General features: G+C 28.5%; 7 protein-coding genes, 1 long non-coding RNA gene and 1 pseudogene across 13 annotated transcripts; 2 read left to right on the forward strand and 7 right to left on the reverse strand.

Annotated features, from left to right (window-relative positions):
- The first annotated feature begins 1,587 nt into the window (after positions 1-1,587).
- Positions 1,588-16,725, forward strand: LOC132948681 (serine protease nudel). 3 transcript variants are annotated; one of them, XM_061019266.1, is made up of 19 exons: positions 1,588-1,910; positions 1,975-2,135; positions 2,222-4,303; positions 4,440-4,643; positions 4,856-5,019; positions 6,895-7,028; positions 7,111-7,503; positions 7,620-7,903; positions 7,961-8,236; positions 8,391-8,898; positions 9,328-9,620; positions 9,705-9,876; positions 10,512-10,745; positions 10,827-11,181; positions 11,869-12,034; positions 12,454-12,633; positions 14,481-14,736; positions 14,866-14,973; positions 16,074-16,725. In XM_061019266.1, exons 2-19 carry the CDS (start codon positions 1,985-1,987, stop codon positions 16,357-16,359), a joined length of 6,246 nt encoding a protein of 2,081 aa, XP_060875249.1. In that variant the 5' UTR covers positions 1,588-1,910; positions 1,975-1,984; the 3' UTR covers positions 16,360-16,725. The 3 variants fall into 3 exon arrangements, with proteins under 3 accessions (XP_060875249.1, XP_060875248.1, XP_060875247.1); XM_061019265.1 differs by having other exon boundaries at positions 1,589-1,910; positions 1,958-2,135; positions 8,388-8,898; XM_061019264.1 differs by having other exon boundaries at positions 1,590-1,910; positions 8,388-8,898.
- Positions 16,726-18,683: 1,958 nt separating this feature from the next.
- On the reverse strand, positions 18,684-28,019 carry LOC132948698 (protein wings apart-like). 2 transcript variants are annotated; one of them, XM_061019303.1, is made up of 13 exons: positions 27,656-28,019; positions 26,363-26,588; positions 25,036-26,285; positions 24,118-24,245; positions 23,892-24,012; positions 23,358-23,822; positions 23,058-23,280; positions 22,857-22,969; positions 22,662-22,761; positions 22,416-22,598; positions 20,459-20,547; positions 20,301-20,402; positions 18,684-20,202 (listed from the first exon to the last, which is right to left on the reverse strand). In XM_061019303.1, the coding sequence occupies exons 1-13, from the start codon at positions 27,659-27,661 to the stop codon at positions 20,098-20,100; spliced, it is 3,111 nt and encodes a 1,036-aa protein (XP_060875286.1). In that variant the 5' UTR covers positions 27,662-28,019; the 3' UTR covers positions 18,684-20,097. The 2 variants fall into 2 exon arrangements, with proteins under 2 accessions (XP_060875286.1, XP_060875287.1); XM_061019304.1 differs by having other exon boundaries at positions 26,378-26,588; positions 27,656-28,018.
- Positions 28,020-30,793: 2,774 nt separating this feature from the next.
- On the reverse strand, positions 30,794-35,700 carry LOC132948965 (SET domain-containing protein SmydA-8-like). Of its 2 annotated transcripts, none has more exons than XM_061019686.1 (7): positions 35,397-35,700; positions 34,911-35,338; positions 34,567-34,791; positions 34,346-34,499; positions 34,061-34,213; positions 33,829-33,997; positions 30,794-33,766 (listed from the first exon to the last, which is right to left on the reverse strand). In XM_061019686.1, exons 1-7 carry the CDS (start codon positions 35,568-35,570, stop codon positions 33,492-33,494), a joined length of 1,578 nt encoding a protein of 525 aa, XP_060875669.1. In that variant the 5' UTR covers positions 35,571-35,700; the 3' UTR covers positions 30,794-33,491. The 2 variants fall into 2 exon arrangements, with proteins under 2 accessions (XP_060875669.1, XP_060875668.1); XM_061019685.1 differs by having other exon boundaries at positions 30,797-33,766; positions 34,567-34,821.
- A 21-nt stretch (positions 35,701-35,721) lies between these two features.
- LOC132948966 (thioredoxin domain-containing protein 15) lies at positions 35,722-39,520 on the reverse strand. Its single transcript, XM_061019687.1, has 6 exons — positions 39,034-39,520; positions 38,820-38,965; positions 38,493-38,753; positions 37,513-37,715; positions 37,297-37,427; positions 35,722-36,095 (listed from the first exon to the last, which is right to left on the reverse strand). The coding sequence occupies exons 1-6, from the start codon at positions 39,083-39,085 to the stop codon at positions 35,872-35,874; spliced, it is 1,017 nt and encodes a 338-aa protein (XP_060875670.1). The 5' UTR covers positions 39,086-39,520; the 3' UTR covers positions 35,722-35,871.
- A 6,383-nt stretch (positions 39,521-45,903) lies between these two features.
- Positions 45,904-75,761, forward strand: LOC132948503 (serine/threonine-protein kinase N). Of its 2 annotated transcripts, XM_061018998.1 has the most exons (19): positions 45,904-46,467; positions 55,479-55,902; positions 57,648-57,760; positions 57,826-58,021; positions 59,795-59,949; positions 67,225-67,484; positions 67,545-67,690; positions 67,752-67,839; positions 68,162-68,327; positions 69,329-69,551; positions 69,629-69,891; positions 69,994-70,164; positions 72,942-73,142; positions 73,237-73,416; positions 73,840-73,991; positions 74,057-74,276; positions 74,342-74,449; positions 74,517-74,657; positions 74,722-75,761. In XM_061018998.1, the coding sequence occupies exons 1-19, from the start codon at positions 46,450-46,452 to the stop codon at positions 74,863-74,865; spliced, it is 3,369 nt and encodes a 1,122-aa protein (XP_060874981.1). In that variant the 5' UTR covers positions 45,904-46,449; the 3' UTR covers positions 74,866-75,761. The 2 variants fall into 2 exon arrangements, with proteins under 2 accessions (XP_060874981.1, XP_060874983.1); XM_061019000.1 differs by lacking the exon at positions 69,994-70,164 and having other exon boundaries at positions 45,905-46,467.
- LOC132949526 (uncharacterized) lies at positions 62,264-64,911 on the reverse strand. The gene is made up of 2 exons (XM_061020468.1): positions 64,447-64,911; positions 62,264-64,386 (listed from the first exon to the last, which is right to left on the reverse strand). The coding sequence occupies exons 1-2, from the start codon at positions 64,837-64,839 to the stop codon at positions 63,565-63,567; spliced, it is 1,215 nt and encodes a 404-aa protein (XP_060876451.1). The 5' UTR covers positions 64,840-64,911; the 3' UTR covers positions 62,264-63,564.
- Positions 75,762-77,378: 1,617 nt separating the features above from the next.
- Positions 77,379-79,875, reverse strand: LOC132948875 (uncharacterized). The gene is made up of 3 exons (XR_009665052.1): positions 79,732-79,875; positions 78,912-79,008; positions 77,379-78,531 (listed from the first exon to the last, which is right to left on the reverse strand). It is a non-coding gene; the product is annotated as an uncharacterized LOC132948875 (long non-coding RNA).
- A 197-nt stretch (positions 79,876-80,072) lies between these two features.
- On the reverse strand, positions 80,073-81,779 carry LOC132949130 (uncharacterized; annotated as a pseudogene).
- Positions 81,780-86,972: 5,193 nt separating this feature from the next.
- On the reverse strand, positions 86,973-87,912 carry LOC132949603 (zinc finger BED domain-containing protein 5-like). Its single transcript, XM_061020583.1, has 2 exons — positions 87,903-87,912; positions 86,973-87,841 (listed from the first exon to the last, which is right to left on the reverse strand). Exon 2 carries the CDS (start codon positions 87,835-87,837, stop codon positions 87,193-87,195), a length of 645 nt encoding a protein of 214 aa, XP_060876566.1. The 5' UTR covers positions 87,838-87,841; positions 87,903-87,912; the 3' UTR covers positions 86,973-87,192.
- Between the last annotated feature and the right edge of the window lie 25,486 nt (positions 87,913-113,398).

Consider the following 113,398-nt stretch of genomic DNA (forward strand, 5'->3'; position numbering starts at 1 on the left):
TTTTATATATAAATGGTAAATTATATTTTCAATCGATCAAATTACTGTTATTTTTTAAAATGTAAATGTTTGTTAAGTAAGGGAAAAATAAATAACTTTTTAATAATTTAAATTTTTATTAGATAATAATATCCTTGTAAAATGTATTGTAATAATAATCGGTTTTAATCTATGGCTCTTGTTAAAAAACTAATAATAATAATACAAACAAGAATTTCCTTTATTATAAAAATTGTTTAAAAAAATGTAATAAAGATTTCGATAAACACATCACCCTGCACTGTAACGACCTATCTAAATTATCTAGTGGCTTAATTAAATTTAAATAAGTAGCATGTTTTTAAATTCATTATACGTAACTAATTTTTCCAACTACTCATACTACCCCTAGTAACCTGTATTATTATGCTTTACTATAGTTTAATAATAAATATAATTATATAAATCTGTAAGTATTACCTGCTGGAATGAAGCTAAATAAAAATCTTTAGAGGCTTTATTGTTAAAATTTGTATTTTTTTCATTTCCAGACTTCAAGTGTAATTTTATAAATTGATTATTCATTAAAATTATTTTAATGTTACGACTCGTACCTATAACATATTAGAAACAATGTAATTAACTACATACCGTAAATTAATTAATAATATTATAGTTAATCGATTTTTTCCAATACATAATATTAAAAAATAGTGATGAAAAATGTAACCTAAGTCTAAATGCTGATAGTAACAATTTACCTAAAATTATATTTTGTGAATCGCACTTTTCTGTATGATATATTGATCGCTCTCGCACAGTACTTGATATCAATAAATAAAAATACGTCATAAAAAATGTCTTTCTATGTCAAAGAATAGTTTAAGTTGTATTAATATAAAGTAGGTAGGTTGGTAGGTAGATCGTAAGTAGAATCACTGAACCAGTAGGTACTATTTACTATTTAGTACCTATACAATACTAGCAGGCTACAATTCAACCCAATTTTTGTCTATGTGTAAATCGAACTTATTGTTCTATAATAAACGAAGTATACATTTTGCATTTCATATGTAGGTGCATACAAATATATTATTATTATATACTGATGAAAAATTATCAAATGTATTAAAATTTAAAATATTAAAACATAATATTATCATATAATTTATGTTATTAAGAAACTATATTGGTACCAATGACCACTATACCCCGCAGAGTTTAAAAGCGTGTTACACATTTCACGCACGTTATATAATTTGTAAAAAACCATACAATACATATCGTTTGATGTGTTAGTTTATAAATCTAGAATATTTTTAAATTTTCATAAATTTAATAAATACCATAATAATTTTATATAAATATTGTACTAGGTATATTGGTGCGAGAATTGGAATATACTTGTATTATATGAACCAAAACAAAACTGTTGTTTTTTTTTTGAAAAAAATTCCTTAGCAATGTTCTATACTCTATAGTATATGTATGCATATTGTTACTGTCCATTTTCAAAACACCCGACAACAGTAATTACATAAAATTAATGCGATGCAAAGCATTTTAATACAAATTCAGGCTTCAATGAATGAAGCAATATTTCTATTAACATGATATATGCATAGTTATTTTTTTCGATCTTTTTTTTTTAAAATATTATATGCTACTAACAAGTGTCGGTTCAGCACATAACTGCCCTCAGTCTTTTATACGTATTCACCAAACAACTATCATCGTGAAATATGCGAAGTTCCATAACAAATATATTTTAATTTATAATATAATTTTTTTATAAAATGTTTAAAATAGGTATATAGTATGTTAAATTGTTTTTATTGTTAAATTATTATGAAGTACTAAAGTGTAAATTTTTATGAGTTGTATTTGAAGAAAATCCACATCAACGCCAAAGTGATTCAACAACAGTACAGGTCAGAAATATTCTAAATGCAAATATTCTAGGCGTAATTTAATATAGTTCGTTCATCTACATAGGAATAGAAATATGTCCAATATCAATTCTTCCACATTGAAATTGCTGTATGAAAATAATATGCCGTTTTGGAAAAGAAAATGCTTTATTTTATTAATATTAATTTCAACAACTTTCCTCGGTTTATTAACATTTTACGCTACACGCGATATTTTTAATCAAGGTACGTCCTATAATACTTAGTTGACTTTAAAATATTATATATAACACACTGACTTCTTATTATCAACGACGATTTAAATATTTCAGGTATAGATACAAATATTGGTAATAATTTAAATAGAACATTACGATCACCACTCAACGTCGAAAATCTATTCAAATCAGAGAGTTTTAGCACAATATCTAATGTATCCCAACCATATAATAATAGTCATTTTCAGGCGGTTTCAGATAACGTCCATAAACAAGAAATATCAGTCACGTGTGAATTAAATAACAGATTAAAAAGTCTTATGTATGAAATAAAAAGGCTTTACAACAGTTTAAATCGATTAGATGTTCAGTTTAATCGAGATAAACGGGGTCTTCGTGAAGAAACGACGATTGTTGATTGTGTAGAAATGAAGGGCAAATTCAATAAAATCTACGAGGACTTAAATCGGATATCTAAAGCATTATCAATGGTTGGCGACAATGGAATATGCCGTTGTAAATGTCCACTAGACACTATCACGACTGTTGGTACAACAACAGAAGTCTCACATTTAACCAAAATACCAATTGATCAAAGAATATTCACACTAGGAAATGTAAATGAACATGCACCTGCTACAGGTGAAAAAACGAAACAATCAAAAAAAATTATATTTTCTAAGTACACACCTCAAAGTGTAACCAATCAATTAGGTAGTGTTTCCGATTACGAAATCATTACTACAACTTCGAACGAAGAAAATGAATTCTCTACTACGTTATCATCGACACTTGGAGGTACCACTATCCAGGAAGACACCGATAGAACGGTCGATACAAAAGGAGATCTATCACCGGAAATGTCCATTGCGGTAACTAATATAGTTAATCGTGAAGATAATACTCAAACAACTGTTGGACCACAAATAATATATTTTACCGGTATTATACCCAACGATAATGAAAATATACAAACACATATTACTTCCGATACGTCAACCAGTTCAACAGATATTATGGATCCAAACGAAAGTATTGGAACAACAGAATTAAATAACGACAGAATAACTACTACACATGAGAACAATTCAAATAAAGACGTTTTTTTAAACTTTACAGCTGAAAATGAAAACATTTCTGAGACAACTACAGAAATATTGGGACATGAAAATAATCATAGCAATACTGTAAATATAACAAAAAAAAATTCGGAATCGACTACGGATATATCATCAAAACTTGACAACAGATATGACATCACTTATATTACAGAAGAATCTTCGGAATCGACATCAGAAAATGAAAACATTTCAGGATCGACTACAGAAATATCAGAACTTGACATAAATCATAGCAAAACATATTATGTTACAGAAAAAACTCTACAATCGACATCTGAAAATGAAAATACTTCAAGATCGACTACAGAAATATCAGAACTTGACAAAAATTATTCAGAAACATATGTTACAGAAAAAACTTCAGAATTCACATTCAAAATTACAGAAACATCAAAACCCGACGACAATAATTATAGTAACACTGATGTTACAGACAGAACAGTTGATTTGATTGAAAATAATAAAAATAGGAATGACACAGTTGTAAATGAAAGAACTTCATCGGAAAACCGCGGTGAAAAACATTACGATAAACCCAAAGACGCACAAAACACTAATCATTCGAAAACTATAATAAGTAACACTAACACAGAAAACGTAAACCACTCAATGCTGAATAACAAAGACGACGACGACAAAAGTACCCTACAGCAGCCTGAAGTGATACAACAACTGAAAGTACAACCGAAAACGTATCCAATATGCTTTTACCCGGCACCGTGTTCACCGAACATAGTGAATTATCAACAAATTAATGAGCTGCAAGACGCGAGTACAAATACCATACAGTATACGGCACAGTCGCTGAGCGCTTATAAAAGAAAACCACCAGTCGCCACAGTAATTCAAAACGATTACCCGGTGTTGTTAATTTGTCGAACGGACGTGGATTGCTCGGTTGCCGATTTCGCGGGACAACCGAACAGGTTGCACTGTATGTATTCTGTGAACGTAAACAAAAACAATGAAAATACTTCGAACCAAACGATAAAAAACTACTATAACAGCACGAAAAACGCAGCCGCGGTGACGAGCGCCAAGAGCGCTGCAAGAAACAACGGCGACATTTTAACGGGTAATAAAATAAAATATATAATTCCACCTAATATCGTATACCTATCGCCCAATAATACCTAACAATATGTAACATAATAACTTTATGATAATATAATATTATAGTCAAACTAATCGATTTCGTGTCTGGTCCGCAGGTAATCTCGATTGTCCGTCGAATACGTTTCCGTGTGTGGACAACTCCGGGTGTGTGGACACCGAAAACTGGTGCGACGGCCGAATTCATTGCAATGACGCGAGTGATGAAAGCCAGTGTAATTGCAAACAACGAATAGACAAAGACAAATTGTGTGACGGATATTACGACTGTCCGAGTGGAGAAGACGAATTGGGTTGTTTCGGTACGGCACATATAATTAATATTGTTAAGAACAAATCATATCATGTCCACATTATAGGTTTAGTAAAATAAAATATATTACATACACATGATATAGACATATTATTATCTATTGTTTTAAAATTTGATTTATTGAATTTTATTTGAATTATTTATTCAATAAATTAAAATTCAAATACATACACATATAATTGACACATCTATTATTTCTAGGTTGTAATAACGAAACGTTTAGTTGTGGCGATTGGGATATTATTTTACAGCGTTCCAGCTGTTTCGAAAGACGAAATCGTTGTGATTATATAAAAAATTGTCCTAACGGCCGCGATGAAGACGAATGCACTTTGTTATCTAGACACCTCGAAAATCCGAATCAAGTATATTATAATTATATTATTATTTTGAGAAATCATTTTAATCTTAACATTTATATAATAATCAAACTGTTTAATTTTTTTCCTATTTATATTTCTACACCCATCTGTATCGACTATAGTTTTTAAACCATAAAATAATTTTAATTTCAACTATTAAGGAGACTATATTTTGAAATATATTTATTTAACAAAATTATTAAGTAATTGATAATTATTAATTATCTATTATCTATTATCTATTATTATTATTATTATTATCACTTTAATATTTAAATTATTATTATTATCTATTATCTAATATCGAATCAATAATTTATAAATTAAATAGGTAAATAAAAAGATGGAAAGTAGGTAATCGCTCTACTGTACAATAGGTGTCGAGTGTATCTATACCTTGTCATTGAGTAAGTCACTCTAATGTATTTTGATTTAAATTGTAATTCAATGATAAATCATTCTAAACATTATTCAGCCTATATTAATAAGTTTATTTTATGATATTTTTTTTATCTTTTGCTACTATAGTAATTTATTTCATTATTAGTAATACATTAGGTTGAATCTATATTATTGCCGAAAATATTGCATTTATTATATTATTATTAGTTATTAATATTTAATTGTTACAATATAGTATATTTTATTTATATCATATATTATTGTTATTAACTTTTGAGTAAATACCGCCTTACCGTAGAGCGGTGTAAAACTGCAGTGAATACAGAATAGGTTCGTTGTATAAATAGGAAATAGCTTAAAATTAATCGTAATCTTTTGAAAATGTCGTGTATTTAAAATATAATAATATACCTACCTAAAAAGTTTAAAATCCCCACAAAAAAATATTTTTTAATTACTTCAAAATAACTAGAATTATAATTCTTTGTTTAATAATACCTAAAATGTTGTCAAGATTTGGACTTAAAATTACTATATTTGTCTATAAAAATATTGATTTGATATATTTGTTAATTTTTTTGGTTCCAGTATATGAATTACTTATGAGAAACTTATTGTATTAGAATAGTCAAGCCTTATCTCTAAAAATTGACCATTTTTACAAAATAATTTTCAAATTGTCGTGATTTTGATGGATTTTGTCAAAATTTAAACTTCAGATCTTTATAGGAAAATTTTATTATTTGCAATATTAATCGTGACTATGTATTTCAATAGTTTTAAATTGCTAAAATAACAACTTATGTGGGATCTTTTATTAAATTTTCAAGTTTTTTGACCTGGAAAATTAAAATTGTATTGACTATTATGAAACAATTTTGAAAATTCCACATTCCACATTCTTATTATAGCTGAAAAAGATATGCGGTTATTCGTTTTTGAGTTAGGTACACAACAAAAACAAAATTGATCATTTTAACATTAGATTGTGTAAATTAATAGATGGTGATAAATGCCCAATATGTTTTTACATTTTTATCTTTACTCCTACAATCTAAGCACTAAATAATTACAAGCAATTATAGCTAGTTATAATTATATTAGAAATTAGAATACAATATTGGTATAATAACATTTTAATATTAAAAAATGATAAGTCGGATTTAAATAAAAATAGATTCATTTTTAACCAGTTAAAAAAGAAGATATAGATAAATATTTTAAATACTATACCTATTTATGAAAACATTTTTAGTACCTACCTAATATAATATGTTGTTTGTCGAGAAATGTTTCCAATGATAATGAATATTTCATATACCTATAATATTATCATGGTAAATAGTAATATAGTACCTATATTATTTACCTTAAAAAATATCTCAATCAAATTAAATATTTTAAAAAATATAGACCTATTATTGCTATACACATATTATATTATAATTTATAAATTTTGTAATTTATACATATTAGATATTTTTCATTTCATACTCGTCCGGTTATCTGCACCATAATTGGAAAGGAAATTGGTACCCAATGTGTGGTAACGATCAAATTCACACGTGGGCGGAAAAAGCGTGTACGGTTGAGTCTGGAGAAATGTCAAAGTAAACTATTTAGTTATATAATATATTATTCCATTGTAGGAGAATTTATATTTTTAATAAAAATATTTGATTGGGTAACTAGGCCAAATAAAGTAGAGTATACGAATGAGCTGACTACTTATAACGGTCCATATATTACTATCGATGGAAATAATCAAATTATACTATTAAACGAATGCAAGCACCAAGGGATCTTTGTCGAATGTGAACCAGAAATGTGTGGCATACGTTCCGATCTTAAATTCAACAAAAATATTGATCCTGATAGACTGAGAAGAAGTCCTTATTTAGAACCCTGGAGTAACATCACCTCGCGCTTTACGAGGTCGAAAGACCCTAGAGTAGTTGGAGGCATTGCCAGCAACCCTGGCGCGTGGCCGTGGCTCATTGCACTTTACCAGGATGGCATATTCCATTGTGGCGGTGTTATATTAAGTGATCAATGGGTGTTGACCGCAGCGCACTGCGTTAATCAGTAAGTACCGAACGTGATACCTGGGCGATTATTATCATTATATTATTGTTTTAATTAATGTTGTTTCATTTTATTGTTCGGATTAATATTTATACATAATTGTTTGTAAAACATAGGTATAAGAAACATTTTTATGAAGTGCAAGCAGGAATTTTGCGAAGATTTTCATTTTCGCCCATGGAACAATCGAGAATAGTAACGCACGCAATAATCCACACTCAGTATAGTAGATCGACGATGGAAAACGATTTGGCCGTGTTAAGATTGGATCGCAGTCTGGAATTTAACCGTTGGATTCGCCCAGTGTGTTTGCCCGATAATAAATTGAGCTGGATTCCATTTCCGGGAACAATGTGTACAGCTGTTGGTTGGGGAGCTACGGTTGAACACGGACCAGACCGTAAGTCGAACAAAACGGTGTAAAATAGTAGACTGTGATTTTTATTTTATTTTTTAGCCGACAACATGCGAGAGGTAGAAGTACCGATTCTTGCCGAGTGCACGCATAAATCTGATATAGATGGTAAAGAAATTTGTGCCGGGTATTTGAGTGGTGGCCACGATACTTGCCAAGGAGATAGTGGAGGTCCACTGCTTTGCAGAGAACCTAACAATCTGAATAAATGGTATGTGGCTGGCATAGTTAGCCACGGCGAAGGATGCGCGAGACCTATGGAACCCGGAGTATACACTAGAGTCGCGTTATATATGGATTGGATTTTCAAAGCTACTGGTGAGTTAAAATATGTTAAAATAATGATTTATATAATATATATATTATATATGTTTTAACATAAAATTATGTGTTATGTTTGTATAATTTCTATTTTTTACAATAAACAATATATTTACTTTTCTCGATTAAATTAAATGTTTTGTTTCAGAAGAAAACAATTTGCCACAAGACCGTCCACTACAATATTGTCCAGGAATCCGATGCAAAACCGGAAAACAATGTATTCCGACCAAACGTCAATGTGACAAATATGTGGACTGTATGAACGCGGAAGACGAACAAAATTGTGATTACACCGGTTCTCAGTATCAAGTGAATTTATATCGGTCGAGAAACACTGATCATAGCAATTTAAAGTACAGTAAATTAAAAAGTGCTGGACAGCCACTGCGAGATGTTAATGTGAATTTCACCACTCCAAAACTGACGCCGACAACGGTAGCGTCTGTAAGAACAAACATAACACCATTATCAAAATATGATATCAACGCTAATCTCCGGGACAGAGACGTCGTTAAAGTCGAAACTAAAACGACCGAAGCGGTTGTCCAAGAAAAAAACAATAGTAATAATATTACTAGACTAAATGATACGGTTATCAATGCCTTGAGTCAACTTTTCGACAACCAGTTTACAGAAAAAATGTTCAGCTGTAAAAGGTAAAGTATGAAAAACGAGGCCGAAAGTAATTGGTTCTGGAACCAAAAACTATATGTTTATATCACAATACAATATAATATATTATTCCTGCAAGAACCAGCAACCCTAAGAAAAAAAATATTTGTAATTTATTCATCTAAAATTATATTTAAAACATAACGTCATGTTATTACGACAAACTCTTGACAGGTTTTAACTATATTGTTTTTAATTTAACGAATTGACTTTAGCTGAGTAATCTTATTTAGAAAGGGAATCCAAAAACACAATAAACCGTAACCAGAATCGTGAACTGTATAGACCAATGTTTAGAATTACATCGAAAACCAGAACCAATTGTATCTTAAAGTTCCAAGCCATGGACTCAAAAATAATACTTAAATTATTGCGTATATTATTAAAGCTCGTCCGATGATTTATCTTTCCAGAATAACTCAAGTGGTGGTGTATAACCACCGTTGTGATGGCACGGTGGACTGCGAGGATGGTACGGACGAAGAGTCTTGCAATTGCAAAACGAGACTGGCGAACATGTACAATTCGTCTGCCATCTGTGACGGGATCATGGACTGTCACAACGGCGCGGACGAGGCCGATTGCTTTACGTCCAAGTGCAAAGCTGACGAGACCTCTTGCGGCTGGCCGATAAAATGCGTCAAAAAAAGCGCGTGGTGCGACGGGCACGTGAACTGCATCGACGGCAGTGATGAGAAATACTGCGGTAACTATAGCTATAAATTATAATAGTCGTGTTGGAAAACTTATCAGCTACCATATTATTATTGTCTATCCATTTCATTTTCAGTGGCGATCACGAACGGCACTACAGCTGTGACGTCGGACGCGACCGGACGGCCGACGTTACGTCAATCTGGCATGGTGGCCGTTAACCGCAACGGTGTCTGGAGGGTGAGGTGCATAAACGATGATCCAGTTGTTAAGATCGCACACGACACTTGTTCCAGCCTAGGTTACTCGTACGTATATACCTACTAAATATTATTATATTATAATTATAGTTTAATAAAATATTTTAATAAAACGGTGAAGCACTGAGGCTCGAGTTGCATTGAAACCGTACAGAAAATAACCATAATACTTATGCTGGAACTGGAACCTCACAAAACTGTTATTTAATTATTTATGGACCAAACCAAATAGTTTGAGATATATTTTTGGCGAGTTATAATAAATCCCAGGAAACTTGTGCCTGCTTATATATTATATTTTTTTAAATAAAATCAGTCATTCATCATTAGTACATCGTACGCGTGTGAGTAGTAGGTACATAATATTTATATATGTAGGTACATAAATATATGTACACAATTTCAATCCAAATCACCAGTGACATAAAATACAGACGACTTACAATTTTAATTTTACGACCATAATAAATAGTTGATTGTATTAATGTATAGGTATTGTAAAGTACTTATATTTTAAATTTAGAAAATAATGAATAGGTAGTATAGTATTCCAATTTAAAATTAATTGAAATAGTTACTTCCGGTATACGAATTTATTTACGAAACCGTCGAATTTGCGTTGCTATTTCATTAGACTCGATTTCGTTCTAATGCCCATCGTTTGTTATTGTTGATATCCTCAGTCACTCGGAACACTATGCCAAGAGAATGTCGTGGAACAGTCCTCTGCCTTTGAAAACAAACAAATTGAAGATCAGCGACGTGTGCGAAGGGCTTTTCGTGATATGCGGTGGCAGGAAGACGGTAGACGAGAAACGGTACCATTGGCATGCTGACATCTTAGTGAACGGTACGCTCGTTCAATCCGGAGTGCTACTGAAGGACTCGTGGGTGCTTGTCAAAAGAACCGGTTTAAAGTGCGCACACGAAAAACGACAGACAGAAATCAGTTCCAAATTATAATGTCTCTCGTTATTGTTTGTTTTTTATTTTTCAAGTTTAAACAAATCGTACGCGACGGCAGTGTTGGGTGGCAGCACGTACTCGATCATCTGGATCAAGTCACCGTACGAACAGATCGTCCGAGTCGATGGGATCAGAGAAGTTCCCGGTGAAGATTATGATTTGCTTCATTTGGCTAGTCCAGCAACCGTGAGCAGAGGCGTGGCCCCATTAGAAGTTCTGCCGTTCCAGCCATCGCCTTGGCTGAATGGTACTTGCTACGCGATCGGCTACACGAACGGCCAGCATAACAATAAAACCGAAGTTGCTTTCCTTCGACCAGATGCCGGACATTGCGACGACCCTAACGAGTTGTGCTTTACTGTGTCACAAATACCCCGATCATGTTCAGTAAGTGCATACAACTATTAACCATAATTGGGCCTTGGCCCTTGAGACTGTAACTATATGTGAATCTGTGTATATTACACTGCAGTAATAACTAATAACATAAGTTGAAATAACTAATATCGAAATTGCGAAGATTCGTGTATTTAACACACACAAGATTTTCAAAGTACGTAGGAAACATTTAATTACCTATAATTAGTTGTTCTATTTTACTGTTAGGAGACAAAAATATTATGTACCTATAAAATAACCAATAAATGAAATAATAGAAAAAATTACTAAACATTATTAAACAAGCAAAAAATATTTGAAAAGCGCAAATCAAAAGTTTCAAATTGAAACATTTTGAATATGAATCGAAATTATTATCTTATTTGTGTATATAAGAAACGGGGAGATTAATTTGATAAGCAAATACATATTAGTATATTACATAAAGGTACCCGACACCCGTACACTGTACCAATAACCGCAGCATAGGCATAAATATGGTTAAAAATCGGGGGGCTAAGTCGCCCGCCCCTAAGCCCCCCCCCCTCAATTACGCCAATGTACTGCAGCAAAATGTATTATGTGCACGTAACCACATATAGGTATATATTTGATATGCTATTTAGATTTTCAAAAGACATATTACCGTATATAAACTAATACATAGCCTATAATAAATGATCTGCGTGATTTCAGAATGGAAAAAATATGTCTCGCGTAACTGCGGTCATCTGTGAATCAAATTTCGGTTTGTTTCTGGCCGCACCGTCGATCCAGCCCGACATGAACCTATGCGATCGTAACGTGCGAATCCGACTACCCATGGCTGAATGTCTGATGAACAAAATTGCGGAAATCATTGGTAAATTATACACATGTATCTATTATAAACAGCTGCTCCAATGTCACTCGGAATATTATAATATAATATGCGACCAAGATTTTTCGATTCACTAATAAATGAAACAGTTGTATGGGTACTATATATTGTGCATGATATTATAATTTATAAGTAATTACTTATATTATACTAGGATGTATATCTGGAGAATTCAACAATTTGCCGTTGAAATTATATTTAAATAATATGTCATATCTTCCAGATACACCCTGTAACATTATTTATACAATGTACATTATTTTTCAATGTGTTCGACTTGGTTGACACAAATTTAACTCAACGTGATCCCTGCCATTTTTATCACACGCGACATTTAAACGACCCTGTATTATATGATATATTCGTTATTGTTCCGTGTGTACGTTTTTTATGTTTTGTAGATGAAAGCGTGAAAACGACAACCGTTCCCTTTTGTAGCGGCAAACGCTGTGAGCTCGGCGAGTGCGTTCCGTGGGAAAGAGTGTGCGACGGAGTACCGGATTGTCGTGACGAACAAGACGAAACGATTAAAATGTGCCAAGAGCGAACCGAGAAATGCAAAACCAACGACACTCTGTGCAGTAATAGATTATACTTACATAAATTATAATAATACAATATTGAGTGAAGGATCCATTGTTGTGGGAGAGGGGATAATGGGCAAATTGCACTATAATAAAAATTATCCTAACTAGAATTTATCTTAATTAATATATTAATTTGATAATTAGTTACTAAATGTAACTTATCGCTTAATAATCCTAACAAAGATCTGCTATAACTGCTATTGGAGAAGTATTGTAAAGATCAGTCACCTATTATTAAAATGTAAGATAGCAATTATTTTGGAAGGCATCGCATGTAAATACTTATCTTTAAATATTATTTTAACCAAAAGTATCTCAACTACAAATTATTATTGGATTAGACGACTGCATAATTTAAAAAACTAGACTTGTTATAAAACAATAAGAAGTATTACGCGTGTGTAATACAAATACAAATTATAGACAAATATTATCTTTATGAACGATCGGAAAACGTCTATGACGTTAATCCATACAATTTTGATTTCGATTCTCAAGCAAAAAAAGTTGGGTAAGTGGATGTCGCTCTGCTGTACAGTAGGTTACAAGTGGGTCACTTTAATGGATGGTGTTAAATTTGAATTCAATGATATAATATCATTGTATAAGAAAAACGATTCTGAGCGAAAACGGCCAGTCAGCCTATGATATTACTAATAGTATATTTGATGATATTATTGTAAATAAAGTAATTTATATATAACCGATTTACGAGGAGCCTTGTTTTCAATTTTCAATCCTTAGCTATAAAAGTTGAACATTTTATAAATTTTTAACTAAAAAATAATTATTAAATTATAACTTTGATAAATTTTGTCAAAATTTAAACTTTAAATGCTTATAAAAAAAAATTGTGACTATGTATTTTTATATTTTTCAAGTGCTATTAGACCGATATATCAAGAGCCTTATATTAAATTTTCACGCTTTTTTACCCAACAAATAAAATATATTTTATTGGTATTTATAGAAAAAAAACTAAAAAAATTGAAAACTGACAATGTCCGTAAACAGCTCAAAAACAGTCAAATTATTTTCAAAATTTTATGGTGTATAGAAAATGTTAATACAAACATTCAATGAAATTTTCGAGTACCTACAGTCATACGTTTTTTAATTACAACAAAATAAGAAAATCGTTACATGAGATATCGAGTGAATATCAAATGTTGAAAAATATGAATTTCAAACACTCATAAAAATTTAATTTGACTTTCTTGTAAACATTTTTTTTTTTTTTGATAAAGGTAGACAAACTTATGGATAATCTTGTATTACATTTTCAAATCTTAGATTTAAAAAGAAAAATTTTTATGAATTCTCAACTCAAAATAATTTGCTAATTTTCGTGATTTTGTCAATATTTGAACTTTAAATGTTTATAAATAAAAACTGTGACTAAGGATAAGTGACTTTAATTTTTTTTCATCTGCCTTTGAAACAATAATCTAGGAGCCCCAAAGTACCAACTAGATTCACTTTCCTATCAGAAAAGTTGCGGTTGAAGAAAATCCAAGCACTTTTACTGTCCTAAAAGGTGATGACAGACACAAAAAAAATAAAAAAAAACACACATCATTGTACAATCAATACATTCATCGCTTCGCTCAGAATCTAAAAATATTGAATCTTTATTCACTAATTCACTATCTATACATATTAATATAAGCGATAATAATTAACGTACGTACCTACCTATAGGTATATATACTGACACTCAAATACTAAATATACTTACCTATACAATGCACTGCAGTCTGCAACAATGTATAATTGTATACAATATAATATAAATATATAATATACAAGTACCTATTTACAACTATTCCATATTTCCATAGTCTGCGACGTGGGTAGTTTTCGTTGCGCCAACGGAAAATGTGTGGAGAAAACTGCATTTTGCGACGGACTCAACAACTGCGGCGACGGAACCGATGAACCAAAGACATGTGAGAAAAACACGTGCGTGGACTATCTAAAGCTCACGGCCCCGGAAAGATTATGTGACGGACGTTGGGATTGTTTGGACAAGACGGACGAAGAGTTCGCGAACTGTCCCGGTTACTGCAACAGAACGAACGTTTATCACTGTCAATCGTAAGCAATATAAAATATACAAACATAAAACAAGTGTAATAGTGTATGTAACACACTAATATGGATATTGTATACATGAATAATTATTTAACGAAAAAAAGGTTTTAATCGCATCTCGTCTGTCTGTAGATCGAACAAATGCATATCTACGGAACTCGTGTGCGACGGCGAAGAAGATTGTCCCGAATCCGACGACGAAGCCGAATGCATTGGCTTAATCACTCCAGCTGGAAAAAAGTATGAGTAGTTGCTACCCAACACCTATACCTATATGAATATTATTTATTGTTAATATATCGCGGTAATGCGTAGGTGGCCGCTTCCGCGGAACCCAATTATGTATACATGATATAAAAAAACTGAATATGCTCGCAAATTATTATAAAATTTTAATACATTTTCCCCTCATTTTTATAAAAATTTTAATTTTAGTGACTCAACCATTTAAAGTATCAAGTATACAAAATTAACAATTTATTAAGCTATATTAATAATAAATATGATTATTTAACAAAAATTTAAGGAATATAAAGCCGGGTCCAGACGATCCGATCCATCTAGGTCTATACATCAAAGAAATACTGCATATTATGTTGATTCCGTTTGGTCGTCTGGACCCAGCTTATATTACATTGAACTACAATAATTTATACAGTAATCGTATTCTATATTTCTATGATAAATATTATTCTTTATTTATCGTATTCGAATTTGTAAATTGTAGTATAAATTATTACAAGTACAATACTTTAATACTTAAGATGGCGCTACACCCGCATGCGTTCTCTCCGTCTTACAAACACATAACATACCTACCAAATTGTACGCTCAGTAGATCCCGGTTATCTCTTTTAGTTAAACAAAAATGAGTAAATTGACCTCTTATAAAATTTAAAGGTAAAATTGTTATGCAGTGAAAATCATAAGTTTTTTTTTAGATTATAATCTCTATAATTTAATTTTAAAGTAAGTTATGAGTATTTTAAAATGCACAAACAATTTAAAATTTTAAAATACTCATAGGTAATACTTGCCTTAAAATTAAATTATAGAGATACCCCAATGAGGTTTACAGATAATATACTTACTTCTAAATTTTATAATAGGTCAACTAATTTTTCACCGTTGTAATAAGTAATAACTTTAACACAGAACTTGCACTTTCAGTGAGTTGTGATGGTGTTTGTTTTTCGGTGTATATATATTGTGTATTTGTATATAATAGTATTATGTTGTTATCGTGTATACCTCTGCCTACAGCACTACAGTAGTGATATACCCATAATAATGATTAATGGCTATATTATGTGTCATACCTTATTTCATTTCTGCTGCAGAAACGAAGGCGTGTTAGCGGTAAGGTCGTACGGGCACTGGCACGAGCAGTGCATAACCGATGACTACACAGACGTCGATTATCATTCGCTGTGCAGAGCACTGGGATTCAGGCATGCGGTGGGCATAAAAAAAGCAGTCGGCACTAGTGTGGACTTCGAGAACTTCATGGTCGTCCAGCTGAACGCAGGCACGGACGTCATCATCCGGTCGGCGACTAAAGACATCTTGCAGTGGCGGACTGACCCTGCGTGCACCGCCACGTACGTGATGTGTTCGAGCACGTAGCTCAGCCCTCAGCTACGACGATAAAAACTATTTAATTACGATATTATTTATTATAACCCAAAATAAATATATTATATTATATAAAATTATTTAGGTACTGTTGTATGTACGCACATATATATATATTACAATATTACATAGGTTTTATATTGGGTACCTATACCTATATATTATATACAGGACACAGGTACTAGGAATAGGTAATAGGAATTCTAAATGTATAGATCATAATATAAGATCATCATAAATGTTTTAATGTTTGAAGTTGAACAAACAAATGTGCTGCACAAAGAGTGCAAATATAATATTTATTTTTATAATATATATTGTGTTAACTGACCAGAAATATAAAATAGCGTGTTTTACATAAACATGGAACAAATTTTTATAATATTCTTATTTCAAAACCTACCTACTGCCTGACGTATATTCTATATTTCTATTGGTTTCAATATAATATATTAGGCAATATCATTTATAAATAACGAACATTTTGCAGCCAGCCACCACCCAAAATTTTCAATTTAACTTCCAAAAAAACTATTAAAAAAATTGACAAACTCATTGCAAATATACCCGTATACCTACACCATTACAATAAATTCCAGTGGCGTTAAAAAATAAACAAGTCCGCTCAGTAGTAGGTAAGCTGTGTTATTAAATGTCGCTCTATCATTCAGCATTCAGGCATCAGATAGCAATATGGCATGATGCGGCCTTCTAGTAAAAATAAAATTTTTACCCTTTTCATACTCACGTCTATAAATCTTTTTTATATGAGCGACATTTCGTGGTTACTGGTTAGTACTTACTACCTACGACTGTCAACAAGAAGTGGCGTCATTTAAATTTTTATTGGACTAGAGCAATTTTTCACTCTCAACATTTTTTTCACTCAGATTCTCGTAGCATAGTGCCATAGAGGTGAACGGGAGGGGGGGGCGTATGGTAAATGTGCCGACTTAAGTTTGATGTAAATACTAGACTGGGCCAAATGACGCCCCGGTCGACAAGGTTTAACCTTATCTCCATTCTCAAAAATATCTACTGGTGTATAGCTAACATGTATAGGTAGGTAACCACAGCTCACAGGGTGATATTTCTTCTTCCTTCCTTTTAAATATTGACATTGTGTACTTCAAATATTATGATCCTTACTGACTTCACTAAAGTAATAATATCATTAATTAATACTGATCTATATAAACTTTAAACTATTTGCAATAACATTTAGACAAACTTGCATTATGAGATACAAATGGTGTTTTAAAATCATCGAAAGTAAGTACCTAGTTAAAAAAGTCCATCCAAGTCATCCAACTTTTAGGTACCTACTCTAAACTAAGACTCACATACTCCAGCAGTTTTTTTTAAATAAAATTAAAATTCCAAAAGGAAAACCAGTGATGTAGGTACCTTTACCCTTTAGGCTTTACCCTTGACCGTTGTTTAACTTGTTACTTGAGCACTGCGTATCTATATATATAATCCAAATGTAAGACTATAATAGTTAGACTCAACCTCACAAAAAGCAAAAAAAAAAAAAAAGTAATAAAATAAATAACAACTTACTTATCAAGTCAGTCTGGATGCCTAGTCTTAGAATTTAATCATGGGATACCTACTGCAAAAATGTCCAGTTAAAATAAAATTCTAATAGTTCAATCGAACATACTAAGAAAGTAAGAAGAATGTTAAAACTTAAAAGCTATGTTGTACGGTGCAACAATATGTAGGTAGTATAATGGTCTTAAAATGTCAATGTTTAAGGAACTGCTAAACACATTTAGAATAGCTAGGATGTCAGGCAATATTTACTGTCAGCATACTATAGGTTTCTCATCTCAAATATGGAAAATTTGCGTTCAGCATTAATACTAGAGCTAATTTAACAAGTTAAATTATGTGTTTGAAAGTAGGTAGGCTTTTTTAGGATATTTAAATTGTTATGTATTTTTAAATGTCTACTAATCAAAAATGTATTAGAAATATATAAATAGTTGTCTTACCTTTAACTTTTAAGTTTTATAATATAGGTAAATTCGCTCTAATATTAGAGATAACATAAAATTGGTTCTGCTGAACATAAATTTGCTATATGTTGCGTGTGGGTGGTGGGTCAGAAAGAGAAAACAAATAGCGCATTGACATCCTTCTAAAACACCTACTAGATAAGTCCTACTGTAATCTAAGGTCTCAAAACAGCCAAATCCATTCGTTATAGCTCTCTCGTCTAAAAAAATTTTTGAAGTAAAAAATGAAAATACACCTGAAAAAAACCCCCAGAAGTCACTGGAAAAATAATTAAAAAAATTTATAAAATATAATATCAATAAAAAATTATAATCAATTACTATTTACTTAATATAATAATAATAATACAAACTTGAAAATATATAAATACACGTTATATATATAATAATTTTACAAATATTTTGAATGTTTGATTAAATAAAATTAAAAAGAAAAATTTATTTACTCAAGTATAATAATTTCTTTCATTTTTTAACCAGATTTTGTTTTTCTGATTAGTCTCTCCTACTTTGGCCAATTACATTCTTGTTCTGTTCGTTCTAACTTCTTGAAAAATTTTGTTAGTAATTTCCGAATTCTGGGATGTTTATTTCCGCCTATATGGGAAAACTTTGTTTCAACCTTCGCAAGCATTGTTAGTTTTATGCTGAATTATTGATAAAGCTGTTAAATGAATATGATATTTCTGTACAAACAATAGTGGTATTTTTTTTAAAAAAAGTGTTAGATATTCTAACTTTCCTAAATGTACCTACAGACTCCGAATTTTTATCAAAATACTGTAGCAGACTTTTATTCCTAATATTGTACAACATATGTGCAGATTGAATGTTTTCTCTTAAAAAGTAAAAAAAATAAAATCTTGAATGTTTTCTTACTTTATTATCAAAATGAAAGATAAATAATTGTTATCAACTTTTTTAAAAAAAATAATAATTTAAAAAGTTAAAGTCAAGGAGATTTTTAATATTTGAATTTTTCAGTAGTATTCTACCTAGATAGGAGAGCAGAGAGGAGAGTGGTGCCTAGATAAAATGCTCTTTGTACATTTTTCTAATGAATCTACTCTAATATTCTAATATTTTGAATGTTCAAAATTAATAAACTTGGCATATTTAACTAGTGTCTGAACACTAGATGTTAGGAATCACTGTTTTAAACTATAAATGTGCTTAATATATTATTAGTTTATGAAAAATTAAAAAAGGCTATTTATTTAGTAAATACCAATTATTATAATATTGAACATAACATTTTTAAATGATAATTACAATAAAATAAACAATAGGATCATGATAGTACAACATGTATTGTTTTATATTATGATTTTAATAATAATTTTAAAAAGGCATTATTACTTCCTATGGTATTATAACACTAAAATCAAGAACCAAACATAAAAATTAATTAAGAACACAACTTACAAAATTTACTTAGGTATAACAGACGGATTAAATTTGTTTTCATTGAGACAATTAAAAATTAAAAACATAAAAATATCACGACAAAAAAGAAGTCGTAAAGAATAGGAAAAGATTGTATTACTCTGTTATTATTACAACAAAGACATAATACTTTACAGTCAAATAAATTACAAAATCAATACATTTATATGCAAATAAAAGGATAAGTTTCATAAGTAAAAATATTAAAACATTAAATTATGCTATTCTTGGTCCTATAGAGCATAACCAATCCAGTTGGTTATGCTGATGTGCCAGGTAGACCAGGAGCATCAGCTTGTAGTTTTTCACATTTTGTCAAATGTTTTATAATCATTTCAACAGATTTTATTCCTCTGGTGCCAGGCTAAATTATAAAAACATAAAGGATCAATAAGTAAAGTTGTATTTAATTTTAAGTACATAAAAATATGAATTAGGTATGAATTGTGCATTTAAACTTACAGCAGCAGTAAGCTTCATGAAATTTAAATATTTATCCAAAACTGCCAACATAGCTGTAAACCGACCATCTGGTAAATGCTTACCAACAAATTCTAGGTATTCCTAAAATAAATGTACACAGTTATTTTACAGTAAATTTTAAAAATGTAATTAATTACCTTGTTGTCCATTGTAATATAACCAAGTAAAATTGCAATAAATGATGCGATCATTGTGTGTTGCATATTTTGACCTGCCTTTTCAACGACTATAAATTAGAAAAAGTAATTAGGAAAATTATAGTTCTCTTTAGCATGAAATTGATTACTTAGTTGCTAATTAATAACCTAACCTAACAGAACTTTGAAATATAAATGACTAATACACAAATATCAATAAGTCTAATATTGGGGAAGTTACTGTTTTTTGGTATTAAATTATATTATGAATTGCCTTTCGAAATTGTAATTTATTTATTCTTAAGTTACTTTTTTCATAGTCATGGGCATTACAGTAGAATTAAAAAAGTAACTACATTAAAATTAAAGTTTTATTTTTAAAACATTCAATGGTTTCTAACCTATCTCCTTCTTACACACGTAAAACATAGACCAAAACGCGTTTACACAGTCTGAGTAAAACTTGCTCAATTTTGGTTCAAGAGTAAAAATACCTATTATAAAATTGAATTGAGACAATACTTTTGAGGGAAAGTCATTGTGTTTGTTTAAAAAATTAAATTTTAAATAGTTAAAGGCATTTTAAAAATTTTAAAAATTTTGCTATTTCTAAACAATATAATGAGCGTTATATTGGGTATAATGAAAAAAACGCAACGAATTGCCCTCAGAAATATTTAATAATAGGTATTTTTACTCTAAAACGGTGTTTCTCAACCTGGGGGTTGCCAACATATTATTTAGGGTTGCATATTATGAATTAAAATTTAACATTTAATACGTTTTTTTAAATTAAAAATAATTATAACATTATATGTATTTTGTGTTGTGTACAATATACGGTACTTTTAGTATTTATAATTAATAATAATCTATATTCTATGCAATTATATATAAAAAAACCATTTTTAGGGGGTCGCTAAAAAATGGAAATTCAAAAAGGGGGTTTGCCACAATAAAAAGGTTGAGAAACACTGGAGTCTAGAACCAAAATTGAGCGAGTTCTACTCTGACTGTATAAACGTGTTTTGCCTGTGTCGTACGTATATAAGACGGATACAACACATGCGGGTGTGATGTCCTCTTAATAATTATTTTATCAATACATTAACTTTGTAATAACAATCAATAATATGAAATGTTTATTTAATAACCAAAGAAAACAATAATTGTGTAACACATTACTCTCCATTTTGTAAATAATGCATTTTTCAAATTACTAATTATTAAAAATAAACTTTTGTCAAATAGCTACTACAAAAATGTTAGATACTGTTAGAAAATTTTACTTAATGATAAATTTACAAATATTATAAATTGATTCTTAAAATGTATTTAAAAAAATAAAGTAACGAGTAATTTAGTCATTTTACTAAAAAAAAGTAACTTAAAGTACTTACAATAAAAGATAATTAAATTATCAAAATATAACTTAAAAAATACTATTGTACTTTTAATTGTAACTTAAGTTAATATACTCCCAAATAATATCAATGAACATACATGTATTATAAATTATTAGTATCGGTTGTACTAGTCAATTTTATAACTCAATTTGAACGAATATTATTGTTAAGTTTTGTTATGAGTAGATGATTTGAATTTACTATTCTTGTAAAATTTGAATAATTTGTTATTGTGCATGAGTTAATTAAATTATAATATTATATAAATTATAACTCAATTTGTTTTGATACATAAATAATTCAATACATCAATCTCATAACTAATTCTAATAAATAATAAACAATATTGAAATATATTATATATATTTATATATATTATTTATGTTTTATTTGTTTGACTGACGACATATTTTTTATACATATTCTTAATTTAAATATTTTTCAGAGTATTTCGATACATAATAATAATATTAATAATATGTATATATAATTACCTACAAATTTTTGCCGAATAGTTCAAACAACTCTATAATAATTTATATTATACTTACGTAATGCAATAGTCTCCTCAATATATTGTGTATGTGCTTTTAATGGAGCATCTTTAGCTGGTTTTTCTGTCTGTTTGTTCTCACCATCCAATATTTCATCAGTCTTTTTTTCCTCAGTCTTTGCCAATTCTTCTTGTTGGAAGAACATTTTCACTAGTGCTTCGATTGCAAGTGATTTATTTGCTAAAAACACAATTTTAACATGTTAAGATGTTTTAAAATTTAATTTTTATCAATTTAACATACAGTCATGAAGAATATCACTAGTATCAGGAGCTTTAGCTTCTGCTATAAGTTTCCTATTTTCCACATTGATCTCAACTAGATTAATCAGCAATGTTAAGGTCTACAGAAAATAATAATTTTTAAAAATTATATGATGAACTAAAAATACAATTATTATTAAATTATTATTTAATGTGTATTATGTTTTATAATTACCGAAAACATTATGTCAAACTTTTCATCATGAGGAACATATTCTGGAACTTTAAGGAAAATATGTAAAGTTGTATCAATAACTCCATCTTTTTGTCCAATTTTTGAGCCATGAGCTAGTTAGTAGTAAACAAGACATAAGTATAAAAATAAATATTTTAAGCTCACAAACATGTATATTATATTAATTATAATAACACTTACTTATTCGATTAGAGTCATGTGACAAATTTATAAGCACTTTTAAATTGGCTGTAAGACACTCTCGTAATACTGCACTTATTGAGTCTTTGTCGTTTCCATTATAACTTGGATATAACGGTATCTCATAATCACATACTTTAAACAATCTAACTAATGTGTCAATCAAAATTCCATTTTCAAAATCTAATAAATAAGCATTATTTTCTTCATTTTGCATTGTCACCTAAATAATGAAATACAATAGGTAATAACTAGTTTATGGAATAAAACTTACTTATAAATAACTAACTTATATCTTACATTTTCAAGTATCCTCAAACAACGATCCACTTTTTTAATACGATCAAGTAATGTTGGGGACCACACATTAGTCATTGAATCAACATGATTACAACATTGTACAACTGTACGTACAATGTGATCAAGACCTCCAAGCTGCCGCATTTCTTCTTTAAACCACTCACCAGCTCGAACACTAGTAAGACTTAACAGAGTCTCCATAGCCAATTGTCCTACAGTGATGTTATCTGTGTTTAAGTATTTGGCGGCTCCTTGAGATTTAATCTCTGAACATAATTGTATAACTCGTTCACGGGTCTTTTGTAATTGATGATCGGTAAGACCACAATCATCAAGGGCTTGATCATGACTCGTATCATTTTCTAATAAATTTAACATAAGTTCAAGACAATCACGGTCTAAATCCATGTTCAAACGATCTTGACTTAGAACAAACATAACAGTAGCTGTACACATTCCTAAGCTCTAGAAGATAATAAGGACAACATTACTTAAAATTAAATAAACTAAATAAATAATATTAACTATAAATACTTGATCTTTGGTAGCATCTTGTAATGCACGAAATATTTTGGCAACTGTTCCGTGTGCTTTAACATGCATTCTAAAAGCTGGAGTCATACATTTAGTGGCCAATGTTATTGCAGACAGACATCTAAAATAATAAGACACTTTGTTAATTGTTAATTCGTTAAATATAACAAGTGAATAACTAATACCATTGATTATAAATATTAGTATTTATAATCAATGCTAATACCTAGTTCCAATTGGGTTGTTTGGTTGTAAAGCATCTAAAATATACTCAACATCATCATTAAACTCTTGAAATTCTCCAGACTCTTGAATTTGGTGAGCTTTTTTAACATTTCGGACCACAGTGTAATACTAAAAAAATTATTATATAATTTGAGATTTCAAAATAAAATTATTAAAATTTAATAATTTAGATAGTACCTATGATACAATCAACAAAACATTATAATATACAGTAAAACCCGTTTAAGATGCTCTCCTAGGGATCAGTTAGGTTTTTTTTTGCTGTATATATTATATTAGGTTCAATAGTTGAAAATATTTAAAGAATCTATTATGCCCAAAATCATGTTCAGTAACAAAGAATATTAATATAAAACCAACATGAGCCTTGCTTTGCACAAATTGTAAAACTATTACTACATTTAAAAACCTATACAGAAAGATTTTTCAAACGCATTATTTCAAAAATTATTAAAATTTTTGAATATTTTTTTTATATGTACTTTAAGTTATTAAAAACAATATTTTCTAAAACATCAAACTTTTCTAAGTTTTTACTTTTTTGAATTATATCATACAGTTTTTATTTAATTCAGATAATTCTGGCATTTATTTATAAGTAAGTTTTGATGAGCGGAGTGTAACTTATAAGTTATAACTAAAAACTACTCTTTCAAAATTAGATTTTTATGCATCAAAATAAGTACTGTACAAAATATTATGCTTTGAAATATGAAATAGAAAATGTATGTTGTCATTCAAAAATGTAAAAACTTTTAATAAAAATATAATGATAAAAAATACTAAGATATTATCGTGTAAGAAAAATATTTTCAAAAATGTTAAGTTATCGAAATGATAATTATTAAATAATGTATGTCTTATATTAAAAACATTATGATGTATAATAATAACTTACTCCTTTTTCTTTCTTGTCACATTTAAGACTTGTAACTGAATCAAAATCATCATCAAATACATCAGTTGATTTTGTAATTCTCAGTAAAGGTTTTTGTTCGAAACTACCAGGACTTGTATTTGGAATAGATTCTTCTTTCTTTTCTTCGTCAATTTTTTTATCTTTATCAACCCATGAATGTTTATAAAGAAACATACCTTTCTTATTTCTCTCATTCCTAGATTTAAAAATACTTTTCTTTGCTGGTATTATTGTTTCAGGTGGGTCTACTGCCATTTTTTCAGTTACGTCGTCATCATCAATCTTGATTGGTTCAGTTTCTACAAAGACTCCTCGATGTTTTGAAGAAGAAATTTCTGACTGGATCTTAACATCTTCTTTTTTTTTCTCAATTTTCTTGCTAGCAGGTTCTTTATCAGGCTTGAAGTGTACTTCAAGCTGTTTTAGTAAATCATCAGTCACATCAGGTTTTTCTTCTTCATTATCTACTGGAATATCCATTTTAGGGCTAGATAAAGATTCATCACTACCCTCTAATACAGCCAACAACTTATTGCGGTCATTTTCCAATTGTTCTATTTTAGATTTATCAATATTCATGTTAGTTGTTTCTTTCTCATTTATTTCATATTTCAATTCATCGTCATCCTGATTAATAACAGTATGTTTAGATATATTAATTTTTAAAGTGGGAACTGTGAATTTAGCCCTATCTTGACGTCTCTTCTTAGGAATATCAATAATTGTAGGAGATTCTTCAGTTTCTGGCTCAGTATATGTAGTTTGAGGGTTTCGTCTCCGAAGACTTCTTGTAGTTATGGTAGGAGTAATTTGATCATTACTTTCTGGTACTTCAATTGCTTGTAGAGGTTTTTGAATAGAATTAGGCTCATTCACTAATTGTGATTTACCCTTAAATATTCGAAGAACAATAGGTGGTTTACTCGGGTCTTTAGTCGGTGTTAATGATGTAAAAGACAATTCTTTTGCTTCTGGAACTCTGTCTTCTTTTTCAGGAGAAGATTCTGGAGTTTTCTGAATAACTGTTTTAGTTTTCTTGGTCACTTCTGATCCACCATATTTTCGGTCAGATCTATTAGAATCAGCATTGCGACTTTTAAAAAATTTCTTAGGTCTTACTACATTTACAGTAGGTTCTGGTATAGCAATTTTAGGAGCAGGACTAGCTTCTTGGTGTTGCCTTTTCTTTCCTACACTAAATCGAGATCCCGAAGTTTCTTCAGGTTTTCCTTAAAAAATATTAACTCTTAATTAAAAATGTTTATTATTATTATTATTTAAAACCAAATTAAATTTATAGTATTACCTGTATTTGTATTACCTGTGACAAAATTAGTACTTCTAATGGAAGTAAATGAAGTAACACCCCATTTGCCAACAGTACCTGAAGATTTGGCTGCCGTAGGCCTATTAGTGTTTTCACATAGTAGCTTATCAAAATTTATGGCTGTTTGTACAACACTATTCGGGTTATTAGAGTACTTTGCACGGCCATATGACTTCATGTAAGATCTAGGACCTTTCGCAGTGCTCTATAACACAAAATATATTAAAATTAAAAATATACCTAGGTAAGTACCTACTACCTATTATAATATGATAAAGGTAATATAAAATAATAAGAACAGATAAATTTCAAGCCTGATCTGACATTTTAAATGTCTTATATTGATGATAATAGTTTAAGACCGGAATTTATAGAAAACTTGCAACATATTTTTATCAGTACCTAAATGCCTATTATTATACATAGAAAACATTTGTATTTATTGAATTTCATTGCAGACTAAAGTACTGAGACAATAAGGGCTCGTTTTACAATCATAGTTTAAACATCGGTTATGCTTAACCCACTGATTTTACCGGTCGAATTCAATGGTTCAACCTTAGTTTAACGATTGTAATATGGGCTCTAAGTAGTCACATTATTAACATAAATGTATAATGTACCTACTTAAAGAATAAATATGTAATATAACTTGTAAGTAATCGTTATATTATTGTAATAGAATTTTCTGATAAAAATTATGTTCATGTGTTAACCTAGTAAAAATCATCCAGCTATTTTCCAAGTATTTTCAATAAATATATAAAACATTTAGTCACCCTCATTAAAAACAATGTAATAGGTAAGCTCAATAGTTAATATATAAATACAAATAGGTACATAATATAAATGGAATAATATACATATATAATACATTACTAACATTTTTTAACTGGGTATACTTTGTACATAAGTGCAATCTAGTACCTATACCTAGATAATACAAAAATTCAAGCATTACATACAATTATTGAAAAATACCGTTTCAATCGGTCCCATTGAGAAGATGTAAAATTGTTATGAAAATGTTTGTAAAAACCCATTAGGTAGCACTCATCACTATAGATGAACGATTTCAATTAATTTGTTTGGTAATGAAAATGTTCTGGAACAGTACAAAACCAGGCACTCGACAGCCTGAGAGTCAACATTTAAGAGACATACTTCAATAGCATTGTCGCGTTGATAGGTAAGTATATTATGGCAATTTATAGGAATTTGAGAAAATAGTTTCCATTACAGTATTTTGTTATACAATAATCATTGATATACCTGCATGTTAAGCGTCGTAGGCGTAATCAACTACTGGATGCATCTGATCAACTCCAACCGCTTTTTATTTCAACGCACGGGGACCAACGACGTCATATCTGAAAAGGGCACCAGACGCATTTTACAGGGCTTAGGGAATTCCAATCGTACTGCAAATTGCGAAACGAGTAATTTATTTCAAAACTTCTAAAAGATAAGTGTAGGTATGAACTCGACGGAGTAGATGATCACTGATCTTGTATGCATTTAATAATAATAAAAAAAATGTATATTGTAATTTGTAAACAAAACACACACATACGCACGTACACATATACAGAACGGCACACAGGATCACAGGACACAGGCGATGGACGGTATGAAAATAAAAATTACAAAATATGCAACAAGGCGCACGCGCAATGGCTTAGAGTCGATAGTAGTATCGATTAGTTTCATGTTCCATGGACTTATGCGATCTTTCCATGATTTTTTTTTATAAAAACTACATTAAAAAATAATTTTTACAAGCAAGATCTAAAAAGTAAAAATCTGAAGACCGTAATAAAAACAATGAATTCAGACTATATAATGAAAAACATTGTAAATAATATTATGTTTTATTTATAATAAGTACCTACTAAGTAATATAAAATTTAATATATCTACCTACCTATAATAAATAATTATATATTTATATTGGTTAATAATGTATGGTCATAGGTATAGGTACCTATATAATTTACTTATGCTACCTATACGTAGGACGTACCTATCTACAAATATCTTATAGGTACCTAAATATATTCATAAATCATAAGTATGTATTTCATATTTATAAGTTCTAACTTATAAATGTAACAAAGTTATTTGTTAGATAACTAATACCATTGATTATACTATGTATAATCAATGCTAATACTATAGTCTATAACCCATGACCCACTATACAAGACATCTATTAACAAGTTGACTGATCCATGGTCCACAGGACTTCTCCGACCCCCGCTATCTAAATGTCAAAATAATATGTTAAGAGTTTCGGTGCCGGGTTTTCCAATTTTCCAAAATTCTATAAAATTTGAAAATTATATTTTATATTTTAGTTACTACCTTAAACACTTTTCCACTAATCTACAGTTCGATACCTATTTGGGGAGGAGGATTCATAAATATGAATCATAATGTGTATTATATCAATGAAAATGACTTCACTGGAAAAACTCTCACGCCCTGTAGAATAGTCGGACCTAGTTAGTTTTTTTATTTAAAAGAAGAGAACATTTTTCAGATCAGATCATAGGTCGAATTTAAATTTTACTTTAAATAGTGGTAAAAAAATACGTTTGAAAAAGAACAAATATTGTGCATTTGAGCATTATTCAAATGCATATTTTAACTTCTATAATTATAATTTTTAAAATTGGACCTTAATCCTACCTGCAAAATGATCTCCTTTTAAATAAAAAAAAATTAACGAAATCCGACTATTCTACTATGCGAGTTTTTCCTGTAAGTCATGTTTTTATACTAAAAAATGCTCCAGCTCCAACGCCCTTAACAATAATTCAATGAATTTATTTTAAACGATTTTTGGAATTCCCAAGTATACTATTACTTTAACACCATTTTTTCATATTTTTTTTATGCCATTTAAGAGTAAATTACCGAGGATAGCTGTGTGCCTGCGTCGTTACAATAAGCTTCTTTTTACATTTTGAGCAGACTAGTGGTGTGATGAAATGTCAATTTTACAATGAGTTTTTTTTTTTGTGTTGGAGTGTGTTTGTGTCCAAGACAAGTATAGTCGTAATAGTTATTTGATTTTCAACTTTATAGTATCTTTTTTTGTGGAAAGTGAATCTATATTTGGTACTTTTGAGAGGTTAAAATTGAAAATCCTCAGTAATATTCATAAAACGTGAAACTAAAAAAACTCAAAAAAAAAATAGGTAACCGTAGATAAATTATTTTTTTTATCGAATGTTTTTATGACAATTTTCTATACACCATTAGTTTTTTAAAATATTTGTAGGACTTATTTGTAACAAGTGGACTAGAGTGACTAGGGAATTTTATATTGGGTTCAGGGGGCAGGGGGCGTTGGGATAGACATGGAGCTATGTATAAGACTATAGGATAATTTAAAAATATAAGTTTGAGAAGCCATAGATTGTTTACTTAAAATATTTGAAAAACTAAATGCTGAAGTGACATTTTGAAGTTGATAATGGTTTTATAATTTATTGGATGTGATGTGACCGATTGGCGATTTCTGCGTGCGACAGACAGTTTAGCCGTTATTTATTAATCTGTTAAATTTTAGTTTATGTATTATAAATTATAATGATGTGTGAGCATATCATTACAATATGTAGCATGGTTCTGTTGCTTTCTCCACTGCAGTGACTTCATAGTTCATGTTGGATTTCTGTGGTAAAATGTCGATGTATTAGATAGCCTTGGCGTAGATAATTTTTACATTGGAGGGGACAGCGTATGGTGGGTGAAATCTCAAAAAGCATAGGTATTATATAGATTGATATATTTTTTGGAACTTTGCAAGATAAAATTTGAGTTCTACTATTTATAAGGGGAAGAATGAGTACGTTTATAATCAAGGATTTCAATTTTTAGACTTTATATAGGACTTATGGGAAAGACGTGTCTTAGAGATATTAAAACTGAACGTCGCCGCCGCGGCTCTCAGGACCGTCCTGGGAGTTAGTGAAGGCAGCCGCGTCAAAGAATCGGAAACCAAATTTAATGTAGGTACCTATTATACAGCCATACAGTGTGTATCTTATGTAGTTATATCATTGTACGCGGTTTTTTTTCAACAATTATGGATCAATGACATAGAATTTCGTTAAAACGAAAAAAGACGTGTTTCTTTATTTCTAACACGCAATTTTTTTATAATGATTTCAAAATTTTTAAACACGTAAGTGTACCAATAGCAAAATTAACTTTATTTTTTCAAATGGTAGATAACAACTTTATTTTCAATGGATTCTGGTAGTTTTTTTTTCTGAAAATTTTGATGATCAAATCATCAATTTTGTATTACTAGTTTATTAACTATAGTCCTCTAAAGTTTTGTAAAATATGCATTAATACATATAATTTGAATAATTGGTATAGGTTTAATTTACAAGAGCTAAATAATGTTTTCTTTCCGCGGAAGTATTGCGAAAGCAGTTCCCGCGGCGTCGTCGGTTCAAAAATGAAAAAAAAAAAAATAATGTCTTCTTATAACTACCTTTTTATATACTTAAGTAGTTTAATCGGTAATCTAATGACACTCTTTCTCAAAAAAAAAAACACAAACAAAATTGTTGGCAAACATAGTTCATTATTTTTATTTTAACATACAATCATCAAAATCAGTATTATTATTTTAATTTGTTGTTATAGGTAATCGTAATTAACTACTTTACAGTTACTTTTCTAACAATATCATAAATTTGGATTCTTTATTAGGTGGCTAAAGTAACAATGGTAAATTGGTAAATGGTATTTGATTATTGACATTAATGTTTCAGGTATGTATGGGGGTTAAAAAAAAATGTGTAATGAAAAAAGTGCAATTTTTTGTGGTGCTTTTTTTGTAATGGGATAAACTTGAAATTTGACAGAACCATATAGGTTCTCTATATTGGTAGGTATCGCATGCAAAGTATGAATTTAGGAGTTGAAATTCATATCCCTTCTTATTTTTTAGTTTTGGACATTTACATTTTATTTCGTACTTTTCCTATCATACTTTTCTTACAATAGCATTAATTTGGATTCTTTATTAGGTGGCTAAGGACTAAGGTAATTGTTTTAATTAGTGGTTCAAGATGTATTTAATTTAAAGCACACAGTTTAAATCATGGACTTTATTTAATTATATAAGGTCAAACAATACTTTATTATAAAATATGTTTCTTACAAAATAACGAAGACTGTATCATAATTTATAACGACTGTGTCGGCATTACGAGTTACGACAGTCGACAACTACAACTGAGCATATACATGAACGGGAAAAACATGAGTGTGAGGTTAGGTACAATTGTACCACCTTGAACAAAATAATAATAATAATAATACATTATATCACAGTAATAGCTAATAATGACTAATGGTATTTAATTCTTGTTATAATAATATTGGAAATCTGTAATTAACTCAGATTAAAAGTATGCCTAAGTTAGGTACAAACCTATATTCAGATTGACTGTTTATCTAAATATCTTGGAAATAGTTTATTTTAAATAATGATTATTAAATAATTCTTAAAGAATTTCAACAGCTAAATTCATACTTTGCATGCAATACCTACCAATATAGGGAACTTATGGTTCAAATTTCAAGTTATAAGAAAAAATTATTTAGCTCTTGTAAATTAAACCTATATCAATTATTTCATTTAAAAGTATTAATGCATAATTTACCATTTGAAAAATAAAGTTGATTTTGCTATTGATACACCTGCGTGTTTAAAAATTTTGAAATTGTTATAAAAAATTAACACATCTTTTTTTCGTTTTAACGAAATTCTATGTCATCGATCCATAATTGTTAAAAACCCCCGCTTACAATGACATAGGATACACCCTATATAAATATATAAATATTATCAAATAAATAACAAATACATTTGCATACATATATTACAATAATATATAACCATTATTTTATTTGCCATTAACAATTTGGCAATTGTCAAAATATTGCGAAGACACGAAGGACCCACGGAATAAAAAGTTTGAATAGCTCTGGGTCACGTTGAAGGTATTTAGGTATATATGCAGATTGCAGATAAAATTGTGTCGATGTTGGTAGGGGGGGGGAGGATTATTGGATTCTTGGATTTTTACAGGTATAAAATCATTTATTTTCGAGAAGCCATAAATATCAACTAGTTGGTACGTTATTACTAGCTCGCCTGCAGAAACCGAGAAAAGTCGTAGATGTGTTATTGGTTTATTGTAATAAAAAGACTCATAAAAATAAATTTTAAGCTCGACATCTTTTTTTTTAGTATCCAGAGAAGTAGATATTAAGTACACTGCAGGCGTTCTCATAGGGTAAATATGGTTTATTGTGCATTCGTAGTACTAGTATTTATAATAAATGGTAGTACTTACCTATATTAATTCTAAAATCTCAATAAAGGGACGTTTTCTATAAAAAAATTATTTAACACCCTTGAGAGGGGGAGGGCTCAGATTGGTATACTTCACTTATTTAAAATTCTTATCATTTTTGGTTTGTAGTTTAGTTTAGAAGTTTAACAGGTATATAATATATAATTATTATATTACCTATCTTATACTCTTATATGTATTAGGTACCTAATTTGTGGAATAATTAAACAAAATTGAAAATATACAATAATTATTGCTGTTAATATATTTTTATTAACACCTCAATATGATAAAAATTAATTCCAAATCTAACAAAAAATTATCATATGTGACGTACCTATAGTGTATACCGCATGTATATAATAATAACAAATATTATAAAATAACTAAAAACTAGTAAGCAATAATACTTAAGTCTCAACTATAATTATTATAACCAGTGACGGATAGACAAGGTATCGGCCCACTAAGTTTTAGGATTTCTAACTTTGACTACAGTTAGTTACTTGATAGTTTAATAATTTGATTAAATTATATTTTTTACTAAATCATCATTATTATGTAAAAATAAAATTATAACCAAACATTCATGACCGTTCCGCCAAGATTTTCTTTCCTAATGATCCTAATGACTATAATTAGTTAACTTTGTTACTACAATTTATTTATAGTTCTATTTAAATATAAGATAATCAGTATAATTTATTTTGAATTTTATACTACTTAAGAGTATTGATACTAGGTTTGTAAGCTTGTAGTAACTTAAAACCTGGAGATCCTTCTGGTTCGTTTTTAAGTATATCTAATGATTTAGATAATAATACTTTAGCTTCGTCATGCATTCCTTTACTTTCAGCTTTATTTTCTGATATTCTCGCAGCTGATTCCAACAATGCCAAATGAAGTTCGTATAATATCACTGAATTATAAATGTTCAATCGTATATATAATGGATCAATGATGTTTAGTATAAAAAACATGTCTCTGCATAGTTCTACAAAATAATATTAATGCAATTTCATTTTTTTAGATAATTATTTTTTCTAGTGTCCATACCGGATTTTCTTTTCAATAAATCGTCAGTTAGCATTGAATGTTTGTAACCCATTGAATGACCGTACAGCTGTATTAATGTATGTTTTATATTAAAACATAAGTAATGGTTTGAATGAATACGTGTTTTCAGTTTTGAAAAAGCATCTTCTAGTGAATTTATACTTGGATTCTAAAATAAATAAGAATATAATTTTTGTTTTTACTAGGTAACATATAACTCAATATTATATACTTGGAGAGCTTTATCAACAATGTAATTTAACTCAGTTAAAATTGCATCAATTTTATCTGATGAAACAGTGTTTGGACATCTATCACAATCCCATTGACTGGAATCATCTAAAGGATGTATCGGCGTAAGATTTCCTTTACAAAAACCTTTTACCTATAAAATATCAAAATGTATTAAACATTGCATTCACCCTTAGTAGTATACATAATAATACGTTTATCAAACATCTACATTATATATATTTATAAAATTTATTGATAAGTAGACTTAAAATATAGAACTTACATTACACACAATAGTACTAAAATTAGTACCCAGTTCGGTAGCATCAGAACATCTTTTACATTTACATTTAAAATATTTTGTTGACAAAAGATGAGCTCTTCTTTCTCGGGTTCCCCATAATGCATTAGTGTACATAGTAGTTATATGTTCACCTCTGTCATCAATTCATATTTATAAATATTTCACTTTAGTTGTTTTAATTTAAATTTAAATGTTCTTACTTAGTAATTTTACGAGAAGCATGAACATAAATACGTCCACATTTATCAAATAATATACCAGTATTTGGTAAACAGTTGTGTTCTAGTTTGCTTACTGTAGGATATATAGCGGTTAACTCCAATCCGGCTACTTGAACATCTAAAGCATTTACATCTAAAATACCACATATTTTGTGTATAATGTCTGATGATGTTTCAAATTCTTCTCCACTCAAGTAATTATTTCTTAAATAATTATACACTGAATTAATCTCCCTAAATTAATATAAATTATTGTAATATTATGTTATTATGAACAATGGACATTAAAATTTTTGTTACCTGGTATTTTGTACATTACTTACTCGTATACTTCTGATTCTGGGCCTCTATATTCCATGTGAGACTTTAATTCCATTAGACGATTCCATTTGTTTTTATCCGTGAATTTCAATAATAGGCATTTTAAAGGGGTTAAAGCATCATACATATAATCATTATTTTTAGCGATTTTTTCAGATCCTTTCACTAATACTGTACATTCATCTTCATGAATATTTTGATTGATCGATGTTACACATCCTGCACCACAAATGGGCCATAAACACTTTTCACACAAAGATTCAACTATAGACTCTGATCTTTTCAAACGTTGTAAACATTTAATGCATATTGGTTCTGAAGTTGGAAACTTAGGACCTATAACTAATGGTTCTTCTTGAATTATAATTTCGGATAGATTAATAGTACGTTTAGCTACCAGATGACGACCTACGTTAGAATCTATTTGTAACTAAAAAATAATTAAATACAATATATTTTGTGTTTAAGTATTAATAATTTTTAATTACCTCATAAGATACACATTCATTTTTATGTTGTTTCCAATGAGCTTTTTGATGTTCCTTTGAACAATACACAACCAATGAACATGCTGCACATTTATTACTAGCACTATTGCCACAAAATGCACAATGACTAATAATTTCTAAATGTTTAGAAATGATTTCATTATACATTGCCATATTTGATGTTAACACTTAATACTGTTTTAGTATTCAATAAGAAATGTGTTACAAATATATCCCCGGCACAGTATTGTAGTGAATCTATTTTTGAAGATACTATAAATACCCTGATCAAATGGTTCCCAAACTAGATGAATAATACTTGATAGTTGATATGATAAAAAGTACCATTTAATTTCAAATTACTTAAATTTATTTACACATATAATATTATTATTGCTAAAAAACATAAATACAGCAAGAGAAATTTAAAATAATAATAAAACAATAACACTGTATAGAAAATATTTACATTAATTTAATCTGCATGTTCATGCTGTGCTTCAGCTTCACGCCAAATGTTCTTTATGTCTTCAACAAATTTTCTCCAGAAATGCATAGTCCTAACATAAACTAGTGTCCAGAATATAATTACAAACCATGCTAACCAAAGAGAATAATCATAATCACGATTCCCAAATCCAGGAACAGGCTTTACAAAATCTGTCATAGAAATTTCCACCTTTTCATTTGGAGTGAGATCTATATAAAAACAGTAAAAAAAAAAAAATTGCATTGTTTAAAGATAAAAAATATTCAAAATAGAACAAAATTAAACTATCAATCACACAAACAATACGTTGAATAATATACATTTGAATCAGTCGTTTGAGAAATCCAATAAATCCCAAAACTCAAAGTTTCAGAAAAATTAAAATAACCTTTCTTACTATTAGAGTTTATCTTGATTCCTAAAATTTGTACCAATATTAAAAACTATTTAAAAAAATGGTCTAGTCTGGATTCTCTCAAATATATAGATCTACACAAGAAAATTTTAAGCCTGTAATAAAACACTATTCCATATGTTTTCTAATGGTTTTAGACCAATTAGTCATACAATACAATAAAGCCTGGTTTATATACTTTTCGATGTCCAAGTCTAATTACTGATTTGAATGTATGTATGAGTTTACTAGCTTCTGTTCTATATTATTTATGGAAAATATTTTTAAAAAAGTTAAATAAAAAACAAAAATATTATTTTCAATTCTATATATATTTAAAGTTTAACGTTAAATATTTTCCCTACATAACCTGGTATAAAAGTTAATGAATCTTTTGACAAAATTTATTTCGGACTACTGGTAGTACATAAAAAACTTTCTCTTTTAGCTGTTTTCATTAAACTGGTAAATTTAGGGAGCAATTTTAAGGAATATTTGAAATATTTTAGAATTTTAATTTTAAATGATTTTAGCTTTCTCGCACTAATGTTAATTAATGTATAATATTCATAGATATTCCAACTATACTAAATTGCCAATATTCTAAATGTTCTGCTCTATCAGTTTTAATATTATGCAACAAAGATATACATTAGGCGTTGACTAACTATTTTAAATTTTATGCCTTTGTATATTTTTTTTTAGTATTTTTATTATTATATAGCTAGGTATTACTATAACTCAATAGCATTTCCATAGAGGGGAGGGGCATTGTGGATAACTTCTAGAAACATATGTAAGGGTCAATCGGCGTAAAATAACAACCAACAGGCCAAGTTTTTTTAAGAATACTGGAAACTTTATATTACATTCCCATATATTTGAAAACAATTGACTCTATTTATTAGGGCGATAGGGCCTCTTTCCTGAATTGTATCTATAGATATTAAGCATGTATCATAAAAATATTGTATTTATTATTACAATAATACAAAAATTAAAATGTTTATACATACCTGTATGTCTAATAACAAACTTAGTAAATTCATAAAGTGAATAATCAGAACCATTGTATTTGGCAATGGGCTTTCCATTATGAAACAGAACTAATGATGGGACTCCAGTTATACCATACATTGTATTAAATCTAAAATGAGTTTTAAATTAAAATTTTAAAAATTATTATAGATTTGATATGAATAATATTAAATACTTATAATTTTACTATATACCTTTGTTCAGATATAGCATTAAATGCTACCATTTTTAATTGAGGAAATATTCTTGGAAGTACATTGAAGTGAGGTGCAGCTAAAGTGCTGAATTGACATGATCTAGCATAAAATAACACTAATGAACAAACACCAGATTCCCGGCGATTAGTTACTTCAGGATCATATTTTAAGACATATCCAAGTCGTGATGAATTAACAACCTAAATAAAAACTAAATAATTTATTCTGCAATCGTAAATATAATAATGAATATTCAAAAAATATTTTCACTAATATAATATCTTACATTTAAATTATTATTATTGAATAATGGCCGTTCTTACAATGTCCGGTTAAAGTTAACCGACACTTAACCGGCCAAATTCTGCCGGTAATAAAATCTGTTTTCAGTCAGTTAGCATTAACCGACACTTTACTGGACATTGTAGGAACGGTCCTAAGTAATTAATTTGTAACCATTAGGTCAATTGTATTTACGACATTAAATTAATAATAGCTTTTCAGTTGCCATTTTAATAATAGGTAGAGTGAGGACTATATGTATATTAAAAATAATAGATATGAACATAATATGCACATAGAAAAAATAAAATATACACAAAAAAAAAAACTCTAATTGAAGAAAATGAAGACAGACAGATTTTTATTTTATTTTTCTCCAAAAATAATAATTAATGATCTCAGAAACTTGGATTTGAATTGAATATACTGGATTTGGTTTAAAAATTAAATATTTTTTTATTTTCAAATGAGTACTTGTATATTTACCTATTTTTATTTATTATTTTTTCTAAGAAAAAGTATAAGGTGATACTAAATAATAAACTTGAAGCCCCACACCATAAAAAAATTAAAAATACAGTTCTGGTTACCTGCTTTATAACAAGTAATAAGTACTAATAGATTAATTATTTAATTAACAATTTTATAATATTAGTGCATATTTTAATAATATTATTAAATTCATAAAATATTACCTCAACTGAAAATACTGTTTGATTTAAATGTAGAAGGGTGGTACAATTTACAATTCTTGAATTATTAGCAGCTGTAACATTAGCTAATGGTTCATTAATGGATGGTTGACTGGTATTTGTATTGTCCGTGGTAATTTCAGCATATATAACTGACGATAAAAATGTACTTAATTTAAATTCTTTTCCACCATTACTAGCAGTGCTTGTAGTTAAATATGCTTGCATAGTTGGCAAATAATTATGTTCTTCTTCCATTTTTTTCTAAATAATATATTTGTAAAATCAAATAATAGTTTGTATTCTAAATCTTGAAAGTAAAAATCATACCTGAAAGCTTTTTATGGCATTACTTATTGTTAGGATATCGGTAAAGTCTGTTACTTGCGGTGCAATTGTAAAATTTTTTGGAGTATCTGGTTGTTCCAATGGTCCAAATTTACTATCGTCAATGTGTACATTTTCTTCAAATTCACCTGTAATATATTTTTAACCATTTATTATTATACTATTATAATGATTTAATCAAATTATGATGTCTTACCCAATGCCAGTCCGCAAACAGTTAAAAATAACAAAATATGTGGAAAGTACATTGTCTTATCCTTAATATAAGACACACTCGATGAGCATGAGCTAAAATTAATGTTACTGAATAAACTATTTATTTGTTTTGGAATTACATTAGTTTACTAAATAAAACCGATCAGATCGAGAATAAAACAATTCTATTTTTTAGTTTGATAGTTCAATACATTATTATTCTAAAGAATATTATCATAAACTGTCGGTAATAAATATCTAAAACAATTTATAGTATAAAATTACGAAATTTCCGTGATCTTTTATTCGGTTATTTAATATTTAATATCTTATTTCTGCGTTCTACCTTCTACCTTGGATAGAGTCTATATTCTTTCACGGAATAAAAACCACGGATAAAAACATTCTATTTATCATTCTGCCTGATAAGTGATAAGTGTTTTAGTGTTTCCAATTGGTTTATCTATTTTCTATGTTGGTAACCACTTTTTTGACATCGATCCACAGAATCTATCTGATAGGTCCACGGACATATATCTCATAGACATATTAATAAATGGACTGCGCTTTCCTCACCACCAATCAATCCGAATCTGAAATGTAAATTGTGTGAGTGAGATAGAAACTGTTGGGGGCAATCATGAAAGAAATAATAATTATATTTCATTCATGCCATGAAATTATTGTAATTTATAGATTATAAAACTGATAAGTAGCATGAATAGATTATAAAACTGATAAGTAGCATGAACTAAGATAAAATTATAGAGAAATATTATCTTTATGAACGATCGGAAGACGTCTAAGACGTTAATCCATACAATTTTGATTTCGATTCTCAATCAAAAAAAGTTGGGTAAGTGGATGTCGCTCTGCTGTACAGTAGGTTACAAGTGGGTCACTTTAATGGATGGTGTTAAATTTGAATTCAATGATATAATATCATTGTATAAGAAAAACGATTCTGAGCGAAAACGGTCAGTCAGCCTATGATATTACTAAGTATATTTGATGATATTATTGTAAATAAAGTAATTTATATATAACCGATTTACGAGGAGCCTTGTTTTAAATTTTCAATCCTTAGCTATAAAAGTTGAACATTTTATAAATTTTTAACTAAAAAATAATTATTAAATTATAACTTTCATAAATTTTGTCAAAATTTAAACTTTAAATGCTTATAAAAAAAAATTTAATTTGACTTTCTTGTAAACAATTTTTTTTTGATAAAGGTAGACAAACTTATGAGTAATCAGAGTAATCTTATATTACATTTTCAAATATTAGATTTAAAAATAAAAATTTTTATGAATTCTCAACTCAAAATAATTTGCTAATTTTCGTGATTTTTCCGTATTTTGTCAAAATTTGAACTTTAAATGCTTATAATTTATAAATAAAAACTGTAACTAAGGATTTTTAATATTTTTCAAATGTCATTGTAACAATATTGATATTGATATTTGTAGAAAAAAAACTAAATAAAATGGAAACTGAAAATTCCGTAAACAGCTCAAAATAAGTCAATATATTTGGAAAATGTTATGGTGTATAAAAACCAAAATTGATTTTCTCAAAAACAGATTTTGTGTAAAAATTCCCGTTTTTCCTTAATTGTTCTTTTGTTTTTCACGTCGCGTTTGAAAACTACTGAGAATTTTTACTTTTGACCCCCCCAAAGTACCAACTAGATTCACTTTCCTATCAGAAAAGTTACCGTTGAAGAAAATCCAAGCACTTTACTGTTCCTAAAAGGTGATAACAGACACAAAAAAAAAATTAAAAATTAAAAAAAACACATCATTGTAAAATCAATACATTCATCGCTTCGCTCAGACTCTAAAATGATTAATATCGTACCTAATGCAAGATCGTCGTATAATGGCATACTATAATATGTATGTACAGGAAATGAGAATTTTTGTTTTTTTTATTTACCTTATAGCTTTTATTTTTTACTGCCTACTCTCAAATTTACATTTAAGACTTCTATATATTTAGGGGCCCCAATATATTATGGAGTGAGGCCTCTTGGTGGTGCTGAGCACTCCCGGTCCCTCCACTAGGTGCGGCACTGTGCACCCCGGGGAGTTGCGCCAATGACAATGATATGATACATATATATATAATCCACGGACTAAGGTATATCTTAAAGTTTATATAGATAATATATATAAACTTTGGGTATATCTTAGTCCGTGGATATAATAGACTGGAAACGAGTAGCTTATCAGTGTCGAGCAAAGTGGCCACGAATGTATGTATAAGTGATAAAGTGCGGGGTCGCAATGGGCACCTGAAGTTTACAACGCCATATATATAATACACGGACTAAGATACAAAATGTGAAGCCAAATCAAACCACCGGTAGCGCTGAAAACCACGGGAAACCCAAAGATATATAAAAAATAAAGATATTAATAATTTTAAAAAGGTTATCTAATATATTTCTTCGGATGTTCGTATTATTTCTATAATATTAAAAAATAAAAATAGTTTCTTTCAGGGTAATTTGTAGTGGAGGGTTGACATTTTTTGATAGCAAAATAAGGTATTGGTTAGTACATTGGTTCAAAAAATTCTGAGGTGGCTGAAGCCCGCTCCAGTCACGCCTAGGCGGCTAGGCCCACTAATTACTATACTTTTACAGTTTTACTAAATAAAAATAAAAACACATGAAAGTGATAAATATTAAATACACATGCACAAGCACAATGCTGCATGACCTGCATGCCAATTATAAGCGGGTAAGTGTATTTACAATAGCTAAAATATTTTTTTATAATAACTTTAGAATAAAACAATATAGGTGATATAAATATTATAAAAAGTACGCATGATAGGCAGTGTTCGGACTTCTCTAGATAAATTTATCTTGATAATTATTTGTTCATATTTTATCTTATCTAGATAAATAGTTACAAGGTATCTAAACGTCCATCTTAGATAACTTTTTTACTAATCTAAATAAATTCATCTAGATCCATTTTTTATTGATAAAAATCGCGAAATTGTAAAAACGCATTTTAAATATTTATATAGATTCTCAAACCAAGTATATGGTTTATAAATAATGTAATTATTTTTATTCATATCATTATTGTTATTATGTTCCTAGTGTCCAACTAAAATATACCTAAATTTAAAACCCATTTAAAAAAAATTGTATCTTTTTTTTATCTAGATAAATATGAGTTAAGTTATCTTTTATATCCATCTAGATACATTTGAGTTTCATTATCTTTATCTTTATCTAATCCGAAGACTGGTGCGATAGGTTGGTGCCAGTAGCGGATTCAAGTCAACCACGGGGGGTTTCAAAAATTAAATTACCCTTTTCAGCCCAATATTATAATAAATAAATAAGGTAAAAAGACAGCCCAAGGGAGGGGGTGAATGCACCTTACCTCACCCCCTTAGTATCCGCCACTGATAGACCCGTACCATACCAGCTAGTAGGTACCATTGATTATGAATACTATATACTATTATACTAGCATTATAATTATTACTATATACTAGACACTAGTATTCGTAATCAATGGTAGTACCTACATAGGCTACCCACATAGCTATATTTAAGTATTAATATAAATAACAACGTTATCATAAATCATTAGGTACTTAAACATTTTTATTTTATACATTTTGAAGAAATTAAGATTTGAAATCTTAAATGTTTATTGATATACCTACCTATTTAATAACAATATGTTTTATATACCTACTTGTTAGCATGTAGCTCTGTAATATTATTGCAATATATATAATGCAACCTGCCATACAAAACTATATAAAATATTAAAACATGCTTATAAGTACATAACCTTAAGCCTCGCATAACTTCATTAGGTAGGTACTAACAAAGCTATAGTACAATAACACACAACTTGTCATTTGACCCATTGTTAGATACCTATCTACCTATAAGGTATATGTATTTAATGTTACCTATATTATTATATGATAATACATATCATAGTCCATAATAGGTATAGTGGCAATGGTAGTATACGAATAACAACAATAATTTATAATACGGATTTTTACAAATTTATCAATATAATTTTATACTTAAATCATTATAATATTTATATCAATATAATATACTTAACAAATAATAATATACACTAAAGTATTCCACCTTTTCACTTAGTTCGTATATATTGCGCAGGGAGCATTGGGTTCATTGGCCTGCGCGGCGCACAGGGGGTGCCGGGTGTGCCTGGGCACCCCTCGACATTTTGTAATTGTGACTCTAAAATTTAAGTCCCAGAGCATAGGGGGCCTATATTTGAACGGATGTTACTAGAATAAATAATTTTGTCTAAAATATATGGTAAAAAATAAATCATATTTCGCTATAAAAAAATAATAAAACGTAAAATATTTTTAATTTGCGTGGAATAACTTAATATGATTATAACCACATTGACTACACAGGGCCGTCTTTAGGATTTGCAAAACCCAAGGCGAAAACCAATTTTACCACTTTTTTCAAACGTAAGGCCTCCAAATGTAGACAAAAAGCGCTAGGCCCAGGGCCTGGGCCCTGCTCGCCCCCTCCCTAAGGATGGCCCTGTGACTACAGAAGTACAAATAATAAATTAAAATTAAAATTATCTTAGAATTAGAATGTTAGATATTAGATCCAACGAAATATATTATAGCTTGGTACTAGTAATTATATACCAGTATACCACCGATTAATATATGTACAATAGGCTATAGTGATGACTTATGACATATTATACGTCGCCACGTCGCCATACACAATTAGGTATAAATTGTATTGTTCAATTAAAATAATATGTTCACCATATTATTATTATCATTGGTTTATTCATTACATTTTCTCAATAATTGTTTATTCTTCTTTCCACAGTAATTAGGAGCTATAAAGGAATAATTAACTTATAAGTTATAATTAATATTACTCTAGACTTAATACGTACATTGTAAGATATAATCTCATAGTAAGTAACATCGAAATCACTTTTATTCGAAGTATACACACGAGAATAATTACTCTTATTGTGGCGCGGTCCGAACACTCAACTGCGGAAACGCTTCGAGTGTGCGGATCGGTCGGTGTTGCTACGATGGGTGACCACCTGGGATTTTTAGCAACATCGCCACAAATACAAACGTGTTTCAACCAACCGTTCCTCCCCCTACAAACAAAAAATAGCTAATAGCCATAGTTGCCGGGCTTAAGCTCAAAAAAAAAAAAAAATGTTATTATTTAAGGACGTGGACGTCACACCCGCATGTATTGTGTTGTCTCATCGGGTACGACACGGACAAAACGCGTTTACGCAGTCTGAGAAGAACTTCAAGAACTCGCTCAGTTTTGGTTCTATAGTAAAAATACCTTTAATAAAATTGAATTATGACAATATTTCTGAGAGCAAGTCGTTGCGTTTTTTCCATTATACCCAATACAACGTTCATTATATCGTTTAGAAATAGCAAAAATTTCAACATTTTTAAAATACCTTTAACTTTTTAAAATTTAATTTTTTTTTTTAAAATTGTGACTAACTTATGTTAATACCACCGTCGTGCCCTTCAAAATATAATCATATTTTAATTTTGTTACTGGTGTTTTATCACCCAAAATTGAGCGAGTTCTACTCAGACTGCGTAAACGCGTTTTGTCTATATCATACGTAAGACGGAGACAACACATGCGGGTGTGACGTCCTCTTAATATTTACACAGATTTTCATTTAATCTGTGATATTTATAGAATTACAATAGGTAGGACAGGTAGGTACTATTTTTTTTTTTAATAATCATTATTGACGCCACAACGCGTCTAAGAATAATAAATAGTAATGTACCTATTTATATATTATAGCCTAAGCCTATATGTAAACATTATCAGTAATAATTAGTTAATTACGAATTGCGATTAAATAATCAGCGAGTAACGACAAAAACGGTACTGCACTACTGCTATAGTGCCATGACAAAGTAAATAAATTTGCAATGGCATAAACATGTTATTTATAATTTATATCATGATATTTAGTTTGTCATGGTCACAACTGTACAATGGTAGAGTAAACTATAACCCTCCGACGATGATTTTATTGACGGTCTTGTGTTATTTAATATTTACATTATATTAATGTATTTAAAATACTTGTCATAGAACTGACAGAATTGCAAACATATCTAATGTGTGTAAGGTGACAAGGTGTAACCTACAGACATACAGCTTACATATTATTATATACTATACATATATATTATAGATAGATATTTTATCATTATTTTAATATTAAAATCTGATCACAGAACAAAGAATCTGACGCAGTTACTGATTAGTTAGGTTACCTACATAATAATTTATTATAGTCACTGGATAGTGAGTGACGAAATTGTCTAAATCTATATAAAAGCGTACAAGTCACCAGAGTAAGTACTAAGTTGTATACCTATTGGCTATTACCGTTGATTTTATAAAATATTATAAAATCAATGTCTTACCTAATACCACATAAATACAGAATTTATACCACGATGCAAATGACTAATTAGTAATGAGTAATGACTATCTACCTATATTGTATATTATTTAAATATATAATATATTATAACCCATATTATTATAAGGTACTAATATACTATTATAGTAGTATAGACGTATTATAGTCACAAAGATAGAATATAATGTATAATCGCCTCCGCAGTGGTACTTCGTAGTCGTGTCTCGTAATGATAATAATATTACTGTATATATAGTTATTACTACTGTATATTATATTATTCGTGTTCTCTCTGGCCACGCCGAGGATGTGGCGACACTGGACCCACCGCGATTGCGCATCAGCTCCGTTCTCGCTCCGATCGCGTAGCGACTAGCGAGCGCAGAGCCGAACGAGACTGGCGGTCTGACGCTGACGAGTGACGACCGGCAACGAGTCGAGTCGAGCCTCCTCGAGTACAACTGAATACCGAGTTGTGAGTTGTAGTCGGCAGCCGAGTCATTAATCAAATTCCAACGGTCCTCAAGTTTCGTGTGTACGGCGAGCGTGCGTGCGTATGTTATTATTGTTTTCCCCTCCACCGGTGCCACGGGAAGGAAAAAAAAATGGTGTTCGTGTGTCGTCGGATTGCGCGCAACTAGAGGAGCCGTGGCCGCAAAACGAAATGGTTTTCCGCGTTCCTCCGCCGCCGGTAGTCGTTTTTGTTCGCTCGTCCGCGTAGATCGGTCGCCGTCGCGCGGTTCCGTGTTGTTGTCTGTGTGATTGTGCGTGCGCGTCGAGCTTTTACGTTCGCCCTCCAACCGGTTGGCGGCTGGTGTGATGGTCGCCCGTTGTCGCTTGAACGTGTCGTCGTAGGAGAGCAGCAGCTGCCCGCGGTCGCTGTCCGTGTTGCCGGCGTCAGTCAGGCGGCGGTTGAAATGGCCGAGTATTATCAGGTAAGTTCATTCACCTGTGGTCCAACACCCCGCACCGCACCGACGATGCGCGTTTAAACCGTAAATTCTGCCCCCCGAACGCGGACTAATGTCGTTTTGGTCGGATTTTTCGACTTTTTCTCGTCCCGCCCGTCCGACTGAATGTAAACGAAACATTATATTTGTTAGACGAGTGAATATGTGTGTTGTACGTCGTCGCCCGGTAGGCACCTTCACGGGCTTATCGATCGATACCTATAAAGTGGTGTTGTTCGTTCCGTGTGGCATACACATAATAATCGTTTATTTGAGCAGTTAGGCAGTTGTAGGCACGCATCACGCTACGTTTTGTTCCAAGGTTGTGCGGCGGGAAGCGGGTATTTTTGGGCTTGCGTTTTCCGCCCGCACCTGTTGGCGGCGACGCCGATGCACTAGCGCTCGAACATTAGCCGTGCACTCAGATCGCTCGCCTTGTTTGTAAATAATAATGATATTGTAATACCTATTGTTATTGTTTACTAAATGTTTACTCGTGTTTACTGTTGTTGTTGTTGTTGTTGTTCTGTTGTCTATGCCTAGGCGCACCCCGTGTTAGGTTTAGTCTCTTAACATTAAATCGCTCCTGCTGCCATGTGTATAGTATCGGGTTAGCACATTAAGATTGTTGTATCCGAAAATATTGTGCCGCTATTACATATTATGATTGCTTTTTGATTAGATATATAGTTACAATATGTTTCGTGTAGCATTATAGTAGTAGTTATAGGTACACCAATTTGTTCAGTATACCTTACTGATATTTGGATAAATTCACTTTTTGACTCGTAAATTAAACATTACCTACCTATCTACCTAGGTACCGACCTATTTATATTTTTTGAAAATAATTTAATAAAAATAGTAGGTATGTTGCTTATCTAGTTGCTCATAATATATTATAATATATGTAAACAAATTCAAACGTAGGTACTTATAAAAGATTCCCAAGACTTAGGTACCTAAGTATTTCTGAATGATTTTACCGGATTTGCCTATATGTACCTAGTTAATCTATAATATACCTTGTTATATATTATATACAAAGAACTAACATGGTAAAACGATAAACTGATATCTATTGCTTTTTTAAATTCTTTAAGGACTCAAGTTTATAGGTAGGTAGTTAATTTAAGTTAAGTCATTAATTTAAACACATTTGTTTTAAACCTTGTTTTAAATATTTATATAATTAACAATATTTAAGCTTTTGAATTATTTTTCTTTGAAAATTATATAATTTTTATACTACAAGTATTTATAAAGACATATATAGTATATTCTTATGAATAAGTCAATTGTGCTCACAGAGATTTAATAGGCACCCACTTGTCCCCCGCATGGCTTCTCTTGTTTGAAGTGCATATTATGTTGTTAATATTTAAATGTGTACGTTTTAATAACGTTTTAATAACTAATATCAGAGTTAATACTTTTTTTATTCTTATCAAAATTATCTTGCAGTACTTGATTTACCTTAGGTCCTCGCTTAGGTCTGTCAAAAACTATTATGCTTAATCTGAAAGTTCTGTTATTGAATTTGTTGAATGTTACTAAACAGCTTAGATATTGCCAACTTGAATAACGTAAAAATTAAGAACTACCTACAGTCAGTCTGTAAGCTGAAGTTTACGTTAAAGCTTTACTCTCGCTTACTCCAGATGTTTGGAGCTCTTTCAAGGTCATATGTTCATGAAGTCAGTACGTATACCTACCATACTCTATATTTTTTTGTGGTCCTGGATACTTATTAATCAAACAATATGCCTTAGTATGATGGTAAAAAAGTAGGTATATAACGTGTATAAGACTATAAATCAATTTTAAAAAAGAAGTTGAGTATAATATAAGGGCAGTTGTCAGTTAAGGCATGCTTGACTTGGGAATTTGAAAGCTTGGTTGGTGTGCAGACGCAGACTGTACCCTGGTTTTGTGGTTTACTCTGATACTAATAAACTAAATAATTAATACAGGCATGTTTTTGGGAAGGTAGTTCATTGTGTATTGTCGGGAATATTGCATACTGACAACTCTTAAGATGAGTACTTTACCTATATTTGTAAAAAATGAAAATAATTAGGTTTTCTCCTCCATTATTTCAAATGAAATAGAGAACTGATAAAAAATAGTGTTGTTTTCAATAGATGAGTCAATTTATAGGTATTTAGTCTCATATTTGCTACTTTTGATTAGAATATGAAAAATTTGGTGTTGTTGAAATGTCGAGTGACATAATATTATATTATTTTAATACCTACCCTGGGTTATTATAGTATAGGCACTATAATATCTTTAGTTCAACAGGATAACAGAGTACAATAATGTATATTATTCATGTTCACTTGATGTAATGGGCACCAATTCGAGTTAAGATTTAATAACATTCAAAACAAAATATACGTATTCATTGAATCCATCTATACCAATTTCGAGACCAATTTGTTTATGTTCTGTTTGTATTTCACGTAGGTAGGTATTATCTCGGGTATTATTTTGTACTCAATAATGTAGGCAGGTATTCAGTATAAGGTGGGAGGTTTAAGAAATTAACACAAGAATTTTATTTTAGGAATGCGCCTTGAATAGTTTTAATATTTTGAATTGATTTTGAGCCACGTGTTGTTATGTACAATATCGAGTATAATATGTACATTGTACGTATATATATTGGGGGAGTACCTACATAAAATTATTATCTATAGGTAAATACTACTTAGTAGGTAGTTAAAATAAACCATTAAGACAAGTTTATCCTTTTGACTTTTAATTTACAATACTTTAATGCCTTTAGGATATAACAGTGGATTCTCAGTGTACTTATTTAATTGTATTAAAATTTACTACTGTCAAAAATAAAAATAATTATAGTTTTTGTACTAATAATAAACTAAAAATGAGTGTTCAGATAAATTGTATATCTGCAGAATTAAAGTTGAATTTAAGTTAATAGCTAAGCTTGATAATACTCAAGTTAGGTACTTATCTACATATTTATAAACATATTTTAAATACAATTAAAAGAGTTGGGTGGGTAAATGCTTGCTTAAATAATAAATATATATGTTCTACTTTTTAAAATTATATATTATATAACGATAGGTGTAAACAATATTATTTATATTGGGAAATTACCTATATTACAATTCTATGTTTAACTGCCATAAAAATAAAGTAGATAGGTATGTACTATGTAGGTATTATAAATTAGTAAAATATAACAATATGTATTAATACAAAATAATAAGTACCTACTTTAGTTGTGAGTAGGTAGGTTAGTTAATTAAGATATATTGGGCAATAATAACTGAAGTTTAAAACCGAGTCTAAAACTGTAATATACATATTATTAACAACTAAAAAATATCATCAAAAAGTATGAATTAGAAAATTCCAACAGTTAAAAATTTAAACTTGATGTTACTAACTATGGACTTTTATAAAATAGATTTCTATAACTTATCATATAATTGAGAATTTGAAGGTATAACTATATTAATTCATAATAGTGTATAAACGCTAACCTCTCAATGATTAGGTATGTACTAAGGTAGTTTTTATTTTTAGCAATATATTGTGACACTTGGTTATTTGCATACATTTAAATATATAATACAGTTAACATATGTATTATTATTATACTTATCATTAAATTTTAGTTAAAAATATAGGTTCCTAGTTATTTTGTTTGCTGTCCTGTAATTATTTATTTTCTGAAATGTATAACCATATTAAAGTACTGTAAAAAAAAAAAACGGGTCTTTGTATTTCTGAGATTATTTCTTGATTTATCAGATATTAACTACTAGTCATATGAGTAGTCATACAATTTAAAAAAATTCTAAAATTACTAAATAAGAAAAAATATTGATTAGAAGATACTTTTTTTTTTCCTGGTATCGAGAACCGGAGGGGCAACTATGTTAGCAGCATTACGTCCCCTAAATTAGCATTACGTCCCCTGATTAGAAGATACCTAGGTACTACGTAAAGTAATAATTACCTACAAAATATTAATTATAGGAATGTGTTGACCAAAGTTGACCAACCTAATGGGTACTGCTAATTGTAATATCCTATTACTTAACTGTATGACATGACATTTAGCATGTAATTTAATACAAGTATATTATTTTAAAAACTATCAAAGTTAAACTATACAAATTAATTATTATTTTAGAATGCATATACCTATAGGTGTATATAGGTATATGTATATAGTTTTAGTGTTTTACATTGTTTTTATTATATGCACATAAAATATTTATCAGTATTAACCGTTATTAACTTACCTAATTGTTATTATACTAATAGTTACCTCGTACCTACCTTACACAAGTAATAATAACTATGATATGAGGGTAGGAAAATGGTAAAAATGGATTTTTAAAAACTAATAGTTTAGTAGACAAGAATATTTTGTCAAAAACTTTTTTAATGGTTTGTTATAAGTAATTAATAAACGTAAGAGGATGTCAGCACACTATTTGTTTTTACTCTCTCTGGCCCACGCGCATTATAGACAAAACGCATTTACTCAGAATCATTTTTTCTATGTTTTGAGTAATCTTAGAGTAAAACCACCCATTACAAAAAATTATAGAGAATAATATTTTAGGGGGAATGACAAATCAATTTTATATTTTATTATTATTTGACTTTTAAAATAAACAAAAAAGTTTTGTAAATTTAAATTGTTTTGAAACAATATTTAGACAAATTGATATGTCATTCCCTCAAAAATATTATTCTCTATCTTTTTTTAATGGGTGATTTTGCTCTAAGATTACTTAAAACCATAGAAAAAACGATTCTGCCCAAATGTGTTTTGTCTATATTGTGTATGGGTCAGTGAGAAAAAAAAATAGTGCGCTGACATCCTCTTAATGACTTATACCTAGCTTGGCCCTATTTGTATCTACTCAATTAAGTGGGTTTTAATGTATAGCCTTAAGTGTTTACTCTACCTAATTATTTTCCAATTAATATTTTATTACAGTGAGTTCAGCTTAAAGTAATCACTTAAGAGGATGTTGGCGCACTATTTAGTTTCTCTCTCTGACCCACGCACAATATGGCAAATTTATGTTTAGCATAACCAAGTGTTATTACTTTTAATATCAGAACTAATTAACTTTGTCAAACTTAACAAAGTTAAGAATATTACCTATTTCCATACGTTGACTATTTTATGATATTTTAATTTTTATATAAGTTATGAGCGGTAAATTATTTTAGTTAAAAAATGCTTATAAATTGTATAAAAATTAAAATATTGTAAAAAAGCCAATGCAGGGACACACACAGGTAATGTTCTTAGCTTAAAGTTTGATAATTTGAATTCACTCTTAATATTAAAAGTAACAATATAAAGTTGGTTCTACTAAACATAAATTTGTTGTGTTCCGCATGGGTCAGAAAGAGAAAACAAATGGTATGCTGACATTCTCTTAAATAATAGAATTATTGAAATAGAAACCCAAACCAAATAATATGTTTACTACTAATGTCAATAGATTTTTATTGATTTTTTTAATTTAGTTGATGAAAAGATTAGAAACTAAAGTTAAGTTCTTCACATTAAAATAAGTATCTAAAAAACCAATTTTTTTGTATTATTTATTTACTTATGAAAAAATTGGTGTAGGTAGGTATAGTCGGTATAGAGTTAACCCTTTCACTGATCCAGACGTACTATTACGTCCCTGCATTTTGTAATATTCTCATTTGTCTGTAACCATACAAGATTAGGAAACCTTGACTCACATTACTTTAAACTTAAATTATTAGATCATATTGATCTAATAATTTTAATTTTAAAAAAAAAGTAAATATTGTATTTTACGTAGCATACACAGGTTGCAGTGGATAAATAGTGTAGCAGTGAAAGGGTTAAACGTAAATACTAAATAGGTACCTATTGTTTTTTCTTAAATACAAACATTTTTTAATGTAAATTGTAATCATTATTATGAGTTGTGACATGTTTTGATTTTTATTGTTAATTGATTTAACATTGATGATAACATAGATAATTTTTATAAAGATTAATAATATAATATGAAAGACGAAAACGATCTTCAGAGAGTTAATAGTTAAATATTTTAAATTGCTATCTAAAAATAAAATGTTCAATGTCATTGGGAACATATGTAGGTACCAACATGACCTTAATAATCTATAACATATATTTTTATTTTCAATATGATAAATCATCACATTTAAAAAATAATTTACATCCATTTCTCTGTTAAATAAAATAAAAATTACCTCTTCATTCAGACTAATTTACATAAGTATCTAATTATGTTTGAAATAATCTAGTAGTTTATTATTTTTAAATGTTTCTGTTTAATCAATTAGAGTACCTAGTAATTTTATACCTAAATTGTATAGATAATATTTCTGATAAAGTTTACATTTAATTAATATAATTTAATAATCATCGTATATCACATCCTGCCAATGTTTTTTTCTTTCCTAAACATTTCCTATAGGAATGATAATGTTCTCTTGTAAAATCAATGTAAATTAATAGAACCAAATATTTAACTGTACTTACTTTAAAACTATTATTATATATTTAGGTATATAGTATTAAATACCTAGTTTTTTGATATTTATTCTAAATTAAACTAAAACTGATGTTTACCTAATAATATGATTTTAGAATGATTTTTTCTTTTAATAATAAAGAAAAATTAAATCCTTTTTCTCTTATAATAATTTTTACCACAAGATGCTAATTCTTTATAAAAGAACTTAATTTTATGTCCTTTAAATGGCTAGTACCTTTAAATATATTGATTTGAAGGTTGATGTTAAATTGACAATCTACAAATGTCTAATTATACCTACCTAATGTTTCTATATGATTAATAAATATTTTTAAATTTTACTATTAGGTATATTTTGTATGTACTTATAGAAATGTAAATTTTCTCAAACATAAACATTTGCTAGCAAATTAGTTTTTGAAATCACAATATTTATTATAACTTTTTACCTATCTTTTAAACTTTGTGAAACTAAATTTTAGGTATATATAATTATTAAGGTATATTTATCTAAAATCATAAATTTATTACCACCTATACATTCTAAAAATCAAAAATTTGAATATTTTTCACCAAATTGAAAATTTTAATAAGTTGAACATGATCCATAATTGAAAAATACTTGAAAAAATAGGTTTTCTATGCGTTTTTACATAACATATGAGGTGTACCGCGCACACTTGCCGTCTACCACACATGTTTCTATACGTCATATATGCGGTCTATAACATAATTTTTATATGTAATTAATTTATAGTAAAATTATAGTATATTTGATTTAACGATACACAATATTTATAGTAATTAAATAAAATAAATATAATATTATAATATGTCTATATGTATAAAAATCAAAAAAATACTAACATCATTTTTATTATTATTATTCGGTAGGGAAAAATAATTATCAAAAATTCATAACAAATGTAATACCTAATATAATAATATATCTACATGTATAAAAATCAAAAAATACTATCATCATTTTTATTATTTACATTGGGTACAATATAATTTTACGTCTCTTAAAAAATATTCAAATGTATCATCTGTATTGTTTTTTAGACGCCCTCATTGTTCCGCTAAATACGAGGGCAGCAATGATGTACCATGCATTTTTTTTACAGTTTGAAGTTTTAAACCTCCCCATAAACTTTCTATGCGTTGTGTGTGTGCACCACTGGTGGGATCGACTAAACATTGGGAATGGTTTATGGTTTTATGTATGTACCCTTTAGTTTCTGATGTCTTACATGCAAGCTATTCGTCTGAGTGTATTTCTGTACCAATTTTAATTTAATTTTGAATTATTCCGTGCAATGTTCGGTCTGTCTCTTTTTTCTACAACAAAGTATCTTGCCTAAATTATATCATTTTCGTCTTTTCGGCACATTCCAAACACCCATGGACCAGCATGTTTTTACCATAATTTTCGATTACTAAAATCAGGTTCCTCTTCATCGCTCACCTCGTTTTATATCTACATTTTCAGTAGCAATATCAGCCCCTAATGATCGTCCTCTGTTGTACTTTATTTTTCTACGCATTAAAGATTCATCGACTTGAACAATGGTATTTGTACCTCCCATTTCCTTCTTTTTTCAAAAAGCAGCTACCGGCAAGTCACGACATAAGTTCATCCAGTCGTGTACTGTGTGATTTCCACGTCCCTTTAATTTTACTATAGTATTTTGTGGTATTTCAAGACATCAATAATAAGCTAATTCTAAGATAAACCACTATTACATCGACCATTTTTATCTTTGTACGTGAAAAAAGTGTTACCTTTACGGACGGATTAAGTTCTCTGCCGGTTTTCTTAGTGCATCGTATCACTGTTCGATCTTTTCCCCGTTCTTTTCGAGTATAAAATTTGTTTGGTGAACCACAATGTACGCAAGGAGGATAATCGATTTCAATTAGTCTTTTTTCCTTTAAAAAAGCTATGGTATTTACTATTTTCCCCTGATTGAATAATTACATTGAAATGTTTGGCTAACTGGCTAACATAATGTCTAAAGTGTATAAACTGCAGAATAATGTATCACATAAGTACTACAGCACTAACTAAACTGGTTTTCTCATACATTTACGACTATAGTCACGATTATTGCTGGACCCAGGTTTTATTGTAGCATTATATTATTTATATAGAAATTACATCGTTAAGATAAAGGTTTATTCGTCATTGAAGTTTAATCGTTAAATAGGTAGTCGGAAAGTTTGAGGTAGACCTCAAACGACAAGAATACCAAAAAATATATTATTAATTTAAAAATTAATTTAAAAAAAGGTAGCTAACAATTATGAGCATTTTTTTTTAAAAAGAATTTGCTTATAGGTATAACTAAATAACATAATATTTTGAATAATTGTATGTAATTGATTCCTATTAAACATTTTTAAATATGAAATTAAAATAAAAACATTTTGTTTTTTCAGGGTGAATATTTATACAATCCTGTTTTATATGAATTGGGTTTTAAGTATGGTTTGGTAACAAACACTGATGGTATAGGACACGATCCGTCGATCATCGATGCATTAACTCCTGCCCGATTAGACGAGCTGAAGGAAACCATTAGGCGTGAGATTCGACGAGAGCTTAAAATCAAAGAAGGGGCTGAAAAATTGCGTGAAGTTGTCACGGATCGAAAATCATTGTCAGATGTTACGGATATCGTGAAGAAATCCAACACTAAGCTTGCAGAACTTCAGGCAGAACTACAAGAACTTGAATCCCATATCATACTCAGCCATGGAGCAACAGGACAACAGTCGTGTTCTGGTGCTTCAAATAATTCGTTTTCATCTGGAGTTCATAAGACATCTGGAATAAATGGTTCAACAGATCGACCTATTTCAAGTAACTAAAAATTTAAAATATGTACAATTACCTAATCATCAAAATTTCTTGTAAAAATTATAGTCCAAGTTATAAAACAAATTATTCTTTAAGATTTATTATTATACTTAAGTACTATGACTGTGATTAGACACTGATAAATATATTTAAATACTTACTAATTAAAAGTGACCGGTTGTCCTTGTTTAGCTTGTCTTTGTTGTTGTTTTCTGTTGCGTAGTTATGAAATACATTGAAAGTAATTCATTTAAGCATGATGACATAGATCAGCTATTTCTATTTTAAGCGTGATTTTTGAGCTAATTAGGTAATCTTATAAGAATGAACGGCACAACATTTTTAGGGAATCTAATATTTTTTTTTTGTCAAATTTTGTATATTTTGTATTTTTGTGATGTTAAATGTTCTATATTTGTGTATTATGTTAAATTTTTTCAATGTTTGCAACTTTTTGCTATAACAGTATTTAAAAAAAAATCCTTATTAGATGCTAAGGCACAATTTTAATGAAAAAACTAAGAGTGTTGAATACCCTCCTATTTTTCTAATGAGACTTATCTTGAATTATATAATAAGCAAAATCATATATTTCAAAATGCTTTCCTAATGTATTATAATATGGCTTTAAATTTTCAATTGATGCATCAAATATTTGTCTGTTATTCTCATCGTTAAGCTATGTATAGGATATTTTTTTATGTCTACCATGACATATTATTTATTTTCTCATTTAATATTTTTACACTGGTCGGAAAGCAATTATCTATTGTTATTTTGTTAAACTTTTAAGAATAAAATTATATAAGTAATGATGAGAAAATAAAATCTAGCTCATTGTTAATAACAATAATATTATTTACATTGTTGTAAAGTCTTGGATTTCTCTTACCAATTTTTGTTTATGTATATGAGTGATTCTTATGTTTTATAGTGTACTTAAATATTAGTTTTGCTTGTTTGGAAATTATTTTAGTGTCAAAATTGGAAAATGAAAAAAAAAGAAAGAACCATTAAATAAATTGGATTACGTTTATGTGCAAATTAATTATATTCAATTAGTTATTAATGAATTAATTATTTTCAGAGTGGTACAACTTTAATTTCAAACAAATTTTGAAAAATTTTGAACAAAAGACACCGTGTAAAATATGGTTTAAGCATATGTGGGGTGGAGGGGATCCTAAATCACAAAACTATTGTAGATACATTTGTTTCATAAGTTTATTGTGTTCTGAGATTTATACAAATTACTATTAATAATTAGTGTCACCCAGACTAATGCATTCACTGGACCATCAAGTTTATACTGTGATTATTAGAATAGAGATGTAATGAATCCTTCTGAAAGAAACTTATGATTTTCCAGGTTATATATGATACTCATTATTGATTAGTTACTCAAGTAAATGTATCTATAATATTCTCCATTATTTAGATGCCTTATACATATATTGTAAATAATTGGTTTTAGTTCAAAATTAAATAAAACATTTGGGTGTGTAATAGAAAATATGTTGGTTATTATTTACATTGAAAAATTCCTTCATAAATACTGATTATTAGTTTATTACATGTATACCATATTTTGTTATGTTATACACATGCCATACATACATTAAAACTGTTTGTAATGAGTAAATGAATTATGAGTTGACACTTGGCTGTTGTTTTTGTTATTATTAAAATATAAAAGATATATTATAAAAATTGTGTTTTAGAATGTATAGTAATAATTATATTTTTAGGTTCTTTGCCTATGCAGTTTGTTGGTCAATCACCTAACCAAGTCCAAGAATCTAATTTTGTGAGTGACCTCAGACTAGTGCAATTAGAAAAACAGCTGAATATAGAATTAAAGGTAAATTTTAGAAGCAAAACATTAAATTTAATTATTTGTGCAATTAACATTTGTATTTTCTTCAGGTCAAACAAGGAGCTGAAAATATGATTCAAAGTTTAAGTAATGGCCATTCACGAGATAAAAAGTTATTAGCTGACGCCCAACAAATGTTATCAGACTCTAAATTGAAAATTGAATACCTAAGAATGGCTATTTTGAAAGGAAAGCAGACTAAACAGCAAAAAGAAGAAATGAAATCTAATAGTGAAAACAAACATGGTTAGAAAAATTATAATTATCTTAAGAGTGGTACTTATTTTTTAGGAAATTGTGTACATTAAGAGGTATTATAGTTAGTGTTTTTCAGATCAACATAAATTAAATTGTTAAAACTAGAAATTTCAAATAAATTTGTAAAAACATTTATAAAAAAAAAATTAATATCTTATTGGGAAGACAGATTAACACTGGGAGCGCTGTCGATGCCTATCATACTGATGGTTATATAGTCGATAGGCGGGTCCCCCCTACTTGGAGTCTGGATATTGTATGTATTTTCCCGACATTTCGCCTACATTTTGCTTTAAGTAAAGTGTATTTGAATGCATTTGATAATATCAGTAGAAATTGTACTTACCAACATATAGTTAGCTATAAAAGCGTATAAAGTTTTGATAAAGGAAATAATTTATTATAAAAAGTAAAATAACCAATACAAAACTATATCTATAAATCCTGAATCTGAAGGTACAAATTGTTTCCACCAGAAACATTTTATTAATCTGCTTCCCCAATAGTACAAAATAATTTTTAGTTATTTAATTCTGTCCAATAATAGGTTCTGATATGTTTGAGAGGACTCATTTTAAAAGAATTGTGTAACTTGCTTTGCTTTTTAGTAGATGTCATATTGTGTACTTCTATGGATATATTAAATTTGAATTTAATCAGAAATCATTGTTTATTTTGATGAATTTTGTCAAAATTTAATCTTCAAACAATTATAAAACAATAATGTGTTCATATATTTTTAATATTTTTAAATTGCTATAAGCTTAACTTGATGATCCTTCTATTACATTTCAAACTTTTTAACAGCATTTTTTTTACACTGTTTAATGAAGAAAATCTAAAAAAATTAAATAATAGTTATAAATAAGCTTAATAATTTGAAAATTGTTTTGTGTATAGCAAAATATAATTTAAGTAATAGTGAAATATTTCAATTTCTTATGATTATTTAATTATAACAAAACAACAAGAATTGTTTGTGTATATATTGTTATTATATGTTTGATATCAATATTTGTCAACATTTTAACTTCAAAAACTTATAAAAAATTAATGTGAATGCGCTAAACTTTTTTTTCAAATATTAGTAAGAAAAACTTGAGTTATTACCTATTACTAATTTTATAACCATTTTTTATCACTTTGATGTTAAAATAAAAAAATTGTATTATTGGCAAATTCTCTGATGAATCTTATAAAAATTTACTTGGAATTTTTACTTTTGACCTCCTGAAAGACCAACCTTACTCTGTTTACCGAGAGAATGTGGTTGTGCCCAAATCGAAATGTGTCGTACCTTGCCGCAACCACCAAAATCCCTACTCCTCGGCTCCAGTCATATGTGTGTAGTATAAACATTCTCTCAATGAACTGGGTATAAAAAATTTGTTACCTGAGATCATCTTCAAAAATGAAGATCACAGAAATTTTTTTCTACTATACTACGAAGTGAACACACCAAAAACAACAACAGATAATTATAAAACCAATACTCCACTCAGAATTTAAAATGTAAAAATATTCAGAATTATTTCATTTAACAGTTATCCAATTTATTTAAGAAAAAGAGTAAAAAATATACATAATATACCAACTTAGAAATTTTACTTATGATTGTATGCCTTTATTAAGAAAAAAAATCTTTATGCATTTAAAACCGATTTATTATTGATCACTATTCACTATATGAGTATGTGCACCAACTTGATGACTGTATTTAATGTACAATCTTTAATTTTTTTTATGGTATTTTGATTTTAGAGAAGTCTGAGTCACATTTAGAAACCCCATTGGAAGAACGTGTTGCAGAGCTAAGGCATAGATTAAGAATTGAAGCAGCGGTTGTAGAAGGAGCCAAAAATGTTATTAGAACATTGCAAAGTTCCAAAATTGCAGAAAAAAAAGCTCTTCAAGAAGTAAGCATTTTATAGTTATATATAAATCTTCAATATGTAGAAAAACAAATTATACAGTTAAATGAAGGGTTAAATGAGTTACAAAAGAAATTAAATAATTTATAGTTAATACTATTACAACTGATATACCTTCATATATGTAATTTCTATTTTAAAATATTTAAATTTTACTAAAACTAGATTCATTTAGAAGAGGTCTCACATCCTCATATGTTACAAACATACAACGTTTTGTGTAAATCAGTTCTAGTATTGTGTAGTAACTATTAATAATACAGTGAATTGATCTATTTTTTATACACATTATTAACTTTTATGAGCATTTAAATTTTTACAATTCAACAAATTTTCAAGAACTCTCTTAATAATCATATCTTAAAAATCCAGGAGAAAACAAAAATAATGTTCTTACTTTTCTGTTTGAAAATAAAAGTTAATTCACTCTAATATTAAAGTTACCCATACTATATTAATCAAAGTGCTGAAAATAAATTTAAGGCAGATTTAAGATAAATTAAAGATAATGTTTTTTAGCATTATAGGACAAAATATAACAATCATTTTTTATCTTGTTAGGTACAAATAAGGATAACTTAGTTACATAATAATATGTTGTAGGTACTGATTTAGTACCTTAACCACTTAAGAGGATGTCAGCGCACTGTTTGTTTTCTCTCTCTGACCTACACACAAGATAGACAAAACACATTTATGCAGAATCATTTTTTTTCGTGTTTTTGAGTAATCTTAGAGTAAAATCACCCATTGCAAAAACGATAGAGAATAATTTTTATGTGGGTATGACATTGATTTGCCTAAATATTGTCTCAAAAACAATTTAAAAACCATTTAATTACAATTTTTTTTTATTTTGAAAATAGAATACAAAATTAAATAATAATAAAATATGAAACCAATACCTGTCATACCCTCAAATGTATTATCCTCTATAGTTTTTGTAATATGTGATTTTACTCTAATATATTTCCAAAACCATAAAAAACGATTTTAGACAGAAGCGTTTTATCTATATTATGTGTGGGTCTGAGAGGGAAATCAAATATTGCGCTGACATCCTCATAACATATTATTTGGGATTTGAATTATGTTTCCTCTTAACTTTGTTCTGTGATCAGATTTCTAATGTTTGTCTTACTTAAAATATATGTAACTTACAAATACCAATATAATTCTTTATTAATTTGCATAGCAGCATGAAGTCACCATTAAAAAAGTAGGTCAGCGCATTTCGGTGGTGGATGTTTGTCCATCGCCCCTTCGGGCCTCGGACAGGATAGTGTAATTTTACTGTATTCTATTTGAATGCAATGATTGCATTCGATAAAAATCAATTCTGAGCGGACAAGGGAATCTTTTTTATTTAATTTTATTCGTTTCTATGATGATAAACAAAGCGTTTTAAGAACAGCTTAAGAACGATTTATATAAATAGGTAATTTATATAATTATAATTATAATTTATAAAAAAATATAAACTAAAAGAAAAAGCTCATAAGTCGCTCAAATGTTTTGAAAATTTTACCATGTCTAGGTAAGGCTAATATAAGTAAACAACCCAAATTTCAAGTTTTTACAAATGTTTTTAACCAAATTACAACAAAAAACTCCCAAAATTAAAATGTCTATAAATAGCTCAAAAATGGCCAAAATTTTCCGAACTTTAAACCATAAGGAACAAAATCCAAAATACAACAAAAAATATCTCTTGTCATTTTTCATTTGAAGCAATATTTCTGGTAGAAAACGTCCGTAATTATTTAATATTATAAAATCGTGAAATTGTACGTTTTTCTCCTTTAACCGCTTTTATTTCGAGTAGCGTTTCGAAAATCGAAAAATGACCTCTTTAAAGTACCAGCTCAAGAACATTACCTTTCAGAAAAAATGCTATACTTGATACTTTTGAGCAAGTTTAGAAGGAGAAAAAGTTTTTACAGAATAAAAAAGAAAAAGAATTAACATCATTGTAAAACCATTACATTCCTCTCTCCGCTCAGAATCTAAAATTATGCCTGATTTCTGGGTTTTGAACAAATTCTTTCCCGATTATAACTATTTATCAATAGATTATAATCACTTAGATAAGTAGTATTATTGAAAGTAGTCAATGTGTATTTTCGAATAAATATTAATAGTGTATTATCTTAACATGACTAAAGAATTATGTTGGATATATAATTATATTTAATTGTTGATACAATCTAATAGCATTTATAATATTATGGTCTATGTGGGTTTGCTTACCAAATAAATACCAAAAAAAAAAAAACAGATAAATATTTATTTCTGTTTAATCTTTATAATTGTTTAATGAGCTACACAATATTATATACAAAAATATAATATGTTTTAAGTATTTAATAGAAACTAATAACATGACTTATTGGATAAATAATTATGTTAGGGCCGTTCTTACAATGTTTGGTTAAGAGGACACTACGCAGACATTTGTTGTCTCGGTCTTACAAGTGCGTAACATAGCTAATTTTATGCTCAGCAGATCACATTTTAGCTCTATTAGTTTAAAAATAAGTGTGAATTGACCTCTTATAAAATTTTAAGGCAAGATTATTATGTAGAATATCTCATGCTTTTTATTATATTTTAATTTGAAAACGAGTTGTGGATATTTTAAAATTTTAAATTGCTTATACACCTTAAAATATTCATAACTCGCTTTAAAATTAAAATATAATAAAAAGCTTATGAGATTTAGTTAATAATCATCTTACTTTTAAATTTTATATGAGGTCAATTCACTCTAGTTTTTAAGCTAACACAGCTAAACGTGATCTTTTGAGTGTAAAATTTGGTATGTTACCCACTTGTAATACTGAGACAACAAATGTCTGTGCAGCGTCCTCTTAAGTGTCTGATAACGCTAACTGGCAGAATTTCTTTTGTGTTACTGATAGAAATCTGCCGGTTAGTCTTAACTGACACATAACTGGACATTGTAAGAACAGCCCTTAGTATAATAAATAAATAGATGAGGTTAGTGTTTGATTTTTGTATGAATTGCAATTTTTTTTTAAACCTGTAAGATTGTCAAACAAAATATTTTTGGTATTATTTAATTATGCATCAACTATACATCACAAGATAAATTTATAAATAATTAAAACTGTATAAATGTAAGATACATTTTATTTTATGAAGTGTTGTTACTTATTAGTTATTAATATTGATAAACAAATATAAAAATCATTTTTATATTTTTATCTAGATTGATAAATCTCCATACTAAATATATTATAACTTATAATTATTTCATTAATATCCATGATTGTTTAGTATGTTTTTAATGATTTAATATAAATATTTTTTTATAATAATTTAAAATCATAAAATGTACTTAAATGTATCTAAATATATTTCCTGGATTAAAATTTTTGGCTGTAAAAAAGAATCTAAAATACAACCTTGGTTACTTTTCAGTTTAATATGTAATTACTTCTATTCGTTTATTTGGATTAAATCCAACATTTTTACATTATTTTTTTTTGTCATCTTAAAATTTAATAAATTACATAATGCAAAAGATTTTATAAAATAGTACAATTTATTTATGTTTGAATTATAATAAATAATAAATTAGAGACATTTTCTAAACAATGTCAATATTTCTGATTGGCCAGCTTCGCCACCAATGGAATACGATCTATGTCTGGTACTGTAATACCTGCGACAGTTAAAACATGAACAATCTGGATTCTTTGATGGCCCAATGTGATGATCTTGTTTTACAGGTGATCTCATAGGTCCAAACTTTGATGCCATTTTAGCAACTTGAGTCATAACAATTGTAGAATTTGATGGCTTTCTATACATGGGTGATTGTGAACAGTCACTAAAGCTGCCCATATCGTCGTTTGTATTTTTTACTTTAGACCATGGGCGTCTTGCTAGAATTTGATTTTTTTGAGAACCAATGCTATTGAAACTCCAGGCAGTCTCTGAACATTCGTCATCTGAACTACTACTTGTCGTGTCATCATAGTTTTTTGATTGGTATTTTTTTTGTATATTTTCGGATTCAAAACTATTTAAACTACTGTTTTCTAAAGTAGTTGAATCCATAAATGAAGATAAACCACAACTAGATGACTCGTAAAAAGAAGAATTGGATATTGTATTTGTAGAACTTATTGCTGACAAACAAGGACTTCTTTGTAAAATACTTTTATTTGACATTATTGATTGACTTCGGCTCTTATGAGATTTTTTTGATATCTTTTTGCATTTAATTTTGACATCTGATAAATCAAGTAATGTGTCTGTAGATTTAGATGTTAAAGTATTATCTGAATCTGAAGATTCTGTGCAGTAAACATCAATATGCACAGTCCTGGCATGATGTTTTTTATGTTTATCTAATTCAAATTTACGATTTTTTATAAAGATGTTGGTGTTTTCCTTAAACAAAAAAAAAGCTTATCAATGATGCATATTATTATTAGTTAACAACTAAAATACCTTTGTTAAGACAGTTGAAGTAGAAGGGGATGTCTGACTAGATACATCCACAGTTTCTAGATGTTTTTTCGGCGGAACATTGGTACAAAAATGTGCTGTAAAACTTTGTGCTCTTCTAGCTGACATGGGACTTCTTATACCACAACATACTTCACATTGAGGTGCTATATTAAAAGTACAATCACATGCTGATCCACGAGATGAACTGCCAAGACCAGAATCTGTCCTTTGAGGTGGCTGGGCAGTAAATACAATATTTCCTCGTTGAAATCCGTAACATGGTTGCTGGGACAATGGTAGATTATTATTGGGTTGTTGTGTTAATTTTAAATGCGCGTGAATAGACCAATCATGCATTAAACTAGAATTATTATCGTTAATTTTTTTTTCCATTTCATAAGTCACTATTAAATTTGTAATATAAGAATATTATAAGTGTACATTCGAAAGCTGTGTTGTAGACAATACTGGCCACTTAGATGAGTCAAAAGTATCCTAATTCTCAGTTGAGAGCTGTAGTTTTGGCATAGCATCAAACATACTGTCCAAAGCATGCTGCTGTTGTTGAAGAGAGGGAACAAGTATTGCTTTCCAAAGGTCATAAATATGACAAATTCACCCACATACTGCATTCCATACCAAAACACAATTCAAAATAAATTAATAATATCAATAACTGTACACCTGATGGTAATTTATCTATATATTGATGTGAAATGTTTGTTGATAGTAAATATCAAAAAATAATATGAGTAGGGTCTTCTGAAAATCTAAATTAATATAAAGTATCTTAAAGAATGTTTCAGTTTGTTATGCAGCTTGGTGAAAATTAATTAAAATATATATTTAATATGTACGTATATTCTATATTTTGAAATTATTATAAAATATATATGACATTTGTAATCAAAATTAAATAAATGGTCTTAGTAGTATATCCAGAAGAGTAATGGCTTTAAGCCAAATGAAGTGTGCTAAAAAGATGCAGTTTCTATTTCCAGATAGTATAATGTAACAACTTGACAAAACATACTATTTTTTTTGGTACATTATAAATATTATGATTTAATTAATTAGTTCAGTATCAAGGATTAATATATTGCGGTGTATTATGCATAAATAAATAGCTTATAGACTATTTCCAGTTTTTTTAGAATGAAAAAAAAATGAAGGAAAGTACCTATGCATTAATATGTTAATGATTTTACTAAATTAACTTAATAAAACATAAAACTATTGCTTACTCTATAATAGTTAATATTATATAGTTAAAAGTTTTATATGTATAGCTTCCATTACCAAGATAATTAGCATATTCTTCACTTTTACATTTTATGTATTTGTATTTAATGGGTTACATTATATTTAGTTGCGCATGGTTGTGTAATTTAAAAACTTAAATATTTTTGAAATGTGGGATTTGACTTTCCACGGTACCTATGGTATTCCACGGTTGGTTTAGTGGTATTTTTTATGAGATTCAGTAGGTTAGATCTGCAGTGCACTACAGTATAGTGTTTTGTTGTTACTAAATATGCCGCTTGTGATGCACATTGTGTTGCGACTCCTTGGTAAAAAGTTTTGACATAAGGGGAGGAGGCGTGTATGACCTATTCGTGATCTACTATTGACATCTAGATTTATGACAAATATTAAAAATACAAACAATTTGTTGTTAATTAAATTAAGCAAAATACTAGTTTTAGATTTTAAGCAGAGCGATAAATGCATTGATTTTACAATGATATGGGGTTTTTTTTTTTTGTGCGTGTGTACACGATAAGTAGTCGAAATAATGCTTCGATTTTCAACTTCAGTATCTTGTTTGATGGGAAAGTAAATCAAGTTGGTGCAATGAGGAGGTCAAAATTTAAAATTCCCAGTAGTTTAAGAAACAGAAAAAAAAATTAAGGAAAAACAGGAATTTTTGTGTAAAATTGGTTTTGACAATATCGATTTAAGTTTGTGGTGTAACTCTAAAATAAATGATATTTTCACAGAATGTTATATTAGCATTTTGTATACATGATAACATTTTCAAAATATGTTGACTTGTTTTGAGCTGTTAACGGACATTTTCATTTTCCAATATATTGTTACAATAGCGGTTGATAAATATTAAAAATACATAGGTACAATATTTTTTTATAAGCACTTAAAGTTTAATTTTTTGAAAACATTTATCAGATTCAAAATTTAAAAACGATTTTGTAGTTAAAAATTTATAAAATGTTCAAATTTTATAGTTAAGGATTAAAAATGTAAAACACAGTTCCATATAAATAGGTAAATAAATTACTTTAATCACAATAATATCATCAAATATATTTAGCAATATCATACTGGTACACTGGTTGTCTTTGCTCAGAATCGTTTTAAAATAAAAGTTTGTTCTATTTTACATTGGATAGTGTTTATTTATAAAATTCATGGTACCTATATATTATTATTAAATTTGTATGTGTTTGGTATATAGTTAAGTAATTTAATCAAGGGGGAAAATTAATCATTTAAAATAAAAATTGTTTGTGTTAGTAATTTTCCATATTCATAAAATATATAACTGCAAAGGAATAAGGACAAAATAAAACAACTTTAATCGTGCTTCACTCAGAATTGTTATTTAAGATTTAATGATATTTTATCATTACATTTCAATTCAATATATCATTCAAAATATCTATATTAGTACCTTTTATTAATAAGTATAATTTAAAGAATTAATAAATTATTTTAATGATTTATTTTATAAAAAGTATTATTTTCATTTTTAAATAGGCACAAGCCAATCTTTCAGAATCTAGTTGTAAATTGGATCTTTTGCGACAGTCGCTTGAACACCGTCGCCAAGAGCTTCCAGCTAATTCAACAACAGCTATCCAATTAGTACGAGAATTACAAAACGCTCAAGCTGCTAGTCCAACTCCAAATCATGCTTATGTTAGTTTACAGCCATTCCTGAAAACAGAAAGAAATGTCATACCAGAAAAAGCTACTGTATCTAGGTGTGCTGCGGTCACTGGTAAACTTGAAGTTAGGTTGGTATCTTAATTCAGTTTCTAAATAGTAACATATTACTTATTATAAAATGTTCATAGGTTAATGGGGTGTCAGGATTTGCTTGAAGAAGTTCCAGGTAGATCAAGACGAGAAAAAGACAATCCTGGAGATTTAAGATCTTTTGTAAAAGGGGTAACGGGGCGTAGTTCTAGTAAATCATACAATATTAAAGACGAAATTAGTAGTAAGTTATAAAACAATGATATATATTTAATTTAGCAATTAATTAATTTTCAAATTTGTAGATGAAATCATGGCTGTTATTAAACTAGATAATCAAACAGTTGGTCAAACTAGCTGGCGACCATGTTCTCAACAAGCATGGGACCAAAGGTGATCTTTAATAATTTTATATAGAGTATTTTTCCTAAATTAATTAATAACTTTAAGATTGGGAAAACATTTTTTCAATGTATACTTTAAAATATTTATTAAATTGGTAGTTCAATTACATATAATATAATATTGATTAAAAGTAGGTATTCAAAATCTTAGAACATTGAAAATAGTTTTATTATATTTCTATTTACTAATAGTTATTAACTATTGAATATAAAAATAACTATCTGAAGACTAGAAAATTTTGTCTTATGGATTTAAAGTGTAATTTCTTCAAAAATACAAATTCAATATTATGGATTTTAATTGGTAATAGATTTTCAATTGACTTGGATAAATCTCGAGAGCTTGAGATTGGTGTATATTGGAGAGATTGGCGATCATTGTGTGCCATTAAATTTCTTCGATTAGAAGAATTTATTGATGATATTCGACATGGTATGGCTTTACAATTGGAACCACAAGGACTTCTTTTTGCAGAGGTAATTTGCATATATTTAGTTATTATAGTATTTTTAATGGTTTTGTTTTATTACAGTTAACATTTATTATTATCTTATAAATAATAAATTGAATAGGAAGTGTGAAAGTAATTAAGTTATTTAAAAAAAATACAACATGTTATTATAACTCATGCCGGTTAAAAATTTACCACGGTCAAAATTAAGATGTACCTTGGGTATGTTTTTACCCCATGCGAGTAAAAGTGACAAACCATACGAGTGGTCACGAGTTATCTTTTATGACACCCACCCCTTATTGTGGTGATTGCTGTATGGATTTATTATTTTGAAAACAATTATTGATAAACCACTGGCCTAGGGGCTTGACAAATTTTCTGACAACAACTATACTTTTAAACTTTAATTATAACCACACCTGTAGTTATTATATATTTATCTATATATGACTAATCATACATTTAAATGCTTTATCCAAAGTCAAAACTAATATATTTTGTTTAATGACCAAATTGATGGAACTGGGAATTTATGACAGAACAATACACAATTTTTATCTGTGTATTCAATATTCAGCGGCAATTCTGTATATTTTATCAACATAATCATTCAAAATATAACACTTACCTTTACTTGTTAGTCCTGATGGACAAATCATTTTGATTTTTGGATTTATTATGATGCCTATTATAATTTATAATCTAAGTTATATTATAATCTCGCTAATAAATCTATTCTTTGGTTTTTAAAAATTAAAAATCATAAAAATTCAATAAAATACAGATGATGTTCTTACATTTATATTTGATAATAAGTTAATTAATTCCAATATTTAAGCTTAAAACACAAAATTGGAACTGTTAACCGTACATTTTGGTATGTTATGTGTTAACAAGATGGAAATAATACACGCGGGTTCAGCATTTTATTAATATTGTTTTATGTTATTTTGTTATCATATTTGATTAATTGTTCTGATTTCTGATTTCTAAAAATGTATTTAATAATTTATATATATTTAGATCAAATTTTTAAATCCTATGATATCACGTCAACCTCGTTTACGAAGACAACGCAAAATATTTAAACAGCAAGCTAAAAACTTCCCTAGAGCCAATCAAATGAACATCAATATAGCTGCTTGGAGTAGACTTCTTAAAAGATCTTCACCTTCAATCCAAAATTCACCATTAGTTCCTGTACAGCAACACTCAAGATCACATTCACACTCTGACAGCTCTACAGGTTTATAATTAATTAATAATTTTTATTGCATAAGTAACTGATTTAAATGTAATTACCTAACCTAATGTAACCATTAGATGGAGGTGATACAAGACTCGAAGAAAAATGTACACCTGGTGAAACACCTGAACCAATTAACACTTGTGGATTGGCTGGCGCACGTCCATTAGGTTTAGGGGTTGCAGTTCTACCACCGCTGCCACCTACTATCACTGAACAGCGAAATCTATCTACGGGGTCTCCCACATTCCTACCTTCAACAGTTATAGCAGCAAATAAGAGAACACCAGCTGTACCAACCGTGCCACCTCCAAGGCCACCACGACAATTAGATCAAGAGGTGAGTATTACATTCTTGCTTAAAATGCAATTTTAAAAATGTTAGCTATGAAGCTTTTTGAACATCAATGCACCAGGGGGGTAACTTGTATGATATGTATAGCTGCAGAATGCGTTGAAGGAATTTGACTTTTTACATGACGACGAGCAACAGACATTACCACCAGTTCATAGGAGACATATAATGACAATGTCTGTGAGCATAGAAAGTGTTGGAAGTTCAACTTTGGGAACACCGCAGCCGTCTCCTCTTGTAGAGTTTCCCCAGGACGAGGTACATACTCTTCCTACACCACTGTGCTAGGCTTATCTAACACGTGTGCGCCTAACTGGTATATCATCCATTTCTAACTGTTCTTGTGCATGAGTGATTTGGAGTAGACTTTTTTTTACATTAGATAGTAGATACTATATCAAATGAATAAAACTACTAATATTTCTAGTTAAATCATAATGTATATTTTTAAAATTTTTCTCATTCAGCTAAACATTAGTATGAAAATAACTTGACTGTATAAAAAGTATAAATATATAATTTTTAAAGATAAAAAAATCTTTTAAATTATAGCCTATTAATTGCTTTTATTTAAAAGTTAGTATAAGAATTTTGAGTTTTAGATAAATATTTATAATTAAATAAATAATACAATATGTTAAATTACTTGAAGATACAAATCAATAAATTTAAAACAACAAAAAACTTATATAATATTACTTATTATATTATATTAGTTAGATAACAATTAGTAATTATTATTTTTTCAAAAATATTTTTTAACTATTTCAATGTAATTTTGTTTACAGTAAGCTTAAATATTTAGTAATTCATCAATTTTTTTTCTTATTATTTAAATTCCAAAAGTTCCTTGTTTAGAGTATACTTTTAACAATATATGAAGTTAATTCTTATCAAAATATTTTGCTAACCTTATTCTTCATGAATTAATGAATTATAGTTATTATAGTGGTCGCCACTTATAATAATCACAGTTAATGTTATCAATCGTATATTGTTATCAAAAAGTGTATGTACGTGCATAATTTAATTTTTGTATAGTAATATCAGTCACTTTATGTTGTCTATTTTGTCAGGTACCAAAGTGTTTGCTTTAAGTGGCGACCACAGTATATATTTATTATATAGATATAATCATTATTTTTTTTCTACTGCACACCACATATTAATTACAACTATTCGTATACAGATCATATTTTTCTTTAGTTACTCTGCTTTAATGAATTAAAGATTTAATGCAGTTAATAAAATAGCTTTTAAAACTAATTTAGGCAGTTAATATTAATAATAAATAACTAATAGTAAAGTAGAAGGGATGTGTATTTTCAATACTAGATTTATTTTTTTATGATAGATAAATTATAGACCTATATTGCTTATTTTTTTATAATTTAATGATTGAGCCCTATACACAACATAATAATTAATTACTAATATGGTTATATATTTTAGAAGTATTTAGTTTAAATAGTATTTCACACATTTTAATATTTTATAGTGTAAAATATCTAAGGTTATTACAATAGGTTAGGTTAGGTTTACTAAGCATACTTCTTTCTATTTTATTCTATTTTATAATTGAATCTCTATTAACTCTTTCATAGAATTTTAAGTAAAACATAGTTTACATCATAATCTTTAATTTTTTTTTTTTTGTGGAAATTTAGTAGGTACCTGTTATAAATATTTCAATTATTGGTACTTTTTTTTAAAATCACCAACATTGAGTGTAGTAAATTAAATGATTTATCTTACATAAAATGTATCTTTCATTTTGGTATTGTTACATATATGTTGCAACCACTTAAAGAAATTGTTCTTCTCCCTTCTTCTTCGCTAAATGAATGTTTGTGTTCTTCATGAAAAGTATTCATATTGTGAAAAATACACTTTTTACATGATATGAATGTCATAAAATTTTATTGTATAAAACTACCATTCATTTTGTGAAATGGACAATAATTATCATTGATATTGTGTAAAAAGTGAGATGTTATTCACAATATTGATACTTTTCATTAAGTGGATGAAACATATTATACATTTTTAATTTTTGAACATGTAAAAATAGTCCAGCTATTTTTAACTTACTATATTTACTATCAATCATTTCACCTTTGTGTACATTGTAACACACAAATATTAATTATTATTATTATACCTATATCCTGTTTTTGAACCAAGGAAATGAAAAATTAATAATAAATATTTGTTACTATGGTATTTTAACATGTAGCTTAAGTTCTGAAATGCTATAAAAAATATTAACATTAATATTAGGATATTTAATACAAAATTGAAGATGCTTTAAATTTTGATTATGCTATTAGTTTGATTGATGTAATTTATTTACTTGATGTTAGGTATTAGTATTAAAGAGCAGTGGTCTCAAACTCAAATTACCAACAGGCCATACATTTTTACCTTATACGTCAAAGTGTTTGTGGGGTAAAAACACCTTTTTTTAAACATGTATTTCTTTTACTCATCTTAATATTAAATCCAAAATAAACCAAATAAATTAAGACAAAATTTATTTCTTCTATTGATTATAATTATTTTAATATAACCATTTAATACTAGGTATTACAAAGATGTACGTAATGATTTTTTGTTTAATAACTATTTTTTTAATTAAAAAAAAATCAATATGTACATCTTTGTAATACCTAGTATTAAATACAGTTATATTATAATAATTATAATCAATAGACGAAATCAATGTTGTCTTCATTTATTTGGTTTATTGTGGGCCAGACTGAAAGGGTTTACGGGCCACATATTTGAGACCACTCGTATAGGGTATTACCTTAACACCATAATTCATCATTAATAACATGCATATTTTTTATTATTTTTTTTTTTAAACCAAGCATTATCTTATCTCCATGTATTATATGATTTATATATTTTACACTTGAAGATGTACATATACAAAAAGGTCTATGATTATGCTTTGTTTTTAAAAACTACCCTAACATGTATTAAATGTATCGATTGATTCATTAATTAAAATATGTTTTTGATTATTGTAGTCGCCACTATTTAGTCATCCTGTTTCTCGTGTACTTGATTACCGGGAAAATGAACCAAAAGCATATCATCTTACAACATCTAATAATGTGCAACCCGCGGAATCTAATAAAATCACACTATCTAGTGCTTTCAAATTTTCTCAAATGTCTATGGATGATTTTAGACTGCTTAGTGTATTGGGCAGAGGCCACTTTGGAAAGGTAAATTTCATTTCTGAAAAAATATAAGTAATAACACTCAATATTATTATTTGATATTTACATTTAATTATTTATCTTATTTCCCAATCTTTAGGTAATTTTGTGTCAACATAAAAAGTCTAGTGAATATTTTGCCATAAAAGCACTGAAAAAAGGTGATATAATTGCCCGTGATGAAGTTGAGTCACTGTTGTCCGAAAAAAGAATATTTGAAGTTGCAAACGATATTCGACATCCATTCCTTGTAAATTTATTTGCTTGCTTCCAAACTGATGTAAGACTACCAAAACATTATTTTATTATATATAACAGGGATGGGCAACTCAAAGCTACTATAGGGCCAATTTTGAATGTGCGAAAATGTAGTAGGCCAGAGAACATAGAAAGAAAATAAAAAACCTAATGTTAACTATACCCTTATAAATAATATAATATTATTTACATTTAATAGTTCAATACTAGATAAGAATTTATATCTACGATGTACGATAAACATTATATCGATTTTGGTAATTTTATAAATATAATAAAATAAAATACATAGAAATCTTAACATTTTATATTTTTACAAGCTAAATTGAAATGTAGCACAGGCCAGTGAAAAATGGTACGCGGGCCGCCAGTTGCCCACTCCTGATATATAATGTTAATTTCTAAAAACCTCTTTTCAATTATATTTCCAATATATTTTTCACAGGCTCATGTCTGTTTTGTAATGGAGTATGCTGCTGGTGGTGATTTGATGATGCATATACACGCCGATGTGTTTACAGAACCGAGGGCGGTGTTTTATGCTGCCTGTGTTGTTTTAGGATTACAGTATTTACACGAAAATAGTATAATTTATCGGTTAGTATGATGACATTTTCATTATTTTTAAAACGCTAATAATGTGGTGTACTTTCATATTTTAGTGACTTGAAATTGGATAACTTATTATTGGATACTGATGGGTATGTAAAAATAGCTGATTTTGGATTGTGCAAAGAAGGTATGGGATATGGGGATCGAACTGGAACATTTTGCGGAACACCCGAGTTTTTAGCTCCGGAAGTTCTCACTGAAACGTCATATACACGTAGTGTTGATTGGTGGGGTCTTGGAGTTCTTATATTTGAAATGCTTGTTGGAGAGGTAAATATTATAATATAAAATCAATAGTATTATCCTTACAAATAATATTATATTTCCACCCATAGTCACCATTCCCAGGTGATGATGAAGAAGAAGTATTTGATTCTATTGTGAATGATGAAGTTAGGTATCCCAGGTTCTTGTCATTGGAAGCAATTGCAATTATGCGAAGAGTATGTTATTTCACTTGTATAATATTAATAAGAATTAATTGATTAATATAGCAATTTTTTGATCTAGCTTTTACGCAAAAATCCGGAACGAAGATTAGGATCGAGTGAAAGAGATGCAGAAGATGTGAAAAAACAAGCATTCTTTAGACAAGTTGTTTGGGATGATTTGTTACACAGAAAAGTTAAACCACCATTTGTACCTACAGTTGTAAGTATATTTTACTGTTTAACTGCATATTTGTTTTGCAAGGTCTAACAAATTTTTTTTTTAGAATTCTGTTGAAGATGTAAGTAACTTTGATGAAGAATTTACTTCTGAAAAACCACAACTAACACCACCCAAAGATCCAAGACTGTTAAATGATGATGAACAACAGTTATTTAAAGATTTTACATATACAGCTGACTGGTTTTAACAGGGTATATAAAATTAAATTTAAAAAAAAAAGATTTTTCATGTTTAATTTATGTTTGTATTATAATCGATCAAATTGTAATAGCTAAAGCTAGCTAATCATATAGTTTAGATGCAATTTTAATTATTATTATTTATTATGTATTTGTTCGTTAATTTTTCTTTTGCGGACATTTTTCCAAAATGATTGTGATTTATATTTTAAGTTGGAAAACTTGACACAACAGAGCTGCTCAGATAAAATTTCTTTCACAAATAGTTACCACACAAATCTTTTAAATAGAAAAGTCTAAACATTGATTCATTGAAAAATTCCCTCAATAATGAATAGAAAAACAATTTGATGACTAATTTTTAACTACCACTATTTAGAATGTAAGATATTTAGTTGTTGTAAAATTTTAAAACTGTTTTTTATAAATTTAGTGTTAAAGTTTATATAGAAATAACTTTATAATTTTGTGTAAAATAAATGCATTAAATTTGTGTATAAACATAGAAAAAAAAGTAACTTTTATATATTTAACATGTTTAATATGGAAATGTGAAATGATTATTATTGGCATGTTTTAAATAGCAAACTATAAAAACTTATTTTATTGGCTAGCTGGTATGTTCGTAGATATTTTTATTTACTATGCCACATATTTGTCTTATGTTAAAAATTATTGTTTTATTTAGCTCAAATTATTATTGACAATAATATGCTCACTTAGTATCTTATGATTAGTATATTATTTTTGTTGTTCATAAAGTTGATTTAAAATTGTTAAGGCTTTAAATATTACAATATTATATTTTAAAAGAAATCATACTATTATGTAATGGACAAAATATAATCATGATTATGTATATTATATTATATATTATATTGGATATCACTTTTTATAATAATAAGTTTTTGTTTGCATTCATTCTTTTAACTCTTCTATGCTTCTCACTACTCTTTGGTGCATTCCTTAATTTGTGCAATCAAAGAATATTATTTTATGACAGTTAAAAAAAAAAAAAATTAACACATGGCTAAATTATTAATTTGAAATCAAATGTGTGATTGTCAACTAAGTCCTATACAATTATTGTTACACTGACGCTTGTAACTATATTTTTAATAACCTAAAATATTTTTTTAATTTTTATTGTATTTGTTATTTACATATTAAATGAACTTATTCAATATAAGAGAAAAAGAACATTGTTACATACAGCCCATTAGGTATAGTTACAATTTTTTATCTACATCAATTTGTTTGAAAAAATTAAAAATATTGGCGATGTGATGGTTGAGGAGATGACATGAAGTTGAGAATTTGGGGCAGTTGATAATAATTATGCTTCAATTGTAAGGGAAGGTTTTCATATATTTCACGATCGACTGGGCTCCTTAGTAATCAAATAGGAATGCGTAAGATGGGAGTGGCCTTTTCTAGCTATATTAATTATTATTTATTTGTTTTTTCTTAGATGAGTTGTCTGAATAAGCTCATTTTAAAACGGTTTTTTTTGTCATTCCTCAGTTAGTTGTTGTTTGGAATGGAATCCCAGTGGTTTTGCCATGTGATAAAAATTTGTTTTTGAGGTTCGTTTATCAGGTATTTGGTAGGGATCCTGTTTACGGAGTTGGTAGTTGTGGAAGTAACTGCTTCATACGCCATTGAATCAGAATTCTCGTTCCCTGGAATTCCTACGGCTACGTGGGATGGGACCCACATAAAATTGATTTTGTTTTTCGATGAGGAGATAAGTTCTTTTGTGAGTTGGTAAGTTCGTTCTGCGGGTGTTGGTCTTAAAGTGATATTAGGGCAATCAGATAATGATTCATGAGTCATGAGTAAATGTATTGTCTGGTGGGACTGTAAATTGTACTGCCATGATATACATATATATAGATTTCCGCTGTGCATATGCTGGGTGATTGGTGAAAGAAGTTTGAAGGTTCTGACTGAGTGACCGTCTTCGGTCTACTATTGAAATTTAAAATACATCACGATCTTGCACACTAGCGTATATTAGCGTTACGGTCTTAAAAACAGCTGATTGCTAAATTCATGTTGATGGTCGTCGGATATTTTAACCGTAGTCATGGCCCATACGAAATGGCGTTGTAGGTACCCAAAATAATATAAAAATGTAAATAAGTTCATAACATCTCCTAACTTTATATTATATCGAGTACCTATCGCCTATTTACCTGTTAAAATTATATTTTTTTTTATAAAGATTGATAGCTAGGTTCTTGATAAATAGATTAAAATAATTTCGTGATACAAACTAGGCGAGACTGAGAGCGGTACAGATTTGAATGAAATTTACATTATAATTTTGTATTTGATAATTAGAATCTGTAGTCTAGAGAGTTGTGAATACTATTTGACTCATAACAACCTCATATATTAAATAACAAATTTAATTTCTAATTATGAAATTCAGGCAGTTCAGCATATTTTTATTCAAATGTATCCCACATGATTTAACATAGATTTGAATGTTGAACATAATAAATATTAAATTAAATTAAATTGAACTTTTCTTTATTTTAATCATAAAAATAACTCAATATAGGTACTTTAATAACAATTTTTACAATAATTTGATTTAAAAGTTTTCTTGACAACTTTTTTTAGATCTATTGATTTTACAATGATGTGTGTTCTTTATCTGTAATCACCTTTTAGGACAGTAAAAAAGCTTAGATTTTCTTTATCAGTATATTTTATGATAGGAAAGTGAATCTAGTTGGTTCCCAGATGTTTTCAAAGGCGCCGTAAACAAAAAGGAAATTAAGGAAAAACGGGAATTTTTACGCAAAATTGATTTTTGACTAAATCGATTTTGGTTTTTAGTGTAACGCCGTGTCTTACAAAAATCCCGCAAGTCCGACGATTTCTATTCTGATATTGCTGTTTCGTCGCAATACGATGCGACCGATGCGACGAAGTACAAACTGTTTGTACTAAACAGCGTAACTGCTTCGATTTCCTATTTTCAACTTCAGTATCTTGTTGGTGCATTCGGGAGGTCAAAATTTAAAACTCCCATTAGTTTTTAAAAACGCCGGGAAAAACAAAAAAAAAAATAAAGGAAAACGGGAATTTTTACCCAAAATTGGTTTTAGGTTTTGGTATAACTATATAAAACAAAATATTTAATTTACAAATGACCGTAGATACATGACAGCATTTTGACTGAATGCTTATATTAGCATTTTCTATACACCATAACATTTTCAAAATATTTTGACTTATTTTGAGCTGCAGTGTATGGACATTTCAGTTTCCATTTTTTTTAGTTTTTTATTCTATAAATATCAATACAATTTTATTTGTTCGGTAAAAAGTTTGAAAATTTGATAGAAGGCTCCAGACTCCTAATTTATTGTTTTAAAGACAGATGAAAAATATTAAAAATACAATCACAATTTTTTTTATAAGCATTTAAAGTTCAAATATTGACAAAATACGTAAAATTCACAAAAATGTGCATATTATTTTGAGTGAAATTCCTGCTCATCGTATATATTAATCATTAGTTTCGATACAATGATTGTTTGCTATCAATACGCTAAATTAAATTGTTTGCTATCTGCAACGCGTTCTTCAAGTACAACATCCAAGGGTGGTCTTTCATTTGCATCATAGTAGAGAATTTGCATCAATAATACTAAAATCTGTAAATTACAATAATATATAAATATATTGTAATCAAGTGAGTTATTAATTTAGTAATTATTACCTACATATAAAGTGTTCCTGACTTATCACCTAAACTTAGTGCTAGTACAATTTTTAAAGATAAAATTAATTTTTCTAGTATAATTGAACAAAGGATAACAATATTTTTTATCTTCGTAGATACAAATAACTAAATAAGGAAAACTTTGTTAATAATAGGTAGTACGACTAGTACCTTACCTACTTAATAGTTAATAGTAAGGGGCGATTGTATATTATTCCCTCGAATGTGATATTGATTTGTAAAGTTGTAATCTAAGTCTACTTCCGTACTACCTGCACGCTGAAGGGTATAGGTATAATCTGGTATATGTACCTGAATTCTCCCAACAGGCATGGCCTGTTTCCGCCAAAAAAAAGGTTCCATGATTTACGAATAGCTCTTTTCCGCCAAAAACAAAAAAGTATGATTCCTGCAAAAATTTTTTTTGTTAAAAGACGTTTCCGCCAATTTTAATTTGGGAACCATGTACAAATGACACGATCATGTTACACTAAGATAGGAAAATATTCTAATCATTATATAATATCTTTATAGCTCGTAGCTACTATAATAAATTATTGTAGTTTAATAAATAACTTTTGAAACTATTCTTAAAATATACTATATAGGTGGTATGTAAGTATACGTATATATGTAGTACAATTGTTATAAGAAAACCGATATTCAATCAGTTAACGGTTCCTTTTTTTTTAAGCGATTACGGATTAATCGGTAACCTATGACCTGTAATATTCAATATAGAACCGGTATTAGGTTACCGCTAACAACAGTCAACAAGCAACATGACCGATTAAAAACCGTTGACGGGTACCTATAAACATTTTTTTGGATACCGCTAAAGTGGTACCCGACAAATTCAATAAAGGTTTCAAGCCGCGGACTAAAATCTAGCATTTATCAATTAAAAAACTTGTGTTCTACCGGTATTCGTACTTTCGCCGTAACACAGCTAGGGAGTTATAGGTATAACCATATATAGGTTTGGGTTCCTATATCTGTATAGGAAACGTAATCACGTTATGAGAAGGTACTTACAACGTTTGGAAACAATATGGTTTAAAATTCCGAAAGGTATTTTTTGAATTGTATATACAAATTATTACTAATCGATTATCATAATATAGGTACTTACTGACATCGTTAATTTTACATCAAAATTGAAAAATGCAAAGGCTACTGTTTAATTTGGTTCATACATCGGGTACAACACGATTGCGAACGTTTTACCTTTTTTATAACACGATTGCGAACGAATGACGCTTATCAGAGAATTTGGTGTTTTAGCTGGAAAACGAACGATTGTGAACGTTTTTATAGACCACGTTGCCAAGTTTACAAAATATTTTTTTTAAATAAAAACTATTGATATTAATTACACAATGAAAACAACAACTACGTTACAAACTAAAATAAAATAAAATATAATTTAATGATAAATATTAATAATACTATTAGAAAATCTACGTGTTAATGTTACGTTAAAAGCTGAAAAATAAATAAAATAATACATACAAAATAATGGTTTTTAAAAATTGTTTTCTACATTTTTGCTTTTTTTAAATTTTTTCCCTGGTAGGAATTTTCAGTTTTTCTTAAATATAAAATTAGATCCTTGTGTATTTTATAATCATTATAATTTTGTAATGTTAATTCAATTTTAGATTTATCTTTTTTGGCCATAGGATTATATACGTTGTTTTCAATTGAATTTATTATTGTCAAAGTTCGAGCTTGTGTTTCTTTTAAAACTGATATCACGACGTGTGTTGGAGGATGGGGGCTATAAAACTGACCATTGTAGTCCTATGAAAGCTCTCTGGGCCATTGGTAGTTCTACAAAATTGGTAGTATTAAAAACTTAAAGATCTTGTATTTACTGGTAAAATTTAGATGGGAAGGAACAAGAATTCAAGTTAAATTTTTTTTAAATCATACCTTGGATTTACTGAAGGTTTTGTGCCCAAAGATATGGTGGAAATAATGCATCAGGTGCAATATATGTCGATACTAAATAGTCTGTAAATACATGACCTTCTTCAAGGCTGGGGCATTCGGCTATTAATGGTGAAAACGCATCTTCAATTTCGTCACTAGGTAAAAACGGTAAGCCGAAAAATAATTTTAGCCACTGACCTAATTCATAGTTATTATTTTTATATGCATTTCTCAAATTTGAAGCTCCATTAATCTGTAGATATTTTATTTTATTAAAAAAATGCTTCAATGTCGCAAAAAGTATTAATTTAGAGATAAGATTATATTTTAAATATTACCTTTCTCCACCAAGATTGGCCTAAATGAAAACGGCATGTTACAATCATCACGTTCGGAAATACTTTTTTTGCAGCTTCATGAGCTCCAGATTCAAAATCCAAATGAAATTTTTGAACATCGAAAGTTGAAGTAAAAAATGTTTGACATAGTTCCAAAAAATATTTCTACATATTCAAATAAGTTTCTTTTGTTTTATTTGCAAAAAAATAATATACAATATAGGCACATAAAAATCATTTGTGTAAGAATGTATGGAATAAAGTTGTAAAAAAAATTTTGGTGCGTAATCAAATGTACCATCTCCAAAAAACTCATTTTGTGTTGTCATAAATTTTAAATTTTCTTTTGTAGTTATACTAACAAATTCATCAGTTTCCGGAACAAAAACAAATTGATCTCCATTAAAACAACAAAAATCATTTTCCACCAGTTTAAGTTGAGACATTGCTTCGTTGAATGATGTGGGAAAAACGGGATACATTTTACGTCGCTTATCGTACATCGCTTTACGCACAGATATTGTATATCGCTGTATCCAGTGGCGGCGCAAACTTTTTCGACAGTGAGGCAAGAAAATGTTAGTTGCAGCACACACGATGACCCACCTTTTTATTTTGCACGGAGCCGTGGCCCGTGGGGGCTACGCCCCCCACACCCCCTATTATAATTCTATATCAAATTAGCCTTTCTAAAAATTCATGTTACGGGTACTACAATAAAAAACTTTTATAAATTATATAAATACTGCTTTCCATCACGTTCTGTAGGTTTAAAAAAGTTTGAAATGGAACTTGAAGCACTTCTTTTAACAGACTTTTTTATTTTGCAAGATTCCTTATGTCGAATCCAGTTGGTATTGTTCATTAAATCACGATTTTTTCCACAACTGGGACACAGTGAATTCATGTTTCAATAGTTATAGTGATTTAAGGGATGTGTTAACAAATTAACGTAATAGGTAAATAAAATAATAATTATAAAAAAAAGGCGGATAAGTGGATGTCGCTTTGCTGTACAGTAGGTTACAAGTGAGTCACTGTAATGGATGGTGTTAAATTTGAATTCAATGATATAATAATATCATTGTATAAGAAAAACGATTCTGAGCGAAAACGGTCAGTCAGCCTATGATATTACCAAGTATATTTGATGATATTGTAAATAAAGTAATTTATATATAACCTATTAACGTGGAGCCTTGTTTTAAATTTTCAATCCTTAGCCATAAAAGTTAAACATTTTATAAATTTTTAACCACAAAATAATTAATAAATTATAAATTTGATAAATGTTGTCAAAATTTGAACTTTAAATGCTTATAAAAAAAAATTGTGCCTATGTATTTTTAATATTTTTCAACTGCTATTAAAACGATATATCAGGAGTCTAATATTAAATTTTCACGCTTTTTTACCCAACAAATAAAAATTTATTGATATTTATAGAAAAAAAAACTAAAAAAATTGAAAACTGACAATGTCCGTAAACAGCTCAAAAAGAGTCAAAATATTTTCAACATTTTATGGTGTATAGAAAATGCTAATATAAACATTCAGTGAAATTTTCAAGTATCTACAGTCATTCGTTTTTTAATTACAATAAAATAAGAAAATTGTTACATGAGAAATCGAGTAAATATCAAATGTTGTAAAAATATAAATTTCAGACGCTCATAAAAATTTAATTTAAGTTTCTTCTAGACATTTTTTTTTTGATAAAGGTAGACAAACCTATGAGTAATCTTATATTACATTTTCAAATCTTAGATTTAAAAAGAAAAATTTTTATGAATTCTCATCAAAATAATTTGCTATTTTTCGTGATTTTTCCATATTTTGTCAAAATTTGAACTTTAAATGCTTATAATTAAAAACTGTGACTAAGGATTTTTAATTTTTTTCATCTGCCTTTGAAACAATAACCTAGGAGCATTCTATTAAATTTTCAAGCTTTTTTAATCAACAGATAAAATTTTATTGATATTTATAGAAAAAAAAACTAAAAAAATTGAAAACTGACAATGGCCGTAAACAGCTCAAAAAGAGTCAAAATATTTTGTAAATTTTATGGTGTATAGAAAATGCTAATATAAACATTCAGTCAAAATTTCATGTCCCTACGGTCATTTGTTTTAGAGTTACGCCAAAAACCAAAATCGATTTTCTCGAAAACAGATTTTGCGTAAAAATTCCCGTTTTTCCTTAATTTTTCTTTTGTTTTTCACGTCGCTTGTGAAAACTACTGGGAAATTTTTACTTTTGACCCCCCAAAGTACCAACTAGATTCACTTTCCTATCAGAAAAGTTACTATTGAAGAAAATCCAAGCACTTTTACTGTCCTAAAAGGTGATGACAGACACAAAAATAAAAAAAAAATAAAAAAAAAATAAAAAAATAAAAAAAAAAATAAAAAAACACATCATTGTAGAATCAATACATTCATCGCTTCGCTCAGAATCTAAAATCGAACTTCTTACGATTGTAAAAGATAACAATACATAAATAAGACCTTTATTTATACCAATTTAGTATTTATTATTTTTTTACGATTTTTATTTCAGGTTACAATAATTCTCTTTTTATTCTATTTTTCTAATTAGTTATTTAATTGAAACACCTGCGATTTTAGTTATTTTGTTGTTATTTAATAAATATTATTTGCAAGGAACCGAGTATTGATTATTTTACTATATACCTACGTCCTACATGGTGAAATTTTCAAAATATTTAAATTTGTTTAAGCTATTTATACACTGTTTTCTGATACGTTTGTTTTAATATACCTACCTAGTATTATAATAATTATGTACTTGATTATGACATAAGATATATTTTGTATTGGCGACACTTACTGTGTTGCTAATCTCAATATAAATGCAAAATTAAATTTCCATAGAAATATACGCTGACGGTCGACAGGTTAAAATTAGATTGCTCGGAAAAATTGTTCGTATGCAATGATTTATTATTTAATTCAAATTGCACGATCCCATTACGAATGTTACCACCTATTAATTTGTGATGTATACGCAACATCTACTATATAGATCAGTTAATGTTTTTAACAGGTAGGTGATTATTTTATCCTCTATAAAGTTTAATGTGTAAGATATATTATGTGTACTAGAATAAAAATACGAAAAAGAATAAGAAAGTTAGGAGTTAGAAGTTTAAAACAGTGGCGGATAGGATAATTTTATGTTAGGTACTGGGAGCCGAATGAAAGGACCCCGAAAATTGTACTACCTATTTGCTTCGCTCGCAGTTCATTTATAAAATTAGTCTAGGTACTTTCTTACTCTCAAGACTTATAGTATTTTATTTAAATATAAAAGCTACATATGCATATACAAATAAATTTACCCATAACTTATAAGTACCAATTATTATTTATCATGTTTTTGGAATGTTAAATATATATTTTAACTATTCATACTTTATTATCCATTTCTCCGATATTCTTGCCGTTATAACGATGGCCCAATATTTGATGACATTGAAATTAACGAGTATGTAAAAACTCCCCATATTGAAAATTGTATGATAAGAAAAAATTAAGTATACAAACATTCGTATACATTCTAGAAAAATAAAATACAGTGATTTTGTGTTCCGGTACAATAATCCAGATTCCATGGTACAACAATAATTCATCAGCCCAAATATTTTAGTAGCAGTTATGAAAAGATTTAGCGTTTCCATAAGACATTTTCTGAATTGTACATACAAATAAGCGTCTGCAAGAAACTTCTTGTTTAATTGAAAATAAATGTTTATTTATTATTCTTTTATTAAAACTATCAGAGAGTCAGAACGTCGATTTGGCAAAAAAAGTATGACTTAGATAATTAGAGCGAGACACAACTTGAGTAAAATATGACAGTTGAGTTTAATATTCATGAAATAATTAATATAATAGTGATAAGTATTCAGCTATATTTTTTTTTGAGTGCGTACTTAGGTAAATAATATACCAAGCTACCTAGTAGGTACTTATCTATAAGTAGGTAGTAATGTTATAATAATTACATACTAGATTATAACATATTTTGCTATATTTTTTATCGGCAAAAATGTATGACCTTTTGCAACAATTGGAGCGAGTCGTGACTTGAGTAAAACATGACAGTTGAGTTTATTATTCATGTATAATTAAATATGAATATGTAGAATATGTAGAATAGAATATCCATGATCAAAATTAAACATTAATACAAAATATTATAGTTGATAATTGGAATATTCAAAATGTTATTATTATTTATAACATTGATAAATAAATTACCTATAACCTAAACGTACATTATGAATTTTTATGGCTACATTCTGATATGTTTGCGACGATCATAGATTAATATTACGATTCATATTAATTAATGGGCCCAGACTGCGCTTTCCTCACCCCCCATCTATCCGAATCTGAAATGTAAATTGTGTGAGTGAGATAGAAACTGTTGGGGGGCAATCATGATAGAAATAATGATTATATTTCATTCATGCCATGAAATTGTTGTGATTTATAGATTACAATATATCTTTCATCTCTAGGTATAGATAGCGAAAGCTAGGACTCTAGGAGTACCTTATTGTAATAATAATAATAATAATAATAATAATAAAAAAAATAGATTATAAAACTGATAAGTAATGATAATCATCATTGATATATGATAATGTCATAAATAATATCATGGAATAATTTGAGTATTCAATTATTTCCTCCATACTTGCCTCCAACTATTTTTTCCCCTCTCATCAATGTCGGTTTCATGATTTATCTCTCTAAGCGCAGTCCATTTATTTATATGTCTATGGCGACGATGCGTTATGTCATTATGTAATCCTTTGATTATTAATAGTAAGAACTAAGAATGTATCTAACGTCTGCAATGATCTGCCAATTTTATTAACAAATTCAACATTTACCTTTTTTAGGGAAATTACTACATTTCCTGGTCATTTTCTATTTTAATATCATATTCAGTTACATAATATATATATATATATATATAAATATATTTAAACTTAACAAAAAAAATCATGTCAGGTTCTATCTATAGATAAGTTTTCCCAGCCTACCTACTCAAAAGAAAAAAAGATGGGCAAGTGTATGTCACTCTGCTGTACAGTAGGTTACAAGTGGGTCACTGTATTATGTATGGTATTAAATTTGAATTCAATGATAATATAATATCATTGCATACGAAAAACGATTCTGAGCGGTGATGGTTTGTCAGTGTGGATATTTTATATTATATTTATATTGTTATTACTTATTATTAATACGGTAGCCGGTAAGTTTAATTAATATTATAAAATTACAACAAAATAACTAAAATCGTTGTTGTATATGTTTTTGTGATTTCAACTCTTTTTGGGTGTAACACGCTGTGGAAGCATTGTCTTTTTAAGTGTAAATTATAATATATTTTAATTTATAGCCACCCCAACCGACGTTGTCCGTGAGATTCGCTTGTGAGCAGTATATTATCAGGTAAGCAATCTATCTGCAGATATGGTCAGGCGCGGACTGGTAAAATAGGGCACGGGATGCTACACAATTTAAAGGGCAAATAACATAAATTGTTGAGGCGAATTTAATACATGTAAATTATTTATAAAATATTAATATATTTTATTTTGTTTTGAAAAAATATTGAATACGTTAAACACGTAAATAAGTACCAAGCTACAAAAAACTTTCAATCAAAGTTGTACAATATTATAGATTACTTGTAATCGTAAGTTGGTAACAATCTTTTGTTCATTAGGTGTCTAGAGTCTTTAAATATATAATAAATAATATTAGGCAAATATATTTTAGGGCAAGGGATGCTGTAGCATCCCAGCATCCCAGCATCCCAGCCAGTCCGCGCCTGGACCAGTTTGTATAGTTAAATTTGGCATGCGAACTATAATTGAAATAGAAAACCAGAATAGGTGCATTGCAGATGACAAAGATTTCTGTAAAAGAACATACGATTTATCAATATACCGTATAGGTACTGATAATACTGATAGTACTAGATCAGCGGTTCCCAAACTGTTTTTTCCGCGGTGCCCTTTTAGAGGCACCAAGTTAGCCACGGTGCCCTGCTGTATATAACATGAAAGATAGAACAAAAAAAGTACTCATTGAGAACCAATTTTATTAATTTTATTAAACCTAATACAATCTAAGCATTCTAAGCTACACAACTAATTTAATTATAAATTAATGCATTTTTAAAAAGATAAATAAATAAAAATTATTGTTATTATGATTATAATTATTACATAAAAATATAACAAATGAAAAATATTTACAATTTAATTTTAATTAATGTGATGTATGTGGCTGCTTATTTTGGCACAGTTTTGCAATGTCAGGTTTTATTTTTGATAATTGGAGTCGGAGGTCAGGTTCAACATTGAGGCGATTGCGGTATTTGGTTTTAGTTGCAGCGTATGACGAAAATCCTGACTCGCATAAGTAAGTAGTGGCAAAGGGTAAAAATAGTGTTTTCGCTTTCTCGCTTAAACCTTCATAACTTTTGTCTTTCAAACTTAACCAAAATTCGGCATACGCATTGCTGTTGAAGGAAGATTTTAATATTAAGTCAGAAGTTAAATCGATCAACCTTTCGTAATCACTTGAAGATAAGCTTGAAGGTTTCATACAAACTGAGAATGGATTCAGTACCCATTCATGGTCTTTCAACAATACTTCCCGATCTGCAGGAAAATATTGCTCAAAAGAATTTTTTAGCTGTTTGAGGTGCTCAATAATCTCGTTGACAATATTAGTAGAAGCCTGCTCATCATTTTCTTCCAAAAAGGCTTGCATTATTGGAAAACATTCAAATTTGCCTTTAGTAGTACACTGTGCCCAATAATCAATTTTCCTTTTGAATGCACTTACTTTGTGGCTGGCATCAAAAATTGTCATAGTCCTTCCTTGTAAGGAAAGGCTGAGCTCGTTCATTTTGCTAAAAATATCAGCCAAGTATGAAAATTGACAGAGCCGTGTTACATCATTCATGATTTTACCCAATGTAACGTTGTGGTCCATTAAAAATGAAAGAACTTCAGTTCGTAATTCCATTAACGGCGTAAGAGCCTCGCCAAATTTTTCGTCAAGCATACAAGTTGCTATATCAATAAGACATGGTTTTATAAGCGTTTCAGCAATAGTATGAGCTTCACCTTTTTGAGCAATTCGGTAGTTCACCATGTAGGAAGCTCTCAGTGCATTTTCGTTGTCAGTTTGAAATAACAGACTAATAAGTAATAGTTAATTGAATACATCGTCTGACATGATTAGAATATAATAAAGGTACAATCAGTCAACAATCAACAATTATTTGTAATAATTTATTACCCATAAAATCATATCTAGTAATAATATTATACTGATAAATATCAAACCCAGTAATTGGGCATATGGTTTTTATATACATTTTAAACTTATGAAACGTAGACCGCGGCGCCCCCAGAAAGTGCTCGCGGTGCCCCTAGGGCACCGCGGTGCACAGTTTGGGAACCGCTGTACTAGATAATACTATAATATATAAGTTCTATGGATTTATCATAATAAATAATATATTTTATAATATCTATGGCAATCGTCAATTGTCGAAATTCGTCGGCGACGGTTAACAATTCTAATAATTTCAGCAAATACTATTGTATTATAAATCTAATATATTGTATATTTTGATTTCAGTGAACAAAAAAACAATAAGCCACTAATATAAACAGACAGTTCGTTAAACCGTATATATTATAATGTAAGTTTTAATAAAAACTCGCAAATTTCATTATGATCAGGTTATTTTCATAAAGTATTTCGATACTTTCAAGTTTCAGTTCATCGGAGTGAGATGATTAGATGGAGATGGATGAAGATGGCTGTTTCTTCGGCGATGGCGGCACTCTAGCTACGTTTCACCGGAAGAGTAGATGTTTACGAGTAAGTTTGTTTTCATATTATTACCTACTATTTTACATTTACTTTTTAGACTTAAATTAGGCGTAAAATAGGAATTATTCTTGTTTTTTTAAATAATTTTTTCGAAAAATATATGTAACATGTATAGCTCATACAATTATGAATTTATAGTTAATAGAAATGCGGATGTTTATACTTCATAGATATTTTTTTATTGAAATCGTGTAAATAATTTGATTAAACAATCAAACCTACTCATCACTAGTATCAATTTTATTATATTACGTGTAAAATCACCGACACAAGGTGCAGACTGAATTTAAAAAATTAAAAACATAAAACAATGTTGTAGTAGAAGCTGGAAACTGTAGTTTTTATAATCCATATAATGTAACTATTAAATTGAATCATTGAATTATTATTCAGAGATAACTTTGGGATAAATGCCAAACGCATAAATGTAAATTAAATTAAAAATAATTAAAAAACATTTTGTGAAAGGAACAAGATTACTGCTAATATTTAAGTCTTAATTATTATTAACAAATAAATACAAATAATAGATATTTTAATAGCTTTTTACTATTAACATTCAGTGTAAATATAGTTTCTGATCGACTTACCTATATGTAATAAAATAATTATTCATATCAAATAATCCTAACAATTTAATGCAAGGATTCTCATAAATTGATCTTACGGCAGCCTTAAAACACCAAAAATACATTTGTACATCATTTACAAAATTTTAGTTCCCTATTATGGTGTAGGTACTAATACAAACAATAAATTGCTATTCGAAAAAACAATTTCGTATACCTATTATTATTTACTAAATACCTACAACTAAACTAAACTAAAAATAAACATATGATTACATATACTGAGTGCCTATAAAATAATATTATATATGAAAATTGAATCTTTATTACGAATACTTATCGTTTACACAGACCACCAAGAAAAAATAGTTAAAAATATTAAAAAATAAAGAACACATCATTGTAAAATTAATATAGTCATCGATCCGCTCAGAATCTAGAATTATGGACTCGGAGTTTTAGAAATCTAGTTGGTATTATAGTATTTGATGAATTTACTGTACCTCTAAAATCCAGTAATTACATTTTTATTTAATAATTCATAAAATACAATATGCTCTTAAAAAAATATTATTGTGCTTCTGATATCTATTCACCACCTTAATCAATAATTAAATTGATAAACGAAAATAATAATTTAAATAATACCCATATCATATTATTATTATCAAAATTATAAACTATTTTGGTTTATTGTCATATCAAATTTCAATGAACAAATTGTTCCTTAACACGGAACTCTTTGATACAAAAAGTTGCATTATATTATATCCGTGGATTAATCATATTGATGTACCTAGTATAATATCTATCATTTATTTATTTATCTATGGCAAATCTCAGAGTCGTTGCAGAAGACACATTCGACTAAAAATTCTAAAATTTCAATAAGCAAAGAAGATATTCTAAGTTCTGGCTGTATTCTGGAGCGTTTCCTCATGGGCGTCGCAATTCACACACGTCACGGATTCCGCCGAAGGAGTCGATAATTAAAGTAAGTTTGTTTTTATATTCTTTTGGGGCTTAAATTTACTTTTAAGACTTAAAACAAATATTTAATGTCACGAAAAATGTGCTATCCAAGTGTTGTAGGCGCATATTTTAGTTCCGGACTAGAAATGTATAAAATACGCGAGATATAAACGTCGTCGTCGTTTTTCCAGTCCCTGTTCGTAGAATAATTATAATTAATAGGTGCATACCTTTATAGGGTACTCAATATATATAAATATATATATATGTTTTGGTTTAATTTATAGAAATATATGTTATAACTTATAACTGATAATAGTCATAAGATACAATTTTAATTAATAACTGGTATTTTTTTTTCCAAATACAACGTTATAAGTTATAGATAGCTATTAATTTAGTGTCACATACTTAACTTCTATTGTTCACCTAATATCTATATTCTATATCATAGGGATTAGGGCCGTATAACCATGCACACATAAAAGTAATATTCACGGAATGGTCAACTGCTTAACCTGACGTGTGCGCACTTATGAATAACATACCTACTCATATACTCGTATAGGTATATAAATATGGACGCACCGCAGCTCCGCATGAATAAAAATATTTTGTGAATCCGTAACTCCGCATGCACCGTATCTCCGCACAGTCGAAAACACGAACGCACCGTATCTCCGCATTCTAAAAATATTTTAACACCAAAAGTCCACATGCCATAAAACCGATATAATATAAAATTGATAACATATTATAGGTAATAACCAATATATTTATTTCCCTAGTGTGGAACGTATACGGGACGAATTCAGTTCTCTGCGCATTCTCTGTGAAGTAGTTGCTTAAAATGTAATTGTTAGATTATATTGTTGCTTAAATTAAACACATCTTCAGCACATCCAAATATTGCAGTTTTCATTAAAAATGTATTAGCCATGCAGACGAATTCTTATATACGATTGAATTCTGCCAATAATAATGAAAGTAGGATAATTAGAACACAACAAAAAACAATATACAATTTATAGATAAAAAAATAGAATTGTGTAACTACAACCAAATTGATAGGTATAATTTTGTAAAGAGTTTAGCTTCATTTAATGCAATTTAATTTTAATTTACATTAAATATTTTATATTTTATTTTATTTTACCGACGACGACAATGCCTTTATTATTATTATTTTTATACTATTTAGATTGATCGTATATAATAATTGATATGCATGAACCTTTTTATTCTAAAATATTATTTTTATTTAATTTTAATAACATAATATATTGTATTTAAAATAAATAAATTAATATAATAATAAATACGATATATTTTATACCGTGTGCGGAGTTAGGGTGTCGAAAAAAAAACTTGTATGCGGAGTTAAGGTGATATATTATAAAATGGCGACGATCCGTGCGGAGTTACGGTGCACCGATAAATATATACCTATATAAATAGTGTAATACTACATACACGAATGTGTTACCTATTATGTCCCTAAAAGTTCAATAGTTATTATTATATTTATTTATTTTTTACATATAGGTAGGTACATTACAAGACTAATTAAAATCACATTTATTTTTATTTTTTGGAACACAATGTTTCAAAAATTATTAATTAATATATAATTTATTGGTATAGTATTAAATTAATTAATGAAATAAAACAAACACACCTACTATAATTATTAGTAATAATAATATATCTATGTATAAATTATTAAAATACAAAACGAACAAACGAAAAACGATCCTGAGCAAAGACATCGTTAACTAATAAATAATATTGAGATTAAAGTAATTTATTTTACTATTAGACATTAGCACCTACAATAGTAGGTTAAAGTCATTTTTGCCCAAATAATAACATTTGAAAGTGTCATCGTGTCTATAAATTATAATAATATACTCTAAAAGTTTCATAAATCCACGAATACCTACTATTTTTAAATTACAACAAAATAACTAAAATCGTTATCCTTGGTTTTAATATGTAATTTCGTCCAAATTTTAACTTATTATATCTGTAATAAGTAACTGTGTTTATAATAGATTTTTTGGTTACAATATGAACCAGGGGCGGACTGAGCCGGCGGGATACTGGGAACTTTCCCGGTGGACCGCTACTCAAAAATGATTTGTTATTGCTATATATTTATAATTATTATTAATATAGAAGATCGGCATAAATCGGTAGAAAATCGGTATAAATATGAATTATAAATATTTTTTATTTTCATTCCATGACTTTGCCTACAACTGTTAATTTATTGTTATAGTAGAATAATTTTTAAAATTTGAAATCAATGATTAGGCAATGCTTTTATAAGTAGGAAGGTAGGTTTTTATACCTACCTTATAAAATAAGAAAATACATAATGATTAATGTTATTTAATATGATTTGTAAGTACATAGCAGATTATACCTACCACTTAGTGACGATTATTTTTGTCTTATACGTTCTTCGTAATTCCGTTCCGTCATGATAGTTTTAGTTTTCGTTAAATGTGAAACATACATTTTCTACGCATACGGGATACAGGCATTAAACATTTGGGTTTTAAGAGAACACCTCAAACGTACGTTTTATTTTGGGGGTTTTACGGGATATACCTATAGGAAATTTTCTTCAAATTTTCACATTTCACTATTTGATATTGTGATATTATTTGTACCTAGGTTAAGTTTCTGTTTTATAATCGATCGATAGGGGTTACCTAGGTATATCACATTCTTTAATTTAAATTCTGGTAGTCGAGTATTGGACAAGTACCTACGTAACTTATAATTCGTATCGTAATTTAATTACTAAAGTAATATAATTTGAAATATAATTAAAATTTTTTGGCATGCGACCAACAACTGGGGGCTTGTTCTGGAAAATTTAAATGGTCTAATAAGGTTCATCTCATTATTTAAATTAAATTAATTTTCAAGCGATTGTTGTGTTAATCAATTTTTTAATTTATTTCATTCAACACACTCGTCTCAGTTTTCTAGTACCTCTAGATTTCTCACAAAATTCATATCGATCATCTCACAGCTTTCATATTCAAAACCAAAAAAATATGTATTTTTATCTTATTTCAATCTTTTTCATCGAATACCAGAATATATTACAGATCATAAAGATACTAGTATTGTATACTAGATAAGTTTCAATTAGCGAGATGTAGAGAGAGATGGAGACGGATGAAGATAGCTGTTTCTTCGACGACAGCGTGTGCTGCAGTACAGCTAGGTTTCACTGAAAGAGTCGATGTTTATGCGTAAGTTTATTTTCATATTATTTTGGTGCTTACATTTACTTACTTTTTAGACTTGAATTACATTTTTATTGTCACGGAAAATCTGTTAACTCAGTAACGTAGAAGCATATACGTTTACTACTACCTACCAAAGGCGCAATGTATAATAATAATAATAAATTATACGCCAGTCCGAACAATCCAAACGCTGTCTTACTCGTAGTCGAGTTCTAGTTGATAAACTAGAACTTGTGAATAAATGTAATTTTGTTAGGTATAAAAATAAAACTAATAAATCCTTGAATACAACATTTAAAAATACAAACTCTGTGTAATAAAAATTAATATTAGGTATTTATTGGTAGGTTTATATAATATCTGTAGACTGTAACGCATAGGTCATTAGAATATTGTAGAACATTTTACTGCATAAGATGCGTGTTATTTCAGAAATGGTATTCGTCAGTGAAAATTTTCAAACTGGGAATAATATTATATCATAATATGCAGATTGAAATGTGTGAACGTTTCAGTGCTTCGAAGACTAAGTTTCGTAGCAGATTTTGATTCCGTCACGGGGTATGTATTTTCTTATTTCTCAGTAGGTTTTTTTTTATTATTGTTAATTGATCAAAGGATGTATTGCCCGAAATTTTTCAATATTTGTATTGTAATTATACTGGTATAACACTATTCCGGCTATCAATAAAGTCGTGTTAAAAATTAGAAAATTGGCGAGGTATGTTATTTTTATAAGTAATTCTTTCGAGTAGGGAATTCGCTCAATGATATTTAAATATTTTCACCGATAATCAAGTACGATGACTTGTAGGTAACTAGAGACTGAGTGAATATAGGAATTAGGAAGTGTGTGATATGGCGAAGATAAGGAAATGGGTCAACAGGATTTCAGAATGTTTGGTGTATGAAAGGGAAAGATGAAAAAGAAATGTAAGGTTAGGGTAGGTAAGTGGGGTGAGGGTAGCAGATATGAGAATAATAAGTTAGGTGTTAAGGTACAAAAGAGGATAGAATAAGAAATTAATTAATTAAGGGTAGTGTACATATTGTAGTGAAAACAAGAGAGAATAGGTTTAGGTGGTTCGGTCACTGTATGATAAGAGATAGTGAGAGTGGCTATAGAAGTTAATTTAGGGGAGAAATGATGGACGAGAAGACTGAAGAAGAGATGGATAGACAGAATACCGATCATATGGAGGTGTGGAATGAGAGTGGCTGAACCTGTATATAGCTGTGACAGACGGGGGAAGAAAAAGTGTAAAGGTAGAATAGTTATGTTAACAATGCCGAATACGTAGGAAAAGATCTTCAATTGCAAAGACCCTATTGACTCTTTGGCTTCAACTAACCATAGGTTTACCTAACTAACCTTCTTATGACTCATTAGGACACTTTGAATAAAAAGATCCTGAGTTGCAGGTTGCCGAACTTAAGTGTTTGATTATCAAGTTGATCCTTTGATTGTTGACACCATGGATAGTCCACGCCTATGTTAAATACATTGCAGGCCGCGTTCCCGGAGGGGAAGGCAATTGAGGCTCCTTTATATTGATAGTAGATACTCGATATAGGTATACTTTATTTGGCCTCAATTGTTCCCCTCGAAGACCGCTGATAAGACCATTATGTCCTATCCATATCTTTATTATCTATGATGGAGCCATACCCAGCTCACTCGTGTAAACTTGTTGCTGGTTGGGATGTCAGCGCACTATTTGTTTTCCTTCTTTGACCCACGCGTAGCATACCAAATGTACGATTAAGAAAACACTAAAATGATTGGGTCAGAGAGAGAAATAAATGGTGCGCTAAAAATCTGACATCCTCTTAAGTGTTATCAAGTTGAAGAAGCAGTTGATTGTTGACAATTTGACATTTAACATTAATTGTGGTAGGTATTATGATTGGACAAAAGTAATTAGCAGGGCTGTGAATTTAATGCAATGAAAAAGTGTTAAATATTTGCCTGCATGTATGCACTAAAAACAGGCAAATATATGCATTGAAATATTCAAAAATATGCACTTAAAATTCAAAAAAACACTGAGTAAAGACGTTTTTATTTTAATTTTTTTAAATTAATAAATAATAATTCAAATTGGTTTACAAAAAAAAAATCTTTATTTACACACTTGGTAGGTAGGTAGGTAGGTAGGTATGTAGGCAGGTAACGGATGAACCGAAAATATAAAAACATTTTAAGAAAATAAGCATAAATACGAAGAAATCATGAAAACATGCAATTATATTAACTAACCAGAAAAAAAGCATATTGGTAACGGTGTTGTAATAATAGGGATCTCCCCAAAAAAATACGTACTAATAGTTCAAACAAATCATAAAAGCCAACTGTAATAAATATTAATTTATGAAAAAGTATATTAAAAAGCATTATTATTATAAATGAAACAAAACTATCAACTATAGACCGTGAAATAATATTGGTATTTCTATATTTTTAGCTTCATAATTTCTGTTAAAATATTAGGAAAATGTATTAAGTACCGTAAAAGTGCTAAATTTGAGTTATTACTTAAAATATTATATTCATAACAAATTATAATAGAAGGTTAGGTACTGTTATTCCACATACTTATTATAGTTTAATTTAACTACAACATTCTAGTAGAGTCTGATAAAATTTGGTTCCACGACTTTGATCATACAAACTTTAAATACTAAACTATATGGGTCTGAAATTTAGTTTATACAGATCTAAATAATCCAAAACATATATTGCTTCAAAATATAAAAATAAATTGTCTTGTATTGTAGTAGGTAGGTAACTATCAAAAAAAAAACTAAAAAAAATCATACTTGAAATCTATGTATAATATACGTATATTGTAATAAATGTTCAAATGTTTACTATAATACATTATAAAAAATTAACTTAAGTTAAATATAATATAATTATAACAGGTGTTCAAATAAACATTTCATACCACAAATTTTGTTAATTCACACAGTCTCTCTTCAATTTTAAATTTTTCTTCAAATCATCTACAAAATATAAATGTTTAGTAAATTGGAAGACTTGATTAAGTATTTAATCATTTATCTAAAAGAGATGTGCCGGGTCGCCACATTACTATATCGAGGGGCCATGGTGCAAGTGTCGTCCATAAATATCATAACATATATTATATTAGAAATACAAACTTAATATTTCACTAACAGTAAATATTATAAAAAAATATTACGAAATGTACTATACTCATATTATATTATGATTGTATTAGTTACAAACTCTTGAATTAAGAGTTATGTTTGAAGATTTAATTAATTTCCTAAAAGGAAATGCCTCAAGATTGCCTCAGTAGGTTGAGGGACCGTTGTTAAAGTGCCGTCCACCAATAAAGTACCGGGAAAAAAAAACGATTAATTCAAATATAGAAGGTACTTATATCATATACTTTTATCAAAGTATGATTGTGTTAGTCTCAGTCTTGTGTAAATGTTATTGTCTTATGTTTTCCCAATCTAATTATACAAAATACTGAAAATTAATGAAATCACAAATATTAGTACAATAGAGAGACCGTGCATTGATTTACAAATTTGTCTTAAATTTACTTTTTGCAAAGAGAATATGAAGGTGGGCTGGGCTCTTAATATCAGAGTATGGGGGACAGGTCTGGGATTTCATATTATGAATTGAAATATTTGTGGACACTGGACGACCAAAAGGACCATCCTCCATAGCAAGTTTCAATAAGTCCAAAATAAAATGAATTGAATACGTTATAAAGTTGCTCCCATGCTCGACATTATCCTGGTATTTTTTAAAAAACATGAAGCTAAAAAAAATCATTAAAAATGCTGTGTAAAAAAAACTTTTCATGTGCATGCGTTGTCTCCAAGTGTGTGTTGTGATAGGATAGATGCTGATAAATCATTAATAGAGATTCGTTGATCGCTTTTATGTGCTTCAAATTGTTTACACGAGTGAGCTGGGTATGGTATAGATAATAAAGATATAACATAATGTATAGGACATAATAGTCTTATCAGCGGTCTGATCTTCGAGGGGAACAATTGAGGCCAAATCGAGTATCGAGTATCGAATATCAATATAAAGGAGCCTCAATTGCCTTCCCCTCCAAGAAGTCGGCCTTAAATGTATTTAAAATAAGCGTGGACTATCCATATCCTTATAATCTATGGGCTTCATCCATAGCATGGATTAAGGTGTCAACAATCAAAGGATCAACTTGATAATCAAACACTTAAGTTCGGCAACCTGCAACTCAGGATCTTTTTATTCAAAGTGTCCTAATGAGTCATAAGAAGGCTAGTTTGGTAAACCTAAGGTTAGTTGAAGCTATGGTGCGATGATAGACGACTACAATCACTGGTCGTGAGCTTTGCGATGATCTTTTCCTACTAACTATAATGGTATTCGATATTGTAAACATAACAATGAAAGAAAATATTTAAATATTATTAATTTGGTTATGTTAGGTTAGGTTAGGATAGGACAGTAAATTAGACGTTAACTAATTATTATAGTTTTTAACACGGTCTTAAAGACTGTCAGCTAGAGTTGTACCAGTATAGTTATTAAAAACTTAAATACAGCCAACATTAAATAATGATTTTTTTAACACAACAAATTATAAAATGTATTTTAAAATATTTTAAAATATAATTTTTTTAGGATTTTATAAGGTTTTCAATACTTATGAGCTTTTGTAAATAGAAAATGTATAAAATCAATAGTTTTAATTTAATATATAGTTTTGTGTTCAAAGAATTCTCAGGGTTTTCTTTCCACATTTTTTTACATTGTACTATATCTAATTTTTTTCCGCACATATTTACAAAGACTAAAACAGATATCTGACTATGTTTTTATTTGCATTTAGACTTTATAGTTTGTTATTTAATATTGACTGTAGACCCAGCCAAACACAATATTATTTTAAATTAAACATTATTTTGTGTCCTTCATAAATTACAATCACATAATAGAGTCCGTGCAGGACCTTTTTCTGATTTAATTTTTATGCATCCTTTATAAATTACATTCGTTTTTATACATTTTCTAATACATATATTACGATGATACACCTCTGATCATAATAACTGTTCGTATTATTATAATGTAAACAATACCTAGTTTTTGGATTGTAGTTAATATGTATTGCAGTATTTAGCTTCCAGCGTATTCTTTTGTTTAGTATTATTTCACACAGATTTCTCAAACAATTTTTTTTTCAATTCATTGAACTCTAGTAGATTTTTTTGTATAAATATTTTTCAAGATTAACCGGCTATACCTGGGAGTACGCTGAGTACCCGTGTACTCATAAAGCGTGTTCCTACAGTCAAATTTTTTCCAAATTTTATTTTTGTTTTCTAAAATCAATTTGCCTGCAGGCGCCAACACCTTCCTTCAATTTTTTTTTTAGTACTGTAACTCTAGTTGAATATTTTGTATTGACTTGAAAATTGATAACTTGGTACCCCCCCATGAATAATCATTCTTCAATGAACTAAATATTTTGAATAGTTTTTTCTGTTTAAGATTTGGTTAGGACATTTTAGTTTGAACTTCGTAATGTGTGTTTCTAATGTAAATTTTTTTCCAAATATTTTTTTTGTTTCCTAAAATCTATTTGCCTGCGGGCGCCTACCCATCCCTTTAATTTTTTTTTTTTTAGTACTGTAACTCTAGTTGAATTTTTTGTATAGACTTTGTAATGTGTATTCCTACCTTAATATTTTTTTTAAATTTTTTTTTTGTTTTCTAAAATGTATTTGCCTGCGGGCGCCAACACCCTCTTTCAATTTTTATTTTTGTTATGTTACTCTAGTTGAATTTTTTGTATATACTTTTTGAACATTGACAACCTGGTGCACTTTGAATAATCCATCATTAATGAACTAAATATTTTGAATAGTTTTTTTTCTGTTTAAGATCCTGGACATTTTAGTTTGAAGTTTTTAATTTCATTTTTTTTTTATTTTCTAAAATTCTTTTGCCTTCGGGCGCCAACACCCTCCTTCAATTTTTTTTTTTTGTCATGTGACTAGTTGAATTTTTTGTATAGACTTTGAAATGTGCATCCTACAATAATACTTTTTTAAAATTTTTTTTTGTTTTCTTAAATGATTTGCCTGCGGGCACCAACACCCTCCTTTAATTTTTTTTTTGTTATGTGACTAGTTGAATTTTTTGTATAGACTTTGTAATGTGTATTCCTACAACAATTTTTTTTTTTAAATTTTTTTTTGTTTTCTTAAATGTTTTGCCTGCGGGCGCCAACACCCTCCTTCAATTTTTTTTTTGTTATGTGACTAGTTGAATTTTTTTGATATACTTTTTGAACATTGATAACCTGGTGCACTTTGAATAATCCATCATTAATGAACTAAATATTTTGAATGGTTTTTGTCTGTTTAAGATTCTGGACATTTTAGTTTGAAGTTTTTAATTTCAATTTTTTTTCGTTTTCTAAAATGCTTTTGCCCGCGGTCGCCAACACCCTCCTTCAATTTTTTTTTTGTTATGTGACTAGTTGAATTTTTTGTATAGACTTTGAAATGTGCATTCCTACAATAATATTTTTTTTTAATTTTTTTTTGTTTTCTTAAATGTTTTGCCTGCGGGTGCCAACACCCTCTTTTTTTTTTTTTTTTATGTATCTCTAGTTTAATTTTTTGTATAGACTTTGTTATGTGTATTCCTACAATAATTTTTTTTTAAATTTTTTTTTTGTTTTCTAAATTGCATTTGTTTGCGGGCGCCAACACCCTCCTTCAATTTTTTTTGTTGTTATGTGACTAGTTGAAATTTTTGTATATACTTTGAAATGTGCATTCCTACAATAATATTTTTTTTAAATTTTTTTTTGTCTTCTTAAATGTTTTGCCTGCGGGCGCCAACACCCTCCTTCAATTTTTTTTTAGTTATGTGACTAGTTGAATTTTTTGTATAGACTTTGTAATGTGTATTCCTACCTTAATATTTTTTTAAAATTTTTTTAAAATTTTTTTTTTGTTTTCTAAAATGTATTTGCCTGCGGGCGCCAACACCCTCTTTCAATTTTTATTTTTGTTATGTTACTCTAGTTGAATTTTTTGTATATACTTTTTGAACATTGACAACCTGGTGCACTTTGAATAATCCATCATTAATGAACTAAATATTTTGAATAGTTTTTTTCTGTTTAAGATCCTGGACATTTTAGTTTGAAGTTTTTAATTTCAATTTTTTTTTATTTTCTAAAATTCTTTTGCCTTCGGGCGCCAACACCCTCCTTCAATTTTTTTTTTTTGTCATGTGACTAGTTGAATTTTTTGTATAGACTTTGAAATGTGCATTCCTACAATAATACTTTTTTAAAATTTTTTTTTGTTTTCTTAAATGATTTGCCTGCGGGCACCAACACCCTCCTTCAATTTTTTTTTTGTTATGTGACTAGTTGAATTTTTTGTATAGACTTTGTAATGTGTATTCCTACAACAATATTTTTGTTTAAATTTTTTTTTTGTTTTCTAAATTGCATTTGTTTGCGGGCGCCAACACCCTCCTTCAATTTTTTTTTTGTTATGTGACTAGTTGCATTTTTTGTATAGACTTTGTAATGTGTATTCCTACAATAATATTTTTTTTAATTTTATTTTTGTTTTCTAAAATCAATTTGCCTGCAGGCGCCAACACCTTCCTTCAATTTTTTTTTTAGTACTGTAACTCTAGTTGAATATTTTGTATTGACTTGAAAATTGATAACTTGGTACCCCCCCATGAATAATCATTCTTCAATGAACTAAATATTTTGAATAGTTTTTTCTGTTTAAGATTTGGTTAGGACATTTTAGTTTGAACTTCGTAATGTGTGTTTCTAATGTAAATTTTTTTCCAAATATTTTTTTTGTTTCCTAAAATCTATTTGCCTACGGGCGCCTACCCATCTCTTTAATTTTTTTTTTTTTAGTACTGTAACTCTAGTTGAATTTTTTGTATAGGCTTTGAAATGTGCATTCCTACAATAATATTTTTTTTTTTGTTATGTGACTAGTTGAATTTTTTGTATAGACTTTGAAATGTGCATTCCTACAATAATATTTTTTTTTAATTTTTTTTTGTTTTCTTAAATGTTTTGCCTGCGGGTGCCAACACCCTCTTTTTTTTTTTTTTTTTGTTATGTATCTCTAGTTTAATTTTTTGTATAGACTTTGTTATGTGTATTCCTACAACAATATTTTTTTTAAAATTTTTTTTTTGTTTTCTAAATTGCATTTGTTTGCGGGCGCCAACACCCTCCTTCAATTTTTTTTTTGTTATGTGACTAGTTGCATTTTTTGTATAGACTTTGTAATGTGTATTCCTACAATAATATTTTTTTTAATTTTATTTTTGTTTTCTAAAATCAATTTGCCTGCAGGCGCCAACACCTTCCTTCAATTTTTTTTTTAGTACTGTAACTCTAGTTGAATATTTTGTAATGACTTGAAAATTGATAACTTGGTACCCCCCCATGAATAATCATTCTTCAATGAACTAAATATTTTGAATAGTTTTTTCTGTTTAAGATTTGGTTAGGACATTTTAGTTTGAACTTCGTAATGTGTGTTTCTAATGTAAATTTTTTTCCAAATATTTTTTTTTGTTTCCTAAAATCTATTTGCCTGCGGGCGCCTACCCATCCCTTTAATTTATTTTTTTTTAGTACTGTAACTCTAGTTGAATTTTTTGTATAGACTTTGTAATGTGTATTCCTACCTTAATATTTTTTTTAAATTTTTTTTTTGTTTATAAAATGTATTTGCCTGCGGGCGCCAACACCCTCTTTCAATTTTTATTTTTGTTATGTTACTCTAGTTGAATTTTTTGTATATACTTTTTGAACATTGACAACCTGGTGCACTTTGAATAATCCATCATTAATGAACTAAATATTTTGAATAGTTTTTTTCTGTTTAAGATCCTGGACATTTTAGTTTGAAGTTTTTAATTTCAATTTTTTTTTATTTTCTAAAATTCTTTTGCCTTCGGGCGCCAACACCCTCCTTCAATTTTTTTTTTTGTCATGTGACTAGTTGAATTTTTTGTATAGACTTTGAAATGTGCATCCTACAATAATACTTTTTTAAAATTTTTTTTTGTTTTCTTAAATGATTTGCCTGCGGGCACCAACACCCTCCTTTAATTTTTTTTTTGTTATGTGACTAGTTGAATTTTTTGTATAGACTTTGTAATGTGTATTCTTACAACAATTTTTTTTTTTAAATTTTTTTTTGTTTTCTTAAATGTTTTGCCTGCGGGCGCCAACACCCTCCTTCAATTTTTTTTTTGTTATGTGACTAGTTGAATTTTTTTGATATACTTTTTGAACATTGATAACCTGGTGCACTTTGAATAATCCATCATTAATGAACTAAATATTTTGAATGGTTTTTGTCTGTTTAAGATTCTGGACATTTTAGTTTGAAGTTTTTAATTTCAATTTTTTTTCGTTTTCTAAAATGCTTTTGCCCGCGGTCGCCAACACCCTCCTTCAATTTTTTTTTTGTTATGTGACTAGTTGAATTTTTTGTATAGACTTTGAAATGTGCATTCCTACAATAATATTTTTTTTTAATTTTTTTTTGTTTTCTTAAATGTTTTGCCTGCGGGTGCCAACACCCTCTTTTTTTTTTTTTTTTATGTATCTCTAGTTTAATTTTTTGTATAGACTTTGTTATGTGTATTCCTACACTAATTTTTTTTTAAATTTTTTTTTTGTTTTCTAAATTGCATTTGTTTGCGGGTGCCAACACCCTCCTTCAATTTTTTTTTTGTTATGTGACTAGTTGCATTTTTTGTATAGACTTTGTAATGTGTATTCCTACAATAATATTTTTTTTAAATTTTTTTTTGTTTTCTAAAATGCATTTGCCTGCGGGCGCCAAAACCCTCCTTCAATTTTTTTTTTGTTATGTGACTAGTTGAAATTTTTGTATATACTTTTTGAACATTGATAACCTGGTGCACTTTGAATAATCCATCATTAATGAACTAAATATTTTGAATGGTTTTTGTCTGTTTAAGATTCTGGACATTTTAGTTTGAAGTTTTTATTTCAATTTTTTTTCGTTTTCTAAAATGCTTTTGCTCGCGGTCGCCAACACCCTCCTTCAATTTTTTTTTTTGTTATGTGACTAGTTGAATTTTTTGTATAGACTTTGAAATGTGCATTCCTACAATAATATTTTTTTTAAATTTTTTTTTGTTTTCTTAAAAGTTTTGCCTGCGGGCGCCAACACCCTCCTTCAATTTTTTTTTAGTTATGTGACTAGTTGAATTTTTTGTATAGACTTTGTAATGTGTATTCCTACCTTAATATTTTTTTAAAATTTTTTTTTTGTTTTCTAAAATGTATTTGCCTGCGGGCGCCAACACCCTCTTTCAATTTTTATTTTTGTTATGTTACTCTAGTTGAATTTTTTGTATATACTTTTTGAACATTGACAACCTGGTGCACTTTGAATAATCCATCATTAATGAACTAAATATTTTGAATAGTTTTTTTCTGTTTAAGATCCTGGACATTTTAGTTTGAAGTTTTTAATTTCAATTTTTTTTTATTTTCTAAAATTCTTTTGCCTTCGGGCGCCAACACCCTCCTTCAATTTTTTTTTTTGTCATGTGACTAGTTGAATTTTTTGTATAGACTTTGAAATGTGCATTCCTACAATAATACTTTTTTAAAATTTTTTTTTGTTTTCTTAAATGATTTGCCTGCGGGCACCAACACCCTCCTTCAATTTTTTTTTTGTTATGTGACTAGTTGAATTTTTTGTATAGACTTTGTAATGTGTATTCCTACAACAATATTTTTTTTTAAATTTTTTTTTTGTTTTCTAAATTGCATTTGTTTGCGGGCGCCAACACCCTCCTTCAATTTTTTTTTTGTTATGTGACTAGTTGCATTTTTTGTATAGACTTTGTAATGTGTATTCCTACAATAATATTTTTTTTAATTTTATTTTTGTTTTCTAAAATCAATTTGCCTGCAGGCGCCAACACCTTCCTTCAATTTTTTTTTTAGTACTGTAACTCTAGTTGAATATTTTGTAATGACTTGAAAATTGATAACTTGGTACCCCCCCCATGAATAATCATTCTTCAATGAACTAAATATTTTGAATAGTTTTTTCTGTTTAAGATTTGGTTAGGACATTTTAGTTTGAACTTCGTAATGTGTGTTTCTAATGTAAATTTTTTTCCAAATATTTTTTTTGTTTCCTAAAATCTATTTGCCTGCGGGCGCCTACCCATCCCTTTAATTTTTTTTTTTTTAGTACTGTAACTCTAGTTGAATTTTTTGTATAGGCTTTGAAATGTGCATTCCTACAATAATATTTTTTTTTTTTTTATGTGACTAGTTGAATTTTTTGTATAGACTTTGTAATGTGTATTCCTACCTTAATATTTTTTTTAAATTTTTTTTTTGTTTTCTAAAATGTATTTGCCTGCGGGCTCCAACACCCTCTTTCAATTTTTATTTTTGTTATGTTACTCTAGTTGAATTTTTTGTATATACTTTTTGAACATTGACAACCTGGTGCACTTTGAATAATCCATCATTAATGAACTAAATATTTTGAATAGTTTTTTTCTGTTTAAGATCCTGGACATTTTAGTTTGAAGTTTTTAATTTCAATTTTTTTTTATTTTCTAAAATTCTTTTGCCTTCGGGCGCCAACACCCTCCTTCAATTTTTTTTTTTTGTCATGTGACTAGTTGAATTTTTTGTATAGACTTTGAAATGTGCATCCTACAATAATACTTTTTTAAATTTTTTTTTTGTTTTCTAAATTGCATTTGTTTGCGGGCGCCAACACCCTCCTTCAATTTTTTTTTTGTTATGTGACTAGTTGCATTTTTTGTATAGACTTTGTAATGTGTATTCCTACAATAATATTTTTTTTAAATTTTTTTTTGTTTTCTAAAATGCATTTGCCTGCGGGCGCCAAAACCCTCCTTCAATTTTTTTTTTGTTATGTGACTAGTTGAAATTTTTGTATATACTTTTTGAACATTGACAACCTGGTGCACTTTGAATAATCCATCATTAATGAACTAAATATTTTGAATAGTTTTTTTCTGTTTAAGATCCTGGACATTTTAGTTTGAAGTTTTTAATTTCAATTTTTTTTTATTTTCTAAAATTCTTTTGCCTTCGGGCGCCAACACCCTCCTTCAATTTTTTTTTTTTGTCATGTGACTAGTTGAATTTTTTGTATAGACTTTGAAATGTGCATCCTACAATAATACTTTTTTAAAATTTTTTTTTGTTTTCTTAAATGATTTGCCTGCGGGCACCAACACCCTCCTTTAATTTTTTTTTTGTTATGTGACTAGTTGAATTTTTTGTATAGACTTTGTAATGTGTATTCTTACAACAATTTTTTTTTTTAAATTTTTTTTTGTTTTCTTAAATGTTTTGCCTGCGGGCGCCAACACCCTCCTTCAATTTTTTTTTTGTTATGTGACTAGTTGAATTTTTTTGATATACTTTTTGAACATTGATAACCTGGTGCACTTTGAATAATCCATCATTAATGAACTAAATATTTTGAATGGTTTTTGTCTGTTTAAGATTCTGGACATTTTAGTTTGAAGTTTTTAATTTCAATTTTTTTTCGTTTTCTAAAATGCTTTTGCCCGCGGTCGCCAACACCCTCCTTCAATTTTTTTTTTGTTATGTGACTAGTTGAATTTTTTGTATAGACTTTGAAATGTGCATTCCTACAATAATATTTTTTTTTAATTTTTTTTTGTTTTCTTAAATGTTTTGCCTGCGGGTGCCAACACCCTCTTTTTTTTTTTTTTTTATGTATCTCTAGTTTAATTTTTTGTATAGACTTTGTTATGTGTATTCCTACACTAATTTTTTTTTAAATTTTTTTTTTGTTTTCTAAATTGCATTTGTTTGCGGGTGCCAACACCCTCCTTCAATTTTTTTTTTGTTATGTGACTAGTTGCATTTTTTGTATAGACTTTGTAATGTGTATTCCTACAATAATATTTTTTTTAAATTTTTTTTTGTTTTCTAAAATGCATTTGCCTGCGGGCGCCAAAACCCTCCTTCAATTTTTTTTTTGTTATGTGACTAGTTGAAATTTTTGTATATACTTTTTGAACATTGATAACCTGGTGCACTTTGAATAATCCATCATTAATGAACTAAATATTTTGAATGGTTTTTGTCTGTTTAAGATTCTGGACATTTTAGTTTGAAGTTTTTATTTCAATTTTTTTTCGTTTTCTAAAATGCTTTTGCTCGCGGTCGCCAACACCCTCCTTCAATTTTTTTTTTTGTTATGTGACTAGTTGAATTTTTTGTATAGACTTTGAAATGTGCATTCCTACAATAATATTTTTTTTAAATTTTTTTTTGTTTTCTTAAAAGTTTTGCCTGCGGGCGCCAACACCCTCCTTCAATTTTTTTTTAGTTATGTGACTAGTTGAATTTTTTGTATAGACTTTGTAATGTGTATTCCTACCTTAATATTTTTTTAAAATTTTTTTTTTGTTTTCTAAAATGTATTTGCCTGCGGGCGCCAACACCCTCTTTCAATTTTTATTTTTGTTATGTTACTCTAGTTGAATTTTTTGTATATACTTTTTGAACATTGACAACCTGGTGCACTTTGAATAATCCATCATTAATGAACTAAATATTTTGAATAGTTTTTTTCTGTTTAAGATCCTGGACATTTTAGTTTGAAGTTTTTAATTTCAATTTTTTTTTATTTTCTAAAATTCTTTTGCCTTCGGGCGCCAACACCCTCCTTCAATTTTTTTTTTTGTCATGTGACTAGTTGAATTTTTTGTATAGACTTTGAAATGTGCATTCCTACAATAATACTTTTTTAAAATTTTTTTTTGTTTTCTTAAATGATTTGCCTGCGGGCACCAACACCCTCCTTCAATTTTTTTTTTGTTATGTGACTAGTTGAATTTTTTGTATAGACTTTGTAATGTGTATTCCTACAACAATATTTTTTTTTAAATTTTTTTTTTGTTTTCTAAATTGCATTTGTTTGCGGGCGCCAACACCCTCCTTCAATTTTTTTTTTGTTATGTGACTAGTTGCATTTTTTGTATAGACTTTGTAATGTGTATTCCTACAATAATATTTTTTTTAATTTTATTTTTGTTTTCTAAAATCAATTTGCCTGCAGGCGCCAACACCTTCCTTCAATTTTTTTTTTAGTACTGTAACTCTAGTTGAATATTTTGTAATGACTTGAAAATTGATAACTTGGTACCCCCCCATGAATAATCATTCTTCAATGAACTAAATATTTTGAATAGTTTTTTCTGTTTAAGATTTGGTTAGGACATTTTAGTTTGAACTTCGTAATGTGTGTTTCTAATGTAAATTTTTTTCCAAATATTTTTTTTGTTTCCTAAAATCTATTTGCCTGCGGGCGCCTACCCATCCCTTTAATTTTTTTTTTTTTAGTACTGTAACTCTAGTTGAATTTTTTGTATAGGCTTTGAAATGTGCATTCCTACAATAATATTTTTTTTTTTTTTATGTGACTAGTTGAATTTTTTGTATAGACTTTGTAATGTGTATTCCTACCTTAATATTTTTTTTAAATTTTTTTTTTGTTTTCTAAAATGTATTTGCCTGCGGGCTCCAACACCCTCTTTCAATTTTTATTTTTGTTATGTTACTCTAGTTGAATTTTTTGTATATACTTTTTGAACATTGACAACCTGGTGCACTTTGAATAATCCATCATTAATGAACTAAATATTTTGAATAGTTTTTTTCTGTTTAAGATCCTGGACATTTTAGTTTGAAGTTTTTAATTTCAATTTTTTTTTATTTTCTAAAATTCTTTTGCCTTCGGGCGCCAACACCCTCCTTCAATTTTTTTTTTTTGTCATGTGACTAGTTGAATTTTTTGTATAGACTTTGAAATGTGCATCCTACAATAATACTTTTTTAAATTTTTTTTTTGTTTTCTAAATTGCATTTGTTTGCGGGCGCCAACACCCTCCTTCAATTTTTTTTTTGTTATGTGACTAGTTGCATTTTTTGTATAGACTTTGTAATGTGTATTCCTACAATAATATTTTTTTTAAATTTTTTTTTGTTTTCTAAAATGCATTTGCCTGCGGGCGCCAAAACCCTCCTTCAATTTTTTTTTTGTTATGTGACTAGTTGAAATTTTTGTATATACTTTTTGAACATTGACAACCTGGTGCACTTTGAATAATCCATCATTAATGAACTAAATATTTTGAATAGTTTTTTTCTGTTTAAGATCCTGGACATTTTAGTTTGAAGTTTTTAATTTCAATTTTTTTTTATTTTCTAAAATTCTTTTGCCTTCGGGCGCCAACACCCTCCTTCAATTTTTTTTTTTGTCATGTGACTAGTTTAATTTTTTGTATAGACTTTGTTATGTGTATTCCTACAATAATTTTTTTTTAAATTTTTTTTTGTTTTCTTAAATGTTTTGCCTGCGGGCGCCAACACCCTCTTTCAATTTTTATTTTTGTTATGTTACTCTAGTTGAATTTTTTGTATATACTTTTTGAACATTGACAACCTGGTGCACTTTGAATAATCCATCATTAATGAACTAAATATTTTGAATAGTTTTTTTCTGTTTAAGATCCTGGACATTTTAGTTTGAAGTTTTTAATTTCAATTTTTTTTTATTTTCTAAAATTCTTTTGCCTTCGGGCGCCAACACCCTCCTTCAATTTTTTTTTTTGTCATGTGACTAGTTGAATTTTTTGTATAGGCTTTGAAATGTGCATTCCTACAATAATACTTTTTTAAAATTTTTTTTTGTTTTTTTAAATGATTTGCCTGCGGGCACCAACACCCTCCTTCAATTTTTTTTTTGTTATGTGACTAGTTGAATTTTTTGTATAGACTTTGTAATGTGTATTCCTACGACAATATTTTTTTTTAAATTTTTTTTTGTTTTCTTAAATGTTTTGCCTGCGGGCGCCAACACCCTCCTTCAATTTTTTTTTTGTTATGTGACTAGTTGAATTTTTTGTATATACTTTTTGAACATTGATAACCTGGTGCACTTTGAATAATCCATCATTAATGAACTAAATATTTTGAATGGTTTTTGTCTGTTTAAGATTCTGGACATTTTAGTTTGAAGTTTTTAATTTCAATTTTTTTTCGTTTTCTAAAATGCTTTTGCCCGCGGTCGCCAACACCCTCCTTCAATTTTTTTTTTTGTTATGTGACTAGTTGAATTTTTTGTATAGACTTTGAAATGTGCATTCCTACAATAATATTTTTTTTTAATTTTTTTTTGTTTTCTTAAATGTTTTGCCTGCGGGTGCCAACACCCTCTTTTTTTTTTTTTTTGTTATGTATCTCTAGTTTAATTTTTTGTGTAGACTTTGTTATGTGTATTCCTACAATAATTTTTTTTTTAAATTTTTTTTTGTTTTCTTAAATGTTTTGCCTGCGGGCGCCAACACCCTCCTTCAATTTTTTTTTAGTTATGTGACTAGTTGAATTTTTTGTATAGACTTTGTAATGTGTATTCCTACCTCAATATTTTTTTTAAATTTTTTTTTTGTTTTCTAAAATGTATTTGCCTGCGGGCGCCAACACCCTCTTTCAATTTTTATTTTTGTTATGTTACTCTAGTTGAATTTTTTGTATATACTTTTTGAACATTGACAACCTGGTGCACTTTGAATAATCCATCATTAATGAACTAAATATTTTGAATAGTTTTTTTTCTGTTTAAGATCCTGGACATTTTAGTTTGAAGTTTTTAATTTCAATTTTTTTTTATTTTCTAAAATTCTTTTGCCTTCGGGCGCCAACACCCTCCTTCAATTTTTTTTTTGTCATGTGACTAGTTGAATTTTTTGTATAGACTTTGAAATGTGCATTCCTACAATAATACTTTTTTAAAATTTTTTTTTGTTTTCTTAAATGATTTGCCTGCGGGCACCAACACCCTCCTTCAATTTTTTTTTTGTTATGTGACTAGTTGAAATTTTTGTATATACTTTTTGAACATTGATAACCTGGTGCACTTTGAATAATCCATCATTAATGAACTAAATACTTTGAATGGTTTTTGTCTGTTTAAGATTCTGGACATTTTAGTTTGAAGTTTTTAATTTCAATTTTTTTTCGTTTTCTAAAATGCTTTTGCCCGCGGTCGCCAACACCCTCCTTCAATTTTTTTTTTTGTTATGTGACTAGTTGAATTTTTTGTATAGACTTTGAAATGTGCATTCCTACAATAATATTTTTTTTAAATTTTTTTTTGTTTTCTTAAATGTTTTGCCTGCGGGTGCCAACACCCTCTTTTTTTTTTTTTTTTGTTATGTATCTCTAGTTTAATTTTTTGTATAGACTTTGTTATGTGTATTCCTACAATAATTTTTTTTTAAATTTTTTTTTTGTTTTCTAAATTGCATTTGCTTGCGGGCGCCAACACCCTCTTTCAATTTTTATTTTTGTTATGTAACTCTAGTTGAATTTTTTATATATATATTTTTGAACATTGATAACCTGGTGCACTTTGAATAATCCATCATTAATGAACTAAATATTTTAAATAGTTTTTTTCTGTTTAAGATTCTGGACATTTTAGTTTGAAGTTTTTAATTTCAATTTTTTTTTTTTTTTTGTTATGTGACTAGTTGAATTTTTTGTATAGTTTTTGAAATGTGCATTCCTACAATAATATTTTTTTTTTAATTTTTTTTTGTTTTCTAAACTGCATTTGCCTGCGGGCGCCAACACCCTCCTTCAATTTTTTTTTTAGTTATGTGATTTTATTTAGTACAGTATGTCTGATCCTAGTTCGAATTTTGTGATTTTATTTATATTATGTAATTTTAACGATTTTTTTTTTATTTAAAATTAATTATGCATAGATATTTTTTTTTATAGAAACACAATTTTGTGTATTAATTTATAATATGAAGTCGAATATGAAGTATTAGTTGGTGTTTTGGTAATTTGGCTGAAGCCAATAGTGTCAGTTAATTTTTTATGTTCTCATATACTTTTGTAGTTTTGTACATTAATACTCAATATATTTATTCTATACTTTTATAAATCTTTATTAAATTTAATAGTCAAACGTATAAATGTATAATATATACTTAAACATTTTACACTTAGTATCCAACCAAATAAAATATTATTATTTTTCCAAATATGTTGTGTTTATGAATGTTTCCAATACTATTATTATGTATTATGCATACAGCAGTATTATTATTATTATTATGAACCTTTTGCATAAAAACATAAATAATACACAAATACTGCCAAATATGTTTAGGTAGTTATTTATTATTTTGTAATATATCATTAAGATTAAAGACCATTTAGATAATCTTTACATTTGTAATTAGTAATTACCGAATAAACCTTGAACAAATTACCTAAAAAAAAAAATTATTTATACATGCATTTTTTTTTGTCATTTAGTACAACATTGAAGTATTAATAATAAAAAAGGTGGGCTAGTGGATGTCGCTCTGCTGTACAGTAGGTTACAAGTGGATCACTGTATAATGGATGGGATTAAATTTGAATTCAATGATATAATATCATTGTGTAAGAAAAACGATTCTGAGTGGAGACGGTATGTCAGTCTAGGTTTAAGACATTATATAGGTACTTATCTATAGTATTAAAAAAAATAATTGACCTATAATAAATTCCAAATTAATCATATCACAATATCCATTAGGTACTTATAACGCGTTGATATACATCAACAAAAAACCGTGATACTATCATAGATATAATATATTAGTATACTTTAGAAGTTTCAAGTACCCACGAATAATATTATACTCTCAACAAAATAACCGAAAAAATATTCTAAGTTTTTTCTTAACTCAAAATAATTTGCTAATTTTCGTGATTTTTCATTATTTTGTCAATTTTTGAACTTTAAATGCTTAACCACCAACAATATTCACTTTCTATTCGAACAAGATACTGAAGTTGAAAATCGAAGCATTATTTCGACTACTTATTGTGTACATAGACAAAAAAAATTTTTAAAAAAACACATCATTTTAAAATCAATACATTCATCGTTCCACTTAGAATCTAAAAACTAAATTATCAGTTTGTTTTATCTTATTTTTCTATTTTACAAAAATAAAAACTTTAATAAATTCAAAACATGACATGGTGTTTGTAATAGTCAGTGTCAATGTTTGTTTTATTGTAATGACCAATTAATTAAATAATACCATTGAATATGAATTATGAACTTAATTTTAAAAAAATATGAACAATAATTGTAAAAAACTTAAAACACTCACAAAAAACATATGAGGAACCCTCAACTTTTTTTTTCTTCCAGTAATAAGAACTAATGTTACACTTTGTATTAAATGTTCAATGTTTTTGACAATGCAAAAGTTTTTTATCAACAATTATTGACAAAAAAATTCGAAAATTTAAAATTTCTAAAGTTCTCAAAAAGAGTTAAAATATTTTGAAAATTATTCCATGCATAGAAATTGGTAATATAAACATATTTTGGTGAACAGTTCAAGATATACAGTTATTGGTTTTTTAATTTAAAAAAAATAAGAGAATAGATTTTGTCGAAAACTTGGTTACTTATTAATTAAAACTATTAAAACAAGTACGGAGAATTTGTTACTTTTTGACACTACAAACTACCAACTAGAAAAGATCTTGGTAAAAGAAATCTTGGTATTTTCACTGCTCCGAAATATGACGACAGACCCAAAAATAA

This window comes from Metopolophium dirhodum, chromosome 7 (assembly GCF_019925205.1).
Source record: "Metopolophium dirhodum isolate CAU chromosome 7, ASM1992520v1, whole genome shotgun sequence".
In the NCBI taxonomy this organism is placed as follows: domain Eukaryota; kingdom Metazoa; phylum Arthropoda; class Insecta; order Hemiptera; family Aphididae; genus Metopolophium; species Metopolophium dirhodum.

Coding starts and splice junctions, on each gene's coding strand:
- LOC132948965 (XM_061019685.1), bottom strand. CDS start 35,570: ATGGCAATGTATAATGAAATCATTTCTAAACATTTAGAAATTATTAGT. Junction 34,500..34,566: donor GCTTCTCGTAAAATTACTAA/GTAAGAACATTT, acceptor AATTGATGACAG/AGGTGAACATATAACTACTA. Junction 33,998..34,060: donor TTGTTGATAAAGCTCTCCAA/GTATATAATATT, acceptor TATTTATTTTAG/AATCCAAGTATAAATTCACT.
- LOC132948681 (XM_061019265.1), top strand. CDS start 1,985: ATGTCCAATATCAATTCTTCCACATTGAAATTGCTGTATGAAAATAAT. Junction 9,621..9,704: donor CAGTGATGAGAAATACTGCG/GTAACTATAGCT, acceptor TTTCATTTTCAG/TGGCGATCACGAACGGCACT. Junction 12,035..12,453: donor CAAAATTGCGGAAATCATTG/GTAAATTATACA, acceptor TATGTTTTGTAG/ATGAAAGCGTGAAAACGACA.
- LOC132948698 (XM_061019303.1), bottom strand. Junction 20,548..22,415: donor TGAGGAGACTATTGCATTAC/GTAAGTATAATA, acceptor TCTAATTTATAG/TCGTTGAAAAGGCAGGTCAA. Junction 20,403..20,458: donor ATATTACAATGGACAACAAG/GTAATTAATTAC, acceptor CATTTATTTTAG/GAATACCTAGAATTTGTTGG.
- LOC132948503 (XM_061018998.1), top strand. Junction 67,840..68,161: donor CAACAAGCATGGGACCAAAG/GTGATCTTTAAT, acceptor AATTGGTAATAG/ATTTTCAATTGACTTGGATA. Junction 74,277..74,341: donor TTGAAATGCTTGTTGGAGAG/GTAAATATTATA, acceptor TTCCACCCATAG/TCACCATTCCCAGGTGATGA.
- LOC132949526 (XM_061020468.1), bottom strand. CDS start 64,839: ATGGAAAAAAAAATTAACGATAATAATTCTAGTTTAATGCATGATTGG. Junction 64,387..64,446: donor CTTCAACTGTCTTAACAAAG/GTATTTTAGTTG, acceptor TTTTTGTTTAAG/GAAAACACCAACATCTTTAT.
- LOC132948966 (XM_061019687.1), bottom strand. CDS start 39,085: ATGTACTTTCCACATATTTTGTTATTTTTAACTGTTTGCGGACTGGCA. Junction 38,754..38,819: donor ATGCCATAAAAAGCTTTCAG/GTATGATTTTTA, acceptor TATATTATTTAG/AAAAAAATGGAAGAAGAACA. Junction 37,716..38,492: donor AAACAGTATTTTCAGTTGAG/GTAATATTTTAT, acceptor GTTTTTATTTAG/GTTGTTAATTCATCACGACT.
- LOC132949603 (XM_061020583.1), bottom strand. CDS start 87,837: ATGAACGAGCTCAGCCTTTCCTTACAAGGAAGGACTATGACAATTTTT.